At 37.3% G+C, this 125,107-nt stretch overlaps 15 protein-coding genes, 3 long non-coding RNA genes and 3 pseudogenes across 28 annotated transcripts; 12 read left to right on the top strand and 9 right to left on the bottom strand.

Moving 5' to 3' along the window:
- Window positions 1-5,669: 5,669 nt before the first annotated feature.
- LOC121766352 (AT-rich interactive domain-containing protein 4-like) lies at window positions 5,670-11,441 on the bottom strand. Its single transcript, XM_042162625.1, has 16 exons — window positions 11,057-11,441; window positions 10,537-10,849; window positions 10,263-10,451; window positions 9,576-9,629; window positions 9,355-9,443; window positions 8,925-9,201; window positions 8,782-8,838; window positions 8,628-8,659; window positions 8,282-8,417; window positions 7,999-8,172; window positions 7,281-7,880; window positions 7,057-7,194; window positions 6,869-6,967; window positions 6,680-6,780; window positions 6,270-6,360; window positions 5,670-6,176 (listed from the first exon to the last, which is right to left on the bottom strand). The coding sequence occupies exons 2-16, from the start codon at window positions 10,684-10,686 to the stop codon at window positions 6,078-6,080; spliced, it is 2,286 nt and encodes a 761-aa protein (XP_042018559.1). The 5' UTR covers window positions 10,687-10,849; window positions 11,057-11,441; the 3' UTR covers window positions 5,670-6,077.
- A 946-nt stretch (window positions 11,442-12,387) lies between these two features.
- LOC121767817 lies at window positions 12,388-13,306 on the bottom strand. Its single transcript, XR_006043208.1, has 2 exons — window positions 13,017-13,306; window positions 12,388-12,916 (listed from the first exon to the last, which is right to left on the bottom strand). It is a non-coding gene; the product is annotated as an uncharacterized LOC121767817 (long non-coding RNA).
- A 3,309-nt stretch (window positions 13,307-16,615) lies between these two features.
- LOC121769338 lies at window positions 16,616-19,258 on the bottom strand (annotated as a pseudogene).
- Window positions 19,259-21,035: 1,777 nt separating this feature from the next.
- Window positions 21,036-28,869, top strand: LOC121767744 (1-phosphatidylinositol-3-phosphate 5-kinase FAB1B-like). Its single transcript, XM_042164074.1, has 12 exons — window positions 21,036-21,376; window positions 21,784-22,472; window positions 22,785-23,531; window positions 23,683-23,836; window positions 23,919-24,263; window positions 24,351-25,154; window positions 25,226-25,557; window positions 25,649-25,772; window positions 25,873-26,043; window positions 26,131-27,618; window positions 27,876-28,142; window positions 28,228-28,869. The coding sequence occupies exons 2-12, from the start codon at window positions 21,859-21,861 to the stop codon at window positions 28,579-28,581; spliced, it is 5,400 nt and encodes a 1,799-aa protein (XP_042020008.1). The 5' UTR covers window positions 21,036-21,376; window positions 21,784-21,858; the 3' UTR covers window positions 28,582-28,869.
- A 194-nt stretch (window positions 28,870-29,063) lies between these two features.
- On the bottom strand, window positions 29,064-30,172 carry LOC121767713. Of its 2 annotated transcripts, XR_006043184.1 has the most exons (3): window positions 29,891-30,172; window positions 29,535-29,667; window positions 29,064-29,367 (listed from the first exon to the last, which is right to left on the bottom strand). It is a non-coding gene; the product is annotated as an uncharacterized LOC121767713 (long non-coding RNA). The 2 variants fall into 2 exon arrangements; XR_006043183.1 differs by having other exon boundaries at window positions 29,535-30,172.
- A 2,801-nt stretch (window positions 30,173-32,973) lies between these two features.
- LOC121767434 lies at window positions 32,974-36,955 on the top strand. 2 transcript variants are annotated; one of them, XM_042163692.1, is made up of 5 exons: window positions 32,974-33,278; window positions 33,376-33,946; window positions 34,493-34,985; window positions 35,062-35,143; window positions 36,481-36,955. In XM_042163692.1, the coding sequence occupies exons 1-5, from the start codon at window positions 33,222-33,224 to the stop codon at window positions 36,727-36,729; spliced, it is 1,452 nt and encodes a 483-aa protein (XP_042019626.1). In that variant the 5' UTR covers window positions 32,974-33,221; the 3' UTR covers window positions 36,730-36,955. The 2 variants fall into 2 exon arrangements, with proteins under 2 accessions (XP_042019626.1, XP_042019627.1); XM_042163693.1 differs by having other exon boundaries at window positions 32,976-33,278; window positions 34,502-34,985; window positions 36,481-36,954.
- Window positions 36,956-39,726: 2,771 nt separating this feature from the next.
- On the bottom strand, window positions 39,727-42,347 carry LOC121768789 (proteasome subunit alpha type-5). Of its 2 annotated transcripts, none has more exons than XM_042165340.1 (10): window positions 42,236-42,347; window positions 42,080-42,120; window positions 41,909-41,990; window positions 41,728-41,808; window positions 41,142-41,255; window positions 40,968-41,069; window positions 40,551-40,609; window positions 40,283-40,385; window positions 40,102-40,167; window positions 39,727-40,006 (listed from the first exon to the last, which is right to left on the bottom strand). In XM_042165340.1, the coding sequence occupies exons 2-10, from the start codon at window positions 42,091-42,093 to the stop codon at window positions 39,914-39,916; spliced, it is 714 nt and encodes a 237-aa protein (XP_042021274.1). In that variant the 5' UTR covers window positions 42,094-42,120; window positions 42,236-42,347; the 3' UTR covers window positions 39,727-39,913. The 2 variants fall into 2 exon arrangements, with proteins under 2 accessions (XP_042021274.1, XP_042021275.1); XM_042165341.1 differs by having other exon boundaries at window positions 42,226-42,282.
- A 688-nt stretch (window positions 42,348-43,035) lies between these two features.
- Window positions 43,036-46,801, bottom strand: LOC121768788 (annotated as a pseudogene).
- Window positions 46,802-47,413: 612 nt separating this feature from the next.
- Window positions 47,414-50,813, bottom strand: LOC121768573 (annotated as a pseudogene).
- A 9,465-nt stretch (window positions 50,814-60,278) lies between these two features.
- LOC121768890 lies at window positions 60,279-65,111 on the top strand. 3 transcript variants are annotated; one of them, XM_042165492.1, is made up of 10 exons: window positions 60,313-60,431; window positions 60,859-60,988; window positions 61,586-61,646; window positions 61,753-61,888; window positions 62,638-62,890; window positions 63,110-63,238; window positions 63,312-63,361; window positions 63,630-63,727; window positions 63,801-64,088; window positions 64,466-65,111. In XM_042165492.1, the coding sequence occupies exons 2-10, from the start codon at window positions 60,906-60,908 to the stop codon at window positions 64,940-64,942; spliced, it is 1,575 nt and encodes a 524-aa protein (XP_042021426.1). In that variant the 5' UTR covers window positions 60,313-60,431; window positions 60,859-60,905; the 3' UTR covers window positions 64,943-65,111. The 3 variants fall into 3 exon arrangements, with proteins under 3 accessions (XP_042021428.1, XP_042021429.1, XP_042021426.1); XM_042165494.1 differs by lacking the exon at window positions 60,859-60,988 and having other exon boundaries at window positions 60,279-60,431; window positions 61,540-61,646; XM_042165495.1 differs by lacking the exon at window positions 60,859-60,988 and having other exon boundaries at window positions 60,289-60,431.
- Window positions 65,112-65,462: 351 nt separating this feature from the next.
- Window positions 65,463-68,943, top strand: LOC121769055 (ubiquitin-conjugating enzyme E2 34-like). 2 transcript variants are annotated; one of them, XM_042165719.1, is made up of 10 exons: window positions 65,463-65,618; window positions 66,551-66,664; window positions 66,775-66,829; window positions 67,352-67,390; window positions 67,566-67,629; window positions 67,729-67,790; window positions 67,882-67,921; window positions 68,008-68,035; window positions 68,174-68,265; window positions 68,497-68,943. In XM_042165719.1, the coding sequence occupies exons 2-10, from the start codon at window positions 66,608-66,610 to the stop codon at window positions 68,771-68,773; spliced, it is 714 nt and encodes a 237-aa protein (XP_042021653.1). In that variant the 5' UTR covers window positions 65,463-65,618; window positions 66,551-66,607; the 3' UTR covers window positions 68,774-68,943. The 2 variants fall into 2 exon arrangements, with proteins under 2 accessions (XP_042021653.1, XP_042021654.1); XM_042165720.1 differs by having other exon boundaries at window positions 65,469-65,618; window positions 66,548-66,664.
- Window positions 68,944-69,204: 261 nt separating this feature from the next.
- On the bottom strand, window positions 69,205-70,834 carry LOC121769054 (RING-H2 finger protein ATL3-like). The gene has a single exon (XM_042165718.1). It carries the CDS (start codon window positions 70,385-70,387, stop codon window positions 69,542-69,544), a length of 846 nt encoding a protein of 281 aa, XP_042021652.1. The 5' UTR covers window positions 70,388-70,834; the 3' UTR covers window positions 69,205-69,541.
- A 3,510-nt stretch (window positions 70,835-74,344) lies between these two features.
- Window positions 74,345-77,731, top strand: LOC121769271. The gene is made up of 7 exons (XM_042166018.1): window positions 74,345-74,598; window positions 74,746-75,201; window positions 75,280-75,332; window positions 75,777-75,814; window positions 76,032-76,350; window positions 76,463-76,782; window positions 76,989-77,731. Exons 1-7 carry the CDS (start codon window positions 74,586-74,588, stop codon window positions 77,584-77,586), a joined length of 1,797 nt encoding a protein of 598 aa, XP_042021952.1. The 5' UTR covers window positions 74,345-74,585; the 3' UTR covers window positions 77,587-77,731.
- On the bottom strand, window positions 77,709-78,529 carry LOC121769272. The gene is made up of 2 exons (XR_006043529.1): window positions 78,378-78,529; window positions 77,709-77,975 (listed from the first exon to the last, which is right to left on the bottom strand). It is a non-coding gene; the product is annotated as an uncharacterized LOC121769272 (long non-coding RNA).
- Window positions 78,530-78,940: 411 nt separating this feature from the next.
- On the top strand, window positions 78,941-81,850 carry LOC121768887 (O-fucosyltransferase 36-like). Of its 2 annotated transcripts, XM_042165489.1 has the most exons (4): window positions 79,267-79,405; window positions 79,482-80,521; window positions 80,612-80,861; window positions 81,222-81,850. In XM_042165489.1, the coding sequence occupies exons 2-4, from the start codon at window positions 79,482-79,484 to the stop codon at window positions 81,396-81,398; spliced, it is 1,467 nt and encodes a 488-aa protein (XP_042021423.1). In that variant the 5' UTR covers window positions 79,267-79,405; the 3' UTR covers window positions 81,399-81,850. The 2 variants fall into 2 exon arrangements, with proteins under 2 accessions (XP_042021422.1, XP_042021423.1); XM_042165488.1 differs by having other exon boundaries at window positions 78,941-80,521.
- Window positions 81,851-82,801: 951 nt separating this feature from the next.
- LOC121766579 (uncharacterized protein C23H3.12c-like) lies at window positions 82,802-85,881 on the top strand. Its single transcript, XM_042162852.1, has 8 exons — window positions 82,802-83,167; window positions 83,775-83,839; window positions 83,999-84,097; window positions 84,518-84,565; window positions 84,850-84,919; window positions 85,021-85,092; window positions 85,203-85,331; window positions 85,493-85,881. The coding sequence occupies exons 1-8, from the start codon at window positions 82,973-82,975 to the stop codon at window positions 85,634-85,636; spliced, it is 822 nt and encodes a 273-aa protein (XP_042018786.1). The 5' UTR covers window positions 82,802-82,972; the 3' UTR covers window positions 85,637-85,881.
- A 281-nt stretch (window positions 85,882-86,162) lies between these two features.
- LOC121768304 (26S proteasome regulatory subunit 7) lies at window positions 86,163-90,485 on the top strand. 4 transcript variants are annotated; one of them, XR_006043341.1, is made up of 11 exons: window positions 86,163-86,325; window positions 86,877-86,958; window positions 87,048-87,139; window positions 87,216-87,293; window positions 87,524-87,585; window positions 87,702-87,846; window positions 87,955-88,173; window positions 88,266-88,447; window positions 88,790-88,965; window positions 89,066-89,310; window positions 90,418-90,485. XR_006043341.1 is itself a non-coding variant. In XM_042164760.1 (10 exons), exons 1-10 carry the CDS (start codon window positions 86,239-86,241, stop codon window positions 89,221-89,223), a joined length of 1,281 nt encoding a protein of 426 aa, XP_042020694.1. In that variant the 5' UTR covers window positions 86,163-86,238; the 3' UTR covers window positions 89,224-89,428. The 4 variants fall into 4 exon arrangements, 1 of the variants encoding a protein (XP_042020694.1); XR_006043343.1 differs by lacking the exon at window positions 90,418-90,485 and adding an exon at window positions 89,433-89,605; XR_006043342.1 differs by lacking the exon at window positions 90,418-90,485 and adding an exon at window positions 89,422-89,605.
- On the top strand, window positions 90,438-94,962 carry LOC121768303 (desmethyl-deoxy-podophyllotoxin synthase-like). The gene is made up of 3 exons (XM_042164759.1): window positions 90,438-90,485; window positions 91,804-92,908; window positions 94,182-94,962. The coding sequence occupies exons 2-3, from the start codon at window positions 92,006-92,008 to the stop codon at window positions 94,815-94,817; spliced, it is 1,539 nt and encodes a 512-aa protein (XP_042020693.1). The 5' UTR covers window positions 90,438-90,485; window positions 91,804-92,005; the 3' UTR covers window positions 94,818-94,962.
- A 13,190-nt stretch (window positions 94,963-108,152) lies between these two features.
- LOC121766419 (salviol synthase-like) lies at window positions 108,153-110,479 on the top strand. The gene is made up of 2 exons (XM_042162712.1): window positions 108,153-109,142; window positions 109,720-110,479. Exons 1-2 carry the CDS (start codon window positions 108,234-108,236, stop codon window positions 110,335-110,337), a joined length of 1,527 nt encoding a protein of 508 aa, XP_042018646.1. The 5' UTR covers window positions 108,153-108,233; the 3' UTR covers window positions 110,338-110,479.
- Window positions 110,480-117,939: 7,460 nt separating this feature from the next.
- Window positions 117,940-120,152, top strand: LOC121768572 (salviol synthase-like). The gene is made up of 3 exons (XM_042165105.1): window positions 117,940-117,959; window positions 118,498-119,332; window positions 119,547-120,152. The coding sequence occupies exons 1-3, from the start codon at window positions 117,940-117,942 to the stop codon at window positions 120,150-120,152; spliced, it is 1,461 nt and encodes a 486-aa protein (XP_042021039.1).
- A 1,445-nt stretch (window positions 120,153-121,597) lies between these two features.
- On the top strand, window positions 121,598-123,696 carry LOC121767701 (cytochrome P450 71D10-like). The gene is made up of 2 exons (XM_042164026.1): window positions 121,598-122,487; window positions 122,634-123,696. Exons 1-2 carry the CDS (start codon window positions 121,606-121,608, stop codon window positions 123,249-123,251), a joined length of 1,500 nt encoding a protein of 499 aa, XP_042019960.1. The 5' UTR covers window positions 121,598-121,605; the 3' UTR covers window positions 123,252-123,696.
- The last annotated feature ends 1,411 nt before the right edge of the window (window positions 123,697-125,107 follow it).

Below are 125,107 nucleotides of genomic sequence, written 5' to 3'. Positions count from 1 at the left end.
AACGTAAATTATTGGGTATGTTTCTCTTACTCTTTGTCTATAGATATTCCTCTATTTTTTGATCATTTGTAAGTGTGGGCTTGACTTGACGTAAAAAAAGTTCAATTTCATTTATTTATTATTAGTATTATTTATGAGATACTAGTCACATGCTAATGTGAAACATTCATGTTTGTATAGCTCATAATGTGAATTATCAATTATTTAATTGAATGCTTGTATAGCTTATAATGTGAAATAATTATTTAATTGAATGCATCTATGCTTCTTTATCCAATAATAGATTTATGGGGAACAAACAATTCATTTTGGCGGTTAGTTCACTATCAATTTTTGGGCTAAATTAAGTTATGCATAAATCTATTCCTAAATCCCATATGTATGAATTTGGTAACTTGATGGTGATATGTATCAATTTCTATTGCGTAAGGTACAATCTTGTAATAATATTTAATTACTAGCATTTTAGTTTATTCTACATTACTAGTACTATTTATCGTGTGATTTATTGTGAAAGGGACGAGCCATGTTATCACATGAGAATTACACTTTTAGGCAGGCAAAGCTAAGAGTGTCCACTATGGGTAGGACACGGCGTCTGGGGGCGGTGGGCGGGCGGTGGGCGGGCGGCTATAGTGGGGAAGGTGGGCGGACAACTTTTGGGGGCTATTGGGGAGGCGGACACGGGATAGCCGCGTTCGAGGCGAGGACGCGGCTGTGAAAATGTAGAATTTTGTATTTGGAATTTAGGGGCTATTGGAGGTGTCCACTATAGTGACGGAAATAGAATTTTGGGCATGTGGACAACAAAATTGGGGCTTTGAACAAAAACTGGGGCAGGGCTATTGGGCGTGTCCGCCTTATAGTGAATACCCTAATGCGTTATCTTGTAGTAGTAATATAATATAAGTACTTTAAGAAATGAAAATTTACAAAAATAAAATAATAGTATGCATAAGTGAGGCTAAATTTTAGTACTAATTGATTGTCACGTGTGCTGCAATAGTTGTTGAGTGAAACAAGACATATTCGTTTGTCGTTTAATTCCGGCAATCAAAGCGTAGTCCTTTAAACTATGGACTTCCTCCCTCCCACTAACCAAAAGAATAAAAAAATTATAATAATAATTATAATATAGTGTATACGGTAGTGTTAAACTCCTTTTCTCCCATTAGATTTAAGTTCCTTCTTAATCTGGATCGTTAGATCACATTCATCAACGGTCCAGATGATCTGCATTATTACACTATAATGATGCATTATTAGTCGGTGTGCATTATTCAACTGAAAATCTGCATTATTACACTATAATGGTGCATTATTAGTCGTTGTGCATTATTTAACTGAAAATCTGCATTATTAAATGACACGTGGCATCAATCTAACCGTCGGATGACAAAATCGTGGGGCTGAGATCAAGAAGGAAATAGGAGAAAATATGGAAAAAGGATTTGAATACAATCCATAGTGTATATATATATATATATACCTATATATATCCCTATTATAGGGAGATGATCATATGATAACCCTCAATTTGTGTGATAACCCTATAACCAAATCTGGACCACACATATTTTCTAATTATGTGGTTCAGATTCAAACTAAGCTTTCCTTCATAAAAAACGTGCAGAGGGTAAAACTGTCATTTCCCTCATTTAATTTCTGAGTTTCGCTTCATTCTTTCCCCCTCTCTCCGTTCGATTCTCGCAGCAAATAAAATGATAAAATGATACTCACAGCAGATAAAATGATACTTCTTACCTATAAAATGGTAAAATGATACTCGCAGCAGATAAAATGATACTTCTGACCTATAAAATGACAAAATGATACTTGCAACAGATAAAATGATACTTCTGACTGATTAAATGATAATCTTGGGTGATTATATTCGAAACCACTATTACAAAACAAAAATGATAAAATGATAAAATGATACTCACAGCAGATAAAATGATACTTCTGACCTATAAAATGACAAAATGATACTCGCAGCAGATAAAATGATACTTCTGACCTATAAAATGACAAAATGATACTTGCAGCAGATAAAATGATACTTCAGACTGATAAAATGATAATCTTGGGTGATTATATTCGAAACCACTATTACAAAACACTAGTATCAAGTCATACAAGTTACTATTACAACCACCAATTTTGCCTCTTCTTCTTCTTCTTCTTCTCCTCCACGATGCTGCCCCAAATCCCTCTCCCTCGATCTCACGCCAAGCCACCGCTGATATCCTCTCCTTCATCAAATTCTGCGCCGCCGTCACCACCCTATCTTTCCCTCGTCTCCTTCACAGCGCTGCTGCTGTCAAAGTGTTGCAGGCGTCATCGCTGCCGGGTCAGCCGCTGCTGATCTCTTCTCCAAGGCGTCGCTGCTGTCCGTTATTACGACGCGCTGCTGCTCGTGTGGTTGCATCTGCCACCGTCTCATCTTCTCTCTCTTTCGTTGACTTCAGACAATGCCATCACCGGCGTTAGAAACACCGTTGCTGCCATCTCCTTGTTCCGAAACCACCCGGAACTACCGAACAACTGTTGCCGCTCCGAGTCTAGCCAGTGCTGCCCACCCAATTTTATAACGAAATGATAATTTTGCCCTTAATATATCCGAAATATGATAGTTTTATTTGATAAAATGATAGTTTTGTTAGATTAAATCTAGACCACATATTTTAATAATGTGTGGTGGAGATTTAGTTATAAGTTATCACATAAATATGGGTTATCATTATAACGCATATATATATATATATAGATTTCGTATTTATTTAGCTTATTTTACATTAGCTTCAAAATTAAGTTTTTATTTATTATGAAATATCAAATTTGACACGTCAAGCATTAGATGATATTCTATTAATTCAATTTAAAATGTCTCAGATTATTTGTGGTTTGTGTAGAGTCAAAAAGAGGATACAACCAAAAAAAGTCATAAAATGAAAATGGGACCCAAGTTAAAAAAGTGAAAGTTTCAAATCAAACAGTTGCAATTTGTATGTAAGTTGTTATTGTTATTCTTGTTTTTATAAAATATATTTAAAATAACAAAATTGCATAAGCTAAAATTAGGGAAATGGACATGAAAAGCCTCTCTAATGTTTATTTATTTGGTTTTGGTGTTACACAACTTAAACTCGTTAATAAATAGGCTCTATTTTTATGCCTACATTTGTTCAGCTTTAAAAATCATCTATTGGCTTTGTAAAGGGCAAAATTATTGATGAAAAGGTAAAAGTTGAATTTTGAAGGGGAACATAAAAATGAAATGTAGTTGCTGTCTAATTATGAAAGGAAACATATTTTCCTTTTTTATTTTTATGCTTGAATTCTCAAGTTCTCAATAATTCAAATTTTGAGTGCTTAATCCCAATTATAATGAATAATTTTGAGGGTAGAAAAAATTGGAGTAGATCTTTGGAGTTGTCGTTGAACCCATATGCAATAAGATCCGGCTTAATACTTTAGAATTAAGGTTTAATTTTATTTTTCAGATGCATATGTCGATCTCTTTTATTTTGTTCAATTCCTTGCTCATTTTGATTTTGATGATATGTGATAAGCGCATATTCAAAAATATAATTATGAAAATGAGACTAGCTTATGTTAATTTTCTTTTTGAAGGATAAAAGTTGGCAAAAAAAAGGAAAAAAGTACAGCTACAGTATAATATTCACGGGATGCCTAAGTTACAAAAACTTTGTTTTTTTCACCAATAATAAGTAAATAGTTCTAAGTATAAAAAAATATATAGTGATACTATATTTTACCAAAATATAAAGATAGTCGGCCATAAAAAAAAAGGAGTATTTGTAGATTACACTCCCCCACTGATATTAGTTCCAATTACTACGAAAACAAAAAACTGAATTCAAATTTAATAACTGTATAAATAAACAACATTGAAATCAAATTTAATCTGCATGTGATAAATCCACTTGATGCGCACATCAATATCAATCTAGTATATTTCTACTTTTAGATTATGTTAACTCTTGATTAAAAAATAATTATGTTAAATCATGAATCTTTATATTAATGTGAAACAGTGTTGAAGTGTATATAGATGGATGTCGTGCAAATATATAGTATAATTAAAAAATAATTTGGACATAATATTAATAGAGTCGTATCTCACTTTTATTACGAAGCATAGAGAATAAGTAGTTTTCATATTTTATTAATTTTTTCAATTAACATTCCTTAAAATTTGTAGTATTAAAAAAAATAATAAGACTTCTATTCATATGGACGAAGTAGTCTCTCTTATCAATTTTGTAAATTATTATGATTTCCAAGATATTCTGATTTTTAGATTATGAATTTGGAATTATGTCAATTTTTTTACAAATGAACATACTTATTAAAAAATATTTGACTGTTATTGGCTATTGCAGTGGAAATATACTTTTTGGTCACCCTTTACAGTTACAACTTACAAGCACCAAGAAAAATGCTAACTTATATTCAAAATGTCATCATATTACCGTAGTAAAAGTTAGCAATAAACATTAATGTATAAAACAAATATTATGCTTTAACTATTGTATGAGAAGAAACACAGATAGCTTTTGTGTCTGATTTATTTAAATTTCCCACTTATTTGTAGTAGTCCACAAACAAAAATATAAAACCTCAAGTTATGATGGGTCTTGCCAAGTAAATGGGGGGTGGATATAGTCAAATATAGAATTTTCATTTTTTATTTCCATAGACAGACTAGAGGTGGGACTTACATAAATTAAAGCCTTGATTTAATAGTGTGGGGACTTATATTATATGGGAATATAGATCCATAAAGATATAACTTTGAAGGCCCCTTAAAGTAGGATTTCAAACTCAAACTACAACTTTAATCATTACAATAGTATGCCCTTAAGTTTTTTGAAAGCATGTTAATAATTAAATTTATCTACTTTTGTTTGTGTGTGTCAATAATTGTTCTTATTTTTTTGGAAAAAAAAGTAAACGAAATGTGTTTGCATCCTCCTTTTTATCGATCCACAATTAAAACCATCGTAAAAACTTATGTAAGATTGCTTTCATACTTTCGTAGCATATTCATAATTTGTTTTAATTTTATATAACTAAAAATTAATACTTCGGATTAGTAAGACATTTCTCTTGGCCACATAGGAAAAATGAAAATAATAATTAGTGAATTATGTAGAGACTAAATGAAAGAAATAAACAAAAATATAATAGAGTTGAGTAGTGTAAGAGATTAAAAAGATGAACTTTTGCAAAAAGATAGAATGACCAACTCAAGTAACATTGACACCCCTAAAGAATACGACTCAATTACTATAGAAATACGACTCAATTACTATGAAACTGAGGAGGAAGTATTAGTTTGATTTGAAATATTCATATGAGATAATCTTACATACTAGTTACTTTACAATGATCTACTATACTACTTAACTCCCTCAAAATTATAGTCATTAATGGCATATCTTAGTTATTAATAATAACTTTTCATCTTTTTCTCACACAAATTGATGAATGAGGAGGAGAAGCAACCTTGTGAAATTATAAGAAATGCTAACCCAAAATCTTTAGAAATGATAAAGGAGAGAAGTTCATCATTTCATACAGTATATATACTTTCGAAAATTATACTCAGGTACCCACTAAAATAAATACTCCAAATATAATTCACCAAAAGAGAAATCTTCCTAACTTAGAGAGTGGTTTCTATCAAGTGCAATTGCAAAAGATAGGTAAATAACATTTTCCATAAAACTACAAAAGCTACAAATATCTTGGCTCAAAAACCATATAATTACAAATTAAGCAACCAATTTTGGCTATTATATCTAATTAGCCCCCACAAATTTCCTCTCTTGGGAGCACTTCCTACCACCTAAAATTTTCCCCAAATTACATTTTCCTCCCCACCATGTATTCAATATTCTGCATTTCACCCCTTTCCGCGGGTCTTCTCTGCAAACTCGAAACATCTCTGCAGTAAAATGGGAGGGGAAAATACATTTTCTCCACACAAAATAGAGTAGAATGTAATAACCCAAAATATGTGGGGTCATAAAGAATTATGGAAAGACTCAAGAATATCCATTTCCTGATTTGTTCATCCTTTTCTTGTAATTTGAAACACTGCATTGTGGGCATATGTATTCCAGTCCATCTGTCTTGGCATAATCCTAAAAAAAATTCAAGAAATTGTATTTTTAAGAAAAATATAACCAATAATACCATAAACAATGAGTTTGGTCATTGAGGATTTGAGATGTTACTTTGAAGGCGCCCAAACCGGGGCGTTGGTCGCAGCCGAAATGCGCCCACTCCCCGCACAAACCACAGTTGACCCAATCTCCCGGCGCGCTACTGGTGAATGTTTAAAAATGTCGAGCATTAGTGACCGACTCAAGGGTTACACAAAATCCACAATAGCTCTGTGTGCACGTCACAAAGCATCGACAATGCTCGACTCAACTGTTAAAAAAAGTGTAGTGCTTCGTACACACACGAAGGCGAGTGTGTGCATATTTTAGAAAAGAGAAATCGGGGTGAGTAGTGGCAATTGGCGGATATTTTAGATATATCGAGGTTTGGTGATCGACTCAAGGGCAAAAGTCCGTAGAAGGCATGTGTGCGTGTGTTATGAAAAATCAAGAAAAGAGAAATAGGGGGACTGTGGAAGAACCTGTGGCATAATAAGCAGCACTCGCCATCCACATCGTCGTGAGCCAATTCGTATTCTAAAAGGTAAGTTTCATAGTGCCGTTTGAGCGTATTTCCAACCCCCTGGTTCAAGAAACGAATGAACACCGAGTTTAAGTAGGAAAAAACACATAAAAGTATCAAAATCAAGAAATCGAGTTTTGGGACATACAGTCATTCTATTGGTGACCGTGTGATTGCGCATCTTTGAGAAAACCTGTCCTTTCCAGTTAATGCCATTCCCGACGTGGAAACCCCCTCGTGTGACAACCTGATCACGAGCCGACAAGCTTCATCAAACTAGCTACTGATTGTTACGATTCTGATCCTTCAATAAGCATTACTAGAGAGGAGTCTCACCTCCCGGTACAGGTTAAATAGGTCGAGGCGCTTTGCATTCAGTATGGCATCTGGGAACTCGGCAATGCCCCCTTGAGGGATAAGACGAGTATGCCCCCGAAGGATGAGGAATTGCATCACATCCTTGAGAAACTCCTCCTTCGGAAAACAAGAAGCAGAACGATGAAAACAGCGAAAATCAAAATAGAGACGAATGGCAATATTTACATTGAAGAGCAATTTACCTCAGAGCACACGTGCAACGGGCTTCTCCCACAACCATGCTTCTTTAGAGGGAGAGGATTTAAAGATATGACCTGCTTAGCTAATGAAGTTGAAGTTGATTTCCGGTGGGAGGCTGGTGTCGTCCCAGCATTATGTTTTGGCGGAGGAGGCAAGTTAGCCTTCACTGGGCCTCCATTGTGCACATCTGCCTCCGATATTCTAGAAAACGGAAGCATCTTTTGGTGACGAAGGTGAGGGATTGGCCTCAAGGCGGCTATCTTGATTCTTCGTCTATGAGTCATACTTGGCAAGGTGACTCCGTTGGATAACACAAGTTCGTTCTCTTCTTTTTTTATGAAGGTCCCATTTGCGACGCTGGTGTTTAGTTCGTGGCAAATAGAGGGCCTCTTTCGACTAGGAGGAGGTGGCTTTAACCAGGAAGGAGGGCTTCTGATTTTTAGATTATTCGAGAAACCATTCTCCCCAAGCCTCGAACAGAAAAATAGGAGCCGTTCTGCATCATCTCTCTCGAATGAAGCTACTGCTAATCCCTGGATGCTGGCAATTCCAAGGGCTACTAAATTACGATACGAAACATCAGGTGCTAGTTGCCTCAAAATCTGAAATTGAAACCAAGAAGATATAAGAAAAAAAATGTGTTTTGATAAATCAGACGCCGTTATGTATCAAACTGAAAGGATCAATCTCGGAAGACCAGTGGTTACTAAAATTTAGTACCTGTGAAGCCCACGACGGGACCTTCATACAGACTTCAAATACAGCTGCTCCACAAGCTACCGAGACGGACCTTCGAGGCTCGGATGTAGGCGGTTTGTTTTCGTCAGAATTCGGCAGTGCGTGGATCAGCTCGCTCTTGTCAATGATTTCACTCTTTATATGATTTTCCAACAGCTGTGAAAATAGGTCGAGTATCGACCAAATTCAGCCAAACTACATAAATAATAAGGGAAAAAAACCAGCAAAGCCGGTATTAGTTATTAGAAAAGTTATAACACATCACCTGATCGTCAAAACATGTCTGAGCACTTCCCGATACCAAAAGAGAAATGTGAGCTGAACTACTGGTTGACAGATCACATCGCATTGTCACGACACCCCGAGAAAATGTGCCAGCTTGGAGGGGCGGAGGAAGAGCACTAGAATAAGATACGGGTTTTCAGAACTCATCACAAATACAAAAGCATGGATCCAATTTTTTTCATTTAGAAACACATGAGACTCGACTATCGCACGTCTTGTGGCAATCATTAGGTCAAGTTTCCAAGCTATGTTTAAATATAGGTGTACGTGTAACAAAAAAAGATGAAAAGAAAGTCGACAACAAAAATTTTTGAAGACAAACTCACCTAACCCGATTGTGGAGTTTGCTCCCTCGCATCTGAATTAGCACAAATAACAAAAGTACATTAAATGAGTACACAAACAGATCACCATTTCAAGAATAAAACTAGCAATAACCGAAAAATGAGTTTTTCCATCATTTTTCAGGAGGATGCTTACTTCGATACTGAGGAGGGCATTTAAACCATCCTCCAACGGACTCAACAAGGAAGCATCCTGCAAAAATAGTAATCAGTGAGTTCTTAGTTTTTCTTCTCTTTTCAAAACGACGCTTAGCATGCTTAAAATTTTAGTGCCATTACCAAGGAGTTAGCAACTCCGCAGACGAGAAACCTCATTTTAACATCATCGTCGTATATCTTTATCTCAGGAACGGAACCAGAAGTGCTTTCTTCATCTTCCGCTGCATCCTCAATCATAGGAACGTCGACAGTGATCCTAGGAGGCTCCCCGAAAAGATTAGGGCCCAACTCATCATCGACCTCCTTGCCATGAGGGAGGACACAATTATTGCGAAGACAGTAAAGCCGAAAGGAGGCATCAGCTAGTTGAAATGCATCCCATGTATGGCACGATGAGCTACAGTAGATAAAATAAAATTGGGTCAACATTTTATGCACGAGAAACCTAGTTTACGTGAATACACCAAAACTTCAACGCAAACAAACCATAAGAGGTGGTGGTGTGGATAACATAATTGAACCATTTAGTGGCCAAAACAAACATATTTACCTTTGTATTACGGATAATAATGCATTACGAAAATGGCTAGCTGCATAGCACGAAAACGAGCTCTTCCAGTATATTACATAAGGAACGCCCTGCGCAGACAGAGATGGTGAGCTCGAAGCAAAATCATTGGTGATTTATTCACAGGCTTCTGCATGTATGTTTCTTTTCTTGTCAAAAATTGCAAACATCTACAACAATCGAAGCTACTCCTCTTAGCTTACCTTTGAATGTAGAGACCTGGCCAACTGTTCACCATTTGGAACCTCCAAATAAACCTTCAAAATAAGGGTTTAATTCCAATCAGACTTCGAAATAAATTTGATTATGCAAAGCAGGAACATCAGAAGAAAAAAAATAAACACTAAAAACAAGAGATTCTGAGTTCCCTACTATAAACTATTCGGTGCAGTTAGCCTTTCTCATATTCTAGAAGTCATAATTCTTTCGTTAATTATCTCGCTCTCACTCCACAAAATCATCTAAGGAAGCTGATAAGAAAATAGAATATACTTTCAACGGGTTTGTCGTAAAATGATAACTCTACCATATCATATCATGAAACAGTTCGGTTTTCAATACTTCCACTAGCGTTATCACTTCTCGGCCAATAATACTACAAAAGGCAAAAGACCTAATACTGAAATAATAGCACTTCCATGAGTGGTTTCTTGAAATCCTAAATTCACATTTGAAGTCGACCCGTAGGAAATACTCCGAATTCAAATCATTGATCTTAAACTCCTGGGAAAAGCCACAAGTGTGGATCAAATATAACCTAAACTCAATCAATAAAAGCATAATAAATGAAAGGACACCCAATGTGGATAAAAGCTACAGAACTAATCCAGAAGGTAATAGCAAAAACGAGGAAACATAATGACAACTTGGTCGACAAAGCAACAACATACAGTAGTTGGCATTGTCGAGCTAAAAAGTCCGGAAACAGCTTCGGGAGAGGATAGCTCCACCCCTCCCCACGAGATTGACCCAACTTCCTCATTTTCCCGCTGTTTCCCTTGCAAGTAGACGAGATTTGGCTGCCACGAATCAAGAGACTTGCGAAACTCATCTGGTGTCGGATTCTTCAATGTTTGGACCTAACAATGCAAACATAACAGATGTAAAACTGCAGCAAACAACATCACATTCGACTACATGAGTTAATGAGCATTGGTTTTGCACCTCCAAACGCCCCGAAGATGCAATTTCTGGGAAGGGGAACCTCCTCTTCTCCTTCGAAACATCTTGATTTCGCGTACTCTCTGCTGCCTCCGAACAAAAGACAGCGAGGAGATTGCAGGTGTGTTTCAGAGCTCCTTGGGTGTGGAACATATCCAAATCAGTGTGTCTTACTAAAAAAGTGAAGGGAAACTTATCCAAATCACTTATCTCTCACAAAATCCACTTCAAAAACCACATGATTAATGAAACTTCACTTCAATTCTAGCACCAAATTCACAACTCATTGCAAAATTCAGAAAAATCGATGCTTGATCTGCAGAAAAAATCAAATAAAGCAAAGAACTTTTTCAGTAACATCACCAAACACAGCTTATAAAAAACACACAAGAATTACTTAAAACTCCAATCCTAAAACTCACTCAAAATCAGCATAAACAGAAACAAAATTTCAAGATTGTGAACACCCAAATTAGAAAACAAGCAAACTCAACGACCCAGATGAAGAAATTGAGCAACTTACACAGCCCAGATGGAGAAATCAACAAAGATCGCCGCTTTCGCAACAAAACAAATCTCCTATCGCACAAAGAGGGAAGAAAAAATAGAAAACCCTAATGCCACTGCCTTTTTTTAATTTCAACCCCAGCCCAATAAAAATCAACAATAAATGAATAGGAAAAGGGGAAATAAAAGAAGAAAAATCGTGTGTTTCAAGAATCTTTATCAATTGATCTTGGAAACGAGTGATGGACTATCTCTATCCACCGCTAAATCATCGCCATCCAGAAAATAATTGAAGTCTTTAATCATTTAATATAATGTGGCAATAAACTAAATTTCCTTCATAACGATTTGTTAAATCTTGAATCCTGTTTTTGTTAGGAATGTTGTGTCAGCTTTAATTGCAGCAATATCCTTTTGTTGGATTATCAAAGTCAATTATACTTCAATTTTCAATCGGTAGTTGTGTTTGAGTTTAAACACTGTTTAATTCTTCCCCTTTTTAATCATGGTTTGATCGATTTGTTATTACAAATTAGATGAAATTTGAATGTATTTTCTGGGCGCTTTGTATGGGTGTCGTATTGTTCTTTTTGTCTCTATATTTCCTTCATTTTTGTTTCTTTTTTTAAAAAAATATTTCTGCATTTATTTTCAGTTTATATTCAGTATATATTTCCTCTTTCATCTTATTTATTTTTTTAAATAAGTTTAGCTAGTTTATTTTATAGATTACTGTTGATATATTATTTGTCAACTAAAATAGAAAAATGCAATATATTATTTAAACTAATGATTTCATTATCTGATTGTCATTGGCTTCTCTTACATGGAGTATATTATTCATAGAAAAAAACAATAAAATACGGTTTTCTTGACTTTTTCTATATATCAAACGCATCCTAAAAATTGATTTCAAATTTGGCAATAGAAATTATAATGATTTGATTTAAACATGATAAAGGATGCCATAATATGTGGTTGAAGATGAATACTTATACCATTAACTATAAATTAGTCGATTTTTAATGTTGATGAAATAATACTATCGAACAATTTTAAAAATTAATAATGTTATTAGTACATTTCAAATTTGTATTTCTTATTGGGCTTGGATTTGATTATATATGGCCCATTATATACGCTAGAATATCTTTTTTACCGCACACTAACAAGATTTAATTTATTATTTATCACGTTAATATAATTATAGATACGATATAACCATTACCTTTTATCGAAATATACGTTAAACAAAACGTTAGACATTGTTTATCAAAATAAATTCATATTAAAATAAATAATGTGTTATTGGAATAATAAAAATTTGTAAGAATGCACATTATACTCTAAGATGATAATAGAATGTCATATTACATTATTTTCATTACATTTCATTGTAAATTTATAAGAGAAACGAAAACTAACCAAACACTACTAATAAAGTTTCACCTTAAAATCAACTCATATTTCTACTCACAACACCTATTGGTATAACATATTGTACTATATTAAAATCTAGTACATTACTCGATTATAGGACTAGTTTTTATGAACAAAAAAAATACATGAAAATGTATTTTGCATGTTTTCCACGAGCCTTAGAACTAAATAAGCTAATTAATTAACCTAACTCCCACACGAGCTAAATTTGTCACCAAACTACCTTTCCATTAACTAAAAACTTCTCTACTGCAAGACGAAAATGGGCGTCGCCGCTGCTCTCCCAACACCTCTAGCTTTGCACCGGTCACCTGCATTGCGGCGTCGCTCATGAAAAGATGCCAAGATTCTTTTCGTAGAAATTTCGATTTTCTTCATGTCATCCAAATACATTTGCTTGCTTCTGCATTCATCACTACAAAATCCTATTTCTCCCCTGAAAAAATAAACAGCATTATTAATTACTATAAAACTAAGCAACACTCTACATTGAAACATTTTCAATTAATCAATCAATATCAATATATATTAATTACCTATACATGTAAATTTCTTTGCCACTCAATGGCTTGTGACAGAGGTGGCAAGAGTTGAGAAAATTGTAAGAATATTGATAATCGTCGCAAGAAACTCCATCTTCGGATTTCATATTTTCTTCACTCGAATAATCACTTCTATTCGAAAAAAAATCGAAAATATTTTTTTTCTCGGAATTAGAAGAATCCCTTTTCTTGACTCTCCACATTAATGATAGCATGATGATTTACCTGCTAAAATTATGTGACAATGTGTAGTGTGTGTGTGTGTGTGTTTGTAAATTGGGAAATAAAAATATCTATGATTTCAAGAAGATTATGGTTCAGTTCAATTTATATACAATTCGAGGAGACATTGTGTGATAAATGTGGACACATATGTTTTCTGTGGCGGTGAGTAAACCGTGAGATTGTTGAAAAAGATGGATTGTCTTTCATTTGAGATATTTTATACTAATTGGTATCACAAATTTTCCACATTTTAATAGTTTTTATGTTGTGATATAAACGTGGAAGTAGTGTAATAGATAGTACTATATTAATTTTGTAAGCGTGTTGTGCATTGTACTCGGCTGTACGGACTGTTTCATGAAAAAATAAGTTTATTTAATTTGTAGTTTTATAATTTAAATTTTTTTTAAAATAGGGTTGATGAATGCGACATAGATTTTAATAGTAGTAATAGTTATTGATGTATTATGATTGAAGAAATATCCCATTTGTTAATAATTATTAATTAATAACCGTACTGTAATCAGTGAATGAAGGGATATATAGGTTGAGCGTGCTAGAAAGTAGTATATAAATAATTTTATATATTGAAGATCAATATATTTTTGAGTGTCTATGAATGAAAGTTGTCTAAATTTTATGGAAATGCAAAAATATTAATACTACTCTTTCCTTAAACAATACTTATAAACTCAAATTTTAATGTAAATTTGCTAAGGTAAAAGAAAGACAGAGAGAAGTGGAAAATGAGACTCGTTTCGAGAAAAAAATTATTACTAATATTATAAATACATAAAGATTGACTATGGTGGACTGCCTGAAATGAAAAAACTAGATTATTTAATCCTGATGTAATACTAATTTTTTGGAGTTAGTACTTAAAAATTTATTGGTTATTTGATGCATTTGTCCATTTATTGGTAATTTTAATTAGTTATGGTTTGGAACAAATCTCTTGTTTTTATAAATGAGAAGAACTATACAAAATAATAAGGTGGACAAAATATAAAGTGCAATCAACAAGTTTAATGAGGTATTAATTCAATTTGCTTTAACTAATAGTGGCTAAGAAGGATTAATCATACGCATAATGTTTTTTCCGGTAAAAAAGATTAAACGTGATGACGTCAAAATTCTAAAACAAATTTAATGGTTTTATTAGTATTTATTTTTGAATATTTCAACAATCAACTTGATCAGTTCATCTCACTCAATATTAGTTATTTAAAGAAAATAAAGGAATCGCACTAGCTAGCTATATGAAGAATGAAGATAATAAAATTAGGCCTACCTAGTTAACAAAAGTCCAGATAAATAATTTGAGAAGTATATCAAATTGTAGTAGAATTGTTCATTTTAATGTAATTATAAATCATAGTGATATTATTATACTCCCTAACGTAACAATCACGCTTAGGTATAATATTTTATTGGAATAGTTCGATAATAATGCAACACAAAAAATAATCAATAATTGTGAATTGGTTGTCAAAAGTTGGAATAATATGGCAAGAACCTTATTCCAATTTGATTACACAATATTAATGTCATCAGCAATATTATTATGATAATTATTATTCAGAAAAAGTTCTGATTTTAATTAACCCAAATTATATGTGGACCTTTATGATAGTGGGTATTTAATGTAATAAATTCATTTGTTTTTAATAATGATAAATAAAGCACCAAAAGTTGAAATGTATATACTACTCCATTAAACAACTATGGCATAACTTATTTATTTAAAATTTTAAATGTTAATGAAACCTAATTCAAGCGGCAAAAGTGCAAAATTAGGTGTGAAGCAATTATAATAAATCACGTTTTTTTTATTAAAGATAGGCAAAAGTTTCATTTCAATGTATCAGAATATATGATTTGTTCTTCCTCCATCAAAGTCCCATTCCCCGAAAGGGCAAGTTACATTTAAATTATAATTAAATAAGATAAGATGCTTATGGCAAATACTAATTAAGGTAGAAAATGCACGTGATTTAAACAGGAAATAAATTTGAAATTTATGAAACGGATTCTTCGAATAAGTCTTGTCAAATCCAGTCTAAATATATGGAATATTACTAATACTTTGCATTAAATATACCTATTTTTATCATCTATATATACATAAACAATTTCTTGTTTAAACCCTAGAAATTATACAAAAAACTAGCCACCTCTCCTCTACTTTTTTCTGAAGCTATGGCGAAGATTTCGAGCAGCCTTTTCTCGATGAGGCAAGTATTAGTTTTCCTATACATTGCAATCTTCCTCTCCTTTTTTTTTAATCTTGATGGTTTGTTTGTGTTTACGTGTGTGTCGTGTTAGAGAAAGAGACTAGATTCATTAGTTCAAGAGAAATTACATGGTCCCGTGATGTTCGATTTAACAGATTAGATAAGATTGAATTTTATGATGATAAAGATTTTCATTAGCCTTTTTTAGACTGGGATAATGGATTCATATATTCGTATAAGATAATGTATATTGGTGTTCGACTTGATAAATTAGATAATCATAAATTTCTGTAAATGATGTTCTATTCTCTAAATAGAGTATTGGGGGCTTCCCACTGTCACAAAATTGACAAAATTAATTTTATATAATTAAATAGAGTATTGGGGGCTTCCCACTGTCACAAAATTGACAAAATTAATTTTATATAATTTCAAACCAAATCAATCTAGAATAGTCTCAGAATAAATTCATTTAGAGCAATTTCACAGTTTTTTTTTTCAATTAGAGAACATTTATTTTGGATAACATAGTATACATAGTTACTATCATAGGAAGCATATATGCTCACATTATTATGTTTGGATACATGACATTATTATATTTTACTTTGCAACTCCTCATTCGGTTTATCTATAGATGTGTGTTCCTTGTTTGCTTAAGCTTTCTTGTTCGCTTGTTTTATTATTGTTTATATTACGAATCGCTTGTGTTGTTATTGTTTATATTATGAAGTATGAACTGCTTTTTTATACTAGCTCTTTATATTTTTAGCTTGAGCATTTGTACTACATAAAAATAATTATATTACTGAACCACGAACTTCAAAAATGCAGCAGGAGGGCATACTCCGTGGCGGCCGAGAACGTCAAAGTCCGTTCGACTGCACCGCCCATCATAAGGGCCGCAGCCGAAGCTGCCGATGCGAAAGAAGCAGCATTCTGGATGAGAGACCCCAACACAGGAAACTGGATTCCTGAGAATCACTTCGGAGAAGTTGATGTTGTTGACCTCAGATCCAAACTCTTGTCCAAGAAGCCAACTTCTTCATCACCTTCCAACTAAATATTTCTCTATTTATTAATATAGATGAATCTCATTTTCTGTCAAGAATCAAGACTACATTAAAGCTGCAATTGTAACTCTATTTTATTATAAGTCAAAAAAGGGATTCATATTTCACACTGTTTATTCCACCAAGACATCAAATAAATTGCGAAGATATCATCAAGAAAGACTATTTTCAGCAATGGTAATCTACAATCTTGAAGAACTGATAGAAAAATGATGCAGTGGCAAAGCAAATTGCGCGATTGGTCTATAGGTAAAGTTGGATGAGCTCGTCGCTTACAACAGATGGTGATAGAACCCCAAGATCAGTAAATAGCAGGGTAAGATACTGTGGGGGCGTGTAGTCGCGAGCAGATGTTTCAACCTCCACCTTTGATGGGATCGGTACCCCAAAATCAATGGGGCGTAGGGCTGGCACCATGTCCTTCTGATCCAACGGGTAAAGGCGCGCAAACTGCAAGAACAGGCGTGCATATGTTACAAAATAATCCGAAATGCAGAATGATTTAATTAGTGAGGATTGGATTAATCACCTTGTAACTTTCAGCAGCAACGTACATTGGCTTGTTCATGGCTTTGGCAACCAATGCGATTTGGTAGGTTCCCATCATGTTTATAATGCCTCCACTTTCAACAACGCCATCTGCTCCTACAAGCACCATGTCCACTTCATCCATGCTGTATGCCACAGCAGAGTCGATTAAGAGCTTAACGGGGACATCCAGTTTGCCGAGCTCGTTGGATACGCGTAACCCTGACCTGTCGGGCCTTCCCTCTGCATTCCAGAGGCATTTCACACACTAAATACCTTGTTTCTATATTGACACGATAACATAAAATCCATCCTTTCCAAAGAAACACGCAAGTATGCAAACCAGTTCTCTCCTTTCCTACATCTTAGATATGCAAGCCAGTTACTACTTTCACTAATTATCATTAGAAAGAATACCAAAGATCTTCGTAAATATATATACGACCATTCTTTCATTTTCGCCCCAGATGAAAGAAATCCATATGACTTTTGAAATGATAACATAAATTCCATCCTTACCAAAGCAACATGTATTGTACATACACTAATTATTGTTAAAAAGAATCCCAAACATCTTAGTAAATTTGTATTCCTTCTATCATTTTTGCCTCGGATTAAAGAAATCCATATGACCTTTTTCAAGTGCTAGGCACTTGGACAAAGAAAACCAGGGATCAAAATTCAACTATGTTAATAATAAGGTGGTGTGATGAAGTAAGTCAAATAATTCACAAGGTTGCTGAGTCAAGTCAAGAACTATTCATGCATCCAGATAAGTTAAGAGGTTACAAGGTTACCTGTGCAGAGAACTCGAAACACTTTTTTATTCTCAACTGCTGTTCTCAAAGCTTCGAGCACGACCCTGGAGAAGCCATGGACCAAAATGGTGCAGCCATCAAATATAAAATCTTGACTGAGCATAGCTATTATCTCCGCGCCTATCATGAGAAAGCTTCTTTAAATCTTTCAATTCACGATGACGCTGAAAACGCAAAACTGTCAAACAAATGAACACCTTATATGATATCTCGCCAAACTTCTCGGCACGCTCAAGTAGTCAGGACTTGGCTGAAATAAAGTCTTCACGATCTAAAACTGAAGTTCTAGTCACATAACGCATGAAAAGTTCACAACCAGCCGTTAAGGAGATTGAAGTAGTGTCCCACGACTGCATAAAAATGCAGGAATTTGTAAACATTATGTATATGATTCTGATCACTACAAAATGATATATCTAAACTCATCGTTTCATTAATCTAATCGATTCAAACTAGTCATTTGCTACTTCTTATGATCTAAACATTTAGATTAACAGTAGATGATGTGAACTTTACAAACTCAGCTGCATAAATTCAAACATACTAATAGAAACAGAACAATTAGCTCAACAAAATCGAGGTAATATGCACTTTTTCAGATACTCAAGACGTTTTTTGAGCTCAAATTCAACTCAAGTGGTAAATTGGTGCCAATAATTGTTTAATCATCTATCTAATCGATTCAACAGATAAAATATACACATACTTTAAGAGAATCGGATGCCTTTTTTAGCTCAATTTCAAGCTCCATCATCGTCTTAGCTTGGCTGGACCGAATCGCCGAAGCTAAAGCCCTAATCGCCGCCACAGCCTCCGCCAAATCCGGCTGTTTCCGCCAATTGTTAAACTCATCCACCACCGAGAACCTCTTACCATCTCCTCGCCACCGGAAGCGTTGCTCTCCGCAGCGTCGTCGTCCGAGTTTCCGGCAACGGCGGCCTGGGCCTGAGCCAGCCAGTCGCTCGTCACGACGCCGTGGTGCGCCGCGCGCGTCTGGTAGTACAACGAGACGTTAGCGCTGGGGTTTTCCATCATGGCGGTGGAAGCAGGGGAGATCGGTCGGCTTTCGGCGGCGTCGTTCCGCTGCTGCTCCTGCTTGTCGAGGATGAATGACGCTGATCGACGCCACATCTGTCTCTTTTCGTTAAATTAGTGCGTTTTTTGAGGGGTCGATTCGCAATTAATGGAAGTAGTGATCGGGAATTTGTGCGATTCCGCCGTGAAAACGACGTCGCCGGCGGGGTTTGGAAGTTTCCGGCGGGATTGAGAGATAGGAATAGAGTGGATTTTGGGAATAGTTCTCTACGGTTCGATAATCAAGTGGTGAGCTCCGGTGCGGTCTTAGATGGTCGCCATGTCATCAAACTATAGGGATCGACGGTTGCGAGTTTTCCATTCGATAAAAGTGACTATTAGTATTTATTAAAGTTCTTATTATTTTATTTATTTGAAGTTACAAAGAAAATAACTTAGTGCGTCCACGTTAAGAATAGCTCGGTCATAGTCTAGCCACAAACTCCTCCTAGCATATCATCAGCACTAAAACTCATCATGCAACATTATCAGGAAAAACAACTGGACAAGCAATAGCCTAGACATAGCCTAGCCACGATAAACAAAATTATAAAAAACAAATAATTAACAATCACACAAAATACGGAAATAAATTTACGACACAGATATGAGAAAATTCAATAATAATATTAAAATTTAAAAAGTGTATTAAATTTTTTTTAAAAAGTACATCAATTAAAAAAATTACATTAATTGAAAAAAACTCATATTCCACACACGAGCCCTCCCCGCCTACGCCTCACTCCTTGCTGTCGTCGCCGTCGCCGCTATCCGGTGCTGGGTATTTTAGTGTAATTGGATTAACTTGATTGATCAATATGATCATAATGAGACATCAAATAAGTTGGAAGTGCGGAGTGCACACTTGTTTGAATTCGTTATGATTGGACGGGGTTCGGGGGCAGCACCCCCGAGAGCGGGGTCCAAGGGGCGGCAGCCCCTGGCTGGGGTCGAGCTGGCCGATCGCTCACCGCTATCCGGTGTTGGATATTTCCATTAAAGTTGCTATACATAAATCTTCACCCGGAAATGTAATTTCCGATAATTGAAGAACCAAATCGCGTATATATAGTGTTTCGAAAATTAAATAAAAAATCGGCTGGCCGACCGCTCGCCGATCGGGAGCCTGCAATGGCGGCCAGCCGATAGCGAGCGCTCGCCGATTTGCCGCTCGCCGGCTGCAATGGTTCGGCGAGCGGACCGGCTAGTGCCGGGAATCGGCTAGCCGGTCCGCTCGCCTCTATTGTGGATGCTCTTACTCGAACTTTCATTTTCATGAATTTTATAAAATTAAAAATCTTAAAATACTTATTCCATCTTTAAAGAATTGGCTAGTTTGACTATAGTTGATCGTCCCCTAAAATTAAATTAAGTCTAAATATGGAAAGCTTTTAACTATTTACCCAATATCACACCCCCATTAACACAAATATTAATTTTTTTCCTCTTCCTGTTTCTTATTTCTTCTTTATCTCGATTACCTATCAATATCACTTTAAATATCCATATCATATACTACAAATTGGTCTATTTTTTTAAATATTATTATAATCAAACTAATATATACTAAAATAAAATAAATTATACTAAACATGATCTCACATATGTACCTGACATATCATTTCTTTTATATTTCACACAGCAAGTATATACACAAAAAATGAATTCATTGGCAATTTTAATTAAATTCACAAAAATTAGAACAACTATGAAATAGGTAGCAAAACTATAAACTTTATGCAAAACTGAAAACTTTATGAAAACCTTGTCCATGAAAGGAAACTCCAAACTCCCAAGAACCTCATATACTCTCCAATGCATTATTTATTTCATTTTCCAAATCAATAACACCTAATGAATTAGTTATAGATTAAGAAGAATTTATTATTTTCAAGTCATGAAGCAAATATTATTGTATCAAATTGAACTAGTCAAAACCATTTACATTGCGGAATAAAACAAATCTAGTCAGCTTCTTAGAAAAAAGTTTGATACAATTACGATGGTGAATGAAATGAGATAAATTATTAATTTTATTAAAAAACAAAGCACACACCATTCATGCAGTCGCTTTTCCAACCTTTATTATAATCATGTAATCTCTGACGAAGAAGAATCATCTCGAAAAATTAGTTAATTAATTGTATTAATTCACGCTCAATTATGATTAATTTGGTGATTCAACTTCCGATTTCTCATTTATTTGAGGATCAAGGAATTAGGGCAGACATTCGGTGATTTTCTTATTTGAGAAGGGAACAGCTGCTTTGCACCCCGAAATCCCGCGTTTTTTTTCAGAGTGAATTGTGTGACAGAGAGGATACAGATTGATTGATTAATTTTTATAATCCAGTGATTGCGTGTTTCTCCGAATTCCCGATTCGGAGGTTATATGTATAAAGGTTCGTTTTTTCATTGCTCTGTTTTATGTGAGGGATTGATTGATCGTGGATTCCTTTTAGTTATTGTGATTGTTGTAGCTGTGGAATATGTGTGGGTGGAGTTTGAAGTTTGGGTTAGCGTGTGGGTGCTAGAATTGGGGATTTAGGGCTATTAGTTATTGATCAAGGAAAATTCGATTATGGGATTTAAGTTTTGTGCAGAATTTTGAGTGGATCAAGTTTGTTGCAGCTGTTTTAGTCATTGAATTTGAGTGTTGTGAGCTGAAGAAAGGATTAGGTTTGGCGATTTTGAGTATCTATTGTTTTAGAATTTGCTAATAAGATTGGATTAGTTTGTTTATACTGCCTGGGTTAATTTTTGTGTTGAAGAATATTCATTATTAATTTCTTGTGATTGTATGTGTCAGGGTTTGGGAATGGATGTTTGAGTTGGAAAGAAATGAGTATGTCACAATGAGAGGGGATGGAGGGTTGTTGAGTCGATGGATGAGCCTGATAGGGCATTTTCTGCTCTGGTAGGCTTATTTAAATCTTGGATGTCATGGCGGTCGGAACCTGCACACATGTCGAGGGATTTCTGGATGCCTGACCAGAGTTGCAGGGTGTGCTACGAGTGTGATTCACAGTTTAACTTGATTAACCGGAGACATCATTGTCGTCTCTGTGGCCGGATTTTCTGTGCCAAGTGTACTTCAAATCGGCTTCATAGTGGACATAGTGGGCCAAAGATTTCATCAGAAGACTGGGATAGGATTAAGGTCTGCAACTACTGTTTCAAGCAAAGGGAGAAAGAGCAATGGGGAAAAGAGTTGATTGGGGCAGTTGATGATGGGCGCCAGGTGGATCTGCCCGACGCCATCTGTACTTCTCCATCATCAGCCAGTTTCCTTAGCACCAGATCAAGTGGCACCTGTGGTAGCAGTAGCACTACATTTATGTCAGTGTCACAGTCGCCTGGACCCAGCCAGATGCAATCACCGTCGACTGAAGCAGATTTAGATAGGCAGAATGCTGGAGCAGCAAAGATCAATGATGCTGATGTGGTCTTGGAGGAGCGAAACATGTGTGAAGACCAATTTGATTATTTTCGAAACAGGTTATTTCTGATCTTCCTTCAATAATTTTATAGATAGCACGCTTATTTGGGAGCATATAAAGAGATTTTATTAAGTCTGAACAGAGGGACAGGAGCTCAAGTTTTATTTCTGATGAAGGAATTTATTATGATTACATAATGCCATAATGGTAATGGTGATAAATCGTATAGGCGTTGAAACAGTGCTGGTTGTGTAATATATGTGCATAATGTAGCCAAAATTTTAAGACCATGAATATAAGCAATGAAATCAATGGTTGATATTTCCTGTTGACACTTGCTATATGAATCTCATCATTGTATGTTTAGCAGGAGTGATGACGATGATGATGATGAATATGGAATATCTCAGTTAGATCCCATAGCTAGTGACTTCTCCCAGGTTAATGGCTACTATGGTCCTGTTAAATTTGAGGACATCAACAGTGATTACAACTCACGCAAAGTTCATCCTGATGGAGATGCGGTTGATTCAAAAAGTACGACCAGCTCCCCGTGGCCATATAGTCTTAATTCTGAAAACTCTGAAGAATCACAGCAGATTGCCGAGAAAGATGCTGAGCACGACTTTGGTGACGAATGTGAGGCACCTTCTTCTATATATGTGGCAGAAGACGTCAATACTGAGCCTGTAGATTTTGAAAACAATGGAGTTTTGTGGCTCCCTCCCGATCCTGAGGACGAAGAAGATGAAAGGGAAGCACTTTCATTCGAGGACGACGGTGATGGGGATGCTGCAGGAGAATGGGGATATCTGAACAATTCAAACAGCTCTGGGAGCGGGGAGTTTCGTAGTCGGGAAAAATCGAATGAGGAGCATAAGAGAGTCATGAAGAGTGTGGTCGAAGGCCATTTTCGGGCTTTAGTAGCTCAACTCTTGCAGGTAGACAATCTTCTTTCAGAGGATGAAAATGACAAAGAGGGCTGGTTGGAAATAATCATTGCCTTGTCATGGGAGGCTGCCACGTTGTTAAAACCAGATATGAGCCAGGGGGGGCAAATGGACCCCGGAGGATATGTCAAAGTAAAATGTTTAGCTTCAGGGCTTCGAAGCGAGAGGTAAGTACTTTGAACTATTTTTGTATTTCTTGCAACAGTCAATGCAGTTGATTATGGAGGTTGAAAGTAGAACATCATTCTTGTGTATATGCTGTTGTATCATTATGTTTTTCCTAGTATTCCTCTGATGGTGACAATTTCACCTTATCAGTTTGGTGGTCAGAGGGGTTGTTTGCAAGAAAAATGTGGCTCATCGACGGATGACATCAAGAGTAGAGAAGCCTCGCTTACTGATCCTCGGAGGGGCTCTCGAGTACCAGCGGGTTTCTAATGCTCTTTCAAGCTTTGATACACTGTTACAACAGGTAAAATTTATTGACTTCACTTCTGCTTAACTGAGTGCATATTTTCCTTTGTCATAGCATTTGACATGTGATTTGTTCACAGGAAATGGATCATCTGAAGATGGCTGTTGCAAAGATAAGTGTGCACACTCCTAATATTCTTCTTGTTGAGAAATCTGTTTCGCGCCACGCACAAGAGTACCTTCTTGCAAAAGAAATATCGCTTGTTCTAAATATTAAAAGACCACTTCTGGAGCGTATATCCCGTTGCACTGGTGCCCAAATTGTTCCTTCAATTGATCACCTATCATCAGAGAAGGTGGGATATTGTGATATGTTCAACGTAATGAAGTTTACGGAAGAGCATGGTAGTGCTGGTCAGGCTGGAAAGAAGCTGGTGAAGACTCTGATGTATTTCGAAGGTTGCCCAAAGCCACAAGGATGCACTGTAAGTTTGTGACAAATTTATCATTTGGAAAATTCATTATTTAAATTTAGCTGTCTTAGGGGCATCATGTGCTGTTGATTTATTCAGATAATACTTCGAGGCGCCAGTGGGGATGAATTGAAGAAAGTGAAGCATGTCGTACAGTATGGAGTTTTTGCGGCTTATCACTTGGCTCTGGAGACGTCTTTTCTTGCTGACGAAGGTGCTTCCTTGCCAGCACTTCCTTTGAACTCTCCTATCAAGGTGGCACTACCAGATAAGCAATCGACAATTGACCGATCAATCTCAACTGTACCTGGTTTTTCAGTTCCGTCTGGGGATAAGACTCCCGGACCACAATCTGTTGGTGATCCACAGATTTCGAATGATTTACCCCCTTCAGATCTAATCAGGGAAACAATTGCATCAGTTCACGAATATTCGGACACACATAATCTCCCTGCTTCTTTGAGCTCTCAGTATGGCGAGCCTCCTATATCATCTTCTGCTGAAGAAAAAGCTATTCTAGACTTGGGCTTGTCCACCGAGGCAAAACCTAGTGAATTAGACGAACCTGCTGGCGCGGCTGTAGATATCTACTCCTCTAATCATTTTGAAGATTCAAATGTCAAAATTATGGAAAGAGATGACTATAACATAGATACTAAGAGCAAATTTTCAAATCTGGCATCTTTGCAAACGGATGGTCTAAAGAATCCTGATGAACAATCTTCTTTGAAAGAAGAATTTCCACCCTCTCCCTCAGACCATCAAAGCATCTTAGTCTCGTTGTCATCGAGATGTGTATGGAAGGGAACTGTCTGTGAAAGGTCACATTTGTTCCGGATCAAATATTATGGCAGCTTTGACAAGCCACTAGGCCGTTTTCTACGCGATCATTTGTTTGATAAGGTATCTCTCTCTCCCTCTCTCAAACTGAACACACTTTTCAGTCTTACTGATAGGTCTAACATATGCAACAGAGTTTTGTATGCCGCTCGTGTGAGATGGCTGCCGAGGCTCATGTTCAGTGCTACACTCATCGACAAGGCACTCTGACAATTTCAGTGAAGAAACTACCTGAAATTATTTTACCTGGTGAACGGGACGGTAAGATTTGGATGTGGCACCGTTGCTTGAGATGTCCTAGGGCTAATGGATATCCACCTGCAACTAGACGGGTTCCGATGTCAGATGCTGCATGGGGGTTGTCCTTTGGAAAGTTCTTGGAGCTAAGCTTTTCGAACCATGCAGCTGCGAGTAGAGTGGCGAGCTGTGGCCATTCTTTGCATAGAGACTGTCTTCGGTTTTACGGGTATGATGCATTTCTCATTTTCCTTAATATAATTACCGCCCTTTGAGCATCATGAACGCATATTACAAGAAGTCCACTTGGGTTGCTGCAGGTTCGGACAAATGGTTGCTTGCTTTCGTTATGCATCGATTGATGTTCATTCGGTGTACCTACCTCCCTCAAAACTTGATTTCAACTACAAAAATCAAGAGTGGATAGAAAAAGAAATAAATGAGGTGAAACAATTGTCGTTCTCTCTTTCTATTCCCTGGGGATCTCTTGTCTCCTGAGATATGTCAAATACTCTTTCGTTTACACTTCCTAACTATCTCTCAGGTGGTTGGGCGAGCTGAACTTCTGTTCTCCGAGGTGCTCAATGCTCTTCGCCTCTTGGCAGAAAGAAAATGTGGTGTAGGTGCGATGAATGGTGGCACGAATGATCATGAATCTAGGCACCTGATTATAGATCTAGAAGGGCTCTTGCAGAAGGAGAAGTCAATATTTGAGGTCTGGTTTCATTTTCAAATCTAGAGTTTCATTTTCAAAGCAATGCTCATGTGCTTCTTATGTTCAGTTTTATTTTTCTTTTGTCAGGAAATGCTCCGGAAAATCTTGAGGAAGGAGGCAACAATAGGGCAACCACTCGTTGATATTCTTGAGCTCAATCAGCTGCGCAGAGAGCTAGTCTTCCAGTCTTATGTGTGGGACCGGCGCCTGATATATGCAGCTAGCCTAGATTCCAATAGCAAACCAAATAAGGTGGAGGTCTCCACTTCTGTGGCTGTTCAGAAATCTCTCGGTGACATTGAAAGAATTCTCGATGTAAATGTCCCAGTTCCGACCAGTAAAACTTTAAGCAGTTCTGAGTCCACTGCTGCTGATGCAAAACTGAAAGAAAATCCTGATCATGACCAAATCGGTCTGTTCAACAATCACCTTGAGGTGGTTCCACAAAAAACTGATTCATCCTCGAATCTCGATCATGGAAAGCAAAATCCGCTTGAACTCTCTCATGAAGTAAGGTTCACTGATGTGACGGATCCTCTGGCTCACTTAGATGGTCAAAGTCCTATATCTCTGTCAGATACTCTTGATGCTGCGTGGACTGGTGAGAGTCATCCAGGTATAGACGTCCCTAAAAAGTGCAATGTGTCGGAATTAGCTGAAGTTGATACTTCATCCGCTGTCAAAGGAGTTGACAAGTTGGATACAGAGTATGAGAGAGAGGACTCGCCTTCCGGCTCGTCTACCAAAAGTTCTTATGATGTGGATGACGCTGAGAGCTGGCTGACCACTCCGTTTTCTATCTACTACCGGTCACCAAGCAAGAATTCCTCGTGGCCGGACCTGAAGCTGGACGCGTTAAGTGGATATAATCCAGTGTACATTTCCTTGTTCCAGGACCCCGAACTCCAAGGTGAGGCCATGTTACTTCTCCCGATGGGGATTAATGAGACTGTCATCCCGGTGTATGATGATGAGCCAACAAGTCTTATATCCCACACCCTCGTTTCTCATGAATACTTTGCCCAAATCTCTGATGAGCCCGAGAAACCCAGGGACACTGCAGAACCAATGTTTTCAATGCACTCCCTTGATGTCGGGGCCTTTCCGTCGTTATCATCTTTGGACGAGGTGATGTTGGAATCGTACAAAAGTGTTGGCTCGGGAGACGAGAGCATGCTGTCAAGCTTCCGTAGTTCCTTGAATTCGGACCCGGTCTCGTATACAAAAGCTTTGCACGCCAGAGTGTCGTTTACAGATGATGGACCCCTTGGGAAGGTTAAATACACGGTCACCTGTTACTATGCAAAACGTTTCGATGCACTAAGGAGGATAAGTTGCCCATCGGAGGTGGATTTCGTCAGATCCCTCAGCCGTTGCAAGAAGTGGGGCGCCCAAGGTGGGAAGAGCAACGTCTTCTTTGCAAAAACTTTGGATGATCGGTTTATCATCAAGCAAGTGACGAAGACTGAGCTGGAGTCGTTCATCAAGTTCGCCCCGGGCTACTTCAAATACATGTCTGAATCAATTGGGACAGGAAGCCCTACCTGCCTGGCAAAGATCCTCGGTATCTATCAGGTATTTCTGTCTCCATCCAAAAAGCTGAATCCTTATGGCTGAATAATTTATCACTTCCTTATGTTTGCCACGAATGAGCTATCGAGCTATCTTTGGGGTTCGTCACTAGTGTAGACAATTTCTTTCAATGGTACATCATACAGTGTAAGCTAGTCGAGAAAAAAGTTGATCTTTAGTTTTCTTGGTTTGAAAATGGTTATGCTTCTAGTGATGGAAATATTGGTAAATTATAACACTGTTTGAGTTTTGTCGAAAAGGTATCTTCGAAACATCTTAAAGGAGGGAAAGAAACCAAAATGGATGTGCTGGTGATGGAGAATCTGCTATTCGGAAGAAACGTGACGCGTCTCTATGATCTCAAAGGTTCATCCAGGTCGCGATACAATCCAGATTCTTCCGGAAGTAATAAGGTGTTGTTGGATCAAAACTTGATCGAAGCAATGCCCACTTCTCCCATATTTGTCGGAAACAAGGCCAAACGAGTACTAGAAAGAGCGGTGTGGAACGACACTGCTTTTCTCGCTGTAAGTTTCTCATCTCCTCTCTCTATCATCCACGAACTCACCCCACCTCGACTTACTTTTCATTGCTTCCCATCTCCGGCTGCAGTCTATAGATGTGATGGACTACTCACTACTAGTCGGGGTTGATGAAGAGAAGCACGAGCTTGTCCTTGGAATCATCGACTTCATGAGACAGTACACATGGGACAAGCATCTCGAGACATGGGTGAAGGCATCGGGCATTCTTGGCGGGCCCAAGAACGCCTCACCAACCGTGATTTCTCCGAAGCAGTACAAGAGGAGATTCAGGAAGGCCATGACGACGTATTTCCTGATGGTCCCGGACCAATGGTCACCTTCTAAGATCGTTCGTAGCCAGTCGCAGACGGAGATGCCAGAAGAGAACTCACAGTCACAGAATGCTGCACATATTAGTAGTATGCTGCCCTCTGCTGAGTGAAGAAACCTCATTTGCTTGTATATTTTGAAGCTCACTTCTTCATTCATTTTTTTTTTGTATATCTATTTTTCTTCATTTCTATATTCTTTTTTGTAAGCAATGGCCATTTGAATCTTGTTTTATAGGTAGATGTCATATATTATTTTTTAGGGGAAAATATATTAAGTCCCCCTTATTTGTACACATTTTTTTTGTGTTGCTTTGTTCTCTACCATAAATGGAAGAATTTGAAGTTGTAACTTGTAAATCGATTGGAATATATATCGATGCGGTTTTGCAGATCTCTCATTTTTCGATCTCGCTTTCGTATCATTGTATTTAACTCGTACCTTTGTAGATGACTCACGAGCATACGAATTTCACTCATTTAATTAACGAGTCAAGCTTAAACCAATTTCGAGCGAAGAGGGTTCAAGTTGTACGTTTGTATATTCACGATCCTTTGTTTGAACTTTTGACATTTCATCTAAATAAGTCATTTATTTATCGAACTCGAGCTACTTAAAAGCTTCATAACTCCGATTCAAATCGAGCTTGATCACAAAAATTTGAATCAAGCCTGGGATATAGTTACTTACCATTCTTGTATTCGTTTCGACTCTTTTACATCCATCGAATTCTCGAAAAAAGAAAATTCAAGAAAGAAATACATGGCTTCTAAATGTACAAAAAACTTGTAAATCTTCAAAAACATTGTTCTATGATGTCAAAAATATAGGCAGCTCTTTCTCATCAGATTCATGAAGCCAACATCTTTGAAGCAAGCCAACTCTCTCAGCATCTCCACTGTCATTTTTCAATAAATAGTAAAGTCAAATATGAGTCGAGTTACTAAAAAATCTATCGACGAATTGATTTTTTTGGGGCGGGTTCGAACTCAAACTCAGAACTTTTCTTGTCTTAAACATGTGAACTCGTACTAAATGTTAGTGTCACAAATACTATAATGTCACCTTGAAATTGAATTGCAAGTAAATCTTGAAATTTGTTGGGAAACACGAGGGGGCCCTCATCGTATCCTTCGCAAACAATTTCACCATTTCCAGCCTTGTAGCATATGATACCATTTAATTTATCTTCAAACACCTATATATCATTTGAAAAAAGGAGATATAAGAATATAAAATAATTGGAATAATAAATTTAAATAACTCATCAGTTTTTCCTTTATTTTTAATTAAAAAAACACAATTTGAACATCACCAAATGCTGACATTGTTTGGTGTACTAATGAGACGATTAAGAAGAATTGAAATTTTGTGATTTATTTATTTTAAATTTTTTTAGAACTAATCAGAATTCGATCAACCTTAGTAATTTAAATGACATCGCTTATCTTAATCTTGTTGTGACCATATGGTCTGATTCGGAGGCCAACTGGGATGGGCTTGGTGGCACACATAATGACCAAACTACCCCTTGGGGGCCGTTTGCTCGAAGTCCGGCTCAATATTGCAATAGAAGATGAAACACCGGTCGGAAAACTTGTAGCCATGAAATCATATGGAGTATGTTTTGTGAAGAGGAGAAAGAAGGGGAATGGTGGATCAAAGATTACATTGGTTCACATATAAAGAAATGGTTGATTTGAGGTTTGGGATGTTGGCTTTTAGGTTTACTACAAAGTCAATACTAATTAAATAATTTTGGAAGAAACAAGGACATTGTATGCTGCCTAATCTTTTACATTATCTCATGTTAAATTAATAATTACAATGGTTCGAGGTCCCACTTAACTTATACTCCATCCGTCCCATTAAATATGCAACATTTGCTTTTCGGCACGAGATTTTATGTAGTGTTGTTTTGTGAGTTAATGAAGAGAGAGTAAAGTAAGAGAGAAGAAAAAGTAGAGAGAGTATTGTTTCCATTTTTAGAAACGTTTCATTTTTAATGGGACAGATCAAAAAGGAAAACGTTTCATTTCTAATAGGACAGAGGGAGTATTCAACTTATTGATGGTGATGAAAAATGAGTCGTACTTGTTATTAAAATGTGATCAATATTTCAAATTTATGTTTTTTTCCATTAAAAATACATGTGATTTTGATTTCGAGGGTGCTTGATTGTTGTAATAAGATTTTGAACTTTTGAAGAAGTGTTTAGTCGTAACACGTTTCCTCTCTAATAATAATACGTCGATAATTCGAGTTATCATAGGATAATTAGAGAGTCGTTATTGATCATATTTTAATAAAAAAAAAACTTAAGCTTAAATAGCGTATGTGCTTCGAAAAAATATAAATCCATCGACCTTGTTCTGTTTTTTCACAATCTTATAAACAAAAAGCTCACAAAAATAATTACAGTATATTACACTATTTGATATTTCCAATATATAATCTCAAAAGTTCACAATCTCATTAGTCATCTATACTCAATTTTCTGTTCAAAATTAAACTCCCTATAATTAAGCTCTCGAAATATTTATTTTAATCATTAGAGCTAATAATAGGCTATCTAGGAGACTAATACTCGAATTTAGCACGACTTAATTTGTCAGTAGACTATAATTATTAAGTCTTTGAAGTGAACTAAAATTCAGGAGGATTTTGTGCTTTTAATTAAAAGCTTTAGATTTAATTAGTTTAGGTGATAAATGTTGAATTAAAATACAGGATTAGGTAAAATGTCATTTGCCAAACTATTGTAGCCTTTCAATACAGGCATATAATTTCTTTGAGTGAAACTTCGTACCAATTAATATTATACAATAATTCAACTTGACAACACAATGTGTGGGTCTATAGATAAAGTTATGTAATTATGTTTGAAAAGAACTATCACAATGTTATAGATTCTGCAATATTGTTTCTAGATATGAAAAATAAATTACTTTGTCTTTTTACGAATTAAATCTTAGTATTTCTCAATGCCAGTTTTAAAAACGTAATTTCATGGATAATCATGTTAATTGGATCAAATTACAGTCGATTCCTAAAATGTAATTTTTTTCCCTAAAATGTAATTTAGCTGTGATCATTGCTATCGTTAATTAATTATATACTCCTACTAAATTACAACTGAATATAATAGTAGTATAAATTATTAATCAACTTTCCTTTTCTCATACTACCAATTATATCTGGTAAAATAGGAATGGGGTCATACAATTATGTGGTCTTAATTAAAACACAATATATTAGTAATTTAATACTACTCATATAATACCATTATGTCACTTTGTTGTCAGATCTAAGAAATAACAAGAGATCATTATTCTTAATGGAGTTCAAAACGCCTAAATAAAAAAAATTAGCTACTTTCCAAAAAAAATCAAATATTAACAAGAATCAAAAGTAGTGAAATTAACAAAATAATACTATTGTCCCAATCGAAAATGAAATTAACGAAATAGTAATACTATTGTTCTAACCGAAAAATAGAAACAAAGGTATGTTTGTCCTTCTTCGTTGTACTTGGTTAATCATTATCAAAAGATTTATGTAATTGTTCTTTCAATTATTTCTAACCTTCATATTCATTCACGAAATAAGTGATTATGATAACTAATTGATAACAAAATGATTAACCACTAATATAATGACACCATTAATTGTAGACTATTGATAATGTGGAAAAAAGAATTGTTTGAAAGGGAGAGGAAGAGAGAGCCCAAATCCTTAAATTAGGGAGTATTTGTATTGGGCCAAAACTTAAATTTATAGGACTTCCCCAAATATTTTGTAAACTATGATGGACTGTTTCTTTTCATAATGGAGTAGTAACCATGAACTTTTATTCATAAAAAATCTCAGAAAAAAGAGCTAAAATATGACCAAAAATATGTACTTGACTACATGCAAATTCATTATATACAAAGTTTCTATTTATAAATGACAAATTAACAATTATTCGGCAACCTATTGATGGATTTGATTTATACATTGGAATTTTCAAAATCGCGTTTACAAAGGTACTTATTTGGCATCTAATGAAATAGTACTAGCATTGATAAAAATGGACTTGTTCCATCATGTAAAAGTAGTGTTAACCGGTGGGCAAAATCGTGATTTCATAAAAAATTCTGTAATCAAGAAAACTGCCAAAGGCTATGTTTGGAACTATGGTGACAAGCAGGATAAACTAACCAAAACTTAACAAAATATATATACTAGTACTTAATAATTCCCCTCTCAACTCACATAAAAAGAAGCTTCTCAATTCTCAAAAAATAATTCCTCTCTCAACTCCCAAAGCCAAACCCTTAATCTAATTTACAAATTCAACACAATAGTAAAAAATAATTGTAACTAATAAGAAAATCAAATCTTCCTCTAATCCAGATAAAATATTTTATTCCCAACTATATACTCCACACACCCTTATCTGTAAGACTAATCACATAGAGTTGTAGTAGTAGGAGTATGATTTAGGGGAAAGAGCTTTAGTCTGAACAATTTTTGTCCTTTTTTGCATGTTAGTGATTGTTGAACAGTAATTTAGACCAGCCTCATTTTTTTGCTAGTAGTCACCACCCTTTTTTACTTCCTCCTCCTTCGAACCTCCACACTCAATTTTCTTTCTTTTTTCCTTCTGCATTTTGCATAATTTTGAATAATAGAGCATGTAGGAGTACTATTTATTTTCCCACCCAAATACAGCTTAAAAAAGCTCAAATCTTGACAAGTTTTGCTGCCATGGATCTCAGCAGCACCAAGTATTTAGAGCCTGCAACCTTGTTTTCATGTCAAGGGGTAAGTGTAATTTTTTTTCCATGCTTGTCATTGTTTCAAGAAATGTGAATTTTGTTCAAGAATGGATTTTTTTAAGAAATATTATTTTGATTTTTAGGGAGAAGGAGCAATGGAGGGGAATAATGGGCTGTGCAAGGGGGGTTTAAAGAACCCATTTTTGGATTCCTTTTCTGACCCTCTTTGCAAGCTGAATCTCAAGGAGACCTCAGACTTTGTCAAATCATTTCCAGTGGGAAATGGGGCAGAAGGCAGGGGCATTTCTGAGATTTCAGTGACAAGGAGGAACGTGGAGGCTCCTCCAACTCCTGGGAGGCCTGTCTTCAGCTTCAGCAACACTTCAAATTTTGCAAGAAAGAGCTTCCCTTCAAAATGGGATGATGCTGAGAAATGGATTCTTGGTGGAAGTTCTTGCAATGACTCCCCTGCTAACAATCATGGCTTATTCAAGTCACTGGATCATACTACCTCAAGGATGTACTCCAGGCAATGCAGTGGGTACAAACCCCAACTTGGTGAAATCTGTGCTGAGAAGTCAAGGATCACTGAGGAGAAGGTCTCAAAGGTGATTTCATCTTTTCAAGGGCCTCTGGTTCTTGATCACCATCACAGCAGAGGTGGGCCAGTATATGGGGTTGCACTTTCGGCTTCAGAGGATGTACTTTTAAAAGGTTAGAACTTAGAACCCATTTTTTTGCCTCTATAAGCTTTTGGATAATTACATTGGCCCATGTGTTGCTTCTGTGTTTTTTGGAGTTTTGCTTGAACAAAGCTTGGTTCTTGAAAGTGAAATGTGGCTGTGTTGATAATGAGGTTTGGTTTTTCCTTAAAAGGGGAATCCACCTTTATTGGTTGGGAGATTTTGATTAGATGTTTCTGTGTTTCAAGATTCAGTTTTTATACATTGCATTGGTCATAAACACATAGCCCTTGTGTTTCAAGATTCAGTTTTTATCGCACCCAGAAAATTTACTATTGTGTTTTGCAAGGAAATTTGTAAATAAAGTAAGGGCATGGCTTTGGGAGTTGATAGAGGAATTATATTTTGAGAGAATTGAGAAGCTTCCTTTTGATAATGATGTTTGGTTTTTTTCTTTAAAGCGGGAATCCAGCTTTATTGGTTGGGAGATTTTAATTTGATATTTCAGTGTTTCAGTTTCAAGATTCAACTTTTATTACTTTGAATTGTTCATAAACAACATAGCTCATGTATTTAGCCAAAGCAGATAAATTCCCAAATGAATTGAATCAAATAATCCCCAAATTTGGATGCTCTGAGCCAATGCAAGAAGGGTTTCTATTTGGAAACAGTTTCAAGAAATCAACTGAAATAACAGAGGAAGTGAAACACAGAGACATTGGCACAGAAATGACTCCTCTTGGCAGCTCCACCACCTCGAGGTGCCCGACTCCGTTCAAGAGCACGTCCCCTGCGCGCCACACCACGCCCGCCAATCGGTCTGGCCCGTTGGCCCCGGGTGGCGCAGACACCATGGACATAACTCAGCTGCAGGAGTGCCATTTAGCAAAGCTGCACCTCGGCACACAGTTTGATTCGGTCGCCTCAAATTGGAGCTCGAGGGAGGAGGAAGAGGAAGACGTCTCGAAGAGCTTGAGGCACTTCGAGATGAGCACCGAGTGCAGGAAAAGCGTGTTGGAGTCCTGGAGTGCCGGCTGGCAGGAAGAGGAGAAAACCAAGAGCTGCCTTAGGTGTGGAAATGATGGCTTTTCTTAATTGTATCATATTTTTGGAGTTTGGTGGCATTATAATGAGATGGGATTTCAGGTATCAAAGAGAAGAAGCAAATATTGAAGCTTGGGTGAATCTACAAAGTGCCAAAGCAGAAGCTGAATCAAGAAAGCTTGAGGTAGCTATTTACTTCATGTGTTCTAGAAAATTAATAAAGGCATATTCATACAATTTAACTCCTGAATTCAATAGTATTTTGTCTGCATGTTAGTTCCAATAGTGTCACTTAACCACTCATATATACCAACATTAATGGTGCAGTGAATTCCAAGGCATCATGTTCTGAACAAGTTAGTACATTGGAATCAAGATATTTACCAACATTCCTAGAATTTTATATAATCTATATGCACAAGAGGTTCTTTCATCCGAAATTATGCTCGGGCTTAGGGATGTTTTTCCTTCAATTGAGGCAGTCGTCTTAGGTTCTCGAGTTTGGTTTCTTGAATCTTACTAAAAGCTAGAGTTAGTTCTTAATTTAATTTAATACAAATAGCCACTAGCTAAGAGATCCTTCCTTGCTCATTCCCTCAACTTCTCTAGTTCAAGGTATTTCTTTTTCTTTCTAGTGTCCTGGACCACGTGCTGCCTACAGAACCGGACTTACGGGATCGTAGTCTCGTAATGACATTTTGGCGATGGAGGGCAAAATGGTCATTTAACAATGCTCACCCTTTACTCCCCTTTAATAACCTTAATATTTCAGGCTGGATTGACCATATAGTGGACTTTGGATGCTTGTTTTTGTCTTCATAGACATCGAGCCCCCCACCGGACAACGACACCCTTTAGTCCCGTGCTGAGCCTAATTTGTTTCTCACCATAATTTAATATGCTCGTGCTTCAGAGGAAGCAAGGAAAGAGCAAGAAATTGTCAGCATTTTTTGTATTATCATAATATTTCTTGCAACACCACATTAGCATTGGAAACTTGAAACTCATGTGCATTGCTGCAGAACTCTATGCAGTTGGTGGTGTCCACTTCTCACATTTACTCTCACTCTCTCACACATTAGGATGTGCATCTTCACACACACACAACACGCATTATTCTGCATGAATTTTAAAATGAGCTATTCTTGTCTCTTGCAATATGTTATCAAAGTGGCTCCAATTCTTGATTGTGTTGCTTGTTCCGTACTATATTAGCTCGTCGTGTGGATAAAAGTCGCTGTCGGTTTCTTACACGATAATTCAGGACCTTGTAATAAGCAAAAAAAAATGCTATCTTTAGTGATCCCACATTTTTTTAATTAGACCGTTTTTACGCCTTTGCGTCGTCTTTGGCTACATTCTTGATCTCGATATCCATGTTTGAGTTGCGTTTTTACTCCTTTGCATCGTCTTTGGCTACATTCTTGATCTCGATATCCATGTTTGAGTTGCGTTCATGCGGATGACAACTCGATTTTTTCCAAGATTCAATTTTTTTCTGCTGCATTGGTTTTGCATCAGGTGAAGATACAGAAAATGAGGGCCAATTTGGAAGAGAAGCTGATGAAGAGGATGGCGGACGTGCATAGGAAGGCCGAGGAGTGGAGGGCCGAGGTGCAGTTTCAGCATTCAGAGCAGGTTCGGAAAGTCGGGCAGCAAGCACAGAAGGTGATGAACAGAAGGAAACATAGCAAAAACAACAACAATAACTCTCATTTCTCAGGGCACAAGTCTTGTGGCTGCTTCCCTTGTAGTAATAACCATCTATAGATGTAAAATGAAGGAAAAAAAGATAAATATTTTAGCTTTGGGAGTATCTTGTAGTTAAATGCAAAATCTAGGAGGATGACACATGAATATTTTTCAGTAAAAAGCTTCACTTTTGTTGATGAAATTTGATAATTTTTGCATGATGGGGAAGGGCAAATTAGTCTTTTACCCTTGACAAGTTTTCATGTAAACAATGTCTTGCAATATGACAAATTATTGCAGGACCCAACTTGATGGGAAAGGGCAAAAGATGTCTTCTCACGGGGCTTATGTTGTAAAAAAATTGTCTATAATTGCTATTTTCACTTGTCTAAAAATGTAGAACAATTTTAGTTTGACTAGAAAGAGTGACTGATCATATTTAGTTTCAGGTGATGATGGGTAGTACTAATTGAGTACTGTTCAAATTTTGGTATCTATAGCATCGCAATCACCCACTTTTATTAATTTTTTACTCTCTACTCTTCCCCAAGAGCACAACACACGCATTCATGCTCTTCCGTAAGAGCATGCTCAAGGGTCACATCATTTCATTATTCAATTTAAATACTTCAATTACTAAAAACATTTCCACAATATTAAAATGCATTAAAAATATCCGATATCATTACAAATTACTAAAAAATTAAAAATTACATAATTAAAATCCTAAAAATTGAGATTGAGAGAGTTGTTTGGTATATGGTCATTTTTTTGTGTTTGGAATTGGAGTATTTATCGATAAAAGTATGAATTTTAGGGTAAAAATAATGAAAAAATAAATTAAAAGTGTAGAAAAAACAGATATATTTTATTAGGAAGTGGGAAAATATTTTTTTTATTAAATCTGAATTTTTCAGATTTTTTCAAATTTTAATAATAATAATAATAATAATAATAATAATAATAATAATAAATGATAAACCAAGGGCCAACCAGGTCATGTTTGGGCTTGGCAGTTTACTTGTCAGTACCCAACCAGACAACGAAGCACAGCTCGGTGGTAAGACGCTTCACCTCTAACTTATCGGTCGGGGGTCCGAGTCATCTCGGGGGTAGATGGGGAACCATCGTTGATCCTTCTTTAGATAAAAAAAAATCAGAGCATGTCACGTCGGCTGCTCGTGCTCTTGCCGTTGGCACGGACGTGCTTTATGCATAGAGTAGGGTCGTGCCGTCGGCAAGAGCACAGCGACGGACACAAGCGTGCTCTTCTTACCGACATAAAAACCAATGTCAAGTTGTACTTTCTTATCACTGCATTTTAATTTATTTTGCTAATTTTATTATTGTACTACTTAAAAACAAACTTTTACCCCTTTTATTTTGATATTTACATTTTCCCTCTTATGTCTTTTTTTTACCTCATTTATCACTGCATTTTAATTTATTTTGCTAATTTCATTATTGTACTTAAATATAAACTTTTACCCCTTTTATTTTGACACTTACATTTTCCCTCTTATGTCTTCTTTTGACAGTGTTCCAAGAGCTAAAATACAAAAAAAAAAAAAAAACTTGGGAAAGTGTGAAATAAACAGAAAAATTGTAGGTGTAGGGGGAAAATGATTGATTGGGGTAAAGATAATTTAAGAATGCAGTAAATAAAGTGCGGGGGTAAAAAATACTAGAGTACTACTTCCTCCGTTCTATAGTAATAGAAGCATTTCTCTTCGGTATAAAGATTAAAAAAAATTGTGTTAGGTGAGTTAAGTAAAAAATACTAATAAAGTAGAAAATGAAAAAAATAGAGAGATGATGAGAGAATAAAGTAAGAGAAAGTAAAGTAGGTGAAAAGAAATATATTGACTTTTACTCAAAAGAGAAATGATTATGTTACTTTGGAATAAATTAAAATGGTAAAATGACTCTTCGCACTGTGTAACGGAGGAGTATATTAAAAAGAAGGTAAAGAACCCAATTATTTTATTTGAAATGATAAGTTCCTAAAATGATCTTTAATTGGGAAAGGAGAAAGGAAAAGCTTTTGAAAACAGGTTCTAAATGTAAAAAGCAATTTGTAGATGTGTTGCATTGCAAGAAAAACACACAGCTCACACAGTGAAAAATGGAGAAATTTGGATAATAGGAGTAATCGATATTTCTGCAAATCTTTACGTATGAAGATTGTAAAGCTTTAAAGCTGCAGTCATCATATCACTACTACGACTACTATACTCTCTAGTATTTTCTTTTTTGCTTTTTTCTTACCTTTTGATATATCAAAAGGCTGCATTTCCTGCATTGAATTGTTTGGACAAGATAAAAATTCTCTCTCACACGCACTATGTTTTTTTATATTGCATTGTGATTTGTACTTTCTTGTCCCTCGTAACTGAGTCGTAATTTAAGTTATTCCGCTATACTTGAAGCATTTTAATTCAAAATAGTATACTCCATAACATAGTACTCCCTTCGTCCCGCACTACTTGCACTTATTTCCTTTCTGGGCGTCCCAAGTTATTTGCACTCTTTCCATTTTTAGTAATAATTTATACCTACAGCCGTAATTGTTGACTTTGTCTATCACTCATTCCTTAATCTTCGTGCCCAAAAGGAAAGGTGCGAGTAGTGCGGGACGGAGGGAGTATTTCTTACTATCTTTTAGCACTGCTACTTTACTTTCTCTACTTTATTCTCTTATTATCTATATACCTTTTTTTCTACTTTATTTTCCCTCACTTAATTCACTTTTACCACTTGATAAAATATAATGGCATTTGGTAATATGCATTTCATGCAACAAAAACATAGGAAAAAGCGGGGTTCTTTGAATCATAATTAATAAAATGGTAGTGATATTAGTATTTTACATGCATAAATTTTCTAAAATTCAGTTGAGGAGTCTTCACTTATCCACAATTTTTTCTACGTAATACTTTATTGAATTTTCGTTTTTGTTTGCTTTTCATGTATGGTTAATCTTATAGGAAAAACAAAATGTTAGTATTATACAATAAACTAGATGCATACACACTTTAATGGATATAGAAATATAAAATACCAAATACTACTAGCTTAGTTGATTCTTAAATTTTGGATTGATATGAAAACGTAAGGTTTTGATTTTAGAAATGTAAGATCACAATGTAACCCAAAAAATAAAAAGTCACAATAACATTGAAGTGAAAAAGGGAAAATAAAGGTTTAAAACTAACTTATTGCAACAATAGAAAAGCCATCAGAAACAGACCAATCCCTATCCTCATAGGCGACTGATGACTTCTTCAACTTCTGAAGGGGAGTAGAGATGGTATTTTGGCGAAACCTTAGCAATATCGACATTGTTGGCCGTCACCTGAGACCAAATGACATGGCAGTCGAGAAAAAATACGTGAGAGAGGGAAGCTTATTCGATAAAACTGATGAGAGAGTAGTATCCATAGCTATTACCTTCTCCTCCATGACTTGCTTCAGAATGGAGAGTGCAATGGTTTCAGCTTCCTTGAGGGTCAGTTCCTGCAAGCATGATGAATGAATCATGTAACGAAGAAATCTAATCAATTGAGCAGATAATTGTGTTTCTGGGATTTATCATTGCTGCTTAGATGTAAAATGGGGTAGAATTAGATACCTTGTTATACTGCTCCTGCAAAGAGCTGTCTGCACCTTCAGAACCTGACCCGATGGCTTTTGCATTGCATTGCCAGAAAGTGCCCGATGGGTCAGTGTAGTACCTGTGTGTGACGCAATTCGTGTAAGTTGTAACGAAGGAGAGCTATATTCATCCCCAGTTAGCAAGTATAGAGTGGCACAGCCACTTTACAAGCAGCATCAGCTTTCGCAAAGGCCATAATATCCGACATATAAGCTTATCCTAATTGAATAAAAACAATACTTACAAGCAAGGGCCATTCTCGTCATGACCAGCAATGAGAAGAGATACACCAAAAGGTCTGGACTGCACGAAACAGATATACGAAAATTAGAAAAGCACAAGCATATGATTTGTAACTTAATTTTCGTTGAAGTAGAGCCTGGCTGGATCGTGAACACTTTGACACAAGTAATTCCTCATATCAATAGGCATTTCTACTGTCGAAAGGCATTGAGATGACAAGATAGTCCGGTGATATAGTAACAGTATAGAAAGTAATTTAGCATTCAACTCTAAGATTTTGCATCTTCAAGAAGATTCATGTGAAGAGCAATGAATTTTGAACACTGCAACTGCACTACCTTGGGGTTTCCCAAATTTACAGATAGTAACAATTCTTTGAATAAATCAAGATATAAAACTTGCAAGTTAAGAGACTAACCATTGATTCTTCATCACCCTCACCAAATCGCAGAGCAAGATCACAAAGGGCTTGAGTAGTAGACTCAACAGTCATCGGCTCACCGTAAGAGAATCTGTGGTTCTGGACAATGCAAGAGATTCACACTAACAACTAAGAAACCAAATCACGATAGGATTGTGAACTAAAGGGTACCTGAGTTTCAACTCGTGCATGTTCAACCAGTGTGCGGGCATCAGCAATTAAGCCACTCATGGCACACCCTATATGTTCATCAATTTCCATAATTTTCTCCACACTGCTAGGCTCCTATGAGCAGTAAAATGTGAAATCCATTCAAATAAGTATAGATAACCAAACATCATAGAAAGCCTCAAAAAACAATAAAATTCAACTTGGCTTTCAAAAAGAGTGCAAAAAACATGTTCAAGCAAGATTAGATGGTGGAGGAAGCTAAGCTTTGCCCAGTATCATTTGATATTTCATTATTCACACTTCATCATTCTTTACCTCAAAGCTACTACTACACATAACAAATCTAATTCACGTTTCAACGAGGACAAATACGGCCAGCCAACATCATTTTTTAACGAAAATGCCATGTCATGTCGTCCAGCACAGCCTATTTTTCAATAATTTAGTAATTTACAATATACACTAATTTTCATCTATATAATTCACATCATGATAATATAAGCTCAAATTAGCTAAAACTCAAGCCTCCAAAACAATGATTATTGATTATTCCTTCCTTAGTCTTTACAAAGGATGCTAAACATACCAGCAGCGGGGAGGTAATCCGCTTCTCGACAGCAAGAACGACTCCTTCCTTAGTCTTTACACCAATTGCAGTTGAACCCAACTAAAAGAAAGCACAAAAATAACCTTCTTAATTCAGAAATTACACACACACAATCATTCTCAGAAACACAATTGGCAGGTTGAAATCAGCATAATAATACCTTAATCGCCTCAATTGCATATTCAACTTGAAACAATCTCCCTTCAGGGGAGAAAGTATTGACTCCTCTATCATACTCAGTCCTAAAATTTTATTAAGAAAACTCAAATCAATATTGCAATAAATTAGCTCAAAAACCTCAGTGAAACCCTAAACACCTCATCCTCATCACCTTGTGAGAAACATTTTCGATTCCAACCTCAAAAAACTTTCCTGCAAACAGATCAAATCAACAGCTAAAGATTGCGTTCTTACAATAACTAATCTTCGCGATTTTAGCAGAAGAAAAAACTTAAAACGGATCTAAATCCGACAAACCTCAACTCACCAAATGAATTTGGATTCTGATTAATTCGGAGTGAATTTCACTTTTATATTTCTGCAACTGAGCTTTTCTCCTTCGTGTCAAGCAAGAAAAATGAGATGATATTCGGGTTACCCGGGTTTGGGCTAAACAGCCCGTTTGTGATATATTTGATCCGGTTCTTTTCAGCCCATTTTGATGAATATTGGGAACTACTGGGCCTAGCTAATACTCTAGTCTGAGAAAATAATATTTCTACTTTTAGGAAATACATAGGAGAGAAAAAAGTCATTTTAATCGAAAGGTGGGAGTATAAATCAAAATCTCTAGCAACTTAGTAACTTACATGATTGTTAGTTGTATTAAGAGTCGAATCTATCACCACCTTTAGTAATTTTATTGAATATAGCATAATTTACCCATCTTGATTTCACCGAAGTAACACATTTAATAATTTTATTGAATCTATCATAATATTACCCATCTTAATTTGACTAAAGTAGTATTCACACACATCGGTAGTATCACTACTATATGGATGAAATAACTATATGAATGAAAAAATTAGTTAAATATTTTAACAAATTCTTAGCATTATTATATATACTTCGACAATTTAGAGTCCTATTGATTTGATAGAATTTTTTAAAAGGTGTAATGATTAAAATAACTATATGCATTATAAAGTTAGTTAAATGTGAATTAATGTTTTATATTTTAAAATGTGAGTAGAATAAATTACTAGTAGTATGTAAAATTCAGTTACTAAAGATAAACAAACAAAAAAAATCCGCCATAGGCAAAGAAAAGATAAAACACCGAACTAATTAAAAAATGAATCGATATTTCCATGATAGAGAAAAATATCAAACATAAGTCGAATTCATTTATTATTGTGAGTCAAGAAACAACCAATTTATGAACCCAAAATTCCAAAAGATAATGGTTGAGCTACCCAATCTAGCTCACCATGACCATTTTTGTATGGTCCTAAATTGTACAGACATAACCTTGGTACGTAGAATTCGAACTATCGAGCTGTTGCTCAGTCGCGATACTCGTTCATGAACGCTTTGTGAAACTCCGTGAGGTGAGACAAGATGGCTGGAATCCGGTCCTCTTGAGGTAAAATCGTGCACCTGAAATGCCACGTGCTGGGAACCTACAACGAGACGGGTGCATCAACTGTCAGCAGTCGAAGAAGAATTCGCAAGAAAAGAGGATGCCATTGCTATTCTCTGTCACATTGTTCGGAACTTTCATGGACAATTTTGATTCGTGTACTCAATCGAACGTATTGTCAGTCGTCCAATGATATAAACTAAAATAGATGCTCCAAACTATTCAGTGCATCTTCAAGAGTCTGGAAATGCACAAAAATCGAGTTAAAAATCGAATCCTTACACCTGTTTCAATCTATACTAAGATTTGAGAGAGGGCTAACGCTAACCTTGGCCCGTCTCGCTAGGGAGGATAAAATTGCATCTCTCTCAGCAGTATAAGATTCATGCGATTCATCACCGGCCTGCATTGCATCGAATATGAACTTCTCGATACAGTACGCACATGAAATCGAGCTGAGATGTTGCGAAAGTACACTAACCTTTGGCGGGCTCATGACAAGACTTGCAAGAATCTGACCAGATATGTTAAGAGCAAACAGTAACTGATGCTAGTTTGTACAACTGCTCCCTTATCTCGGGAGCGAAACCAGTTACTTCCATGTAACCTCCTCGTTTCCCACATTCTCCATAGTAACCTGGAAGCATCAAGCAAAAATAAAGTACTTCATTGAGAAAGCTCCTTAGATATCAGGATACTAGGTGTGCTCGTCGTCATACCTTTCGACATGGACTGGAACGAAACTAAGGAAATATCTTTCTCCCCGTAGCCCATGGACCTTGCAACTTTCTTGAACGAGTGAAAATGCTTGTCGGGCACATATACATTTTCTTGGTATACCTGCAGAGGCACGGCCCACATCAGCAAACAACAATTTTAATCTGTAGTTCATCATTTTTGGCCCAATCATGCGTGTAAAAGTTGACAAGAAGCAAAGTAAGATATGAATAACAAAGTCACCTCATCGGCCAAAAGAACGAGTCCTTCCTTCTTGCAGAACTCGACAATTTGCTGTTGGTTGCTCTCAGCCAAAACCTTCAGAGAAAGCGATAAATAAGGGAATCACGAGGATCAACCATTTTTTACCTGCCCGGTGGAATTGCCTGGATTTATAACGACTAAAGCCCTGACGCCAATGCCCTTTGATCTGGCAGTTTCCAACTGCTTCTTAACATCAGAGACTTCTAAACCCCATCCTGTTGCCTCGTCGAGATAATAAGGAACCTGGGAGACAATAAAGTGACGTGATGACTTTCTATCATCCTTTTAGACAGAAAAAAAAAGCATGTGAAACGTACGAGAGAGCCTCCATGCAGGGCAATTGAAGCGGAATACAGAGGGTACTGAGGAATAGGACAAAGGATGCCGTCATTTTTCGATCTTATCAATAGCTGCATCATCATATGCACCTGAAAATAAAATGCAGACATCGTTGTATCTAGAATCAGTACCTGTTTCGTCTCTACGGTGATAGAATATAGATATATAAGGATTTGTGAGTACCGCAGGGCTTGCACCATCTGTCAAAAAGATATCATTTGGATCAGCTGGGAATCCATCACGAGCTTCAATGCCAGCGCATATTGTGTCACGCAGGCCTTTGATACCCTATTTTGATAAATACAAGACGATAAACTTCAATATATCAGTTAACGAGCCATAGATTCATCTGGTGAGTTAGGTCTCAAAAGTGCCCGTTATTACCTGGCTGTGGCTATAAGCTCCAGTGGCTCGTCCAGGAATCTGGTCAAGTATCTGAAATGCCCGCTCGATGGAATCAGCACTAGCGATCCACAACATAGATTTTGTTAGCAAATCGAAGATTCTACCAAAACTAAGTGCTTCACATATATACATTCGACAAAAACAGTGATAAAATCTCGTTGGAACTACGCATATCAAGAGCCTTTGAAGAGGGCAGACGCTTTAAACAACTAAAAACCTTAAAAGCATAACAAATCCAACCAATAAATGTTAGGTAGACACAGTTTTGACAAATTTACCTAAATATCCCTTGTGTTTCACCTTTATCCAAAATGGCAGGATGATCACATAAAGCAAGGACCTGAAATAATACATGATATGATGTTTTGAATACAGTAACGACAAAATTTTGAAATTCGTCACACCATTACAGTATACACACCTCTCTGAAAAAGGTGATTGGCTGCTGGCCAAGAGATTGAGGATTTCCAATATTGCAGTATATGATCTGCGGAAACGATGAGGAAAATGAACAATAGCAGTTTTTCGATCAAAGTCATGGCAGTTCTAGTAAACTGTAACAATACCAAACTACTGTGGAGATTATAATCACCACAGCAAGCTTCTACAATCACTAAAAATCACATAATACAATGTAAACAATTTCAAGAAAATTCGAAGACCTACTTGTTTGGACTTTTTTTTATCCTCGCTTTCTAATTCATACAAAAGTGGATCAAATTTCTAGCATAGTTCACACATCAAAGCAACTCAAGTAGGATACTCACCTCATCGAAAGGATGAGAATCCGGATTGACCTTCAAATCTTCTTGCAATTTCTGTCAAAAGGAAAAAAAATTACAACCAGGCTCAAAGTTCACAAAAGAGATGATGCATCGCAACAATAGAGGTTGAACTCGTCTACCTGGGCAAGGTTCACGATTTCACCGCGGACTGCATACTCACACTCCAAAACCTGATAAAGAAGTTCAATTATTACAAGTTTTCCTCCAATATTAGTATTTGAAAAAGCAATTAAATGCAGAGACACTAAGCAACCCCATGAAAAGAAAAGGGAACAAATCTGAGAGACGGCATCACATTCTTTGCACACAGTCACACTGGATATAGAATCATAGATCACCTAATTCAGCTAAGAAACACTTATCAAACCATAACCAATTTACATAGATAAAAGATTACTTTTTTAGTGGAAAGTGATCGTCCAAATTCCACAAGCTCAGTTAAACAAGAATCTGCAGAATCTAATCAAATTAATCAACCATAAAAGCAGATTCAGAGTAGTGATCAGCTCACTGTACCTCAACAAAAATACAAAGTCAATTCAACTAAAAATTGACACAAATTCAGAATCACCCTCAAAATCCAAATCACAATTAAAAACAAAAATAAAGGGAACCCCCAATAAAATCACCTTGGGATTGATGGAATCAATCTTAACAGGAGTGGAGGAATAATCAGAAGACATGGATTCAGAAGGGGCAGAGGGATTCGCAGCAGTAGTGGTCAGGAAACGCAGGAGAAGCGACGAATAAGGCAGCAGATTATGATGTGAATGTGACGAGGCGAGTGAAGAAGAAGCGGTGGGATGCTGCAAACCGCCAGCCAGGAATTTCCTGTGGGCTAATAAATTTTTGGATTTTTCAGCGGTAAATTTCCTCATTTTGGAGTTTGCGGGACAGGAATTGCTGGGGGTTCCAAGATTTAATCTTTTTTTTGCCACAGATGGCGAAGAGTGATGAATTGTTTATGGATTTCTTGCCCACCAAACTTTACACCGCTATTATTAAAAAAAATATGCATGGCCTACAATTTGGGTCCCACTTTATACTCTGTGTGTGTTAAAAAACCTTGTTCTACTATCAATATCATAGTGTTTTTCTATTAAAATATTTGTGAACATTTATTGCAACTCTATCTCTAAACAAGAGTAATTACTTTTATACATGAAACATTTTTACTACATAAAACATGATCCCACCAATATTTTTTATTTGATTTAATTTTTTAATAGTTTTTTATAGAGATGTAAAAAATGATCAGATCACTAACCATAAATTGGTCCATGATGGGCCAAAAAAAAGTCCACATTGTAAGAATATGGTTTTGGATTGGTCCTTAAAGAATTGTACTCCTATGATGGTGTTTATCGAATTTTGATGGCCTATTGGAACATACTCCAATTAATTTTACAATAACAAGATGGGCCTTGGATAAAAAACTCTCACTTAGGATACACACTTAGGATAATTAATCCAACTAAAAAATTCCTTAGTTATGGGCAATATATATGAGCCACATTAATGGAAACAAATCTCATCAAATAATATTTCACACAATAATTACAATAATTAATCACAACCCTAGTGAATAAGGGAAGGTAGTTGAAGGCAACCAACTCCCACCGGCGATGAACTCCCCCGGCGTGTAGCCCTCCGCCTCGGCCGTGCTCGTGATCACTTTGTACCCTTTCCAATCAACCCTATCCGACGTGGATGCTCCCACCCCAGTGTTTTGGTACTCTCTATAAGTCAGAGTGTCAAGGGCAAAATCGCCACTCCACACGTGCCACCCAACCGGGTCTATCACGTCCGTTATGGACGACTGCATGATGATGGTCCTAGAATATTCCTTCCACGGCCGTCCTAGATACGTGGGGAAGCTCTTCTAGACGGATTGCAAGTCCGAAGTCGCACCGATCCTACTTTTTTGGATCACGATGCCCGTGTTCTGGTTTGGGTCGGTGCGGCCATGGGTTGTGACCATGTTCTTCTTGCCTGAATTAGGGCGGCGGGCGTGGATGTCGCAATCTTGAAGCACGGAGGCTGCGTTGCCAAAGATAGAGTCAACCGTGCCGGCTATGAGGCAATTTATGAAGAAATTGCGATTGGAGTGGACGTAGAGTGTGTCTTGGTAGGCTAATATGTCGCATTTGTAAAAAGCGGATAGATCCGACCCGACCCGTAACGCCACGGCTTGGTGCTTAGAGGGCTCGGCCGTGTTTTGGAAAGTGATGTCTCGGGCCAAGAACTTTTCTCCCACCACAGCTGCAAACCAACAACATTTGAATTGAAAAAAGTTAGATGCTATTTCAATAAACTTGTTAAAAATGGATATCTTCATAAAGCAATGTCATTAACTAAAATGTCTAAAGCATTAAAGCTGGTTGAAATGCAAAAGTATGACATCATAGTAGTACAAATATTCTAAGCATGGAGATGTTGCTAATATTATCATGCGATTTACAGTATAATAATTATGTGCATGATATATATAAATTAAGTTACGTTTGAATGTATCAGTATTGGCTTTATGGATAGTTATTAAAAAAATAACAGATTTAAATCGTAATGCGAACTTCTTAAATTACGGATAGTTATTAAATTATTTTAGTCAAACAAAGCAATCAAATATTTTGTGTCGGTGAAATAGGTGGGGCCCGGGTTTTAAATGTCAATTTAAACCGTAATTAAAGGAGGGAAATAGGCTAAGAACATGTAATTTATATAATTCTAAATATAAAAGAAAAAAAATGATAATGGGAAAGTGCAAACATAAAATATGAAAAAGAAAAAAGAAAAAACCAAATTAGCAATAAAACCAATTGATGCTTTCCTACCAAAGTCGGTTAAAATTGATAACGCATGCAAAATATCGACAACAAACGCGACTAATAAACAAAAAGGCGAGAACCGTAACTCACCAACTGTAGCGGATTTAAAAGTCGTGCTTCCGTCGACAACGTTTTTAGTGGCGGTGATGATGGTGGTGGTCCGCCCATCGCCGACGAACATTATGTTCGTCTTCTTCTTCGACACCTCCACGTTCTCTTTGTAAACCCCCGCCTTGATTCTAATAACATACCTCGTCTTGCTCTTCTCCGGCGCCGCCGCGACGGCCTCCGCCACGGTCTTGTAGTCTCCGCTGCCGTCGGCCGCCACCACCGCGTCCGGCGTCACGGTGGTGGACTGCAGCAGCCGCCGGTCCACCACCGACATCCACTCCGGCCAGACCCCCTCCGCGAGCCTCCTCCGGCCGTTGAGCTTCCTCTCCTCGTCATGTTGGTCAGCATCGCGAGCGAGTTGCTGCAGAGCTTCTCGACGCGAACGACCTGCCCTCCGATGAAGACTTCTCGTACGTGCTTGTCTGTCTCGCTGTACGAGAAGCCGTCTAGGCAGGTCTCCTAATTTGAGAGAGAAAAATTATTTTTGTGTGAGATCGTTAGTAAAAACTTCTTGGTAACGAACGATGGTGTAAAATTCGTAAAATAAGAAAATGGAAAGAGAAATAAGTGAGTTGAAATATTTTTAGTTAAAATGGATATAATTTCATTAAAGAGGGAAACTTATTAAAATAAAAAGAGATTAGTGTTTGTGATTACCCAAAATTATAAAACAAGAATATTAGTGGTTATGTACTCCACATAAGAATAAAAATTTTAGTCCACATATATATCAACAATGTGTGTGGTTTTGACACAACCTTATTTTAGTTTAATTCATAATAACTCGAAATTTGTTGAGCTTTAATCAAATTTTGGTTTTACAACTAAATTTTAAAAGTTGTTTAATAATTATTAAATATGAATTTAATACTATTAATTTTCGATTAAGCATAAATTTAGATTTGCGAATCAATTAAAAGTGTCTAATAATTCATGAATATCAAATTTAATATTGTTTCCATAGTGAAACATGATTGAAATGGATGTAAGTTGATAATATGCATGTCAGCTGGAAATAATACTACTAATATTTTGGTAAAGTCAACTAATTTGTCACTATACCATTTTCAAGCGGTCATCATTAAATTGTAACAATATTCAACCTATTTGAAATATCATACTATAAGACATAGCTTTAAGTTAGGTGCGTCTTATAATTTAATTTCTTATTACTACGAACGACCGCCACTTATATAGGCGCGAATTAATTTCACTATAGTTATAATCATTAATATCCCAGCAAATAAAATCATTTCGGCCGTCGGCAATAACTAAAATGACCTAATTATGATCTAAAATCAATTTAAAATTGAAATCTTAAGTAAATTATATGAAAAAAAACGAGTAAAATATGAGAGCTAAATTTCTATTTTTAGAATTAGACTGTGGATACCCTAATATTAAAAAAAAAGACCATTTTTCGTTGACGGAAGCGGTACGTAGTACTAATACGATGTTTCATGTTAGAGTTCCTAGTCGATTTTCAAATTTAATGTTGCAATTACCAAAAAAACGTACTTGGTTGGTGATCGCGGACGAGAGTAGGGTTTTGAGGTCGTCGGCATGCGCCTCGATCGACTTCTTAAATGGATACTCGTTGAGCTCCTTAACGGTCGTCTCAAGCTCGTCTAGCGTTTCGTCTAGTGTCTCGAGATAGTCTTTCAAGGCCAATTTCTCCCACTTCGTGAAGTTGCTCTTATTGCCGGCGATCAACTTCCCGATGGCGGCGTAGTTGCGCTGCACGGCGACGATCGTCACGTTCAGCGACAGAAATATGACGTCTTTGTCGGATTCCACCTTCTTGCCGCCGTCGATGGATGCGGCGATGGCGGAGTAGCAGAGCTCGGGGTACAATGTGCCGCTGCAGGAGGATCGAGCGAGGGTGTGGGCGGCGGAGATTTTGAGGGTGGCCCTATCGCTGCCGGCGGCGGTGGCACTGACCACGGCGGAGGCGATTATGATTGTGGCGAGGAGGAGTTTTTTGCCGCCGGAAAATGACTTTTCGGCGAAGAATTGTTGAAAGCGGAACATTTTTTTTATTTGAAAAAGTAGATTTGTCTTTTGAAACTAAATTCATTTGTCTTTTGAACATTTTGAGTACATTTTGTTTCTACTACTACTACGCAGAAGTACTCAAAATGTTCAAAAGACAAATGAATTTAGTTTCAAGATACCTTTGTTTATATTGTCATGCGCTTGACTCAAAACAATAGAATGATTTAGAGAACTCCATATTCACAATCTCATTCCATTGAATGTTTCTGAACTGCTAAGGAAAATCTTGACATCCTTATTGGGACGGTTCCAATACCATCAAAAGATCACTTTTTTTCATGCCTATTGTTGTTGATGGCCTACATGTGTTGTGTTGATCAGCAAGATCATGACTAGTCTCTGCTTCCTCCTGCAGCATGTCTTTCATGCTTGCTTCCCTATTTCTGCATCTATTAGTCGCACAGCTGCACGAAGAACTACAACTTCCATTCGCAACACGGCATTCACACCTCAAGGTTTTGCAGGAAGAATTTCTGCTGCAAGTACAACATACCCCTAAATATCTTCTTTTCGATTGGCGTCTTTCCCTTTCTCTTGTTTGGCCCAACTCTCCATCCTCATCATTCTCTAGATTCGGTTGTTCGTCATCTGATGTATCCATTTTTCTAGAAGCTCCAAATCATATGCTCCACTACTGAGAACTGTGGAGCTTCCAGGCCACTAAATCATGTAATATCATCATTATATTGTTGAAAACAAATCATGTCAAGAAAATGTTTTTCTTTTTTAAAAATGAAGTAGAAGAAGAATGAACAAACAATGTCAACGATATATACAAACCTTAGGCCGCAAGTCATAAACACATTTGTCATTATTACTCGTCATATTCCTTGAGCCTCCGTCTCGATTTGATAGTCTCTCCATTGACACCCTCAATCAATTATATCATGAAAACCACACTCAAACAAGTTTTGACAACTTTGAAATTTAATAAACAATAATATAAGGCATTGCCACATAGTTATCAAATGGTGTACATGACAAAGTTGCACTAAACCAGGAGTACAAAAATTAACTACTTTTTTCTTAAGGTCTCTAATTTTTAAGTAATTATAGTATTTTTAAGTGTGGTTTATTTTATTCATATAATTTATAGATTATTGCATTTTTATAGTTCTTAAAAAGTGCGACGTTTCCAAATATAAACATAATTATGTTTCCCATATGCAGTTTACTAGTAATAAATTACAATTTGCTGGAAAAGGGTTAAAAAATATTAGTAATTGTTTATATATAACAGCCAGTCAAAAAAGTTATGTAAAGGTTCATAGTATAATATTATCAAGTAAATACTTTTATTAAACTATTTTATGAATTCTTCTCTTCTTTTTTTTTTCCTTAATTCTTTGCATGACACATTCCATCTCTATCATTTATCATTATCACTTCATTTCCATTTTCTTTTCTTTTATTTAGTTCTTTTCCTTTACTTAGACTATTGACTATTCTTTTCCATATGTTGACTGTCATATGCACATACATACACACAACAAAACATATATTAAACTCTAGCTCTTAACTCTAAATTTTAAATTTTCAAAAGTTAGGGATATTACATACTCTGTCGCTTATAATTAACTAAAGGTGGGCACCTTCCAGTTTAGTGCAATTTAATTTGTCTATGTTTAAAAACTAGTATATAATTGAGTTTTTCTCCTCAACTTATATATATTAGTGTAATCTAACCAACTTAGATAACAATATAAAATCTAATACTACTAATTTAATCTACGATATAGTTAACCAACCAAACAACATAAATTTAATACTAATTTAATCTCAAATACATACTGCATATCTTAATTTATCCGATAACGCAGTATATCATTATTATCTTGTCTTAGAGAATGACACATTTTAGTAAATGTTAAATTCTCTAAATTTTGTCCCACATCGACTTGGTGAAGATCCAATCTAATCTATATACGTGTGGACAACCCTCCCCCTTATAAGGCTTTTTAAGGGGTGAGTGACCCATTTCTAATATGGTATCAGAGCAGGTCCAAGTCGATGATGGAGTATATCTCTTTATCTCTTCTCTTGCCTACCCACATGATGGAAGCCCGATGCCTCATTCCGGCCCACACGTGAGGGGGCGTGTTAAAATTCATAATTCTTATCCCACATCGACTTGGTAACGATCCTAGCTCACCTATATAAGCGTGGATAATCATCCCCTTATAAAGCCTTTTAAGGGGTGAGTGGCTCATTCTAATAGTAAAATAATTATTTTTTCTTTCTTTTCTTATTTTCATGAAACAATTTTGTTTATATTGTTACTGAAAGATGCAATTTATTATGCAGATGAAAATATTGACAACAACTATTCAATTTTCGTATTTAATTAGGGCTGGCAATTTTTGATCCGACACGAATCCGCACGAAATTAACCCAACACGAACACGCACGTTTAGAATTTGGGTCCTTATAGGGTCGACCCAATAAGAACCTGGAAATTTTGGGTCGGGTTGGGTTATCCGTTAAGAAAAAATATTTATTTTGATTATTTTGATTAATAAAAATAATATATTAAATCTTAATTTTTAATTATTTTTATTAATTAAAAAATATTATAATTTTAATTTTATTAGTAAAAAATATGATTAATACGGTTATCAATTATTTTTTATGATAAAAAAATATTACTGCATACTTAAATTTTATTAAAAAATAATTATTTTAAATTTATTAGTTAGATTTAATTTTAATATACTTTAATTTTATTATTTGGATTTAAAAATTATTTAAATTAATTATTTTAATTTTGTAATATCTTATTTTATCGTGTAATATTAAATTTTAATTATATAATATCATATGTCGGTCGTTATCGTATAACGTATATTTTGTGTAGTAACTTACTATTAGGGATGTCAATCGGGCCGGCCTATCGTATAACATATATTGTGTAGTAACTTATTATTTACTATCATTAAAAGATGACCAATATTTTTTGGATGACACGAAATCCGCACGAATCCGACACGACCTATATTTTTTTGGACGACACGAAATCCGCACGAATCCGACACGAATCTGTTTGGGTTGAACTCGATAAGAACACGATGATTTGGGTTGGGTTGGGTTGGGACCCGATAAGGTTGGGTCGATATTGGGTTGACCCGATAGCGACCCAATCCGCACGATTTGCCAGCCCTATATTTAATGGTTATAGTCGTATATTGATTGATTAAAATGTCACGTACGAGCGTTACATCATACCAACTAATTTCTATATTTAATTTAAAAGAATAAGTGACACATGCATGCAAAAAAAGTCTTACTAATATGTTTTCATTCCAGAAATGGTGTTAGATTAGAATTGTCAATTTTGAGGGACAACGATAATTAGATCTTTTGGAAAATAAAAATTGTTATTTTTAATTCGATGTTTGAGTTAGGTCAAAAATATCTCAATCTTCAATTAATTTTAAAAGTTTACTTAAATTCCTCAAGTCAATTTCTTGAACCATCAGCCGAATTGTCGTATTAATACTATAAACTTTGAAATATGGAATAGTGGACATTTTAAATGTGAAGTTTATCAACATGGAAGACAGAGATGTATACAGGGTAGTGATTAATACGAGATTAGACACAATATTTTCTTTGTTTCTACTACTACGCAGAAGTACTCAAAATGTTCAAAAGACAAATGAATTTAGTTTCAAGATACCTCTGTTTATATTGTCATGTGCTTGACTCAAAACAATAGAATGATTTAGATAACTTCTAGATTCACAATCCCATTCCATTGAATGTTTCTAAACTGCTAAGGAAAATCTTGACATCCTTATTGGGACGGTTCCAATACCATCAAAAGATCACTTTTTTTTCATGCCTATTGTTGTTGATGGCCTACATGTGTTGTGTTGAGCAGCAAGATCATGACTAGTCTCTGCTTCCTTCCTGCAGCATGTCTTTCATGCTTGCTTCCCTATTTCTGCATCTATTAGTCGCACAGCTGCACGACGAACTACAACTTCCATTCGCAACACGGCATTCACACCTCAAGGTTTTGCAGGAAGAATTTCTGCTGCAAGTACAACATACCCCTAAATATCTTCTTTTCGATTAGCGTCTTTCCCTTTCTCTTGTTTGGCCCAACTCTCCATCCTCATCATTCTCTAGATTCAGTTGTTCGTCATCTGATGTATCCATTTTTCTAGAAGCTCCAAATCATATGCTCCACTACTGAGAACTGTGGAGCTTCCAGGCCCCTGAATTACTTACCTAGAGGATGATGCCAAGTTATGGCAAAACCACCGGAAGGTTATGGCAAAACCACCGGAAGGTTATGGCAAAGACAATTTTCATTTTCCAAAAGATCTAATTATCGTTGTCCCTCTAAATTGACAATTCTAATCTAACACCATTTCTGGAATGAAAACATATTAGTAAGTTTTTTTTTGCATGCATGTGTCACTTATTCTTTTAAATTAAATATAGAAATTAGTTGGTATGATGTAACGCTCGTACGTGACATTTTAATCAATCAATATACGACTATAACCATTAAATATAGGGCTGGCAAATCGTGTGGATTGGGTCGCTATCGGGTCAACCCAATATCGACCCAACCTTATCGAGTCCCAACCCAACCCAACCCAAATCATCGTGTTCTTATCGAGTTCAACCCAAACAGATTCGTGTCGGATTCGTGCGGATTTCGTGTCGTCCAAAAAAATATAGGTCGTGTCGGATTCGTGCGGATTTCGTGTCATCCAAAAAATATTGGTCATCTTTTAATGATAGTAAATAATAAGTTACTACACAATATATATGTTATACGATAGGCCGGCCCGATTGACATCCCTAATAGTAAGTTACTACACAAAATATACGTTATACGATAACGACCGACATATGATATTATATAATTAAAATTTGATATTACACGATAAAATAAGATATTACAAAATTAAAATAATTAATTTAAATAATTTTAAATCCAAATAATAAAATTAAAGTATATTAAAATTAAATCTAACTAATAAATTTAAATAATTATTTTTTAATAAAATTTAAGTATGCAGTAATATTTTTTTATCATAAAAAATAATTGATAACCGTATTAATCATATTTTTTACTAATAAAATTAAAATTATAATATTTTTTAATTAATAAAAATAATTAAAAATTAAGATTTAATATATTATTTTTATTAATCAAAATAATCAAAATAAATATTTTTTCTTAACGGATAACCCAACCCGACCCAAAATTTCCAGGTTCTTATTGGGTCGACCCTATAAGGACCCAAATCCTAAACGTGCGTGTTCGTGTTGGGTTAATTTCGTGCGGATTCGTGTCGGATCAAAAATTGCCAGCCCTAATTAAATACGAAAATTGAATAGTTGTTGTCAATATTTTCATCTGCATAATAAATTGCATCTTTCAGTAACAATATAAACAAAATTGTTTCATGAAAATAAGAAAAGAAAGAAAAAATAATTATTTTACTATTAGAATGAGCCACTCACCCCTTAAAAGGCTTTATAAGGGGATGATTATCCACGCTTATATAGGTGAGCTATGATCGTTACCAAGTCGATGAGGGATAAGAATTATGAATTTTAACACGCCCCCTCACGTGTGGGCCGGAATGAGGCATCGGGCTTCCATCATGTGGGTAGGCAAGAGAAGAGATAAAGAGATATACTCCATCATCGACTTGGACCCGCTCTGATATCATATTAGAAATGAGTCACCCACCCCTTACAAAGCCTTATAAGGGGGAGGGTTGTCCACACGTATATAGATTAGATTGGATCTTCACCAAGTCGATGTGGGACAAAATTTAGAGAATTTAACATTTACTAAAATGTGTCATTCTCTAAGACAAGATAATAATGATATACTGCGTTATAGGATAAATTAAGATATGCAGTACGTATTTGAGATTAAATTAGTATTAAATTTATGTTGTTTGGTTGGTTAACTATATCGTAGATTAAATTAGTAGTATTAGATTTTATATTGTTATCTAAGTTGGTTAGATTACACGAATATATATATAAGTTGAGGAGAAAAACTCAATTATATACTAGTTTTTAAACATAGACAAATTAAATTGCACTAAACTGGAAGATGCCCACCTTTAGTTAATTATAAGCGACAGAGTATGTAATATCCCTAACTTTTGAAAATTTAAAATTTAGAGTTAAGAGCTAGAGTTTAATATATGTTTTGTTGTGTGTATGTATGTGCATATGACAGTCAACATATGGAAAAGAATAGTCAATAGTCTAAGTAAAGGAAAAGAACTAAATAAAAGAAAAGAAAATGGAAATGAAGTGATAATGATAAATGATAGAGATGGAACGTGTCATGCAAAGAATTAAGGGAAAAAAAAGAAGAGAAGAATTCATAAAATAGTTTAATAAAAGTATTTACTTGATAATATTATACTAAGAACCTTTACATAACTTTTTTGACTGGCTGTTATATATAAACAATTACTAATATTTTTTAACCCTTTTCCAGCAAATTGTAATTTATTACTAGTAAACTGCATATGGGAAACATGATTATGTTTATATTTGGAAACGTCGCACTTTTTAAGAACTATAAAAATGCAATAATCTATATTTTGAGTCCTGGCTAATGATTTTCTCTTGTCTTATCTTGTGTCTCTATATATAGTTATAATCATGTATTAAATTTATTATATGGTTTAAGGTAAGCAGATTAACTGGTACAAATTTAATTTACAATAAATGACTAGACACTTCAACAACTCATGCTAAATCCCCACTTTGTATTATCGTCCAATTGATTATAGAGAACCCTTGATTATAATCAAAATTATTGTGTTTGAAAAAACGTAATCAATTTTTAGATATTTAATAAAAATTGCTCAATTCAATTAAGTTGATAATATTTTATTAAGGAAATTTTGTGTCTTTTATCAGCTTTTATATCTTTTATTATCTTTTGTGTTTTTTTGTCGCACCAATCACGGCACACGTTGAATTAATTAAATGGATTCGTTTGCCACTGCCCACTAATAAAGGGGATTTCCTTTATTCGGATTGTAGACTTTAGTGATAATTATTCGACTCGTCATACATATAATGTATAAATGGATTAAAGAAAGATTGTATATTTTTTAATATAAATTTGCAATTTAAATTTCAAAATTTTGTCATACAGCCAGCCAGAATTTTTGAAAGCGTTAATAGTAATTTATAGATCTATGACTATGCGGCTTATAGATATAATATAATCAAGTATTAATATATTCCCAAATTTATTGGAAAAAATATATTCCTATTCGGCTTTGAGTTTTTTTGCTCACAAATCGAATGAATTCAAGAATATATTGAAGAATTTTCGATCCTCGATTGAAATGGTTTGTGGGTTCTAAACAATTACGCGTTTTCATTGTATTTGGTCACGTATTTTATTTATTTCATGGATTAATCAAAAATAATTATAAACTCTATAAAATTGACCTTTAGCCTAAAAATGGCTATTTATATTATTTTTATTTTTTAATTGTGTGTACGAACAATATTTTAGATTTGAATCCCTCTTCATTATACAAACTATAAAACGGATTATTTATTTTAAATACCCTGAAATAATAGAACAATATTTATGATTTTCATCCAACTTTTTTTTAAATAATAGAACGAAATTTGATCAGATTTGATAGTTTTTTTAGGCAACTTGTGTAATTATTATGTGAATATAGTGAATTTTAGCCCACTTTTTAATCTGAATCACACATCAAATTAAACAAATTCAAAGGCCCCTAATATGTTACCTATCAATAATGGATCGACTTTGGGCTTGTAGACGCTATCGGCCTCATTAATGGGATTTCCTTAAGGAAATAAGATTTAAATATGAAATGCAAATCAGTTCAATTTTCTTTATAAATTGTTGACATTCATTATTTCAAATGACTTTTTCCATGCCGAAGGTATCGGGCTTGCAAAGGACTTTGGGATGTTTCTTATGATCTGTTGGAAGAATAGAAGGGCGGGTGCTCGATGAGACGGGAATTGCGTACCCGCAAAGATGAAATGGTTGTTACGAGTAGCCAAAATAACATAATTCATACATATTACCATGTTCAAAAGAAATAAAGATTGTCCATTTAGTCTATTAACTTATCTGAGATACGGTTCCTTACGGTGTAGTCTATACATTATACAATCAATCTCTCTTAAGTGTCAACATCCTCATTGGTCACGATTCACTCTTTTCCTATGCCATTTGTCAAAGTTAACTCTCATATGTTATCATTGGCATGGCCAAACTAGTCATATTTGACTCTTTTCCTAGTCCCCATTTTGTGGTTCACCACTCTAAGTCGTCGAACATCTCATTATCCTTTGTCACGAGCCCATGCGACATTATTTTGAGTTGTCGGACCTCATAGTTGAAATTGTGTGTTGGTGCCAAGTCAATTCTATAACAATTTATAAACTTACAACGCAAATACAAGAAAAAGTAAATTTTATAACAATTAAAATAGAGACATTACATGGATTAGTGTTTTTGTTAAAAAACAAAGGATGACGAGTAGTAAGAAACAAAAGTGTAAGGGCATCCGCGTCTCGTTGCGGTCCCTACCTCGTCTCTGAGAGATGAGACGGCAGCAAGATGGCGTTGCGGGAACCGTCCCGTCCCCAGCCCGTCCCCATCCCGTCGCGTGTCTCGTCGCGGAGAGACTGTCCGCGAGACAGCTTGCCACGCGTGTTGGCGACGTGGCGAGCTGTGGTTCGTCCGTGACGCCCACTCGCCGGCCCGCGAGTGTGCGTCGTTTATTTCTGTTGAAAATGTATTTTTTTTGTTTTTTTTAAATTTAGAAAAAAATTTAAAAAATAAAAAAATCCAAAAATTATACTAGCCGTTTATAGACGTTTTTTATAAATTTTTATTTTTTATATTTTTTAATCCCCCAATCACTTCTATAAATATCAAATCATTCCCATAAATCAATTCATAAAAAAAACTCTCTATTCTCACTCTAACACTCTCAAACACTCTACATTATTCTCCCAAATTTAATCCATTCATGGATCCATTTTTTAGGATTTTATTAATGTGATTTTTTATTTTTTTAGAATTTTAAGTTGTAATTTTATTTTATTTAATGAAGTATGTTTTTATTAATTGAATTTGTTGGAAATAAAAATAAAAAATGAAATTGAATAAATAGTCAAGGGATGAGATGATTAAGCGATGGAGAGTTGCATGTGTTGTCTCTTAGTTAAGAGATGAGATAAAAAAGTACAATAGGCCCATGAATAGTGAAAAGATGAGACAGTTAGATGAGACAGTTAAGAAAGATAAGAGACAGCGTTGCGGATGACCTAAAGACCGATAAAAGGTTTAACTATATGTATATTGTTAACCAAACTATTTAAATATTTACAAATCGTCTAGGGCTATAATCGTCTTTCACTCCAAAAAAAAAAGTTCCCAATTTAAACCCAAAATAAACGCGTAGATTTCTTGAATCATTTCTCCAAATTAATCGAATTAGTATCCCAGGCGCTGAAAATTTAGCTGGAAGTTGAATTCTGTTGAAGGCTTTTCGTTCCATTGTTCGCTTAATTTGTGGTTTTCAAACTCCGGTAAGTTGAATTCTGTTGAAGGCTTTTCGTTCAACTGTTTTTTGGCTGTTTTGATTTTTCGATTTTTGTTTAATTTTCTAATTAGGTTGAGATATTACCGATTTGTATAATTTTTTGATTTTGATTGATAATCGATTCTGTCTGTGCATGCGAAATCGGGGTTGGATCAAATTGGGAAATTATATCATCAAATGTTAGAAATGCCAGGCATATTCGTCCGGGAGTGTTGGGGGAATAAGAGCTATGATCTTGATTGGATTCTAGGAAAATATTTGCTTATTCATTGACCAATCTTTGGATTTATAGCAATTGTAATTGTAGAGAATAAGGTGTTGTGAACATTTCCTCATTGATTTGGTCTAAGGCTGTGTAACCACCATTCTGTGCATCAATTGATCGATCTTTTGTGATTCCTTATGTTATGTAGCTATGCTTTCAAGGAATAGAGATTACTTACGCTGAATCCTGATCAGGATGGCAGGGGGATTTGTCGGGGCAATGGCCTCTTTTAGTGGGGGCTTAGTCCTAAATCACGAGGATTTAGAGAATAGGAGCAGGTTGGTTAAAAATAATGGACGGTAGCTTAAATAGGTGTTTGATGTAATTACCGACATTGCCAAATGCTCCAGTGCACTAAAGGATTTTCTCTACACTGTACAATGTGCGTGGTTTGTATATGTATGGAAAGCATCTGAGTTTGATATTCTTCCAATTTGGCAACTGTTTTTTTGTATGTGTACTATCTGATTTTGATCTTCTGATTGGCTGTGTGTATCATGGAATTGCTTCATTTGTCTTCTCCTTGGAACACCAATTGTAGAAATTTCACAAAGTGTCAATGTTATCGCCTATTGGCAATTTAAAGAAGGAATGGAAAAAATGTTTTCTAACTCTAGAGATAAACTTCGTTTAGCAGCGAACAACACAATTTCTTACATGGAGACGTTTCTCAAATTCCTTCAATCTTTAAAATTTTATCTGAAACATCGTTAATATTGCTTGGCAGCTAACTATTCCCAACATTTTCTATCCGCCTCATAATTAATTTCTTTGAATTTTTACTCGAGACATTAGAATCTTTCAATATTTGTGCCATTTCATCTTTTAGGAGTAAAAGGGGCTTTGCTGCGTAATCTTATCTCGTTCAATTTTAGGAAAACCCTTTTGGGTATGGAAGCAAGAGGTTCCGATAGCGGTGAGGGCGCACCGTTTATGGTAGTTATCTCCTTTTGTCGTTTTTTTGTTAAAAAAAAGATTGTGTTTTTTCTTTATTAATCTTTCAAATATAATTTTAATTTGTTTCTGGATTGCAATGAAAAAGGGAAGCGCCGAGGCAGAGGGAGACGATCGTCCTGGGATTCCACAATTATTTAGCTCAGTGCCATCTCTGAATGAGGCGGCGGCGTATCTCGCCGGAACCACGTCGATTTTCACCCGCTGTTTCCCTGATATTTCAAGTAATTTCTTAATTGCTATTGACTTAGAATTTCGACTGATGAAGTTGGGATTCAATTTTGTTTTCTTGTTGCTGGATGTTAGCTCTTCTTTTGTTTGTTGCTAATACAAAGCTACATTAGGAGGAAAATCTTGAAACTAGTAGCTATGTGGGCTAAATACTAGGGTTTGATTGGTGAATTTCAGTGACAGGGAAGCATGGTTGCATGATTTTATGATGTTCACTTGACAAGATTTTTGTGTTAGGATGTTGTCTGTTGATTCAGAATATGTTTGTGATAAGATGCTACGGAATATGTTTTTGATAGGATGCAACCTTACTGAGAATTGATGTTTAATAAGGAGAGGCATGGTATTCGAATACGATATCGTGCTAGCAGCATGAGCTAGACAAAAGATAAGATTTGTGTGAAGTTTGAGTCGAGGGATGAAGGATGCTTGTCTGATGCGCCGTCTGTTTAAGCTTTTAAGATGGATAATGGTCGGAACTAATCTTTTGTTTAGTTGTAACAAATTCCTATGTGTTGTGATTTTTCTATCCCTTACCTTGGTCAACTCAATCAGTTCTTGTATGTTTTTGTGCAAGATTTAACTTCGATGACCGCTCCTCCATCTTTATATGTTTCTTGTTGTTCAGATCCCTGTCTCAACAAAAACACAAAAGATAAAAAATGGAGTACTTGCTATGTTCATTATACATATCTTAGTCAAACTCTCTCTGATGCCACATTTGCTTCCACACTCATTGCAGTAAGCCCTGCATCTGAAGAACCTCATGGAAATGAAATGGTTCAATTTGCGTCGGAAGATGCTGTAGAAGAGACCAGATCTTTAATAAGTAACAGAAATGTTTCTTCAAGTGGACATGATTTATCTTCTTCCGAATTTGATGCTCCGTTAGTCCATGGTGCAATCACTAGGGTCTCGGCTCAAGCGTCTTCTCAAAATTCTAATGCGATTGTGCCAGCATATACCAACCTAAACGGCAATTCCATTTTTCAGGGGTACATATAGTTTAAACCCACTTGTGGATATATCTTTTATTTATGGACAGGACACTTAGGAGTCGGTATATTGGCATGACATGCTAAAAACCAATATCTGCAATTGTCCTTTAAAATTGTTTCTAAATAACTATCTTGGATTCTTTACAATTATAGTCTGTTACCATATTATCTCGTTCCTTCGGGGAATTGATTTCTCTAACTATCCTCTGCTACTAGCCTCATTGAAAAGGTTAGGAGGACAGTTCAGGGCTCTGCCGATGATATTGGCTGGCTACAAAAAGATCAAGACATGCCACCGGTTGAAGATGGAACTGAAAGATTTACAGAAATACTTGATGAAATACGGTATTTAGTCTTAAATCTGACAAGTTAGTCCCATAGTCCAACGTTATAACAGGGTGTTGGCCTTGTGAATCAGACATGGTGTGCACCGGTTGCCAAACACAATGATTTACTTGTTAGTCCCAGGTACTGATGTTTCTCTCCTTGTATTCACTTTGTCTTGATTTCAATGCAATTGATCAGTTCAGTGTCAATATCACATATATATGAAAGAAACTCATGAATCTTCAGTTTCTATTATATGGTTGAAAAATTGGCCGAGAACGAAATCTGTGAGGACATTGTCAACATTCATACTGTATAAAAGGCTAAAGATAGCTTCTCTCTTGCTGTTATATCATAAAATCTGTGAGGACATTGTCAATATTGACTGTAGTTTTGCGCTGTTCCTTAGGTCTCTTCAGCAACCACGGTCCTCTTTATTTCATGAGCACAAAGACAAGTTTTTTGAAGATGGGACTTACTTGTCATATAGCCAAAATTCACAGTGAGGTATGTCTGATTAATTGTGCTGTCCATTGTGTGCTTCTTAGTTCTTCTGTTCCTTGACGAAGTAAAGTTTTAGGCTTCAGTGGAAAAGAATGCCAAAGAGATAAAGGACTATATAGAAGAAATATATTGGGGTTCCAAGAAACGTGTGTTGCTGCTCGGTCATAGTAAAGGCGGAATAGATGCTGCGGCCGCTTTGTCCATGTATTGGGATGAACTGAAAGACAAGGTTGCTGGATTAGCGTTAGCGCAGAGTCCATACGGTGGTAGTCCAATCGCTTCTGATATACTCCGAGAAGGTCAACTTGGCGATTATGTAAACATGCGTAAGCTGATGGAGATCCTTATATGTAAAGTTATCAAGGTATGGAAATTATTCGTATAATTTTATGTCTTTGGAAGGCTACACCATGCTTGCTCGTATGGTTTAACATCGTGCAACAGCTACTTACTCGAAATGCATTTTTCATAGCTCATCTCACTCTGTACCCGAATAAGTGTCCCATTTCAGAATACTATGGTAAAATGATGCTTAATTTCCCCTTCTAATAATCACAAATTCTATACTCCTACATTTTTTCAGTTTTCCATGCAATAATTTGGGGTAACAAGATTAAAACTAGCCACTTCCTAGGTATGTGTGTTTTGACACTAGGGGACAATTATTCATGGACGGAGGGAGTAGATGGGTAGATCATTGGTTCATTGTAAATGTGTGCTAATGTTGCACGTGTTATAAAGGGCGATATGCAGGCTTTAGAAGACTTAACTTATGAGAAAAGGAAAGAATTCTTGAGGAAATACCAATTACCAAGGGAGCTGCCTGTCGTTTCCTTCCACACCGAGGCGAGGATCTCCCCTGCAGTTTTGGCCACATTATCTCGTGTTGCTCATGCAGAGCTCCCCATGTTCTCTGGGCAACCTACAACGCTGCCTGTGATCGTACCTCTGGGTGCTGCAATGGCTGCCTGCGCACAGCTGCTTCAGAGTAGGTACGGTGAGAAGAGTGATGGGCTTGTCACTTGCCGCGATGCAGAGGTTCCTGGCTCAATCGTGGTCAAGCCAGAGCGCAAGCTAGACCACGCCTGGATGGTTTACTCATCGTTGAACGATGATCCATCAGAAGCAGACGCTTCTCAAGTGTGCGAAGCACTTCTTCGCATGCTTGTGGAGGATGTGAAGAAAGAGAAAGACAAAGTTGCCAAGAAGCAAGAATGAGATGGTTCTGAACTTCTGGTTGCTTCAGTTTTGCTAATTTTTGCTTTCTTTTGTACTATTAGGTGATTATAGTCAGATTAAATTTTTTGTTTCTTTCTTTCTTTTCTCGTTTTGAATTGGCTGTGTTCAACTAAATTATAAATCCAAGCATGGCTCACATTTAGTAAAAGTACATATACTAACAAAATACATATAGAATTTGCACTTTCACCAAAACCTGAGCAATTGATTGGTTCTTCCCAACTCAAATGCCAAAATGGCTACTTGCAAAATTCATTTCAACAATAATCATGCTGAGATTTTAAAGCCTTCTTTGTCTTGCAGATAATCTAAACATGCTGAGACTACAATGAGGTTAAGGTTTCTAGCTGGGCAAAAGTTTAGGGGCCGGTAAAGAATTTAACTAAACTTAAGGGGTATGTTTATAGTTAACCAAACTATTTAAACCTCTACAAATCGTCTAGGGCTATAATCGTCTTTTCATTCCCCCAAAAAAAGTTCACAATTTAAAGCCCAAATATTTATCTTCCTCCCAAATTCAACGCGTAGATTTCTTGAATCATTTCTTAAAATTAATAGGATTAGTATTATCCGTGCTGAAAATTTAGATGGAAGTTGAATTCTGTTGAAGGCTTTTCGTTCAATTTTTCGCTTAATTTGTGGTTTTCAAACTCCGGTAAGGACTCAGTATGTACTACTGTATTTGGCTGCTTTGATTTTTCGATTTTTGTTTCATTTTCTAATTAGGTTGAGATATTACTGTTTTTCAATTATAGAATGAGCGAGAGATCACCGATTTGTAAAATTTTCTGATTTTGATTGATAATCGGTTCTGTTTGTGTATGCGAAATTGGGGTTAGATCAATTTGGGAAATCAAATAATCAAATGTTAGAAATGCCAGTATATTCGTCCGGGAGTGTTGGGAATAAGAGCTATGATCTTGATTGGATTCCAGGAAAATATTTCCTTATTCATTGCCCAATCTTTGGATTTATAGCAATCGTAATTGTATAGCAGAAGGTGTTGTGAACATTTCCTCGTTGATTTGGTCTCAGGCTGTGTAAACACCATTCTGTGCATCAATTGATCGATCTTTTGTGATTCCTTATGTTATGTAGCTATGCTTTCAAGGAATAGAGATTGATTTTGCTGAATACTGATCAGGATGGCAGGGGGATTAGTGGGGGCAATGGCCTCTTTTAGTGGGGGCTTAGTCCTAAATCACGAGGATTTAGAGAATAGGAGCAGGTTGCTTAAAATAATGGACGGTAGCTTAAATAGGTGTTTGGTGTAATTACCGACATTGCCAAATGCTCCAGTGCACTAAAGGTTTTTCTCTACACTGTACAATGTGCGTGGTTTGTATATGTATGGAAAGCATCTGAGTTTGATATTCTTCCAATTTGGCAACTGTTTTTTTGTATGTGTACTATCTGATTTTGATCTTCTGATTTGCTGTGTGTATCATGGAATTGCTTCATTTGTCTTCTCCTTGGAACACCAATTGTAGAAATTTCACAGAGTGTCAGTCTTATCGCCTATTGGCAATTTAAAGAAGGAATGGAAAAAATGTTTTCTAACTCTAGAGATAAACTTTCATTTAGCAGTGAACAACCCATTACAAACAGTGGCAAGATCAATATCCCCTGCAAAGCTACCTTAAAATGGGCGAAAAAGCGTGTTTAAAGCGCCTCCAAAAGGAATATAGAGCCCTATGTAAAGTAAGTTGTCTTTCACTTCTGGAAATGTTTGAAATCTCAGGCATCAAGCTATGGGTATTCTTTATGGTGAACTTCATTACTATTATATATTCTAATAATGTCACATGCAGGAACCTGTCTCCAATGTGGTGGCACGCCCTCTGCCAAATGACATTCTTGAGTGGCGTGAGTTTCTCCCGGCCTGTTCATTTAATTTGACCTCTACTTTTTTGTAATTTTATAATAGGATGTGGTTCCCAACTCTTTCTGAATTTTCGTGGTCTTGTTATCTCTCTATATAAATTACAAACATGTTCATTAGCTTTGTTTGCTTTCGTTTTTTTTCTCTCATGAATATGCATTAGTTTATTTCTCATTCATTCGACAAAATTTGTTTGTCCACAAGTAACATGGTTTAACTATAAGATCAGCTAATAATGGCAGCTCATCCACATTTCCTGCAGAATCATATTAGTTGATGGGAGGTTATTTCCCATCTTTTATTCTTGTCTAAGATGTTCTTCGTAGTACTGACTGTCGAAAAGACGAAGAGGTTATTTCCTGTGTGATGGGTTTCTTCTTTTCAATTATATGCTCATTGAAGTTTAGAGTCTTTGACGTTGATTATTTTGTTCTTAACTTCTTATGATATCTTATGGCTGTTTCATCTACTAATGATATGGCTCTGTTTCCTAATTCTGTGTTCAGATTATGTTTTGGAGGGAAGTCAAGGAACACCCTTTGCAGGTTTTGGCTCTTAACTTTTTTTCATCTTCAGCATGTCCGAGTCTGGATAAAAGTTATAAATGGGTTGCATGTTTATCTGCAGATGAACTACTAATTCTTTTAACTGTTGAATTATTTATGTCTTTGTACTAAATTATTGTCTTTGATTTTCTATTACAATCTCTGACCATTCAAGGTGGATATTACTATGGAAAAATAAAGTTTCCACCAGAGTACCCATTTAAACCTCCAGGGATCACGTAAGTTTTTGTCATTATGCCATGTGTACTGCTTTAGGCATGATCTGGAAATCTACTGTTTAATATTTTAATCCGAAATGTTCTCTATTTTCTCTGTAGCATGACTACTCCAAATGGACGCTTTATGACACAAAAGAAGTTATGCCTGTCCATGAGTGATTGTAAGTTACTCGGGGTTGAATAGGCATATTATTCCTCGTGTTTTTGGTACTCATTTTCTTGTGTCACACTACTTACTTGATTCCCTTTCAGACCATCCTGAGAGTTGGAACCCCATGTGGTCTGTCTCAAGGTAAAGGGTTGTCGAGAAAAATATTGCACTTCATTTTCTCTACCAGTTTCAAGTATATTGGGCTGATTTTTCCCATTTCTATGCAGCATACTGAATGGGCTCCTTTCATTCATGGTGGGTTCCATACTATTTTTAGAGGAGAGTTTGTTCATTTTATTATATATGTTTGACATTTAATCCCTTACATACTTGTAAACTAGTTTCCACAGTAAATTTACAACCAGGTTCTGCTTGTCTCCTATTTTGTTTCAGATGGACAATAGCCCTACCACTGGCAGTGTCTCAAGTACAGAAGCGGAGAAAAAGAGGCTTGCAAGTGCTTCTCTGGCTTTCAATTGTAAAAAGTAAGTCTTACTTAAAGCGAAGGCTTCTCTTTTATCGTCATTTCTTTGTCTGCATAAGATGAATTGGAGGTTGCCACATGTAACTTTCATTTTGTTTGTTGTTGGTAAATCATCAGCTAAATCTGCACTGGTCCATCATATGTTTAGGGCAATGTGATAATTGATTCACCTTGATATTGCTATTTAGTGAGAAACATAAATCACTTGTTTTTACATCTGCATTCAAAACAGCCCAACTTTTAGGAAACTATTTCCAGAGTACTTAGAGAAACACGAACAACAGTTGGCAACCGAGCAATCTGCAAATCAAGCAGCACAAGAATCCGTCAGGGATGAAAACCCCCGACCCACTTTAAAGAAACGCGGATCCAAGGTGGACCAGAATAATATAGATGTCCCAAAAGAGATGAATAACCAGCAGAAACGCCGGTCTTTCCCTACCTGGTTGTCGGTGATGCTTGTTTGCATTTTTGCTGCCGTAATGGCTCTGCCTCTGCTTCAACTTTGATGACATATGACCATCTTGAAAGGGATATTTTGAGTGTGATTTAGGTGTTATATTAGCATCTGTAATGATGTCGCAATCTGTCAAATTACTTGATATCTTATAAGTCTTAATGTACCTAAACAGGACCTGTACAGTGGTCGTGCAAATGAAGAAAATGTGATTTGTATCCATCTCCATACTCTTATCGTCCGCCCCAATTTTCTTTTTTTGAGTGCATGTTTGTGCGATATTCCTTTCGTTGGGACGAAGCTACTGCACTATGGGTTAGCATGGACACTGTCAAAGGGGCTGCTTATCGTCTGATCCCACCTATATCTGCCATTGATTCCGATCTTTTTATTGAGCATGTTGTAAGAAAAATTATTGTTCTGAAATATGTACCAATCTCTAACAATAGAGCATGAAAAAAAGAGATGAGGATATCAAAGATGAGGCAAAGAATCAAACTTGAATAATCTTGATAGATATAATAAGATCTTTGAATAATACATAGATAGCTATTACATTGACAAGATTTCTATCCAAACACTCTTCTGTTAGAGGATGAGGCAACATCTCCTCCCTCAAACAGAGAAGCCAACCTATATATTTATACAACAATTTTAGCATATTCCAATTCATATGCTTCAAGAATCAAAGGAAATAGAACAAATTATCCATCTCACAACCTCTCCATCATCAACAAATAGTGAAGCCTCTAAGCAAATCATAGCTCAAAATTTTTGAACCATAATCATATCAAAGCTCATTATTTGAACCATATATCAATCAACTCAAGCCTCTAACTTCTTGTTCAAGATCAAGATATCTAGGACTAGAAGGATTCACCCTTCTACTGCCACTAAGCAGCCTCTTCAACGACCTCAGCCTCGTTGGGACTGCGGATTTCTGCTCGTCTTCCTCAGCCCCACTACTCGTGGAAGCCATTGAAGACGAAGACGAAGACGACGGTGATGATGAGCTCGAGGTCTCTGCATTGCCTTGATGGCCCTCTTCAGCACAAGGGCCAAAGGTGCTGACTTGAGTCTCATTCCCCCAAATCAACACATTGGTTGGGAAATTAGGTATCTCAATTGCAACAACCGAATTCTCCACCACTGGAGCTTGAATCACACCCTCCTCGGCATCATCCGTGGCGAAATCCGAGGAGTTCGCCACGGGGTTTCGACAGAGAGGGCAGGTGGAATGTGATTGGAACCACATGTCAATGCAATCAACATGGAATCCATGGTTGCATTTGGGCAAAAGTCTTGCCTTTTCACCCTCACAGACTTCACACAGACACACAGCGCATTCCAACCCCTCTTTGAACTCTTTTGGATCGAACATTGTGATGGGTATGGTTTTGAGGAGGGAAGGGTCCAATCCGCGGCGGAGGGCGGAGGGCGGCGGCGGAGCGTCTTGGTGGAATTCGAGGCGGCGGCGGCGTGTGGCGGTGGTTGTGCTGGTTTCTTGGCGGCGGTACCAGAACCACTTGGCGTAGAGGTGGAGGCAGAAGACGAACACCACGACGAAGAAGAGGAGGACGATCGCCACCACCAATATCTTCCCTGTCAGCTCTATCACTCCCGTGTCTCCGAATCGGCCGCCGCTTCTCTCCGCCGCGTCGCCCATTTTTTCAAGAATTGGGCCAAGATTGAATCTTTTTTGTGATGTGATGAGAGAAATGAATTGGGTTTCTTGAAAGATCGAGAATTCAAAAGGTTTCTTGAAAGATTGAATCTTTTTGTGAAGTGATTCAAGAACTCAAAAGGGTTCCTTCAAACGGCTGAGGGGAAATGAGGTGAGTGATTCTTGAAATTGAGATGAGCTCTTGTGGTTCAGAGAGGGTGAAAAAGGGCATAGAGTTGGGAGATGAAGTTTGAAAATCCAATCAAGTGAAAAATGTGATATTTTGCTACTGGAAAATGTGATCTTTTGAGGAATGTGATTGGTTTCTAAATGCATAGAATAAAAAGAAGCTGGCTATGGAAGTAGTGAAGGTAATGAAATGGTGTGAAGCAAAGAGAGAGAGATCAAAAAAAAAAAGAGAGAGAGAGATCGGCACCTAGAATAGGGGCAAAAGACCAACTGCAATTTGAAGAATGATTCTAAATTTCTAATTGATGTGATATAGGATGTGTGTATTACTCATCTTAATTTTTTAAACAATTTATTAATCTATCCATCTCACCTTAGATGATGTATTTCTTTTTTCGCACATGTTTCATGAAAATAATACTAATAAATAATTAATATAAAAGAAAAAGTAAAATAAGAGAGAATAAAAATAATATGAAAAAGAGTCTATTTTATTTTACAATTAACTATTTATTAGCATTATTTTTTAAAATACGGTGTGAAAAAAATGTGTCAATTTTATGTGGAATAGATGGAGTAATTACTAGTAGTAAGATTATGGATCTTTTTGTATCCAATAATATTAAATTTACAATAAATTTATGGGTTTTATCACATGTACATTTATTACTTCAAATCAATATATTCATATGCACGCAGCACGCAACACGCATCCCATCATGCGTTCAAAGTGAAAATATAGAATATATATTGGGGGTGTTAGTTTGGTTTTTATGGGTGGATTCAATAAAATTGAGTTTTATTTATATTATTCGCTTAAGTGATAAATTAATATCAAGTAATATCGACTTAATATTTGAGCAGTCGAATACTTATGCATGGTTCGTTAGACATAAATTGAGATTAATTATCTTGTTATTAGTAATATCAAGAAGGTTGTTGATAACTAATCTCGCCAAATTTGATAACGATAAGCATTTTCTTATGGCTTCTGCATTGTTCAACCACTCAATTTTTGAATTTGCCAAGATGTTGACATATTTTTTCAAAAAAAATTATTTTTTTTATCAAAATTTAAAATATAGATAAATTATTGAATAGAACAATTAAATACTCCGTTATAATGTGAATGGAGTATAATTTTATTGTTATTTAAACCTATTGGCTCGAAACCCATTTTTAACCTATCCCCTAGAAAACTTAATTTTGATATAAATAATTATTGATATTAGACATTAAAAAAATGCTTTTGATCATTGTCGCAACTTATTCAGCCATTTACCTATCATTTCCCCCATAATTTAGGATTTTTGGTCAACAAACTTTCCAAAAGTTTCATTTTATTTTCTCCCACCGAAAGAAATATTTCTCCTAACTTAGGTAAGGTAGACAAAAAAGTCAAAAGTGGTGCGTATATATGAATTCTTCAAATTTATTAAACCATATTAGGACAAAATGATGAATATGAAATGATTTTCCCTCCTAATTAGATATAATCATATCATTTTTTTACTTACTCTTTACTTGATTACGATTTGAATTTAATATACGTTTAAGTAGCCTAGTCCATAGCCTAATTATTTAAGTTTGAATAGGAACATGCGACAAGATCTGTGATTAATTATGGGACGAATAGATGTGGATAGGATTATAATAGTTAAAAATGATTCACCTTTCAAATTTTGAAATAGGGCTACGGATGGTCTATATACTAATTTAATTTAATTTTTTAAATTAGATTGAAAAGTTTTACTCTCATTTTCTTGTGTATTATGTGTTTTATATATGCTGTTAATTTAGATGTAATTTTTTTTTATATGTTGATTTTGTTGTTTATATTCTTTACTGTTTATGTATTGTTGTTAGCTAGTACGTTACTCGCAGTGGCGGATCCAGGATCCGGAAATGGAGGGGGCAGAATATATAATATTAGCTTGGTTTAGTGCGGACATGGCTATTTTTTTGGTTATTCGGGGCGACGCCGGAGGCAAACGGAGGGGACGGACATGGTAAAATTACATCCCGATAAGGGAAAAATAGTCGCACGGAGGGGGCGACCGCCCCCTCCTGCCCCCCCTAGATCCGCCACTGGTTACTCGTCAATTCTAGCGCTGCTGGTTGAAAACTTATTAGATTTATATTGTTAATTATAATTGCCACTTTATTATTTTATGCAGATATTTAAGAGTAATGCCATAATGTTAATTGGAACAATTAAATTTAAATAAAAATTGATTTACTGATTAGTTACGTATTTAGTAAAACTATTCAATTTTTATATAAAAATATTTGTTTACAACTATTATATCCTACATTGAAGTGAAACAATGAATTTAATATGAAAGTGTAATAAGAAAATCGATCACGTATTATGAAATAATACAATGTTGTCACATTGTATAAAGTCAATTTTGTCGACAAGGGTGAAAGCCAGCCCATAAGATGTAATGATTAAATCTTAAGCCATGGTTTTGCGACTATAATTATGACATATTTAGTGTATGGTAGTTGGGACAAAATTATAGCATTTTCTTTTTTTATTTCATTTGTACTCCTAGGTATTGTTCCACACTACGATTTAACTATAATAAATGTGGCACACCGAAAAAGGTTTCAAATATAACAATTTTGGAAAAAAAAGTTCCAATTATAGCCCAAATCATGAATATACTCTCAATACTAGTATTCACAACTTTCTTCGATAAAATATGTATTTACTACTCAAAAAATTGACTAGTATCATGTTCAATTTTTTTACTTAACATGGCCAATAAAACTCATACTTCAATTAAACGAATCTTGTTATCGATAATTGACATTGTTAATTATAATTGAAACGAAATCGAAATCGAAATCGAAACTATAGATCAAAACTTAAAAAATTCGGATAAGCATTATTGTCTTCACGGGACAAGTGACAATAAGCATTAAGCATGAAGCATTAATTACAGTGTTGGCAATAAGCATGATTGGAGAAATTGTATTTGTAAAAACATTAAGTGATGGTATGTTGGTTTAAAATTTTAATGTTTAGACAAAATTAATGTGTATCTCTCTGCATGGGACGAGTGACAACCAAAATAATCGATTGATTGATGTTGTGTTGTAAAGTTTTTGGCATTATACTTTTTTCACGATTTTTATTCGTATATTATTGTCTTCACCCTCTCAATTTGGACACATGTAATTATGTCCAATCGAAATATAGTATAGAAAAATGAGTCATTTGCTTGAAACTAGACCCAATTAACCATGTCGCTTAATTTCAAGCCCAACTTAAAACATTGTGAAAAAGCCCATTTTTTTTTGTTTAAATTAATAAATTGCAATAATTCCTTTTTTGGGGATAGAGTACAACCTTATTTATGAAAACATTTTCTCATACGTATTACTTTTGTTCATAGTATTAGTTACAAACAAATTATTGTTTATATATTTGTGATTGTATTTCAATTATGACCAATACTAACAATTTCTTCATAAAAATCAACTCGAAAGAACAAAAAGATATGCATACCCTATAATTTGATTAAAAAAACGACCAATTCTATCACTTATATAAGTATAGTAAAAAAAATTTGATAAAATTTGCTTAGAGCTTAAAATTGGCAAACAATGAAGTAACAGTGTAGAAACAATCACATAAGTAATAGCAAAAAAAAATAAGTAAACCATAATGTTAATACGACGTCGTCAAATAACCATAGGTAAATGTAAAAGAAAATAAATTTTTGTAGAAATAACAAATAATAAAAAAGGTAAAAAGATATTATCATTATCCACCGGCGGTCTCCCACACCAAAACAATCTGTGTGTGGCTCTCACTTCGCTCCTCCGTTTTATCATATTTCACTTCCTTTCTCTATGAATTCTCCAACTCTTTTGCTTAATTAATCCGAATTCCAATATGCTCTTCCGATTTTGAAGTTATTGCATGGAATTCCATCAACCGGCGGCGATTTGTAGCTGTACCTGAACAGTGAGCTTGGATTCCCGACTTAATGAGCTCCCCATGCCTTTATTAGGTAAATTAACTCGAAAAAACCCTAATTTATTGTGCTTATGCAGCTGTGAAGGTTTTGCAATGCTTTTGTTTTGGTGATTCACAACTGTTTGTGTAATTGCTTGAATGAATTTGAAAACGTGGAGTGTTTTTTGTGTTTGTGTTGCAGATATTGCTATTTCACAGCCTTGCTCTTGTTTCCTCAACAATATAATAGCATTTAGGCCGGAATTCGATCTTGGTAAGAGAGTTGTAGTTGGGAATGATAGGAGATTGGTATTGGCATCCACATTTTCAAGGAGGAGCTTTTGTAATGGAGGAAAATTTGGCGGTGGTTTCACCTCAGGGAGAGCCGGGGTATGGCGGGGTAGGCTGATGATAAAGGCCGTTGGTACGCTTGAAATTGCTAGTGTACCTTGCAAAAGTGGAGGGGTGAAGAGGCTTCAAAATGTATTGATGATGGATGTTGATTCAGTGAGGTTGAATTCCACTGAAATTGAACTTCCACAATCTTCAAGTGAAGACTCAGCAGACGTGGGCGAGAGGGAGAGGTTGAGACGGATGAGGATTTCCAAAGCGAATAAAGGGAATACGCCGTGGAACAAAGGCAAGAAGCACAGCCCAGGTGATGCAACGCTTGGTATTATGAAGTGAATCCTATTATTGAATCTAGCTATGTTTTAAACGTCTTGTTTATTTGCAGAAACCTTGAGGCGCATAAAAGAAAGAACAAGGCTGGCAATGCAAAATCCTAAGGTGATGTCATGTAAGAAACTGAGATAGTTCTGTGATAACATCAATATAAGAACAAGAAAATAGGATAACCAAGTTCATATTGTCATAGTTAAATAGACCTTCTAACTAAATTTGGTCTGATTGTTATATTCATGTAATCTCTTTCTAGATAAACTTGGACTTTGTCTTGAAACAAATACTATAAATCTAAAGGCCCAGCGTATAATAGCAGTTCCCAAACTGTTGGGAAATAAGCACATATAATCACAAACATAAACGAAATAAACACATGATTTGTACACAGAGTATCTATTTCTTGATCACCATGCATTATTGCTTTCTGTTGCATTACTTCTTGTGGTAAGGCCTTCTCTTTCATTGTTATTTGTTAACTTCGTTTAGTTATTTTGCTATTCCATTTATCAGTTATATCATTAAGTTATCTGTTGGTTTATGACAATGTAGGTCAAAGCCAAACTGATTAACCTGGGACATGCTCAAAGGTACTTTAACTTAGCTGTAGATTTGACATTTTCTTTGGTTATGGCATTCTAGCGACTACTTTTATTCGTTATCCTTTAGGCTATGATAATGGATGGCCGAAGTGTTTATGTTAGAGTACGCATGATTCGGGTTGCATGTGTTAGATTTAAGGAAACTGATCTCATTTTGTACGACTTCATTGGCTTTGGAAATCATTGTTTTTCTGCATCCGTGCAGTGAAAAGACTAGGTTGAAAATTGGAGCTGGTGTCCGACTTGGATGGGAGAAACGCCGCGAGAGATTGATGGTCCAGGATACTTGCTACTACAGCTGGCAAAACCTAATTGCAGAGACTGCCCGGAAGGGTCTTCAAGGCGAGGAACAATTGCAATGGGACTCGTACGAGATCTTGGATAAAGAGCTCCAGCTGCAATGGCAGCAGAGTGTCGAAAAAAGAAAAAGCTTGCCTAGACCAAAGGGAAGCAAGAGAGCGCCCAAATCTGCGGAGCAGAAGAGGAAGATATCAGAGGCCATAGCTGCAAAATGGGCTGATCCTGTAAGATCTCCGTTCCTTCCATAAAAAACTTCTGTTTTCTAAGTTTTCTATATGTTTTGCATATCCTAAACTAGCATCTGAATCTCACATTTACGTTTCTCGTATAAATTAGGAATACCGGACTCGGGTTTACTCTGGTCTAGCGAAATATCATGGCATACCAGAGGGGACAGAATGGAAGCGTAAGAGAAAACCTCCTGGTGAGAGACAGACTCAAAACAGAGGTCGTAAAGACAGAGACAATGACAAAGACGAGAACAATGATGTTCGCAAGGCGAAAAGCTCAAACCAACAAATTAGAGCAAAGAGAAACAAAGCACCATCATACAAGGACCCACTGGCAAACACCAAACTGGAGATGCTGAAAAACATTCGAGCCAAGAGAGCTGCTGCTGTTGACGACCCAAAAACTGAAGCCGTCATGAAGGCCAAGTTCGTTCTTATATCCATAATTGATTGCTTCTATTTGATTTCTGGAAATCGTGTATAGTTCATTACGTGATAGATATATTTATATGTGGTTGTGTTGATAATACTATAGTTTTTTTTTTTATCTTAGGTTAATTGATATTTTGTGTTGGTAGTATTTAAATACTATTCTCATTTTATCGTCTTTCTCTCTCTCTATGGATACGCAGATCGTTGATTGCAGAAGCTGAGAAGGCAGCCAAGGCGCTTGAAATAGCTGCTAAGATGAGCCCTCTCGCGCACGCCTCTTTGATGGAAAGCAGGATGCTGATAGCGGAAGCACATAAGCTCATCGAATCAATAGAAAGCGAAGATGCAACAGCACCCGTTGAAGAAGAGAAGGGATTTCAAAATCTTGAAAACGAAACGTATGCAGACGAGCAAAATTTGGAACTCATAGAGCCAATGAAAGTAAACGGAGTCCACAGCATCTCCGAATATCTTGAAGAAACCGACAGCTTCAGTTTCGATGAGTTCATTTTCGCAGATTTCATCAACAGCAACGGCTCAAGTCCTTGCCCTCTTGAAACAGAAGCAACCAGGCCTAATGGCTCTATCTCATCAGTTTTGGATGGCATGATCAATGGCTCTGGTTCGACCTGCGCTGATAATAAACCAAACCCTAATGGGATCTCAGCTCATAAACAAACTCCGGTCGTCAACTGGCTGGAGCCAGAGAATGAAAAGGTGGCAAAGAAAGAGGCGAACGTGATCAAGAAATGGGTTCGTGGGAGGCTCGTTGAAGTCGAAGAGGAAGAAGCAGCCTAGGTTAGTTCTAGCAAGTTTTAGAATTCGTGCATAGTTTCTATACATTTGTGCTAGGAAGTAGTGTTCATTACTAGGTTTTGATGTCCAAGAATCATCTAAATTTTTACTTAAATCTCAGTAAAAGCCATGAATCTGATTCATTCCATCTTCATGTTTCAAGTGTCAAAATATCATTACATTGATGGGATTATATTTATACAAGTGATGAAGATTATTTGCAGACAAGAAATGTAACAAATGTCACATGCTCTTTACTTAGAGCACACTACGTGTTCAAAGTAGAGTAGTGGCCAGTTTTTGAGATGGGAATCAACTGTATTTTCTATCTCCCTTCTCTTTCTTGTCTTTTCTTCTATAGATTTGTGGATCTCCATATCCAATTCCTTGTCCTGCAAAAACTTACTATGATTACTAGTATGAAATATGCAATGCAAATTAACTAAGGAATGGTACACAAAAGCTTAATCAAATGTTTAGCTTGTATGATAACTCGATTTGAATTCAAATAATTTGAACACCATTTATGCCATCCATCAAACCAGAGTTAAAATCTAATACTTCCTCTTTCCACCAAAAAATAAAAACCTCAATTCATTTTTACTATGATGGTAAATGGATCCACATTCTATTGATCTATTCTACTCATATTTTATTATAAAATTAATATATTCACATTCAATTAACTTTTTAAACTTCTATTTCAAGAAACTTATTACAATTAGCTCCAAAGCCAAAGGTATAAAGAAATTTGGATTTATGAGCTGTAAAAATTGAAGGGCAAAAAAACTCACCGGAATTACATTAGGCACCGGGAGCTTAGAGCCATGCACCGCGGCGCGGTTCGCCGCTTTGCCGACCATCCGCCGCTGCCCGAGGCGGAGCACGGAAGCTCCGCCGTGGGTTCTGCTCAGCACCTTGGTTATTCCCAACATATTTTCGCCTTGAATTCAACTACTTAGTTGCATTTTAGAGTGGGAAAGCAATCATAAATATACAAGAGAACTAAGTAGTCTGGTCTAGAGACATCTGGAATATTGAAAAACTGCCACATGGCCATCCCACCGATGTCCATGATTATGTCATGCTTTTTCTTTTTTTACAAATTTAGTTTATTAAAAATTTTAATTTTGGTGATAAAAATCATAAATATAAGTCTGACAGTGAATTTTCCATGAATTTAAAAATAATCGAATTCGTACCTAATTCACTACAACGTTTAATAAGTCTATAAATTTGCGAATAAATTCCCTTTTTAAAAACAGAATAAATTCTGTCATAGGCCGATAGTCTTAAAAATATGAGCCGAGCCAAAGCAAAGTTTTGGGCCGATAAATGTAAAAAAGCCCATATAAAACGGGTAATGTTGCAGCTGGCTGATACGGTTGCGGCTCACTTTCCACCGACGATCTTCTTCTCCGATCAACCAGTTATGCAGAGTTAGTTGTGGCTTCTCACTCTTCCCTTCCAACCAAACACGCCTTAATATCTCTCTCCCTCTCTCTCACGCAAAAACGATACGTCTATTACCGGAGAGATCTACACAGCCGGAACTGTCTAGAGCAATAAGCATACAAGCCTAATTGCTACTTCTGCAGCCGCATTTTCTCGATTTCACACCCACTGCGTGAATTAGTGTGTGAAAAATGATGGAGAGGGAGCTATCGGATGAGGAGGGGGATCGCGAGAATCTGATTTCGCAAAATGCGAGGCAGAACGACGCTGTAAAGTCGCCCGATCACCACAATCACCGCTCGGCTTTCCGAATCGAAGACGAATTGAGGGGCAGAGTCTCCGGCGCCGCCCGCAGATTCAATAAGAGGTACATTCTCGCGATTTTTCTGCCCGTGGTGATTTTGATACTGTATTTGACTACCGATTTGAAGAACGTGTTCCAGATGCGAGTGCCGTCGATTAGGGATATTGAGGGTGGTGGTCTTTTGGTGAATCGAATGCGTGAATCTGAGTTACGTGCTTTGTATTTGCTTAAGCAGCAGGAAATTGAGCTTGTTAAGATGTGGAATTATACTACATTGGTTGGTGGATCGAATTTTAGCTTGGTAAATGGTAGTGATTCAGTGAATGTGAACTCTGGTAGTGATAATAGCGTGCTGGAAGACTTCAAATCGCGAGTTTTTGGGCAAATTTCGTTGAATAGGCAAATTCAGGGGACTCTGTTATCAGCTCATGAGAGTGAGGCATCTGTGGATTTGTCTGCAAATTACACGGATTCGAGTTTGTCTGATTGGACTAGGTGCAAGAAGTTGGATCAGAGATTGGCAGATAGGAAGACAATAGAGTGGAATCCTAAATCGAACAAGTATTTGTTTGCTATTTGTGTGTCAGGCCAAATGTCAAACCATTTGATTTGTTTGGAGAAGCATATGTTTTTTGCGGCCTTGTTGAATCGAGTTTTGGTGATCCCGAGTTCAAAGGTGGACTATGAGTTCCATCGGGTGTTGGATATTGATCACATTAATAAGTGCTTGGGGAGCAAAGTTGTGGTGACCTTTGAAGAGTTTGCGGAGAACAAGAAGAACCATTTGCATATAGACAAGTTTATGTGTTATTTCTCGTTGCCACAGCCGTGTTTTATGGATGATGAGCGTGTGAAGAAGTTGAAGGGGTCGGGGGTCTCTTTGAGTAAGGTTGCGGCTGTTTGGAAGGAGGATGTTAAGAAGCCAAAACAGAGGACAGTCCAGGATGTTTTGGCAAAGTTTTCTTCAGACAGTGATGTCATTGCAATCGGAGATGTGTTCTTTGCTGATGTTGAGAGAGAGTGGGTGATGCAGCCGGGTGGTCCAATTGCACATAAATGCAAGACTTTGATTGAGCCAAGTAGGCTTATTTTGCTTACTGCTCAACGTTTCATACAGACGTTCTTGGGGAAAGACTTCGTGGCTCTTCATTTCAGACGCCACGGCTTCTTGAAATTCTGGTACTTTTTACACTATCTTTTCAGGCATTGGTACATGTTGGTTAGTTATTCTATGTGACATGTAACATGAATTTCTCAATGGTTTCTCAGCAATGCCAAACAACCGAGCTGCTTTTATCCTGCTCTGCAAGCTGCAGAATGCATCAATCGAGTTGTTGAGAGGGCTAGTACTCCAGTAATATATCTTTCTACCGATGCTGCAGAAAGTGAAACTGGTTTACTTCAATCACTTGTTGTCTTGAATGGGAAGACCGTACCACTTGTTCGGAGACCAGCTCGTAATTCAGCTGAAAAGTGGGATGCTTTATTGTACAGACATGGACTTGAGGGAGATTCGCAGGTGGGCTTACCTTTTTTCTGGTTTCTTTAAAGTTTAATCTAATTTCATTCCATTTAGTTGCTTCTATCACTGTTTTGGTCTGGTTTTCAAACAAGTGTCTCACTCTTCCGAATCAATAACTAGGCACTTGATCTTGAATCTATACATACTTGGAACTAGCTTTACATCTTCTTGGTTATGCATGACATTGTCTAGGGGGTGGAATTTTGTTTTGGTGGATAGGATTGATAAGATTGATAGATTTGGAGGATGATTAGATAATCAAACCCAACTTTGGAGTGATAAGTGAGATATCAGAGACTTTTGGATACTACTATTTGAATAAATTTACCCAACACTGTAATTCTCAAATGTGTGAAGGTTGAGGCAATGCTGGACAAGACTATTTGCGCACTTTCTTCCGCCTTCATTGGATCTTCTGGATCCACTTTCACTGATTATATTCTACGCCTCCGCAAGGACTGGGGATCATCATCACAATGTGACGAGTACTTGTGCCAGGGCGAGCTTCCAAACTTCATCGCAGAAGATGAGTGAAACTCGAATCTTGTACATCCATCCCCCCTATGAAGATTCTTCTGCTCTCTTTTGCTGTTTGACATGCCAATTCCTCAAAGTTGAGTCACACTCTACTAATCTAATAGCTTAAACTGCTGAATCTTTATTTATCGTGGAATCCGTTGAATATGCTGCCATGGGAAGCTGAGGGTGACGGACGGCTATATATATTTGGAAACTGAGTGTAAATGTGATCTTACCTGATTTATATTGTTCCATAAATGTAATAAGAGCTTCAGCCATAAATTTCTACTTGCTATGCAGTTTTGTTCTCTATAATTCCTTAAGAAAGTTAGCCTTAGTAGGAGTCTGTTTGTTGTATACAGTGCCATTTAATCTTTAGCTCAGATCTACTTATGTATATTAGAGGTGATGATGAATATCCCTTGTGAACTATCTATGAACCAAATTTTGAAGTTCCTTTGTCACTACGTTTTCTTGTCGATGCTATACTTGATCAATTTTGTTCGATGATGCATTTATCGTCTATCTACATGTATATAAGTAGTAGTTCGTATGTGTGAAGAATTCATCGATTATAACTAGAGCTGTCAAATATGGTCTAATTCGGAAGTTTGGAATGCTTTGATTTTGAAAATTTTAGGCTGGCCCGATTTTAGGCTGGCCCGACTTGATTCCCTAACATGGCCAAACAGGCTCGGGCTGCCCCAAAGGCCAAAATATATAGCCTTGAGAATGGCTCAATCAGTTTCCAGGCACGGTTTGCTCGGGGGATCTTGACGTTGTTCATCTTACTCCATGTTATTCGTTTATTGATCTATTGTTTAAATTGAGTTCATTTAATTTAGATTTTAGGGAATTGCTTTTCCCTCCATATATTACTATCCTTTAGCACAATCCGAGTGTTCCCTGCTACAAAACATGTTTTCATCCATTAGGCTTCAAGATGTTCTATGTATTAATTCAATCCATCGATTTATATAATAAAGTGATGAAAAATTGAATAACACACGATCACAACTCGTGATGATTTCCCTTCACAGCGAGCTGTTCACTCTCGTTTACGAGCTTCCCCGGCCACAATCATGTCTCGCTGCTGGGAAGTCTCGTCTCTCGTTTGCAAACCCTTTTCCCGGTGCATTGTTGATGATTGTTTTGAATTGTATAGACGCATTTACTACTCCGTGATTTATACATTACTTAAAAACTTCAATTGAATTTTTAATCTTACTAGAAAATTATGTTCATACTGTATTTGATTATTTTTAAAGGATTAAGTTGAACTCAAATAAGTTTATAAACACAAATACGAATATTGAATAATAAAAATGACTGTGAAAAAAGTACTGGAGACTGGAGACTGGAGTCCACGTGGATATATCACTCATTAAGGATTATTTTTTTAATTACACTCTTAATTTTGTAAATTTTGCATACATTTTCGCTTTCAGATTTCATTTCTCTATTAGGAATCCAGTTCTTCGTCTCGAATTTCCGAAAACAACGTTCCCTCACCGTGAATCTCTTCTCAAACACAAATAGCTCCAATTTCAACGATTTTAATTTATTTTTTTTCATCGTAGCATTTCAAAATGAGGGCTAAAGTTGTGGTGTTTCCGATCAGAGGAAGGAATTGGTGTTTCAGCCGATCGATTGACCCTTCTACGGCCGCCGCTCAACCATCCACCGCTCCGTCGACGGTGAAGGAGCTCTGGAGCAAACTCTCCGGCAATAAGCCCTCCGAGGACTCGAAAGTCGAGCTCGCCGTTGATTTCTTCGCAAACAAGGTCTCCTCGTTAGCTTTTGTTTGTTTCTGATTGGTTGCATTTGTTTTAGTTTCATTTTGATTTGTGCGGAACGGTTTTGTGGTAAATGTTCAGCTAGCTGAATAGTTTTGCATTTTGTTGCTGTTGCTTTGTGCTGCGTAGTTTATTGCACATTTGGTGTTTCTAGGGATTTTGGGCGACTACTGTGAAAATGTGTGGATTTTTAGTGAGTAATGTGTAGATGGCTTATGTACTAGTAGTACTTATTAACTAAATCAGTTTCCCATTGTTGTTGCTTGACATGCTAATATTTCTCATGAAAATACATTACTGATATTGCATTTGGCTGGAAATGTATAAGGAGAAGGTTCGTGTGATTTTGATTGATTGCATGAATTGTTTTTGGTGAATGATCTCACTGGTGACTGGTGAGTGATCTCACTGGTGACTGGTGAGTGATCAGTAACAGTGTTATCATATGAAACCAGTCACACAATGCAGTACCAATAATGGAATCTTGATATGAAGTGTGAATGGATTAATTAATGTTTGGGAAGCAGGTTAGCTATTAGTTGTTACTAGGTTCTGAGTGTGTCAATCTAACTGTTAGCATTGGTAATATATATAGATGAATGGAGCTTGGACTAAGCTGGAGAAGGCACCCCAAGGAACTTTAAAGAGTAAAATTCATGGGTATAATTACATGCATGATATTATTCGTGTCTTTTCTTTTGAGTTTTGATTTGTTGTGAATTATTTTTGCAGCTCACTAGCCACTAAGCTAGAGTTTGTGGAATGGGGAAAATGTGTTCTCAGTACCATTTAAATTTAGCTGATCTTTCTAACATGTAGGTTGGGAGTGAAGTTATTGTCACGTGTGAAGCCATCAGAAATCTTCTTTAAATCTATTCCAAAGGAGATTAATAGAGTGGATATTGTGTATCCATCGAGGTAATCTGATTCCGTTCCATGTATGATCATGACATCTTTAGTTAGTACCCCTCTCTTCTCCACCTATTTTGATGCCAGCCTAAATTCTAAGATAAAATGAAAATTAAAATTTTGAGCTGCATACCTTGCTGGAGAACAGTATACGAAATCTCATGCGATCCTCTTTTTACTCAAAAAGAAAACATTGGGGAAAGAACATAATATTGGTGCATATTCCAAAGGCCATTTTCATTAGTGCATACTGCTATGCACCTCACAAAATGATAGAACTAGCAATTTTTAGAATTTAAAAATTCAAGCAACCAGAAAATTATGGGAAAGCAAAAGTAGTTATTATAAGATTAAAATGTCATGCAGTTGTTACATGATTTGATTCTGTGGAGATATATTTTCTTAATACTCTGCTTCTACCCGTGACAGTTTGAATCCAAGACTTGTTCGTCGAAGACTCCAACATCTAGCATTCAGGTAACTTATAGAATCTTATGTGATAATTTTCGCAAGCTTGATCATAATCATCGATTTTTAATTGAAGAGTAGCACTAAATCTCATGTTGTACTCTGGCTTTATTGTGCGAAGGCATGAGTATCATAAATGTAGCATGGCTGCTGTGCCTAGGTTTCATCGTCTATAGACTTCCTGCTTCCCCATTTTTTTGCTGTTATTTGATTAGGTTGTTAATCTTTCTGGCAATAAATGCCTACCCCATAAACATTTATCATTCAAATAAAATGTGAAACATGATTACCAGGGGATCGGTTATTCACACAAAATACTTCTACTGCTCAGCCATAATGGTGCCTTTGACATCAGTTTTCATGGTATGCCACTGCACCTACATATGAAATTGATTTTATCTTGTGATCTATTTCCAAATTCAATAAGTCATTCCTTTTCATCAAATCTTGGTAATCATATGCAGGTTCTTCCTTTGCCTAACATCCCATTCTTTTGGCTCTCGTTCCGCGCCTATTCTCACTGGAGAGCATCACAGGTATGGGATCATCAGAAAACATTTTGTCAAAAACACAACCTTTTGATGCTCTTTAAGAGCGTTAGTACATACCCCTTTCTTTATTTGCTTACATTTTATTTTCCTTTTAGGGAAGTGAAAAGCTTATGCACTTAGTCACTGATGCCTCCTATCGACCTAATCCTTCTGATCAGACGTCCAAAACCGAAGATAGTTCCACTCAAGATAAAAACAATGAAAATGCGACAACTTCTCTATTCGTAAGCATCATTTCCAACTGACCTCCACATCTTGGAATAAAAATATATGCCAGCCAAGTAAATTGATTTAGTTCATTTTTTGATGTGTGAAAGTGCGTAACATGTCTTATTAGGTTCCGCTAGAAACTAATTGCCTCGGGATGTTTTGTTATCTTGCCTAGGTTTTTCAGCCGTCGGAAGAACTGGAAAAGCTTATCCAGAAGGAGGACAGCGATAATGGTCTGAGTGAGTGTGCGTTATCGAAGATTTGCCAGAAACACTACCTGATAGCTGCAGATGTGAAGAAATACAGGGATTCTGTTTAGTCATCAGTTTTAGTTGGTTTCTGCTGCTTTCCAGTTTAGTGAATTCCATTCATTCTTGAGAAATTCTTTGCTATTTACCCTTGTTTTTCCTGGTTAGAATTTGAGCAAATCTGTATATGTTCCTTGTAGAAAAAGCAATAAAAATTGCCCATTAAGTTATGGCAATGGTGCAAGAAACTATAATCTGGGTTCATGAATTCTTAAATTGGGACAAATGCTATGGATTTGTTATTTTAGATATGTAACTTCATTTTTGCCAATTGCTTATACTATTTTCTTATTTATTTTCAGTTCATGAAAGAATATCAGTTAAAGATTGTGATTATCATAATATGTGATTATGAATTTAGTAAAAGATTGTGTTAAATTCGACAATAAAAAAAGTAAAATAAAAAAACTAGAATTTCCTAAACTGGGCTTGGGGGCGCACTAGGCCCATATCTTATTAGGCCTGCAATTCGGCCCATTACTAATTTCACATTACAATTCGAATAGTAATAACTTGTTTTTCACTCCTTAAAATTGCTCAGTTCTTCCTTCTCCCCAAGAAAAGTTTCACTTCACCGAAAACCAGAAGAAAAATTCGATTAGAATTTGGGGAGATGGCGCACGATCCAGAAGATGAGATCAAGGACGAGAAGAACCCTAAGCCACTCGATGAAGATGATATCGCCCTCCTCAAAACCTATGTAAGTATTTTCATTTCTCTCAATTTTGTTTATTAACCCTAATTTACCGGATTCTATTGCTTGTATGTTGGTTTCTCTGGACATTAAATAGCTGAACTTCGGTGCTATTTGTCTTTGTAACTCATGCCTTTTTATTTTTGTAGACTGAGGATCTAGCTGATGAATGTTTTTAGTGGAAATTTGATTTATTTAGTTTTCCCTGAAATTAATAAGCTGATGGTCGGACTAAACTCTAGGTAGTTTTGATGTTATTGATGATGCTTCGTGTATACTTATGGTAGATGGTTTTGGTTCTGAACTGGGATGTGCTGAAATTTCTGCTTTTTTTGCTAATTTTTAGCTCAATTAGCAAGTACTTATAGTATCTGCTGAAAATGAGAACTTTCTGTTTACTATTTTTGAGCTCAATAATTTCTAATTCCTGTATATTGCACTGGGAAAGTTTTTTTTTTAAATGTGTAAGCAGTTGTTACATGCGACTGGACTTTATATGGGTCACATGGCATGTTTCGCTGCGGCAATTGAAATTGTTTGTATGTTGGTATATGCAGGGTTTGGGACCTTACTCGAACAGCATAAAGAAAGCTGAGAAGGAAATCAAGGAAATGGCAAAGAAGATTAATGATTTATGTGGTATGAAAAAGTACTGGCTTCTGCTCTCATTTGTGCGCCTAGTTAGTATACTATTTTGATGCTAATACGCAGTTTTCAATTCCTAACAGGTATTAAGGAATCAGACACTGGTTTAGCTGCACCAAGTCAGTGGGATCTTGTATCTGATAAGCAAATGATGCAGGAGGAACAACCTCTTCAGGTATTACTTTCTAGATGCCTACTAAACATCTCTCTAGATTCATATCTTAAGATATAGTTTTTTTTTCTTGGAATAGGTTGCACGATGCACAAAGATTATAAATCCAAACACAGAGGATGCTAAATATGTTATAAATGTCAAGCAGATTGCCAAGGTATGTTCCTGCCTCATTCATAGATTTGCCCCAATGATATTTCATTGTTCATCCCTGATTCCCTAGAAAAATAAGAAAGAGATAGGTTTACACCACCATATCTATCCAGACATCTAACCTCTCTGGTATCATACTTTATACATGTACTTGATGGGCATTTATGCCTTTTCTCTTTGTTGCTAGTGTTGTGTGGTCAACTTGTTTATCACTTGTGTGTTTTCTTGTGGCAGTTTGTTGTGGGACTGGGTGATAAAGTCTCACCTACTGATATTGAAGAAGGCATGCGTGTTGGGTGAGATTTTCCATCTTTATGTTCATTTGTCTTTCTTGAGGCAGAATGTTACGCCTGAGATTCTGATTGCTGGTCATGTGGGCTTTTCTTATGTTTCTTTTGCTGTTTTCTTGCAGTGTGGACAGGAATAAATATCAAATTCAGATTCCTTTGCCTCCAAAGATTGATCCGAGTGTTACAATGATGACTGTGGAGGAAAAGCCAGATGTTACATATAACGATGTTGGGGGATGCAAGGAGCAAATTGAAAAGATGAGAGAGGTTTGTTATATAATGGCACTTGAATGTTGTCTGCATGCGATATAGTTATAGGTTAAAATTATCAACTGCAAAATTGACCGGATTTGTGAATAATAATTTCATCCTCAGGTGGTTGAGCTGCCTATGCTTCACCCTGAAAAGTTTGTAAAGCTGGGGATCGATCCTCCAAAGGGTGTTCTGTGCTATGGTCCTCCTGGAACTGGCAAAACTCTCCTAGCAAGAGCTGTGGCTAATCGAACTGATGCATGCTTTATCCGTGTTATTGGTAGTGAGCTTGTCCAGAAATATGTTGGTGAGGGAGCTCGTATGGTTCGTGAACTATTTCAGGTGCCACACCCTCTGTTTTGCTATTTTCCATGCACATTATCATCTTAATTTCGAATTTACCTGATGTATCTTTTCTCTGTTCCCCTCTGCAGATGGCTCGCTCCAAAAAAGCTTGTATTGTATTTTTTGATGAAGTAGATGCCATTGGAGGTGCACGATTTGATGATGGGGTGGGTGGAGACAATGAGGTTCAACGCACCATGCTCGAAATCGTGAATCAACTGGACGGATTCGATGCTCGTGGGAACATTAAAGTTCTTATGGCAACTAACAGGTTAGTACTGTATTTTGGCTTGATTGGTAGCCTTTTCACAGTGGACATCACTTTTGGCTTGTTAGGATCACAACTTTTTAAATTTGCAGGAGATGTACTTACACTGGTTCATCATCCCTTCTCCACTTGATGAATCATAACAAGTTATAGCTTCTTAATGAACTTTTAAAGCTGGAGCTGTATATTTTCTTAAATAAAGATAGAACCCCCACAACTAAATGCTTTATTGACTGAAATCTTTGATAAAGCAATATGTTTGAACATAATATGATTTCTTTTGGTCATTGAGCTTTGCATAAATTTGTCAAGCACTTCTTCAATTAACATGTTCTCTCTATGCAGACCTGACACCCTTGATCCGGCGCTTTTACGTCCTGGACGACTGGACCGGAAAGTTGAATTTGGACTGCCAGATCTAGAGAGCAGGACCCAGATCTTCAAGATTCACACACGCACAATGAACTGTGAGAGGGACATTCGATTTGAACTTCTCGCTCGGCTCTGCCCAAATTCTACTGGTAAAATGTTACTAACTAATGCTGGCATTGTACCCGAAATTAAGTTGATGGACATTGCCAATTTGCCATGGATGCTAACTGGTTCTCTGTTTACGTTCAGGTGCCGACATTAGAAGTGTGTGCACAGAAGCAGGAATGTACGCTATCCGTGCAAGAAGGAAGACGGTCACCGAGAAAGATTTCCTGGACGCTGTCAACAAAGTCATCAAAGGATATCAGAAATTCAGTGCAACACCCAAGTATATGGTTTACAATTAGTCACTCTATCACGTTACTCTTTCTGTATGCTACGAGATACACAGCTGGAGCAACATACGTTTCGATCTTGGCTGCCAATTCGAAATGGTACGCAGTGGCAAACTGTCTTTATTCACCTTTTATTTCAGTTGACATTGGCATTTGGTATCTCTCCTCTCTCTGTACCGAACTCTTCTTGTTTAAATGTAATTTGATCAGAATGAAAGCAGTGATGTTAGGGTCGCAGGGCGCACCGGGTCGATGAGGTGAAAATTCGGGTCGCGGGTTGATGCTGTCGAGAGACCCACGAATCTAGGCTAATTTTTTTGCCTTTTAATGTTAAATCAAATAATATATTACTCTAATGTTTATAATATATCAAATAATATAAATGTAGATGTAATTCATGTAAATAGAGATAAAGTGGAAAATAGAAATGATAAAAAATATCAAAACAATTCATAAGTCATAACACAAAATAAATAATTGAAACCATTGTCTGAAAATATCAAAAGAAAGAAATATATGAATGGTGGCAGCAAAAGATCTTTGAATTGTTTATTTGTTTAGGAATGAGGCCGAACTCTAAAGTGTAGAAAGTAGGTTTGAAAAGTTTGATGTGGTGCATGCATATATATAGAGAATTGAGATTGAGAAAGTCAGAAAATGTTTGATATATTTGAGAAAATAAGAGAGAGCAGATTTTTAGGTAAGTTTTACTTTTATATTATGTTTATTTTAGTAAATATAAATCAGCATCGAAGGGAAAGATTTAACTAAAAAAGATTTAAGGATTTATCTTAAAACATGACTGCGCAGCAAGTGTTAGGGCGACCCAGCCGACGCACTCGACCCGGGCTACCCAGGCGACCCAACGGCGACCCTGTATCTCGATCAACCCACCCATGTTGGGGCGGTGATGGTCTCGACCCAGGCGACCCGGGCGACATTTTGACAACACTGAATGAAAGTGAATTTATTGTGGATTTGTTCATGATTCAGTTTATTCAGCCAACTATAGCTGCTCTTCTAGATGGTTTGACTTTTGAGTGAACCTATCAATAAGGCATCCAAGTCAAAACGTGTATGCTGGCTGCTATTAAATTCATACAAACTATTTGACCAAACAAATGCTTGGATTATAAATTCTTACAATCTTTAGTCAAAGCTACAAAATTTAGCTAGTCACAAATTTTATTTTCTTTGCACAAACAGGCACACTAGCTTTCACTATAGCCAAGATATTCAATCATCACACCTCGTGCTTGACTACAATATTAAAGGTATTTTTTAAACCTTAATAGTCAACCAAAAACACAAATTAACAACTAATCCCTCCATTCCCCACGTATTGGGTTTTAAGAAATGTAATAAAAATTGAGTTGAAAAGGTTAGTGGAATGTGAGTTCTACTTTTATATACTTCGGGTTTTAAGAAATGTAATAAAAATTGAGTTGAAAAAGTTAGTAAAATGTGAGTCCTACTTTTATATACTCCCTCCATGAAATATTGTCCAAGTTAGATGAGTTGGTGGAAAGTGGGGTCCATTTATCAAAAATAGAAAAAAAAAATAAAGTGGACAATTTTTCATTTGACTAAAATGATAAAACTGGACAACATTTCATGGACGGATGGAGTATTAGTTTTATAATAAAATGTGAGTAGGAATGAGTTAGTAGAATAGACTCCATCATCAAAAATGGTAAAAAGTGAAATGAGACAAATTTTGTGGGACGGATGGAAATGGAAAAATGAGACAAACTTACAGGGAAAGAAGGAGTAACATTGTGGGACATATTAGAGTCCACCGTGGGACCGCCGCGGCGGTGGACGAGGCGGAGCGGCTGTTTCGCGGTGGTCCAAAACGTTTTTTTGATGACTAGGCGGACAAGTTTTTGTGGCGGTGGCTTACGCCTCTTTCTCTTAGGCTATCCACAATGGCGCCTAGCGCACCGCCTAGCCGAGCGCCGGCGCTAGGCGGTCGCTAGGCGAACCATTGCAGCTTCCGAAAACCGCCGAGCGGTTTTTCGGAATTAAAAATCGCCTAGCGCTAGGCGGTCGACGGGCGCTGGGCGATCCGCTCGGCGCCATTGCAGCGTCGGGATCGCCCAGCGGTTTTTTTGTTTTTTTTTTTAAATTTTCGAGACACTATATATACGCGATTTGCACTTCATTTTCATTCGCACCACTTGTATTAACGAGTACTCTCTCTATCTTAATTTCTATACAAGATCAACACCGAGAAATGGATCTAAACAACGAGGGAGCCACCGAGTGATTTTTTTTTAAAAATTTTCGAGACACTATATATACGACGGAATCGAGGGAGCCACCGAGTGATTTTTTTTAAGTAATGTACTTTTTTTTAATGTAATTTTTATTATTAATGTACTTTTTTAAAATTTTAGTACTTTTTAAAATTTATTGTACCTTTTTAATTTATTGTACTTTTTTAAAAATTAAAATAGTATTATTAATGTTTCCCGTATATGTCTCGTAAATTAAATTCCGTATATTGTGTTATTAGTGATGTGGCTATTGATGTGGCTGGGCTATTTATGATATGGCTAGGCTATGACTGGGCTATTTCTGATGTGGCAGGAGGATTTTTAGTATTGATGATGTGGCAGGAGGAGTTTGTGGCTGGGCTATGGCTGAGCTATTGCTGGGCTATCACCAGTGTGGATACCCTTATGTGGACACTCTTAAATCTTTGGCCGATATTAACAAATTGACAGCTTAAATTTTCTATATATCATAACAACTACTTCAACTCAAACACGAGAAATTTAAACACACAACTATGGAGTTTAACATCCCATCAACACTCATACCTCTAATCCCCTTTCTCCTCTTCCTCTTCCTCTTCATATTTCTCAAATCTCAAACAATCTCAAAATCAGCAAAGAGTTACTCACACATCCCCGGCCCCAAACCCCTCCCTCTCATCGGCAACCTCCACCTCATGCTGCGCGCCTCCTCCAGCGCCCACCGCCTCTTCCGTTCCCTCGCTGCCAAACACGGCCCCCTGATGCACCTCCAGCTCGGCGAGCTCCACTTCCTCATCGTCTCCTCCGTCGACTTCGCGAAGCAAGTGATGAGAACTCACGACGCCAACTTCGCCAACCGCCCCACGCTGCTGGTGTCGGAGGAGCTCTCCTACAGCAGCACCGGCGTCGGGAGCTCCCCCTACGGCGCCTACTGGCGCCAGCTGCGGAAGATCTGCAGCGCCGAGCTTCTGAGCGCGAAGCGCGTGCAGTCCTTCCGCAGCATAAGAGAGGAGGAGAGCACGAACATGTGCGAATGGATCGCTTCCCGCGATGGATCGCCGATTGATCTGTCGGAGAGGCTTTACTTGGCGATGTACGATATCACTTCGAGGGCGGCCGTGAAGGCGAAAACCGGAGAGCGCGAGGCGATGGTTTCAATAGTTGTGGAATACTTGAAGTTAGCTTCGGGATTCATGATGGTGGATCTTTATCCTTCCATTAAATTGCTGCCGTTGATCAGTGGAGCATGGATCAAGATCCGACGGCTCCGTCGCAAGTCGGATGAGGTGCTGAACGGCATCATCGAGAACCATAGAGCAGCAGCCAACTCTGATGACGCCGATGATGATGCCAAGTTTGAAGGTTTCTTAGATATCCTTCTCAAGTTTGAAAAAGATGGGACTATAACTACCGACAACATCAAAGCAGTGCTCCTGGTATGTTGTTTTTTCGATTTTTAAATTAAAGATGCATAAATTTAAATGGGATATTGACACCTAATATCATGAAACTTTAAAAAAGTTGGATTTTTTCTCACGAACTTTGAAATTGATGAATAATATCACGAACTTTATCCCGAGTTTGTTATTTCCCATCAGTGAAAAAATTCTGACTATATTAATAAATTGAAGAACAAATTTGAAGGGTGTGCTTCAAGAAAAACTATTCTCAAAGATTGAAAATCTTGAAACTCTCGAAGTTATTGCCGAAAAATTACGAAAAAAATCCATATTATGATATTATTTGCCAGAATTTTTTCATTAGTGGAGAATAACAAACTTGAGGTAAAGTTCATGGGAAAAATCTAACTTTTTGAAAGTTCCACGATATTAGGTGCCAATATCCCAATTTAAAATTATACTCCATGTATCAAAGTTATTTGTCAACTGGGACGGCTGACAACTGGCCTAGCACGGCCCAAACCCAGTATCAGCCTACCAGTGAAACGAAGCAGGTATGATCTAGATTCATTGGAATGAGCTTCAACTGGGTCATTTTTAAAGGCAGGCAGCCCAGGCCCAAGATCAGCCCAGTTAAACCCACGCCTATTAATTCTATATTTTAATTATTTTTACTATGAATTTAATAAATTTTTGTGTGTTTATCCTAAATACTACTCCCTCCATCCCACTTTAGAAGTCCCAGTTGAGTTCAACACGGATTTTAAGAAATGTAAAAGAAAGTTGGTGAAAAAAGATAGTGTAACGTGGGTCCTACTTTTTTATATTAGTTTTATAATAAAATGTGAGTGAAAAAATGTTAGTGGAATATAGGGCCTAATACCATTTATGAAATATTTCAACCAGGACTTCTAAAGTGGAACACCCAAAAATGGTAAATCGGGACTCCTAAAGTGGGACAGGGGAAGTATTAATTTATAATATATAATAAAAATAATTTTCGGTATAGATCCAAAACCACTTACCAAGTGGGACTGGGCTAAGTCCAGATTTATAACAAAATCCCAACCCAGCCCAACCCCCTTATGTTGTGGGCTTGGATTGGCCCAGTCTATTTGTAATCTAGATAAATTGCTTTATTTTGTTTAAGGCATATTCGGAAATCTTATTGATACCATGTTAAAAGTTCATTGATTTCATTTTAAAACAATTGATGACAAGTAGAATTATTGATAAGCCTTACATAATTGTTCTAGTTCTCCATTTGCATACACTTATTTCATTTTTTCCAACATCTTTTCCATGTAAGGATATGTTCCTAGGGGGAACGGACACGTCAACCGCTACGTTAGAATGGGCAATGTCGGAGATGATAAGAAACCCTACCACACTCAACAAGGCACAACAAGAAGTAAGAAAGGTTTTCGATGACAAGGGATACATTGACGAAGAAAAGTTAGATGAGCTAAAATACCTCAAATTAATCATCAAAGAGACTTTGAGATTGCGCCCTGCGTTGCCGCTTCTAGTACCGAGAATGAGTTCCCAAAGATGTGAAATTAATGGTTACGAAATCCCAGCAGGAACCAGAGTGATGGTGAATGGATGGGGACTAGGAAGAGACCCTGAGTATTGGAACGATGCAGAGAAGTTTATTCCAGAGAGGTTTGAGGGAAGCGAGCATGATTTCAATGGGAGCAATCTTGAATACGTACCATTTGGCGCGGGGAGGAGAATATGTCCCGGCATGTTGTTCGGGTTGGCCAACGTGGAGCTTCCGCTTGCGATGCTCCTCTATCATTTTGATTGGAAAATGCCAAATGGGATGAACCATGAAGAATTGGATATGACAGAGGGCATTGGCGCCACGGTTAATAGGAAACACCATTTGCGTCTGATTCCCGTTGTTAAGCGACCTTTGCGTGCAGGTGCTCTGTTGATTTAAGGAGTCTTTACTTTGAGCGATGGGAGTCAGTGACGAAGCCAGAATTTTACGGTTGTGGGGTCTAAATAAAAATTTCAAATAATAAAATGAAACATAAATAATATTAAATAATATAAATATACTGTTGTAAACACATAGTTCCATACAATGATGTTATAACACTCCTCTTCTATTTTTCATCTTCTGAAACCGCTGCATAATAGCTTCATTAGTTACATTAACAAATACATCATTCTCAATATAAGGAACTAAGCAATCATTCAATAGCTGGTCTCCCATACGATTCCGTAGAGAAGTCTTAACGAGCTTCATTGCTGAAAAAGCTCTTTCTACTGAAGCAGTGGCAACGGGTAAGAGCAATGACAGTTTAATTAACAAATAAACCAACGGAAAATTCTCATGTTTCCTTGTAGAAACCATATTCTGAGCAATGCAATTCCCGATACTTTTGAAAACCTTTCATCTGTGCGCACATAAAAAATAAAGTTATCAAGCTGACTTTCAAGCTCATACAAAGTAACTTCAGAAAATTCAGATGGATAATACTTGGCAAGTCGAAGCAGCTTCTCTGAATCAAATGCAGAAAATGAGTCTCTAGGATCAAAACATGTCATACACAGAAGTAAATCTGTGTTGACTTCATTAAAACAGTGATTCAACTCTTGAGCTTGCATATTAGTGACTGAACAAAACAACTCAACTCGATAATGGTGGAGATTTTTTATTTTCTCAATTTTACGCCTTCCTCTTCCTCTAACTACACACTCATCTTCCATATCAAGCACATCAATCTCATTTGTTCTACAAAACTTTGTAACTTTAGTAAGCAAAATCTCCCGACCTTTTTCCTTCATTACTTGTAAACGTGTTTTTGCTACTTTGACAAGATTCATAGCATTAACAATGTCTTGATCATTCTTTTGTAGAACTTGAGAGAGATCATGTGTAATTCCCAAGAATTTCCTGATAATATGCAACACAAAGATAAATTCAAAATGATTTAGAATTTCTTGCACATCCAGAGCTTCAGCCCTATGTGCATCCTCATAACCATTCTCCTCAACATACTCAAGAACATCATTAATAGAAGAAAATAAATGCATCAAGTTGATGAGAGTACCATAGAAGAATACCCCCGTGATTTTTCAGAATTGTTGAGGGGCCTCTGGCCCCGGGCCCCATTGTCCCTTCGTCCCTGGTGGGAGTTTGTTTGTTTGTTTGTTTAATATTGTAATTCTAAATACTTAAATAATATGTGCTGATGATCACAAAAAGGCATGATTTCCATTGTTAAGTCATCGACTATTTTTTTTGATAAATTTTGTTCGGGAATTTCAACGAACACATGGTTGGCCAAAGTCAAACCTCATATGTCCCACGTCCGATTTCGCTTCGGCATTTGATCAAACACCTTCTGCGCATCTTTAATATTCAAATCGCGAAATGAAACTGAAAAAGGTTTTGGATGTGTGATGGAGTACGTACTAAACAAGCCAGCACAAAGCCCAAGAAAGAGTATCAGTTCGGCATGACCAAAGAGTTCGGCCTCAGCCTACAGCTCGGTAAAAGCCAACCAATCAAGCTCTGCCCTCAGGTCGGCATCAAGCTCTGCCCTCAGGTCGGCATCAAGCTCTACTCTCAGATCGGCAAAAGCTGCTCGGCAATAGTTCAGCAGTTCGGTCTCAGCATCGGCAAAAGCTGCTCGGCAATACCGAACTGGGAGACACGATCTATCTAGTGGTGGACCCATGCAGGCTCTCATGACCTCCACGACATCCACGACATAATTACTGATGATGTAAGCCACCGCCTAGTTAGTGGCCATGCAGGATCTCATGACCTCCGTGACATCCACGACTTAGGGTGGTGATGCAAGCCACGATCTCAGTTCAATATATAAATAGAACTTAGATCTGATAGACGGAGGAAGGACCAACTCTAGAGATAAACTATCAAATAGCAAGTTTGTATTTGTAAGCTGTAGAAAACAGATCAAGCAATACAACTCTGCCCTCTTTTCTTCCCGTGGACGTAGATTTACTTCAGTAAATCGAACCACGTAAATTCTCTGTGTCGTAATTTATTTTTACGAGCATTCATCATCGCCAAAAATTCGCAGCTCCATCACTGGCGCCGTCTGTGGGAAACAGAGAACCAAATTTGTGATAAAGCGAATTTTTGACCCTTTTTCCACCCCAAAAAAAAATGCATACCAGATCACATAACACCCGTGCCTCCGTCCGTGATAACCATGAGGAAGCTAATCCAGCAGCCCATAGGCCTGGAAAGCAGCCTCGTGAGAAATCTGTCTCCAGTTCTCACGAAGAAGGAACAAGCCGCTCCAGGAGTCATCGCACCGAGTCTTCCCAGCAGCCTGATTTAAATGAAGCTGTCAAGCTGTTCTTGGCCGAGAAGCAGGAGGAGTTCTTAACCTTCCTGCAGAAGAGCCAACAGCCGGAGAAGACAACGGCGGATTCTCCCTCCTCATCCAGACATGAAAGTCACTACCGCAGTAGTGACGTGTCTTCCAGGAGGAAGAATCCTCAACCCCGACATATTCCCGTTCCTCCTCGGTACCGGAACCACAGGAGAACTCCATCTCCTCCGTACCAAAGAGATATCGGGTTCGCCATGTACGGAGCATTAAAGACTCCGTTCTCGGACGATATCACCCGAACTCCTTTGCCGCGGAACTACCGGACACCGTCAATGACTTATGACGGGCTAGAGGATCCTCATGACTTCTTGGGACGCTATCAATATAATATGGCGAACCAGGGTCTCAATGAGGTCCACATGTGCAAGCTGTTCCCCGAGCTGCTCATCGGGAACGCCAGAAGGTGGTTCGACAGCCTCCCTCAAGGCAGCATTAGATCCTACCGAGATCTAATGGATGCTTTCCACAGGAGGTTCTTTCAGAAAGCGGAAGCCCGGATCACTTCGGCTCAGCTGCTTTCTATACGTCAAGGCCGCGACGAAAAGATCAGCGACTTCCTGACGAGATTCCATAAGGAATGCCTACAAGTAGATAATCTCAATGATCTACTTGTCATTTCGGCATTCCAAAATGGAATCCTGCCCGGAGCTCTCTACAGAAAGCTCGTGGAGTGCGGTCCGCAAACAGCTCAAGAAATGTGGGACATTGCGGACCAGTTTTCCCGTGCGGATGAGGCAGACCGTCGAAAACGGTCTTTAGACAGCTCATCCCGAGGAGACGAAAAGAAGCCCGATCATAGCGATCAGAGGCTTCCTCGCCGAACTCCTTTTGAAAGAATTCAAAGGGCACCGGTACAAGGCAGATTGGGACCACGTCTCAATCCTGAGAAGCAGCCCGCTCAGTTCGTACCCTTAAACAAGTCCAGAGCAGAAATTTTCGAACTACATTCCGATATGTTCGAAAAACCAAAGCGGATGACGAAATCAGCCGCGCGGCGACCTCAGGATCAATATTGCTCCTTCCATCAAGCCCACGGACACGATACCGAGGAGTGCCGAGATTTGGCTGCAGGTATTGATGTTCTTGTGAGAACAGGAACGTTAAAAAAATACCAAAGCAAGCAGCCGAAAAAGAACAAAAGGCAGAGAGGTGCGAACCGCAATCCTCAGGATCCGAAAAGGCATGAGGATCCCGAAGACGACGACGAGCCGCAATATGATGGAGTAATCCAGACTATTGATGCCCTCCCTGCCGGGAAGACTAAGTCGTCCCTAAAAGCAGAACGCCGAGGTTCCAATCAAGAGGAGCCAACACATAAAAGGCTGAAGAAAGACGAAGTGATCACATTTTCAGATGACGATCCCGTCCCAGCCATCTCTCCTCACCAAGACGCTATTGTCATTCAAGCCGGAGTGGCAAACAAACTGATCCACAGAGTATTTGTGGATACAGGAGCGTCAGTCAGCGTTCTTTTTAAAGAATGTTTCGATAAAATGGAATTGGATCCAGTTCGGCTCAGTCCGGCTCCAATTCCTCTGAAAAGTTTCGCCCAGGAGGACACCCGCCCTGAAGGTATTATCAGCCTTCCGATCACGGTGGGAAAAGCGCCTACAAGCTCCAGTACGATGATCGAGTTCTTTGTGGTGAAAGCTCGGTCCCCGTACAACATCATCCTGGGGAGAGACTGGCTCAACACAGTTCGGGCCGTTTGCTCTACTTATCACCTCATCATCAAGATCCCCACTAAAGGTGGGATAGCGGTCATCCGAGGTGATCAAAAAAGAGCAAGAGAATGTCTGCAGATTGCGCTTAGAAGTGCCGAGCAATCAGTTCGGCACCATCAAGCATAGCAATCACAGCAACCGGAGTCAGAGGCAAGCGAGATGACCGAAGTCACTCCAGGGCCGAACTCAATGACCGTTCAGTTATACGAAGATGATCCATCCAGAACGGTCAAGATCGGCTTTGCAGGAACGCCTCTACTCCGGGAAAAGACCATTCAGCTCCTCAAGGAGTACAAAGATGTCTTTGCATGGTCTCCGTTGGATATGACCGGAGTGCCCCCCGAGGTAATCACTCATCGGTTAAATATTGATCCTTCAATCCGGCCAGTAAAACAGAAGCAAAGACTCTTTGCGGCAGAAAGAAGCCAAGTCATCCATGACGAAGTCCGCCAATTACTAAAAGCGGATGTACTATTCGAGGTGAAATATCCTTCTTGGGTGGCCAATCCTGTGATGATCAAGAAAAAAGGAGGAGGATGGCGGATGTGCATAGATTTTACCGATCTAAATAAGCACTGTCCTAAAGATTGCTATCCCCTTCCGAATATAGATAAAAAAGTAGAAGCTTTGATCGGCTTCGAAATTTTCTGTTTTCTTGATTTATACAAAGGATATCACCAAGTGTTGATGGATGAGGGTGACGCTCCGAAAACAGCTTTCATTACCGATTTCGGCATTTTCGCTTATAAAAAGATGCCATTCGGTTTAAAGAATGCCGGAGCCACTTATCAAAGGATGGTAGATAAGCTTTTTCGGCACCTAATCGGAAAGCAGGTTGAAGTGTATGTCGACGACATAGTTGTCAAAAGCAAAAGCACTTCGGAGTACGAAGACAACCTCAAGTCCACTCTCAACGTGCTCAAGAAAGCCAACCTCAAACTTAATCCCCAAAAGTGTACCTTTTTGGTAGATTCGGGAAAGTTTCTGGGTTGTTGGGTTTCAAAGGACGGACTCAAGGCAAATCCCTCAAAAGTTCAAGTCATTCAGAACATGGCGATGCCGAAGTCCATACATGACGTGCAAAGGCTAACCGGATGTCTAGCCGCACTGAATCGATTCCTTTCCCAAGCAGCCGAAAAGCAACTGCCGTTCTTCAAGGTGTTGAAAAAGGCACCAAAGTTCGAGTGGGGAGCCGAGCAGAAAAAGGCCTTTGACGAGCTCAAAAGTTATCTAGCCGAGCTTCCTATTCTCTCTGCTCCGACCGAAGCCGAAGTAATATTCTTATACTTAACGGCATCGGATCAAACCATCAGCGCGGTGCTTGTACGAGAAGAAGGCCTAAAGCAGTTTCCCATCTACTTTACAAGCCGAGCATTAAGAGGTCCAGAAACAAGGTATCAACCTCTGGAAAAAATTGCTCTGGCGTTAGTAAATGCAGCAAGGAGACTGCGGCCATACTTCTATGCTCACAAGGTATGCGTCTTAACCGATCTGCCTCTTCGGCAAGTTTTGACCAAGCCAGAAGCATCAGGCAGAATCGCCAAATGGGCCATAGAGCTGGGAGAACACTCAATCGAGTACCTACCTCGGAAAGCCATCAAGGGACAAGCCTTGGCAGATTTTCTTGCAGAGGCCAAGTTCGATCAAGCAATCCCTGTCATTGCCGAACAGAAAAATTCTGCCAATGCCGAACTAGCACAGCCCTTGGAATCCGAAGAAGAGCCGCCGGACTGCTGGAGCGGATTCGTAGATGGAGCTTCGAATAAAACGGGAAGTGGAGCTGGTATTCTGCTTATCGCTCCCGATGGACACGAGGTAACCTACTCACTTCGGTTCCTATTCCCCACTACTAATAATGAAGCCGAGTACGAAGCCCTCCTGGCCGGACTCCAGTTAGCGCAAAGTCTGCTCGTCAAATCTCTCAAAGTCCATTGTGATTCACAAATCATAGTAAATCACATGTTGGGTACAAGTGAAGCTCGTGACGAGAGAATGAAGAAGTATTTGGACAAAGCGCAAAGCATCAGCCGAAGTTTATCCTATTTTCGGATAATCCGCGTTCCCAGAGCGGAAAATAGCCGAGCAGATACCTTAAGCAAGTTGGCCTCAGATCCAAGCTCAAAGGCGGAAGAATTAATGCATCGAAGCATTGATGAAGCCGAGGTACATTCAGTATCCAGCTCGCCGAACTGGATGACGCCGATCTTGCAGTATCTGGATCAAGGGCAATTGCCCGAGGATAAGAGAGAAGCTCGGAAGATCACGTGCCGAGCACTTCGGTACGAACTTCATGAAGGAGTCCTCTTTAGAAAGTCTTACCTCCAGCCGTTATTGCGGTGCGTAGGACCAGAAGAGACGGACTACATCCTCAGAGAAGTTCATGAGGGATCGTGCGGTAGCCACATCGGAGCTAGAGCTTTAGCTAAAAAAGTTCTAAGATGGGGATATTATTGGCCAACCTTGGTACAAGAAGCAGTGCAGCTCGTCAAGACATGCCCGAAGTGCCAAATCCATGCAAATATCCCAAGGATGCCGCAGACCGATCTATCCACTATGCAAAGCCCTTGGCCTTTCATGCAATGGGGCATAGACATAGTGGGACCACTTCCTCAAGCTCCTCGGCAAATGAAATTCCTTATCGTTGCCGTGGACTACTTCACGAAGTGGGTGGAAGCTGAACCATTAGCTACGATAACGAGCTCGAAGGCACTGGATTTCGTCTGGAAGAACATAGTGTGCCGATTTGGCATACCCCACATCCTCATCTCGGATAACGGGACTCAGTTCACCGACAAGACGTTCAAGAATTGGTGCCAAGAGCTGAATATTCAGCAGCGGTTCACTTCGGTCTCTCATCCACAAGCAAACGGACAAACGGAGGTAACAAATCGTATCCTGGTGAAAGGGTTAAAAGCTCGGTTAGAACAAGCCAAAGGACAATGGGTAGAAAATCTCCCTCAAGTCCTATGGTCCTACCGAACTACACCCACCACCTCCAGCGGTGAAACTCCGTACAGTCTGGTGTACGGCACTGAAGCCGTGATTCCGGTTGAGATCGGCGTACCCAGTCCACGAACTCTACATTTCTCCTCAGAAATGAATGATGACGGACTGCGAGCCGAATTAGATCTTGCCGAAGAAAGAAGAGAATTGGCATGCATAAAAGCAGCCAAGTACAAGGAGCAAGTAGCCCGGTATTACAACCAAAGGGTGAAGAAGCTGCAATTTCAAGTGGGAGATCTCGTCTTGAGAAACAACGAAGTAAGCCGAGCAGAAAAGCTGGGCAAGCTCGAACCCACATGGGAAGGTCCGTATCGGGTGTCGGAAGTCCTCGGCAAAGGGTCTTACAAATTGGCTCACATGTCAGGAGAACAGGTACCCCGAACATGGCACATTTCCAACCTCAAGAAGTTCCATTTGTAAGAGACAGTCCGGTCAGTCAGTCAGTCAGTCTTATGTGCTTTCCTTGTTTTTTATTTGCTCTCTTTGCTCTCTTTGCCTATGTGCGTTTTTGTTTATTTTACGTGCGTTGTGTCTGTCTATGTGAGTGTCGTCTCTTACAAATGTAACTGAGGTATCTTGTTCTTCGAAGGCTGATCCCCTTCTTAGAACATATACAAGCCTACGATTGTGAGTCAAAGCTTCTACAGAAGATACAAGACCACAATTCAGCTTAAACAAGCACTTCGTCTGAAACGAACTGCAATAAGCCAACGATTGTGAAGTCCAAGCTTCTAAAGAGGATACAAGACCACAATTCAGCTTAAAGAATCAAGCACTTCGTCTGAAACGAACTGCAACGAAAGTCCGATTCTCGCGATAAAACTTGCCTGAATTAGGACAAGGGAAAGTCCGATCCACGCGATAAAACTCGCCGAATTAGGACAAGGGAAAGTCCGATCCCCAAATTAGGACAATGGAAAGTCCGATCCGAGCGATAAAACTCGCCAAATTAGGACACAAGACGAGTCCGGTCAAAGATGTTTATTTCATCAGACCAAAGACGAGTCCGGTCAAAGATGTTTATTTCATCAGACCAAAGACGAGTCCGGTCAAAGATGTTTATTTCATCAGACCAAAGACGAGTCCGGTCAAAGATGTTTATTTCATCAGACCAAAGACGAGTCCGGTCAAAGATGTTTATTTCATCAGGCCAAAGACGAGTCCGATCAAAGAGGTTTATTTCGTCAAGACCAAGGACCAAGTCTGGTCAAAGAAGAGTTCACTTCATAAGACCAAAGACAAACATCAACTTACCCCGTACCTTTATCCAGAATGCCGAAGTGATTCACTTCGCTTTTCGGGGGGGGTAGTGATGGAGTACGTACTAAACAAGCCAGCACAAAGCCCAAGAAAGAGTATCAGTTCGGCATGACCAAAGAGTTCGGCCTCAGCCTACAGCTCGGTAAAAGCCAACCGATCAAGCTCTGCCCTCAGGTCGGCATCAAGCTCTACTCTCAGATCGGCAAAAGCTGCTCGGCAATAGTTCAGCAGTTCGGTCTCAGCATCGGCAAAAGCTGCTCGGCAATACCGAACTGGGAGACACGATCTATCTAGTGGTGGACCCATGCAGGCTCTCATGACCTCCACGACATCCACGACATAATTACTGATGATGTAAGCCACCGCCTAGTTAGTGGCCATGCAGGATCTCATGACCTCCGTGACCTCCACGACTTAAGGTGGTGATGCAAGCCACGATCTCAGTTCAATATATAAATAGAACTTAGATCTGATAGACGGAGGAAGGACCAACTCTAGAGATAAACTATCAAATAGCAAGTTTGTATTTGTAAGCTGTAGAAAACAGATCAAGCAATACAACTCTGCCCTCTTTTCTTCCCGTGGACGTAGATTTACTTCAGTAAATCGAACCACGTAAATTCTCTGTGTCGTAATTTATTTTTACGAGCATTCATCATCGCCAAAAATTCGTAGCTCCATCAATGTGCGTTTTAAGCATAAAAGTAAAGGATAAAGAGAGGGAATAAGAAATACTACTATTATTATTAGAACCCTCAAATCAATAAATTACATTATTAATTATTCTGTTTTATCTATTAAACGAAGATGTTGAATAGTCGTAGATTTCAAAATACTACTGTAGTAATTAAAGAGGAGGCAAAGCTTTCTGTATTCTTCTTAATTTATTTGGATGGGACTTTCAGCAAACACCTTTTCGACTGGGATAAATCGGCATGAGTACTACCTTTTCCGATAGAAAATCATGTCATCATTGTCATGACTTTTCAACTTCTGCAACAAATTATTAAAGTATTGTCATTTATAGTCCTATTTTGGTTTGACACAAAATTTTAAAAAATGTTAGATTTAGTAAAAAAAGAGGTAAGTGGAGAAAGTTAGCCTATTTTTATAATAGTCGACTATGATAATTTAATAGAGTACGAGATCTATTTATTAAAATTTTTTCAAAAAAATGAGACTTTAATTTATGGAAGTTGGAAATAATAAAACGAGAGGGAATACATAATATTTGACCGATAGAGTGATTTACTTTGACTATAAAATAGTTAAAAAATGTATTGAAAGGTAAAAATAAACAAATTTTCAGTCTAAGCAATTACGACAAAACCATTCAATTCTTGTTTTTAGTTGTAGCCTTGTAGGCTTGCAGCTTTTGTCAATTCTGGTTTACGAATTTTATGGAACAACTTACTCCTAATTTGACTCAGTTTTCCATTTTTGGTCATCCCGCATAATTTGACCCATTTCATTTTTACCATTTTGGTAGTGGACCTCACATTCTACTAACTTATTCCTACTCACATTTAATTATAAAACTAATATATAAAAGTGGGACCCACATTCCACTAATTTTTCAACTCACTTTTTATTACATTTCTTAAAACCCGTGTCCGGTCAAAGTGTTCCAAATTATGTGGGACGGAGGGAGTATCATTTACCAGGGGCGGACGCAGAAATATTTATGGGTAAAGACTTAGGTTATATTTTTCCATTTCGGAGTTATACCCAATTATCATAGATATGGTTACTTTTTCAATTTGAGCTTATACTTTACCATTTCGGGTTATGTTCATTGCATGAATTGACACACGTCAGCAACTACCATCGGCGGATCCAGATGGGGTCGGGCGGGGTCGGAGTTCCGCTGGAAAGCTCCTTTCATCAGCCTCCGACCCCACAGTGTTCGCATTCCGCCCCAACGCAGCGAGATTATGAGGAGAGTAGCATAGAGAAAAAAGAAGTGAGGCAGTGGGAGGCGGTTGTCGAGAATGAAGAGATGGAGAGGTTTGAAAAAGTGAAACGGAAATGGGTTTTGCGCAGTGGTGAGGAGAAGTTGAAGATGGTGAATACAAAAAGTCTTTCTAGTCATTATTGACTATTTCCTATATTATTATTTACCTAGCAAGCTATAATTGAATACTAGCATATAGAATTACGTGTATTTGATTAAAATTAATACTCCTACTACTAGATTAAATATCTTGAATTATGTGTATTTGATTGTAAAATAGGCTTTGAATTTTTCTTTCTTTATTTGTATTAGTTCTTTAGAAAATATGTCTCATCTAATAATTTCATTTAAGGTTAAATTTATTTTTTTATATATCAATATATCATTTTATTTAACATAAACACACACTTCAATAAATATAAAATAAATACTTCTTAATTTCTTCTAATTTTGATTTTATAATTAAAATTTTCAATATTAATATTCATATTCATATTCAAATTATTTTTACATTTGTAAAACTTAGGATGTTACAAAAAAAAATTGGGATATTGGTATCTAAGTATTTTGAAATTTCCTAAAAATTTGTTTTTTCTACAAATATTAAACTTGGCATATAATATCACAAATTTAAATAGTTGTTGAATTTTTTCCACCAACGACAAAAGCCGGCTACATTTCATTTGTTATTACATCACATAAGATATGATTACCACTTAAAAATAATAGTGGTGTGTGATTACAAAATCTCTAGATGTCAGATTGGTTATTCATCTCATTTTAATGTATGAGTAATTAGATTTTGTCGCCGGTGAGAAAATTTCACCAACTATTTAAATTTGTGATATTATAATATGTCAAGTTCAAAGTTCGTGGGAAAAATAAATTTTTGAAATTTTTTGTAATATTAGGCGTCAATATCCCAAAAAAATTAAACATGTTGTTTGTATACTATCGGTACTCAGAATAATTATATAAATTAAAATATATATTTATAAAAATAATAATTTAAATAGTTATTTTAAATAGTACTATTATTATTTCGTTCGACCCCACGATATTTAGTTCTTGGATCCGTCATTATTCATAAATGTAATATTGTTAACATTTAATATCTAAAAAGTACAGAAGGTAATGTACAATATCTTCAACGGGCCCGTATTTTATATTGATGGATATTGGGCCTGCATTAATGGGCTTTCGGTGATTGCTGCCTCTTCGTAACACTAATATACTGGGCCTAAAAACATGGAGTAAGATTTTTTATAAATAAGATAAAGTTTTACCAGTATCACTATCGCTTACTGAGATCTCAAGTAAACTTAGATCCAAAAGTATTATAGACAACTACGAACAAATTAAAACAACTTTTGTAGTAATAATCATAAGTGAGGTAATTTTTTTTTAAATACAAAATTAATTTATGTTAAAAAAGGTAGCTATCTTATTCTATCAAAATTACTTACTTACTCTGTCCCAAAGAAAATAACCCCTTCTTTGGACGGTACGGAAATGTATGCAACTTTATTTTTTGTGTGAAGTGGAGAGAGTAAAGTAAGAGAGAAGGAATAAAGTAGAGTGAAAGGTGTTTCCATTTTTAGTAACGAGTCATCTTAGTTGGGACAAACCCAAAAAAGAAAGTGAGTCATATTTAGTGGAACGGAGTGAGTATAACACATTGAAATTAATAAAAGTAATCTAAATACTACTCCCTCCGTCCCTGAAAATTTGTCACATATTTCCTTTTTCGCCTGTCTTAAAAATTTGTCAGCTTTCACTTTTACCATTTTTGGTAGTGGACCCTACATTCCACTAACTCATTTTCACTCACATTTTATTTTAAAATTAATATATAAAAGTAGGACTCACATACCACTTACTTTTTAATTCATTTTCTATTACATTTTTTAAAACCCTTGTCAGATCAAATGGCGCTAAATTTTAAGTTAAAGGAGGGAGTATGATGTAAGGACACCTAAATAATGGGATACTACAGTTTGACCGCATCTTTCCATTTCAGATCTGTTTTCTTTCGGTGATAGTGGGTCTAATTATATTATATAGACGAAACTTCAATAATTGCGTTGGATTATTGTTAATGTTCAAACCATTTGTCATTTTAAAATGAGATACGACCTTGACTTCACGTTAGCCCAATTTGGCGGCTGACTGGATTTAATTATATGAAGGTTAAAAATTTTAAATCCTAATGCTAAATATAGTTCCGGCTTAGTCTATAGGGCTAATCATATTAAAAACTAATAATGAAAATTAACTATTTTATGATTCATTTTTAAGGAACCTAAATTCATAGGAGTAATAAATAAATATTTAAATTTAAGCTAAACAAATCATATGAAAAGAGTACAATAGGAAATGTATGATCAATCAAGAAAAATTACTCATATTAATATTAATTTCTTTTTGGAAAAGTACTATGTATATTAATGTGTTATGATTGATTTTGATATGTTTATTTACATAATTAAAATAAAATATAAATATATTTGAATATACAACTCTCTCCGTCCCACAAAAGATGTCACACTTGTGGGACGACACAAAATTTTAGGAGGTTTTGTTTTGTTTGTTAGATAAAGAGAGAAAATATAATTTGTATATTAATGTGACAGAGAACTTTTTTAAAAAATGGAAATGTGACATTTTTTATGGGACAAACTAAAAAAGAAAGTGTGATATCTATTATGGGACGAAGGGAGTACTATTTAAAGCTATAGTACTCTCTTCGTCCCCTATACTTTTGCCATTTTTATTGGTCCATATTAGTTATCCACTTCCACTTTTACCATAAATGGTAAGTAGATTCTAAATTCTACTATAAAATTACTATAATAATGAGATTCATATTCTACTAACTTTTGTAACCTACTTTCCTTTATATATTTTAAAACTCGTGCCGGAATCAGAGTAGATAATTATTAAGGTATGGAGGGAGTATTTCACAAGTTAGACATCTAAAAGCTCATATAAGGAGAGTACTAACAACTTCACATAGGAAAGTAGAGAAATTGTAAATCATGGAGATAGACATCCCTTCAACTCTCATCCCTTCAACTCTCATCCCTCTTCTTTCCTTCCTCCTCTTCCTCTTCATATTTCTAAAATCTCAAACAATCTCAAAATCAACAAAGAGTTACTCACACATCCCCGGCCCCAAACCCCTCCCTCTCATCGGCAACCTCCACCTCATGCTCCGCGCCTCCTCCGGCCCCCACCGCCTCTTCCGCTCCCTCGCCGCCAAACACGGCCCCCTGATGCACCTCCAGCTCGGCGAGCTCCACTTCCTCATCGCCTCCTCCGCCGAATTCGCAAAGCAAGTGATGAAAACTCACGACACCATCTTCGCCAACCGCCCTCTGATGCTGGCCACGGAGGAGCTCGCCTACAACTCCTCCGGCATCACCTTCTCCCCCCACGGCGACCACTGGCGCCGCCTCCGGAAGATCTGCACCGTCGAGCTCCTCAGCGCCCGGCACGTGCGGTCCTTCCGCCGCATAAGGGAAGAAGAAGTCACAATCATGTGCAATTGGATCGCTTCTCGCGAAGGATCAACAATTGATCTTTCGGAGAGGCTCTACATGTCGTCGTACGACGTCATCGTGAGGGCGGCCGTGAACAAGGCGAAAACCGAGCAGCGGGAGATGATGATTTCGATACTGATGGAAATTATAAAGTTGACTTCGGGGTTCATGTTGGCGGACCTCTATCCTTCCGTCAAATCGCTTCCGTTGATCACCGGGGCGCGGTTCAAGATCCGGGGGATGCGTCGCAAATTGGACGAGGTGCTCGATGGAATGATCGAGCAGCAGAGAGCGGCCGCGGATGACGGCGATGATGAGGCCAAGTTTGAAGGTTTCTTGGATATTCTCCTCAGATTTGAAAAAGATGGGACTTTAACTACCGACAATCTCAAAGCAGTGTTATTGGTATGTGCTTTTCTTTTTTTAGTCCAAATATGAAATTCAGGCCAAATTAGAGGCATTAGATTTAAGGTGATCAATCGCCTAGATTACGACAGATTTATAAGATTTATTTTATACAGAAGGCTAAAATAGGGAATAAATCTTTTTGTAGTTAAGACTGATGACTCTTTTTTGAATCTTTAATGTTACGTGTCACTTTCAAAGACTATTAATAACATTAAAACTCTAAAAAAAATCATTTACATAACTAAAAGTTAATGTGGTTGTTTGTAGCTGTTCGCTTTGGTCAATTCTTGTTCACGGATTTTAGGGTGTCTCCAATAGTTAAGCCCGTGGCCCTGAGCCAAGCCACAAAACTTGGCCGGGCCACCAAAAAACTTGTCCACACTGAACATGCCCAAGCCACCAATTAATCATTTTTTTTTTCATTTTTATTTGTGGTATTTTAATTTAAGTAGAATAAAAATTATCGGACTCCCCTATTGAAGACCCTCTCATGGAACAGCTTATCCTTTCCCATATGCCCAATTATTATAGATATGGTTGTTTTTTCAATTTGAGCTCATACTTTCCATTTCAGGATATGTTTATTGCGGGAACCGACACGTCAGCTACTACAATAGAATGGGCAATGTCAGAGCTGATTAAAAACCATAGCAAACTCATCAAAGCTCAACAAGAAGTCAGAAGGGTTTTTGACAACGAGGGATCACGTATTGATGAAGACAAGTTCCATGAGCTAAAATACCTCAAATTAATCATCAAGGAGACTCTGAGATTGCACCCACCAGCCCCACTCTTAATCCCCAAAGTGAACTCCCAAAGATGTGAAATCAACGGTTACGAAATCCCAGCAGGAACCAGAGTTATAGTGAATGGATGGGCACTGGGAAGAGATCCCGAGTATTGGAACGATCCTGAGAAGTTTATGCCCGAGAGGTTTGAGGAAAGTTCCCATGATTTCAATGGGAGCAATCTTGAGTATATACCATTTGGCGCAGGAAGGAGAATCTGTCCCGGCATGTTGTTCGGGCTTGCCAACGTGGAGCTTCCACTTGCTATGCTTCTCTATCATTTTGATTGGGAAATGCCTAACCGGATGAAATATGAAGAATTGGATATGGCTGAGGGCTTTGGCGCCACCGTTCATAGGAAACACCATTTGTGTTTAATCCCTATTGTTAAGCGACCTTTGTAGAGGTGATTAATTAATTTAGGGAGGATTTACTTTGAGTGATAGTATTTGTTAATTTAGAATGGTTCTTTATATTTTATCACTTAAAGTAAATGTCATTTCATATACCACAAGTTTGAAATAAAATGGCGTCATTTTGTTGTGAGACGAACGACATCGATCGTTTAAGTGACTGGGTGTATTGTCCACGTAATATTTTCTGATTGCCATAAATCCAAGTTCATGGGATAATAAACTAAAAGTATCAAAATGATGGATGATATTAATTGATTTTCAAACTTAACCATAATTTGACCTAACCATGGAGTACTACTAAAAATGCTCTCCATATTATTCAATCGAACATGTTCAAATATGTGGGCTATGTACTAACTAATTTTTTTTGCTAACTTTTTTTTTAATTCTTTAAACTCGCGCAAAACTCAATGAAATTGCTAAAGTGGGACGGAGGAGGGAGTATGAATTAAAATAAGATAAAAGATGACTTTTTCTAGTAAATTACAAGTAACATGGTCAACAAAACAAGGCAAATAAGCTAACATGATGGGACACTTTCGCACCCATGTGAATCATCTAATTAAGGTTGATTTAGTACTCATATATTAAATCAGCTGTCACAGAAACTAATAAGGTGACAACTGAAATTTTCTATAAAGTACTATGTGGTGGCGGTCGACCTATCAGACTTCACGTTTGTCCAATCCGGATTTGCGGCTAATTGAAATAATTTTTTTATAGGTTAGAAATTTCCAATCCTATATGATTCCATTCTATTGCGAGTTGATTTTAGGAGGGAGCCTCATGAATTTATTCTATGCATTGCCGGTATGTTTAACACCGAGTAAATGCCCCTTTTGATGTATTGTTACCAATAAGTTTGAAATAAAATGGCGTCATGTTGGAGAGATACAATTAACTCAATTGTCAAGAATTTTAGAGAGATGTAATTGACTTAATTGTAAATTAACAACCAACACGGTCAACAGAATAAGGAGTAAACATAATACGATGAGACCAGTGGCGGACGCAAAAATAAATTTGAGCAGGGGCTTTACTAAAATTTTTCATTATCAATATTAATATATACTATATTAATATATAAATTAATATATATATATATTAAAAATCTCAACAACAATAATAAAATTGTATAAATATTTAATACATAAAGTGCCAACATAAATACTATAATTCAAATCCAATTCAACTTCTTGCATACTGATTTCCACTAATTCAACAATTCTAGCACGTAGAGAAGATAGAAGATGAATAATTACCCTTTCACATTTTTTCAAAAAAAAATATTCCATTTCTATATAAGAAAAAATTACTAAATTAATTAAAAATGTAAACTTTACTCCTAGAAATGTAGTTTATTTTCTATAAGAATATTAGAATGTAAGTTTACTTTCTATAAGAAATTAAAATTATGAAAACCACACAAAAAAACTTTTAAATAGTTCAATAAACCATAAAATACTATGTAAATTAACCTTACGAATGTAATACAATAACTATGACAAAAGAAAAAGGGAAAAATGGACTCACCAATTAAAGTGGTAAAGAAGAGCCATAAAATCGTTAGTCAAGTATAATTTGTAGAAACGATTTCAAATTTAAGTGTTATACTTATATTGTTATAAAAAGTGGAACACGTTTCAATAGGGATAAGAGATTGTCTTTCCAGATTTTATTACTATTATTATTTTTATATTCATTAAACAACTTTTTTGTTATTTCCATCTTCTTCCCAACCCCAACAATACGGCGGCCATTGTTATATACATTTTTTCGCTGCAATTTTCAATTTCAGTCCCTCCTTCCAGTTAAATTCCAACAATTTAGACATCTAACACTTTAACTTGGTGAGGACTGAAGTTACTTTCAAAGAAAATTTAAATAATTTTGAAGTAAAAATATTTTTTTAAAAAAAGTTTGGGAGGGGCTTAAGCCCCTCTCTTCATGTGTGTGTGTCCGCCACTGGATGGGACACTTGTATTGAATCCACACGAAAGATTAATTAATTAATAGTAGGGATTATTAAATCACTGACCGAACTAATTACTAACTAAGAAGCTTACCTATTCAGATTGTGGACTAATTGAAATAAAATTTTATTGTGTATTAGATTTGTCAAATGCTTATCCAAATGTTTGGGTTATGAGTTTTTCCATCGGGCTAAAAACTAGTAGTAACAATGATAATTAATTTTTAAGTTTTCTATTCTTAAGAAACCTAAATTGATACATATAATATCTTAGTACTCTCTCCGTCCGTGAAATGTTGTCTAGTTTTGTCATTTTGATCCTTCCGTAAAATGTTGTCCACTTCACCTTTTTTTTCAATTTTGGTAAATGGACAATACTTTCCACTAACTCATTACACTCACATTTTATTATAAAACAAATATATAAATGTGGGACCTACATTCCACTAACTTTTTCTACTCACTTTTCTTCACATTTCTTAAAACCCGTGCCGAGTCAAACTTGTACAATATTTTGCGGATGGGGGAGTAACAATTATACTCTTACAAAGTACAACATGTAATGTATTATTGATAAAACTACTCCTATTTACATATGGTAGAACCATCATGTGAATCATGTTACGGACTCAATATCTCATACCGGCCGTAAGAGCAACCGGTGTACGATTTATAGACTAAATAAGTTAAGAGCAACGGTGTACGATTTATAGACTAAATAAGTTCTTTATTCTAACAGACCAGTCTTTTAGGATGAGTTCTCCAACTGTTTGGTGTGCACTAGAGGTCAATTTACCAAATAAATCATTGACAAAACAATTAACATGCAAGTTGACAAAATTTTAGGCTATAAATAGATGAATAACCTCATACAAAAATTTCACATCAGAAAACTAGAGAACTTGCAAACCATGGAGTTTAGCATCCTCTCAACTCTCATAGCTCTTCTTCCCTTTCTCCTCTTCTGTTGAATTTTGACAAATATTTTGTCCCACATCGGTGGGCATTAGGAAATTGGGGGGAGTGGCTGCCTATAAAAGGGGCACTCCTCCTTCATTTGTAATGTACCTCAAATATTGTATTCTCTTCTCCGTCTAAATATAAGCGGGCTCTGCAGAGGGTGCTCGGAGACGTAGGCAATTTGGCCAAACTCCGTTATCAAAGTTTCGGGTGTGTTCTTTCTTTATTATTTATTTTGTTCCGCATTTATTTCTTGGTTTATTTTCTGTTTGGATATTGTATTCAATATTATTTGCGGGTTTGGTAGTAGTGTTTTGTACGGTTCTGTTGGGTGTTTTTATATTGTGATATATACACCGACTGATAAATTCTGTTAGGAATCTGGTATTTAAGAGGGACAGTGTCCTCGCCAGTCTTTCCAAAGAATTTATTTGGAGAAGTAATTTTATCGAGTAGACCCCATTGGGTTAACTCTGAAATTACTGAATCGGTTCATTTCACTATTTGAGAGAAAATTACCCGGTTTTCTCAACAAGTGGTATCAGAGCCAAGGTTCATCCTTGGTTCTATTTGTTTGTAATATTGAATACTTTATTTTGAGTCTGTAATGGCGGGTAATGATCAAGAAAACAAGGCTAGTTCTTCGTCATCGTGGTCGAGGTTTCCATTGTCAAATATGAAATTGACGGTGGAGATATTTGACGGTACTGGCCATTTTGGTATGTGGCAGGGGGAGGTTCTAGACTCTCTTTTCCAGCAAGGTCTTGACATTGCCATTGAAGAAAAGAAACCAGAAGATATAGATGATAAAAATTGGAGTACCATAAATCGGTTAGCTTGTGGAACAATTCGGTCGTGTCTGTCCAGGGAGCAGAAGTATGCTGTCAAGAATGAGACTTCTGCACATAGATTGTGGAAGACACTGGAGGACAAATTTCTGAAGAAGAGTGGTCAGAATAAGCTCCTTATGAAGAAAAGGTTGTTCCGATTTAAATACCGACCAGGTACCACTATGAATGAACACATTACTTTGTTTAACCAATTAGTAGCAGACCTGCTAAATTTAGATGTGAAATTTGAGGATGAGGATCTGGCATTGATGTTGTTGTCGTCTCTACCTGATGAATTTGAACATCTGGAGACCACATTACTCCATGGTAAAGAGAATGTGTCTTTAGATACTGTATGTTCTGCTTTGTATAGTCAATGAATTGCGAAAGGCAGATAAAATGAAAGGCAAAGCAGTTACAGATGAAGCATTAGTGGCAAGAGGTCGTCAACAAGGCCGATCAAAGGAGAGAAGAGGAAGGTCCAAATCGAAAAGACGAGTTGCCAAAGATGAGTGTGCTTTCTGTTATGAGAAAGGACATTGGAAGAAAGACTGCCCAAAGTTGAAGAAGAAAGAAAAGGCTTCGCAAGATGCAAATGTTGCTGAATGCAAAAATGATGCGGAGTCAGATTGTTCTTTGACGGTTTCACCTTCAACATCGCATCCAGACGAGTGGATATTGGATTCAGGTTGCACCTATCATATGTGTCCCATCAGGGAGTGGTTCTTTGATTTCGAAGAACTCAATGGCGGACTTGTTTACATGGGGAATGACAGTCCATGTAAGACAGCCGGGATAGGCTCAATCAAGCTACGGAATCAGGATGGATCCACCAGAATTTTGAAGGATGTGCGGTACGTGCCCCAGTTGAAGAAGAATCTCATCTCATTGGGGGCCCTAGAATCTAAAGGCCTAGTTGTGATGATGCGAGATGGAATTCTTAAAGCAACTTCAGGAGCATTGGTGATGCTGAAAGGTGTGAGGAAGAACAATTTGTATTACTACCAAGGTAGTACAGTTGTTGGGACAGTAGCAACTGCAACTTCGAGTAACAAGAAGGATGCAGAGGCGACGAAGCTTTGGCATATGCGATTGGGACATGCTGGTGAGAGATCATTGCAAATTCTCGCCAAGCAAGGATTATTGAAAGGTACGAAGTCTTGCAAATTAGAGTTTTGCGAGCATTGTGTTCTGGGAAAACATCGAAGAGTGAAATTTGGCACTGCAATCCATAATACGAAGGGAATTCTGGATTACGTGCACTCAGATGTGTGTGGGACATGCCAAGACTCCGTCACTTGGAGGTAGACACTATTTTGTCACTTTTGTTGATGATTTTTCCAGGAGAGTTTGGGTGTACACTATGAAGAGCAAAAATGAAGTCCTTGGGATTTTTCTGAAATGGAAAGCTCAAGTTGAAAATCAGATGGGGAGGAAGATCAAGGTTCTCCGATCTGACAACGGTGGAGAATACAAGAGTGATCCTTTCCAAGATGCATGCCAAGAGTGTGGCATAGTTCGGCACTTCACAGTGAGAAATACACCACAGCAGAATGGAGTGTCAGAGCGTATGAATCGAACACTAGTGGAGAAAGTTCGTTGTATGCTGTCTAATGCTGGGCTAGACAGAAAATTTTGGGCTGAGGCCATCACATACGCTCAACACATTGTCAATCGTTTGCCATGTTCTGCCATTTATGGCAAGACTCCTTTAGAGGTATGGTCCGGTAAACCAGCAACTGATTATGATTCTTTGCGTATTTTTGGTTCTATTGCATATTATCATGTGACTGAGTCAAAATTGGATCCACGTGCAAAGAAGGCTTTGTTTATGGGTTTCAGTGCTGGTGTTAAAGGATATCGGTTATGGTGTTTGGAGTCTAAGAAGACGATTGTAAGTAGGGATGTTACCTTTGATGAATCTTCCATGTTGAATAAGGTAAATCCAAATAGTAGTGATACTTCGCAGCAGGTGGAGTATACACCGAAGCATGTGGAGTTCGAAGAAGCAGTTGTGATCCCAACTACGAACACCACAAATGACTCTCCTATGGAAGAAGAAGAGTCGGATGATGAAGAGGTTCCACCCCAAGAACCTTCGCAGCAATCAGAGCCAATTGCAGTCAGGCGAACGAGGCGGGAAAATAAGAAACCTGCTCGATTTGCGGATATGGTAGCATATGCGCTTCCAGTTGTTGATGATGTTCCATGTATCTTTTCGAAAGCTATTGAAAGTTCAGAAAGCGATGGTTGGAAAGGTGCTTTGGAAGAATAGATGCAATCTCTTCAGAAGAACAAGACATGGAAGCTGATGCCATTGCCGGAAGGCAGGAAGGTAATTGGATGTAAATGGGTTTTTGCAAAGAAAGAGGGATTTCCTGACAGAAATGATGTTCGCTACAAAGCAAGATTGGTAGCTAAAGGCTACGCCCAGAAGGAGGGAATTGATTACAATGAGGTATTTTCTCCTGTTGTTAAACATTCCTCCATTAGAATTTTGTTGGCTTTGGTAGCGCAGTTGAATTTGGAGCTAGCTCAACTTGATGTGAAGACCGCGTTTTTACACGGTGATCTGAAGGAGGAAATCTATATGACCCAACCGGAGGGATTCAAGGTTGCTGGTAAAGAAAATTGGGTTTGCAAGTTGAACAAATCGTTGTACGGATTGAAGCAGTCTTCAAGACAGTGGTACAAACGGTTTGACAAGTTTATAAAGGATCAGATGTACACAAGAAGCAAATACGACCACTGTGTGTATTTGCGCAGACTTCAAGATGGTTCCTACATCTACCTACTCTTATACGTTGATGATATGCTGATAGCATCAAAGAGCCAAGTTGAAATTGACAGATTGAAGGCTCAATTGAGTAAAGAGTTCGAGATGAAGGATTTGGGGAAAGCCAAGAAGATTCTCGGTATGGAGATTACAAGGGATAGAGAGGGAGGCAAGCTTTGGCTGACACAGAAGCAATATTTGACCAAAGTACTACAGCGTTTTGGTATAAATGATGATTCCAAACCTGTAAGTACCCCGCTTGCTCCTCATTTGAAACTTAGTTCTCAGTTATCTCCAAAAATGGAAGATGAGCGAGAATATATGGCGAAAGTTCCCTATGCTAACGCAGTTGGAAGCTTGATGTATGCAATGGTGTGTACAAGACCAGACATTTCACATGCCGTTGGTACTGTGAGCAGATACATGCATGATCCAGGCAAGGGTCATTGGCAAACTGTGAAATGGATCCTGCGGTATATCAAAGATACTGTAGATATTGGTTTGTTGTTTGAGCAGGATAAATCACTTGGTCATTTTGCAGTTGGATATTGTGATTCCGACTATGCTGGTGATTTGGATAAGCGAAGATCTACTACGGGCTATTTGTTCACTTTAGCGAGTGCGCCAATTAGTTGGAAGTCTACCTTGCAGTCAACGGTAGCTTTGTCTACGACAGAGGCAGAGTACATGGCCATTACTGAAGCTGTGAAGGAGGCAATTTGGCTTTATGGGTTGCTGAAAGAATTAGGTGTTGGTCAGAAACAACTAGAAGTATATTCTGACAGCCAAAGTGCTATTCATTTAGCAAAGAATCAGGTCTTTCATGCAAGGACGAAGCACATTGATGTTCGCTATCATTTTGTGCGGGAAATTCTCGAAGAAGAGGAAATTGTCATCCGAAAGGTTCCTACTTTGGAGAATCCTGCAGATATGTTGACCAAGGTGGTAACGAGAGCCAAGTTTGAACATTGTTTGGACTTGGTTAATATTCTGCGATTTGGAGCTGGCGCTTGACTGCGTCAATATGAAAGCACCGCGAGTCGTTTGTTTGGATGGAGAAGATTTGTGTTCGGTGAGATTTGAAATTTTGTCAAGGTGGAGATTTGTTGAATTTTGACAATTATTTTGTCCCACATCGGTGGGCATTAGGAAATTGGGGGGAGTGGCTGCCTATAAAAGGGGCACTCCTCCCTCATTTGTAATGTACCTCAAATATTGTATTCTCTTCTCCGTCTAAATATAAGCGGGCTCTGCAGAGGGTGCTCGGAGACGTAGGCAATTTGGCCGAACTCCGTTATCAAAGTTCCGGGTGTGTTCTTTCTTTATTATCTATTTTGTTCCGCATTTATTTCTGGGTTTATTTTCTGTAGTAGTATTGTATTCAATATTATTTGCGGGTTTGGTAGTAGTGTTTTGTACGGTTCTTTTGGGTGTTTTTATATTGTGATAAATACACCGACTGATAAATTCTGTTAGGAATCTGGTATTTAAGAGGGACAGTATCCTCGCCAGTCTTTCCAAAGAATTTATTTGGAGAAGTAATTTTATCGAGTAGACCCCATTGGGTTAACTCTGAAATTACTGAATCGGTTCATTTCACTATTTGAGAGAAAATTACCCGGTTTTCTCAACATCTTCCTCTTCATGTTTGTCAAATCTCTCACAATCTCAAAATCAGCAAAGAGTTACTCACACATCCCCCGCCCCAAACCCCTCCCTCTCATCGGCAACCTCCACCTCATGCTCCGCGACTCCTCCGGCCCCCACCGCCTGTTCCGTTCCCTCGCCGCCACACACGGCCCCTTAATGCGTCTCCAGCTCGGCGAGCTCCACTTCCTCATCGTCTCGTCCACCGAATTCGCAAAGGAAGTGATGAGAACTCACGACACCAATTTCGCGAACCGGCCTCAGATGCTGGCGACGGAGGAGCTGGCCTACGACTCCACCGGCATCACCACCTCCCCCCACGGCGACTACTGGCGCCACCTCCGGAAGATCTGCACCGTCCGCGGCATAAGAGAGGAGGAAAGCATGAACATGTGTCAATGGATTGCTTCGCGCCAAGGCTTGGCGGTTGATCTGTCGGAGAGGCTTTACATGTCGTCGTACGACGTCATCGTGAGGGCGGCCGTGAATAAGGCCAAAACCAAGCAGCGTGAGATGATGATTTCTATTATCACGGAATCGACAAAGTTAGGTACGGGATTCATGATGGCGGATCTCTATCCATCAGTCAAATTGCTGCCGTTGATCACCGGAGCCCGGTTCAGGATCCGATGGTTACGCCGTAAATTGGATGAGGTGCTCGATGGCATGATCGAGCAGCAGAGAGCGGCCGCGGACGACGGCGATGATGATGCCAAGTTTGAAGGTTTCTTGGATATTCTCCTCAGATTTGAAAAAGATGGGACTTTAACTATGGACAATGTCAAGGCAGTGCTACTGGTATGTGCTCTTTTTTTGTTTCTTATACCAAAGTCGTGAACGGATGAAAAAATGAAATTTGAGACTCTTAATCGTGGACGGAAGAGGTAATTAAAAATCTTCTAATGATGGTGCATGGATTATATCTAGTTGTTCACTTTGGTCATTTTTTATTAAAGGATTTTATGGATTTGGGCAATGATGCATAAATTTGACAGAATCGTTACCATTTCAGGATATGTTTTTTGCGGGAACTGACACGTCAACTACTACTATAGAATGGGCAATGTCAGAACTGATAAGAAACCCTAGCAAACTCATCAAAGCTCAACAAGAGGTCAGAAAGGTTTTTGACAGCGAGGGATCACATATAGACGAAGAAAAGTTCCATGACCTGAAATACCTCAAATTAATTATCAAAGAAACTCTGAGATTGCACCCACCGGCCCCACTTTTATTCCCCAAATTGAACTCCCAAAGATGTGAAATCAATGGTTACGAAATCCCAGCAGGAACCAGAGTGATGGTGAATGCATGCCCTGAGTATTGGAACGATCCAGAGATGTTTATACCCGAGAGATTCGAAGAAAGATCCCTTGATTTCAACGGGAGCAATCTCGAATACATACCCTTTGGTGCAGGACGGAGAATCTGCCCTGGCATGTTGTTCGGGCTTGCCAATGTTGAGCATCCGCTTGCAATGCTTCTCTATCATTTCGACTGGGAAATGCCAAATGGGATGAAAGCAGAAGAATTGGATATGACAGAGGGCTTCGGCGCCGGTGTTCATCGGAAACACCCTTTGCGTTTGATTCCCATTGTTAATCGACCTTTTGCATGAAGGAGTTTGACTAATTAATTCACCATTATCATTGTCACATGTACGAGAGAAATAAAATATTGTGTTAGCACTAAGTTTAAGTTGATATGATTAGACTTAGATTCAAAAATATTATAGTCAACTTCGAGAAAAATAACTATTGTTATTAGGTCGTTTTTTTCTAAATTATTTCAAACAGATTAGTTCCATCACCACGTCCAAATTACAATAATACTCCCATAAATATCGATGTCTTTAGTAAAGGCTGCGCGTCTTCAATTTTAATATAATAACATAAAAGTCAAGACAAACCCGATGAAATTCTTTGCTACTTTATTAGAAAATTGATTAAAATTGACTTTATATATAATCAATTATTGAAAGGATTTTTTGAATGATAATTTCGGATATTATAACTTATATGGTCAAAAATTCAAAAATGTTTGAAGCCCACTCAAGCATGGAAAATTCTTGATAGTCAGTACGAACTTTAATAAATTATTTAATTTATAGTATAATACTTACTTTATATCAATTTTATAATAATACTAAAATCATGGAAGTTATGTATAATCTGACTGCATCTTTTCATTTAAGTGTAGTATTTTCTATTTGGAACAATTTTATTACTCCAAAAATTATACCATTTAAAGTTTTGTTTGAAAGAATTTACTCGACCATTGTATTTGAGAAAAAAAAAGTTAAGTTTGTTTTGGGCCAAATTATGAAATAAATTATAGGTTTGTACTATATTATGTGATTCTCCCATTGGGCTTTTGGAATTAGGAGTGGGCTTATATTTTTAAGCCCAAATGTTTCCTATATTTCAAGACACAGGTTTTAAAACATTTTATCGAACACATTCGGCCCAACCTCAATATTCACATAATACCAAGTTAGATACCTATGATTTTTCCTAAATCTGAATTTCTGGGATGATTGCAAAAATTTCAAAATCATCACATTAATAACTTATTAAAATTTAATGACTAACCATAATTTGACCAAGTAGGAGTATTACAGATTTTTCGTAAGTTTACCTATTAACAAATTCCCACAATAAATAAAATAGCAAGTGTGGTCGTATCTGCCACTTCATTATATTGTTTTCTTCCGTGATAGCGCGTCTAATTATACTATAATCCAATAATTGCGTTGAATAATGGTTTTTGTTTAAACCTGTGTCACTTAAATCGATATAAAAAAGTGACATAGTCAACAAAATAAACGAAAAACAACTAACGAGATGGAACAATTTCACATATTCTATTGCAACATCCTTCTGCAGCATCACCAAAAGACACGATTTGTATATAAATGATAGACATAAAAAAATGAAACTTCTCAATTTCAAATATTATAACATTGGTCAGAATTTGACTATTTTAAGAACTAACAAGTTGACAACTAAAAGTTCATATAAGCAGATTAATAACAACATTAAACAAAATCTTCACATAGGAAACTAGAAATCATGGAGTTTAACATCCCATCAACACTCATACCTCTAATCCCCTTTCTCCTTTTCCTCTACATATTCCTCAAATCTCAAACAATCTCAAAATCAGCAAAGACTTACTCACACTTCCCCGGCCCCAAACCCCTCCCTCTCATCGGAAACCTCCACCTCATGCTCCGCGCCTCCTCCGGCCCCCACCGCCTCTTCCGTTCCCTCGCTGCCAAACACGGCCCCCTGATGCACCTCCAGCTCGGCGAGCTCCACTTCCTCCTCGTCTCCTCCACCGAATTCGCGAAGCAAGTGATGAAAAGTCACGACACCAACTTCGCCAACCGCCCTCTGATGATGGCGACGGAGGAGCTGGCCTACGACTCCAGCAGCGTCGTCTTCTCCCCCTACGGAGACTACTGGCGCCACCTGCGGAAGATCTGCACCGTCGAGCTTTTCAGCGCTCGGCGCGTGCGGTCCTTCCGCAGCATAAGGGAGGAAGAAGTCACGAGCATGTGCAATTGGATCGCTTCTCGCGAGGGCTCGTCGATTGATCTCTCGGAGAGGCTTTACATGTCGTCGTACGACGTCATCGTGAGGGCGGCCGTGAATAAGGCCAAAACCAAGCAGCGTGAGATGATGATTTCTATTATCACGGAATCGACAAAGTTAGGTACGGGATTCATGATGGCGGATCTCTATCCATCAGTCAAATTGCTGCCGTTGATCACCGGAGCCCGGTTCAGGATCCGATGGTTACGCCGCAAAATAGATCAGGTGCTTGATGGCATCATCGAGCAGCAGAGAGCAGCAGCTGATGATGCCGAGTTCGAAGATTTCTTGGATATTCTCCTCAAATATGAAAAAGATGGAACTTTGACTACAGACAATGTCAAAGCAGTGTTACTGGTAAATTCTACTCATATTTTAGCTGTGATAAAATTATTTCTGTATTACTCCATGTCATAATTAATATAGTACCTATATAATATCTCTTTCTCTTTGAATAATTTCTGATTACGTATTAATTTATGATAAAAAAATTTATATCTCAGAATATATTACTTGGAGGAACTGACACGTCAGCATCTACTATAGAATGGGCAATATCGGAGCTGATAAGAAACCCTAGCAAACTCAGCAAAGCCCAACTAGAAGTCAGAAAGGTTTTTGACAAAGAGGGATCATATGTAGACGAAGACAAGTTGGATGAGCTAAAATACATCAAATTAATTATCAAAGAGACTTTGAGATTGCACCCACCGGCCCCACTTTTAGTCCCTAGAGTGAACTCGCAAAGATGTGAAATCAATGGGTACGAAATCCCAACAAAAACCAGAGTGATAGTGAATGCATGGGCATTGGCGAGAGACCCCAAGTATTGGAACGATCCAGAGAAGTTTATACCAGAGAGATTCGAAGAAAGCTCCATCGATTTCAACGGGAGCAATCTCGAATACATACCCTTTGGTGCGGGAAGGAGAACGTGTCCCGGCATGTTGTTGGGGCAGGCAAATATGGAACTTCCTCTTGCTATGCTTCTCTATCATTTTGATTGGGAAATTCCAAATGGGATGAAAGCAGAAGAATTGGATATGACCGAGGGCCTTGGCTCCACTCTTCATAGGAAACACCATTTGCTTTTGATTCCCATTGTTAAGCGACCTTTGTGAGCACATGCTTGATTAATTTAGGAACCTTTAGTTTAAGTGATAGTATAACTTATCTTAAATAAATGTTGGAAAATAAGACACACTAATAAAAGAAATCAAGTAGAAGTTTTTTTTATACTGCGTCTTATTTTTAAAAAATGTAATTTAAGAATAATTTTCGAAAAATAAATATTTTTGTGATAATATTAGTATGTCTTTATTCCCAAAAATATGTTGTGTGAGCATAATTTATTGCTCCATTATACATGCTTCTAGTTAAACCTTTGCGTTCGGCGGCTTGACTAATTAATACGGGCATTATTTATTCCAAGTTGTTGATTATTGGGCTGGTTAATGGGTGGACTATTATTTGTGTTGGGCCTTGGTTTATTTCGGCCCAGACAGTTTGGGACTGTGTGTTGCCCTAGCCCACACCACTTGAGATATACTCTCCTCACTCCATCCGCCGTTTCATTATTCTCTCATTCTCACTGTGTGTTCTCTCTCTTCTCTCTTGAGTCTTTTGGTTTCCCTTGAGTTCTTCTTCTCTGATGATTCTCTGAGTGTTACACGATGGTTTATCTCAGGTGTTTGAGTGTGTAATCGTGTGAGTAGTTGAGATTAGGAACTGATTCGGTTGCTAGGGTTCCAGAGGAGATTAGGGTTTTCTGGTGAGAGGTTTCTTGTGAGTGTGAGGTCTGAGAGAGGTCAGATCCGGTATTGTGGAGTGGATTGGAGTTGTATTCGTGGTGTGTGAAGTGTTTCACGGTTGGATTCAACGTTGCTCCCTTGTATCGTTGTTTTGGTGAATAGATCTGTACTATTAGCTGGTGGCTGAGCCATAGCTTGTAGATCTATGCGATTCATTTGTTATCTCTCTTATTACTGCATGTTTTGTGTAGATCTTAAAGGATCTTTCGTTTTATACTAACAAGTTTCTTAGTGTGCAGGGTTCTTGGTGATTCTTGAAGCTTCCAGTCCAGGAAGGTTCTGGTTGTTATCTTAGCTGCTTAATGTATTGTAAATTGTAATAGCTAGTGACTTTTTAATTCAGTCGCTTGGTCGATGGTTTGACTGAGCCATCTTGTAAACAAGACCAAAGAGATCTCGGTAAATAGTGAATCGGATAGTCTGATACCTATACAAGTTATTAGAGGTCTCGGTAAATAGTGAATCGGATAGTCTGATACCTACACAAGTTATTAGGTCTTTCATGAGATCTAGTGGTCGTCGCTCCCTATATCACTATCAATCTATCACTCTTACATATTGATATAAGAATAAAATAAAATAAATGCTGACAACTGTAGATAAGACTTGGATCCAAAATATTATTGAAAACTTCGAAAAAAAAATCAATTGTGCAGTAATTATTGACGCTGAGAGGTTTTTAATTTAATAATGCCTTCAATTTTGATGTACGAACACAAATCATTTAGCTTATATCAACATTTGACAATCAGAAACGGGGGAAATTCTATGCTTCTTATTTTAAACGATAATATAAGTGGAAGTATATATACATATGTAGAATTAATTTTTAATGGATTTGTAAATTATAGTTTCTGACCATATATATAATTTATAGGTAACGAATTAAAAAATATTGATTAAATCAATTAGTATATTACATTATATATTCTATTTAATTAAGTAAAGTCAAACCTATTACTATAGTATCTGCATATTGTATTAAAATAAGAAAAATTATAAGGCACGTTACTTACTTGAGGTTGTCAATTTAGAAAACCCATTAAAAAGGGGCCAGTCTAAATTCTTAAATCAAATTTTCTCTTAATGTGCATTCAGTTGCCATGACTAATATCATGATACATATTTAATCATGAGATTTAATCTTGTCAACCGAACACCCCTAA

Source organism: Salvia splendens, chromosome 15 (genome assembly GCF_004379255.2).
Source record: "Salvia splendens isolate huo1 chromosome 15, SspV2, whole genome shotgun sequence".
Taxonomy (NCBI): domain Eukaryota; kingdom Viridiplantae; phylum Streptophyta; class Magnoliopsida; order Lamiales; family Lamiaceae; genus Salvia; species Salvia splendens.
This window is presented reverse-complemented; position numbering and strand designations above follow the sequence as displayed.

Excerpts from the sequence above, each read along its gene's own strand:
- LOC121766352 (XM_042162625.1), bottom strand. The coding sequence starts at position 10,686 with ATGTTCCACACCCAAGGAGCTCTGAAACACACCTGCAATCTCCTCGCT. Across the intron at positions 9,202-9,354 it reads TTATTATCCGTAATACAAAG|CTCATCGTGCCATACATGGG; the intron begins GTAAATATGTTT and ends TATCTACTGTAG. Across the intron at positions 8,418-8,627 it reads AAACTCCACAATCGGGTTAG|TGCTCTTCCTCCGCCCCTCC; the intron begins GTGAGTTTGTCT and ends ATCTTATTCTAG.
- LOC121767744 (XM_042164074.1), top strand. The coding sequence starts at position 21,859 with ATGGATGAGCCTGATAGGGCATTTTCTGCTCTGGTAGGCTTATTTAAA. Across the intron at positions 23,532-23,682 it reads TCAGGGCTTCGAAGCGAGAG|TTTGGTGGTCAGAGGGGTTG; the intron begins GTAAGTACTTTG and ends TCACCTTATCAG. Across the intron at positions 25,155-25,225 it reads GCGATCATTTGTTTGATAAG|AGTTTTGTATGCCGCTCGTG; the intron begins GTATCTCTCTCT and ends CATATGCAACAG.
- LOC121767434 (XM_042163692.1), top strand. The coding sequence starts at position 33,222 with ATGGATCTCAGCAGCACCAAGTATTTAGAGCCTGCAACCTTGTTTTCA. Across the intron at positions 34,986-35,061 it reads AAAACCAAGAGCTGCCTTAG|GTATCAAAGAGAAGAAGCAA; the intron begins GTGTGGAAATGA and ends ATGGGATTTCAG. Across the intron at positions 35,144-36,480 it reads CTGAATCAAGAAAGCTTGAG|GTGAAGATACAGAAAATGAG; the intron begins GTAGCTATTTAC and ends GTTTTGCATCAG.
- LOC121768789 (XM_042165340.1), bottom strand. Across the intron at positions 40,168-40,282 it reads TGCAGGAGCAGTATAACAAG|GAACTGACCCTCAAGGAAGC; the intron begins GTATCTAATTCT and ends TCATGCTTGCAG. Across the intron at positions 40,007-40,101 it reads AGCAAGTCATGGAGGAGAAG|GTGACGGCCAACAATGTCGA; the intron begins GTAATAGCTATG and ends ATTTGGTCTCAG.
- LOC121768890 (XM_042165492.1), top strand. The coding sequence starts at position 60,906 with ATGGCAGGGGGATTTGTCGGGGCAATGGCCTCTTTTAGTGGGGGCTTA. Across the intron at positions 60,989-61,585 it reads GATTTAGAGAATAGGAGCAG|GAAAACCCTTTTGGGTATGG; the intron begins GTTGGTTAAAAA and ends GTTCAATTTTAG. Across the intron at positions 63,362-63,629 it reads GATTTACTTGTTAGTCCCAG|GTCTCTTCAGCAACCACGGT; the intron begins GTACTGATGTTT and ends GCTGTTCCTTAG.
- LOC121769055 (XM_042165719.1), top strand. The coding sequence starts at position 66,608 with ATGGGCGAAAAAGCGTGTTTAAAGCGCCTCCAAAAGGAATATAGAGCC. Across the intron at positions 66,830-67,351 it reads AAATGACATTCTTGAGTGGC|ATTATGTTTTGGAGGGAAGT; the intron begins GTGAGTTTCTCC and ends TTCTGTGTTCAG. Across the intron at positions 67,391-67,565 it reads TCAAGGAACACCCTTTGCAG|GTGGATATTACTATGGAAAA; the intron begins GTTTTGGCTCTT and ends TGACCATTCAAG.
- LOC121769054 (XM_042165718.1), bottom strand. The coding sequence starts at position 70,387 with ATGGGCGACGCGGCGGAGAGAAGCGGCGGCCGATTCGGAGACACGGGA.
- LOC121769271 (XM_042166018.1), top strand. Across the intron at positions 75,815-76,031 it reads AACCTGGGACATGCTCAAAG|TGAAAAGACTAGGTTGAAAA; the intron begins GTACTTTAACTT and ends GCATCCGTGCAG. Across the intron at positions 76,351-76,462 it reads CTGCAAAATGGGCTGATCCT|GAATACCGGACTCGGGTTTA; the intron begins GTAAGATCTCCG and ends CGTATAAATTAG.
- LOC121768887 (XM_042165488.1), top strand. The coding sequence starts at position 79,230 with ATGATGGAGAGGGAGCTATCGGATGAGGAGGGGGATCGCGAGAATCTG. Across the intron at positions 80,522-80,611 it reads CACGGCTTCTTGAAATTCTG|CAATGCCAAACAACCGAGCT; the intron begins GTACTTTTTACA and ends ATGGTTTCTCAG. Across the intron at positions 80,862-81,221 it reads GACTTGAGGGAGATTCGCAG|GTTGAGGCAATGCTGGACAA; the intron begins GTGGGCTTACCT and ends AAATGTGTGAAG.
- LOC121766579 (XM_042162852.1), top strand. The coding sequence starts at position 82,973 with ATGAGGGCTAAAGTTGTGGTGTTTCCGATCAGAGGAAGGAATTGGTGT. Across the intron at positions 84,920-85,020 it reads CTTTGACATCAGTTTTCATG|GTTCTTCCTTTGCCTAACAT; the intron begins GTATGCCACTGC and ends AATCATATGCAG. Across the intron at positions 85,332-85,492 it reads ATGCGACAACTTCTCTATTC|GTTTTTCAGCCGTCGGAAGA; the intron begins GTAAGCATCATT and ends TATCTTGCCTAG.
- LOC121768304 (XM_042164760.1), top strand. The coding sequence starts at position 86,239 with ATGGCGCACGATCCAGAAGATGAGATCAAGGACGAGAAGAACCCTAAG. Across the intron at positions 87,586-87,701 it reads GAAGAAGGCATGCGTGTTGG|TGTGGACAGGAATAAATATC; the intron begins GTGAGATTTTCC and ends GTTTTCTTGCAG. Across the intron at positions 88,448-88,789 it reads GTTCTTATGGCAACTAACAG|ACCTGACACCCTTGATCCGG; the intron begins GTTAGTACTGTA and ends CTCTCTATGCAG.
- LOC121768303 (XM_042164759.1), top strand. The coding sequence starts at position 92,006 with ATGGAGTTTAACATCCCATCAACACTCATACCTCTAATCCCCTTTCTC. Across the intron at positions 92,909-94,181 it reads ACATCAAAGCAGTGCTCCTG|GATATGTTCCTAGGGGGAAC; the intron begins GTATGTTGTTTT and ends TTTCCATGTAAG.
- LOC121766419 (XM_042162712.1), top strand. The coding sequence starts at position 108,234 with ATGGAGATAGACATCCCTTCAACTCTCATCCCTTCAACTCTCATCCCT. Across the intron at positions 109,143-109,719 it reads ATCTCAAAGCAGTGTTATTG|GATATGTTTATTGCGGGAAC; the intron begins GTATGTGCTTTT and ends TTTCCATTTCAG.
- LOC121768572 (XM_042165105.1), top strand. The coding sequence starts at position 117,940 with ATGGAGAAGATTTGTGTTCG. Across the intron at positions 117,960-118,497 it reads ATGGAGAAGATTTGTGTTCG|AAAATTACCCGGTTTTCTCA; the intron begins GTGAGATTTGAA and ends ACTATTTGAGAG. Across the intron at positions 119,333-119,546 it reads ATGTCAAGGCAGTGCTACTG|GATATGTTTTTTGCGGGAAC; the intron begins GTATGTGCTCTT and ends TTACCATTTCAG.
- LOC121767701 (XM_042164026.1), top strand. The coding sequence starts at position 121,606 with ATGGAGTTTAACATCCCATCAACACTCATACCTCTAATCCCCTTTCTC. Across the intron at positions 122,488-122,633 it reads ATGTCAAAGCAGTGTTACTG|AATATATTACTTGGAGGAAC; the intron begins GTAAATTCTACT and ends TTTATATCTCAG.